This window comes from Notothenia rossii (assembly GCF_949606895.1).
Source record: "Notothenia rossii genome assembly, chromosome: 3".
NCBI lineage: Eukaryota > Metazoa > Chordata > Actinopteri > Perciformes > Nototheniidae > Notothenia > Notothenia rossii.
The window spans coordinates 71448468-71592646 of record NC_136901.1 but is presented as its reverse complement, the minus strand read 5'-3'; the positions used below and the strand labels follow the sequence as shown (position 1 = coordinate 71592646).

The window sequence follows — 144179 nt, the reverse complement described above, 5'->3', positions numbered from 1 at the left end:
CCCAGTGGAGGCCGAGGAAGATGGTGTGGAGGAGGAAATGGTGGAGGAGCAGCAGGGGATGAGCTGGTTGTAGTTATTGAGCTGGAGGGTGGCCATCTTGGCAGCAGCAGCCTGGTTGTTCTCCAGTTGGTTGTTGTTGTAATTTGCCGAGTCGTGGCTACTCTGGGGCAGATAGGCACTCAGACGGGCCGCACTCAGGCAGCTGGACGCCACACTCTCAGCAAACGTGCTTTCTGTGATGGAGAATATCAACAAACAAGTTTCGTGACTGATGTATGATACGATCTAGCCCAATTTAAGCACAGGTCATTTTTTTTCGCTTCATTTTTTTCGGGAGGACTTTTTTATGATGCCTGAGGAAAAGCTTGTTCCTAAGATATAATCTTCATGAGTTTCTGCAGCCTCCTTGATGTTAGTTTTTTGCTCTATGAGCGCTTTTGTTTATATAGGGCATATTAAAGTGCTGCAAATTGTAGTGATTTTACAGATTAATCTGCTGATTGTTTTCTCAATTTATTAATTCTCTATAAAGTATGCCTATAAAATATATGACAAATGAGCAAAATGGAAGCTTACTGTCACACAAGAAAAAAACATGCAGAAAATATTTGCATAAAGATTGACATAGAAATTACAAATTCATTTTTCGTCTCATAGATTAATTGAGTAATCGTTGGGATACAATACAGATTTGTAACAGGACGTTTTAAAAAATGTATTATTAACACATATAATATATTTATAATGTTTAATCTTGTTTTCCACTGAGACTGACAGAAGGCAATGATTAATGCATGAGAAATGCAAGATTAAACACGTCTTTTAGGGAGTAATCCAAGGTAATGCATGTTAATGGCCACCAGTAAAAAGGTATCTAACTCTTGTGTTCATTCCCTTTTCTATCCTAAAAGGGAAATAATATGAATAAATGACTTTGTTTACTGCCTGTGCATGTACATACTTTTGGGTATGTCTGGAGTGCCTACCAACCCACGCAGGTCAGTTTTTTGTGAACGGCCTCAGTCAGAAAACATGGCATTCACCCCACCTCTCAGACTAGCCTTCCCTGGTCTCATGCAGGCTCATTTGAATTTACAACACCCCATCTTAGTATCTACATCAACAGCTGGGTGAATGAGAGTACGCAGGAGTGTTCTTTTTAGACATTTAAGTATGTAAACATGCTCTAGTAGTAACCCAAATATACAAGTATGAACCTGAAAATGAGCAGGTTCCTTAAATATGAGCTCTCTAAACTGCAAATAGTTCATAGCTGAATTTCTCTATACACAGGGGGCTGATATAAAGAAGTTGTCCCCCTTTGACTTATGATACATTCCTCTATTACTATTTCTCGTGATGCTGGAGCAGTTGAGAGCCCTGGCCCCTCCAAAGCTCATCTGCCTCCTTGACCAAACATGGCCATAGCTCTTGTCAGACTGAAGATAAACATACCCAGTGAGTACGAGAGGGAACCACAGGCGAGAGGGTGATGGAAATGAAGGAAGAGAGAGAAAGTGACAATGCGCAGGAAACTGATAGTAAGACAGTAGAGAGCTGAGTGGGAGGTTCAGCGTGGATGAGATTGGTCCACATCCTGTTTATCTCAGAGATATGGTTTTGGTTCTCTTGACAAACATTTGTTGTCTCACAGATAGTGGATAATTGAGCCACTTTACTAGCTACTATATCGACCTTCGCTGCTGCAAAGCTTCTTGGCACAGCTGCTTTCTGAACTCTGGGGAAGCTGCTTAAATTAGCTGTGAATGTGTTGACACTGTATAAGTAAGTTCATGAGGTTTCGTGGTTGTCAAAGCCATGGTCAAAAAATACATCTAGCTTACTCTGACTTACACTTGGCTGCAAAAACTATTTTACAGGAGCGATTTCTGGAGCAGGTAAATAACATAATGAAGTGCTTACCAAGCAGTGTGACCTCCTGGGTGAGGCCATAGATATCTATGATGGCCCAGAGGGGACAGCCGATGCTGAGCCCACAGTGGAAGAGGATGGGCTCTCCATCGTTGATGCAGTAGAAAACTCTCCCGTGGCGATCGGCCCAGAATGACAACACGTTGTCCTTCAGGGCCAGCCTCTCAGGCAGAGCTTTGGCCCAGTATCCGGGCCTAGTCACCAGATCTGGGCAAGCGTACTTGGGGATGTCTGTAGTGACCAATTCACTAGGGTCCAAACTGGTGAAACCAAAGCGTAAAGCCCCACTCCATCCGGTGTGCACGCCACTCAGGCGAAGACGCACCTGAATAAAGAGAATGAATTAAGATTCAACTCTATTTAAATCTTTATCTTTTAAAAGCACAATGATTGGGTTGAAAACAAACCTTCTCATAGAGGTGGACCGGCCTGTGGATGAAAGTGATGCCATTACAGAAGCTGTTCTTTCGTGTGGCGCGGCGAAGCTGCCCATCCAGCCTGATGTTCTTGCCCTTGGCGTGGGGGTGAAAGCGGGGGGACTCCACGCTGATGCTGACCGGAGCAGCGGACGTTCTCCTCTCCACACCTGCCCCATTGTTAGGCAGAGTGTAGTACTGCCTGTTGGCCACCGGGCGGGGTTGCAGAGTCGCATCTGTGGGTAGCAAAATAGTCAGGGGTACAGTGAGAACAGAGAATGATTGCACCTGATCACCCAAGTTAGAGAGCAACGTGATGATGTGAACAGCAGGTCTGCCTTTGTGTGACTCAGACAAGGTCAACACAGGACTGTTAGAGACACCAGCTGTTGGAAAAAGAGGCAAACATATCAGCACACAATAACTCACTTGCAAGTGGTCCATGGCAGTCGGTTTAGAGGGCAGAGGCCAATTATGTAAAGGAGCCCACAGTCTCATACACTTCCTTTCCCACACTGACACTAATAAACCTGCTTTTCTCAACAAGTACATTCAATCGTCTCTTTTAGCATGTAATCCACATTTACAGTATATAAAAAGCTGTCCCAAATCAATCTTCTTACCACATCCGTATGGGAAATTTATATTGCAGAAATGAAACAGGGTAAATATAGACAAGGTCCATGTGCAAATATGACTGGGACATTTGGTTTATGTAAAATCAACATATTTTACAGCTATGTAAATATTAATAGCATCAAAGTAGAGAAAATATAACAAAACATTTCGACAAGAGACTTGATAAGCGTTCCTCTTATTTATGGGCTACATACACCCCTGGCCTACAGCATAAACAAACCCTGAATAGCCCCTTTCATTCCTCTAGTTATCTTCAGAAGTGGAATGATTCACATAGTGCGCAGTCTGTGAAGGAATATCAAAATGAAAGGCTTAATCTTCAATCTCATCTTCACAGGTGTCAGTGTGCTATACTTATGAGACAAATTTGTGATGCTCATTTTCATGAGCATCACAACATAAATTAACATGGATCAGAAATCAAACAAGAAAGCAAGACATTAGTTTAAAAGAGACTGAACGCTGTAGAAGTGTGTTTATGGTATAGACTGGCTGAAATCCAAAATGTGAAGGGAGGCTGCGTTATTATTCGCCTGCAAGGCCACAGAGTGATTACATTTCTGTTTAAAATTCACTGTGATCTGGTGCAAAGGCAATAACTCAGTGAAATGTTCCACAGTACATTTACTAAATTAGACATTATCACTGATTATATTCTAAACTATGAAGCAGCAGGAAGAACATCTGTAACATCTCAAATGATGTGCGGGTGCCCATTCCTTTTTAACTCCGGGGAATTCGGCTTTTGAGGAATTAAAATATACTTTGGATAAAGAGTATGGAGAAAAACATGTTGAGGCTTTATAAGCTCAACTGGCTCGCTAGCGGGGGGAAGCCCTGGGATTCTGCAGTTAAAGGACCTACAGTGAAGGCAGATGCTCGCTTGACATTATTCGATGAAAGGCATCGCCCATCAGGTCATCCACTGACGCCGGAGTCTTTGCCTTTTGTCGTTTATGAACATTATATTCAAGTCACAGGCAATATTTGAAAAGCAGGTTACCTTTTAACACAAATCACTGTTCTAACTTTATTTCCAGACCCCTTCATAAAATGTGATGATTTGTTTGGTATATTCGACATCCCAGATGAGAAAAGTCAAGATCCCTGACTTTGTAATGTTATTAGCACGCAGGCTTTTTATCGTAAATTGAAACAACTCGCAAAACACACTTTATGGTTAAGACATATATATCTTTATAGCATGTTAACTAAAGAAAGTCAGGTTCATACTTTGTGGTTAAGATGAAAACAATTGAGAAAGTGTGGCGTACCTTTGTGGACTTGACAGACGCTTTCAATCATTTCATACAGTCATTGCCATTCATTTTTAGAACAAAGAGCAAGGAAACTCTACATTTTAAATTAAATTAAAGGCAATTAAAAAAAACCTTGAGAAGAAAATGGATGATAAAAACATTGTCTTTGCTGGTTGGTTCAATGTGAATCAAACCTAAAGATACTTTGCAGTGTTTCTCAACCCTAGGAGCACTAAAGGGCATTATTTTATATACGTTTTGTTTGCCCTGTAAAATAATATGTGATGCAATACACAGTCAGCCAATGGGTTCACAGCATAATGGCGGTAAGGCACTAGGAAATTCAGCAATGGGCCATAAAAGACTGGGAAGAAGAAAACAGCTGGCAAGTAAACCCAGATAATTGGCTACCAAATGTGGCTAAGCAAATGTTACATGAGGATAGAAATGAATTTAACACTTTTATTAGGCTTCAATTACGCACCCAAAAGGTTTTCCTGAATAAAACCGATTGTAAATGTTGCTCAAGGTTAAAACTCACTTGATGATACATTTTTGGAAAATCCGTCCCTTTGCTCCATGACTTAAGTGTAATGGTGACATGAGCTGGGGCTGGGTCAATGTCAGCGTACTATAGTTATTCTACTAGAATTCCTCATATTCTTAATATGTGATATACGCATGATGCAGCATCTAATAAAATAAATAAATGCAATCATATGACTGCACAAGACACACACTGCAGGCAAGGTTTTTTTCAAACGTAAAAGGGATTATGCACATTCGTCAGGGTTATGTTCGGCCACAAGATGATCAGGCTCTTTATTCCCTCATATCTCTAGGCTGCATGTGTTCATCAGTCATTCACTGCGAGCAGGGCATGAGCCTCTGTGGATTTGAGGGGCTGTTTTGTCACATTTTGCCTCCAGAAGTTGTGAACATGAATTTCTTGGTGAAAACACCTCAATGGTATCAATTGATACTGTTTCACAGCTGGTCCAATGACTTATTCATCACATGCGCATGAAAAATGACTTTATACTGAGTAAGATAAATCTACTTTCAAACATGTTGTGCACATAATAGTAAACACAGATATTCTTTGAATACAGTGTTAATGTAAAGCACAAAGTGCAAGCAAGGATCCACGCTGCTGCTTCTCTGTGAACAACTGTTCTCAGTCAAAGCCCTACGTCTCTGGTGGCAGTAACCACATCATTCAGCCACAGCGCGCATGGGGGTGTGGGAGTGTGACGGACATTAAATCAAAAATGGAGAACAGATGATCAAATGTGCTGTAGGTATCATGTCAAAGCGATCTACTGAGAGCTAATGATGACAGCTTTTGAAAAAAACTGGGGGAATAATTCATTTGAGATTCTGCTTTATGTAAAACAGCTTTGATACTTAAGATAAGAGCAGAGTTATTACAGATATATTGTGTGCAGAGAATGGTCATTATGTATTGATTGTTCAGATTCTAGTAAGGATTGTAGTGTATTGACGTTATTATTGGATGTGTCCTCGTATTGTTTTGTTTTGTGAATCCTATGTGACTTAGCCACAGTGCTTGGATGTCTCATTGGGATTCATTAGTAGTTTATTTATTCATCTATGAAAGAACGTTGTATGGCAAAAAAAGAAAAAATCCCAACTGAGATTAAAGCCAGATAACAGAAACAAGGGAAAACAATTGGATTGTACACAAATCATGACCACAAGTGCTATTTAATGCACAGGCTGCATGGTTTTCCAAATATTTTTTCTGTAGAAATCAGGGATGGATTTAGATAATTCAAAAATAGTAAATATAAATTCCAAAAGCTACACTAATATGTTTATTGTGATAGGATATTTGCTAGTTTCAAATAACCTTTCTTGAAAATGTGTTGACGATAATCCTACATCACTGCTTATTATTCTCCAAGTGATGATGAGTAAAAAGTGAATTTTGGGAGCGCTTGTTTGTTGTCGCTCCCTGGGAATCACGCTCAGCTCCCCCGTGATGGGAAGCGCGTCTCCACGCAGAGCGAGTACAAGTAGATAAATCAGAACTAACCATGTGTATCTCAACATATCAACATCTAACAAATGAACAGCTTCGTGTAAGTGCATCGCAAGCCTCCTGTATGACACATTAATATGAACAAGTCTCACCTATTAAAGGCTTAGGTGTCGTATTCCCCATTATATCCAGAAATTCCTCGCACTGGCTGACAAGTTAATTCCGATTGCAATACTTCTCTGTCCATCCATGTATCCTCGGTGTGATGAGTATCTGCCTGGAACCAGTTCAATGTGAGTATCAGTGGCTTCAAATCGCACCGTATCTCCGCGCTGAAGCATGGACGCGCTCTTCTTAATGTCAACCCCGAGCCGCAGCGACAGGCGGACACCTCCAACTGGCGCACGGCAGCCCCCTCCTTTCTGTAGTAGGCTCCCCTCTGCACGACTTTAAAGACACAGTGAGCAGAGATCCCCCCTCAAGAGCATCACAGAGCCTCTGAACAATATTTAATTATTCACTTAAAGGCTCTGATGAAGACTAATGACTATACTGTTGTCTATAGGACACACATCCTGCTTGTTGGGGATGCTAATCTCAAGGAAATGTGCTTTGTCAATACATTTACATACAGAAGGGTATGCAGACAGCATAGGGAAAATGTTCATGGCAATACAAAATGATAACACGATCATTGATCATGTGTTTCCAAAATCATTTGCTTTTGAGTATCCTGAAGATGTGAAACTGATAGAGTAAAGAGATTTACGAGATTAAAGGATTCACTCACTGATCCCAGAGACATGAAAACATATGTTTTTAAACTATTAATATGCTGGACACACAGATACGCATACTTTAATAAAAGTCCCAGCATCACATGAGGAAATCCCCCTGATTTCCCACCCTATCCTCTGCCCTCCCACAGCCTTGACTGCTGGGCTTCTCTCAAGCTGTTTCCTGTCTTCTGGACCACGCCACTCTCTAAGGAGCCATGGCCTGCAGGGTTTATAGACTGAGACCATCAGTGAGGGAGTGGAGGGAGGGCCGGGACAGCGTATCTAACCGTGGTGGACAATTAGAGAGGCCGGGGGCGCTACTGCAGCTGTGTGTCAAACATTCCTGCTGGTTGAGGAATTACATTGTGTGAAAATGTAGATATATATAATATTCCTTAATGCCAATATATGCTCAAATCATGACTAATTGGGAAACAGCAGAACCTTCTGCCTTATGTTTGCAGGATGACGATACAGACATCATCCATTTCACATGGAAAGAACAAATGCTTCCCCAGCTGCCAACATGGTCAAATATGATCTAACTCTGTTTGAGGGCAAACAAATCTCGTGAGAGACGGCGTTTGGGTGAAGCCAGGCAGGAACTAAATATAACTCAAAGACAAAAGCATTTGTTTCTACCTCCTCAATGCTGTTTGTTTAAGCAGGATATGGTGGCTCTCTATAAGTGCCTTTGGTGAATAGTGTTTGGGGTGAAGCATAGCAGAAGTGAAATTCCCCTCACGCCCTGGCTGCTGCCTCAGAAAGAAAGATCTGCTCTGGCAAAGGGGGATTAACACAGGAAGTGATATGAGGCTGCAATGGAGTCTGCAATCAAGCTTTCCCTGTAAACACAGCAGAGTGCATTAACAAGTGCTGCTTCTCCTAATGCTCGCTGTACTGCCTGAGTGCAGACTATGGGCTGCTTATGAATGCACAATGATTGCTGGGCTGAATATATTTAAAAGGAAGGGTGCTTTCAGGTTAATTTTTAGCACAATCACGCAAGACATTGCTGATTGTCTGCAGAAATAGCAGAGAGCTCAAGGTATAGGGAGAATCATTATAGATACAATAACAGTTGGTAAATGGACAACAGATAATTTAATGATGACTTCAACACATTTAAAAAAGAACATATTAATTGCTCAATTCCTTTCACAAGCCACCATTAACTAAAACCCTGGTGCACTTCAACCCCTGGTGCAATTTGCTTGATCACTAGTAAACCAGTTATTGTTAAGCATTGAAAAACAAGAGAGAGGCAAGACCAGGACCAGGAGGATTCAAGCAGACCCTAGGTCAGCTTGATTGGAGTGAGAAACGAAACTAACCCAACTGCATAGAAACATCTAAACACAGGGATTTTGGCTGCCTTTACAGGCATTTGTTAAGATAGACAAAGGTTCAGTAAGGATTGAATTATTTAGAAGTTTTATATTGTTTGACATCTGGGCTGAAGAGAACATACGGAATATGCTGAATAAAATACACAACAAATAGTGATCTTCAAGTCAATAGAGACTAACTGCAGGAGAAGGGACCGGCGTTTTCCGCCATGATGCTCGGTTAGCATTTCGTTTGTTGATTTTCATGTTTACTTTGTCCAACACCAAATCTCTCCCCAATAGGAATGACTTCAGGGAGTATGTTTCTGGCCCTGTTCCTTCACACATGCCCTTAAGCAAATACTTGTTTTTTTCTATTTGGTATGCTTTAAATGGTGCACTGTGGCACTGAACCCCATTCAAACCAACAAAAAGCATACATTTCACTCTGATCGGACAAGCCAAACCAAATATGTTTTTAAGTCAACTTTGGACAGAACCAGGCTAACTCTTTCCCCCTGTTTCCATTCATTGTGCTAAGCTATGTGGCTGACAAACCTTTAAAGTTACATTACATGACGTTTGTTTTTGCATTTAGTTGTCCAATGTGTGGCATTTACCAGGATTAATTCTCAGAAATAGAAAATGTTTTTGCATAGGATTTGAAGGCGTATAATCACCAGAAACTGAGAATCTTTATCTTTTAGTTACTGTACACTTCAATACACCCTTGATATAATGTATAGTATAGTCTATAAAGCTAACAAAAACACAACAATCATTGGTTTCAGTTGATTATCCACAAATGTAAAACAAATTCTAAATATTATACTTAATTTCTCCCGATTAATCCAAACATACTGGACCATAAAAGTGTACTTGATATTAAAGGTCCCATGTCATGGCCATTTCTATTGATCATAATTCCATTGTTGAGGTCTACTAGAATAGATTTAAATGGTGCAATTTTCCAAACTCACATTGGTTTCTCATAGAGCATCTCTGTGTATGTGTATTCACTCTCTGTCCTAAACGGATTGTTGGAGCTCCTGCCCCCCCCCATTCCCAGTGTGCTCTGATTGGTCGGGACGTTGCGAGGCTCGCTGATGCGAAGAGCGGACAGGTTTTCGGGTCGGCGATACAGCGAGAACAAGCGAAACTCATCCTGAGCACACACAAACATTCACAAGTAAAAACAATAAGTGTGGCGTTATATTGAGTAAGAAAAAGGTTTATAACGCTGTGAGAATGGGTCTGCGGGGAGCATTTCTCCGCAATCCCAACTCGTCTACTACCAGTGTTCAGGGAGCTCTATGCAAGTCAATGGGGACTCCCTGTTAGTTAACCAAGGGATGTGTGGTGTGTGAGGTGCTCCGCGGATTGGTCCATTTGGGCCAATCTTGTCATTTGTTGTTGATTTGGGTGTTCACACGTCACAGAACCCAGGAAGCAAATGATGGAAAATGAGAAATCTCCAACGAGGCGTTTTGGGGCAGCATAGACAGGTCTTTTCTGTGTTAGAGTTTTACTCGCTACAGGGTGTTCTTTGAGGGTTTGTGGCTTTGGAGACCGTTTACATGCAGAAAAACCTTCATAACACACAAGGGGACGGGTAATAACCGGAAAAGCATGACATGGGTCCTTTAAAGCAAAAAATAGAAGACACACCCAAAAAATACTGCAAAGATAAACTGAACCGTAATTCAATGCATATCATACAGATAAAAGCAGTCAGAATTCCCTCATTACATTGTTGTGCCGACAGTGGAATGCTGAATAAAACAAATGAGTTTAGTTAGCGAGCCTGTGGTCTGCTTCAAACTCAGCCAAAGTCTAAATTACAACCCGGCACCCCCCACAGCCCTGACCCCAGGATGCTGTTAACACAGATATGTCAGACTGATTGCTCCGACAGCATGAAAGGAGCAAAGACGCCTCAGTTGGTGTGAAGATCAACTGAGAAAGAGCCCACACTGCTGGCTCGACCAGCCATGTACAAAAAGAATATTAGGACATCTTCTCACTGCAGCATGAGCCTTACATTCGGGCAAGCGTGTGTATGATGGGTTAGTCTGACAATGACTGACTGTGATGTACACCAGCAAACTAGGCAGAGAACATCCAGTACAACACACTGCAAGAAAGCAAAATCCACTTTTTCATGTATTTTATACATACATCTGTGTAAAGAGATTCGGACAGTTTCAGGAAAAAAGGTTCGCTCTCTTTTTGTCCTGATCCATTTATTTAAAACCTGAAAATTAACGGATCCGATTTTGGCCACTTTGTGATGTCATAATGTTTTTTGGGGTTGTGTAACCATTAGCCAATCACCAACCAAGGTAACCCCCGCACCCCCCCCCCTTATCACCTGAATCTCCTCCTAGAGCACCATTGTGTTCTTTTTAACCAAATATCTCTCAGAGGGGCGTGGGGAGGGGCTCCTTATTTTCATCTAAAGCAGTGGTTGTCAAACTTTTTCTGTCAGGCCCTCCCTTTGGAGAAAAAAAAAAGTCGGGCCCCCCCTCACACAAATAGTCAGGCTCAGTGGCAGCGCCAGAGATTTATTTTGGGGGTGCTGTGGGGTAGCTTGACGTTTCATAGAGGGTGCTCAAACATTTAGGGTTTCCCATTAATGTACCGGTCGCTACAGTGGAATTTTCTACTGGAACACTTCCCACGCAAATACACAGTGTACCCGCGACTGTTACAGTGAAGGCTCGATAATCAGCTCACGGCATATAGGTGTAAGCAGGGGTCAAGTGCTATTTTTATAGGTGGTGTTTGGACCTCACATAGGGGGGTCCGGGGGCAAGCTCCCCCGGGAAGATTTAGAAATATTGAAGTTAAAAGCATCAATCTGGTGCACTTTGAGAGCAAAATGAAGAGATCTATGGACACATCTCTCAACACCCATTTGAAACAGAACTGTAAACAGATTTACTATTTCTTTATGGATATTTTACAAATCACCCTTTTAAACTTTATTCTTTTTTTACTGTCATATAGTATTTCATACCTATTTTTAATTTATTCTCTTATTTTTTTATAACTATAATGATCATATAAACGTGTGCCTCGGAAATAATTGTTTACATTAATGGTGACCAAAACGTTTGAGACCCACTGAGATAACACTCAGAGAGTCCTTTAGCTCACTGAGCCTCTCAGTCTGACAGGACTCTCCTCCACTTTGTTGTTGAAAAAACTCCTTATATCCGTTAGCGTAGCTCGCTAGCACCAGAAGCTAACAACAACGATCTCCGGTACCGGTGCGCTCTCTCTCTCTCTCCCTCTCTCTCTCTCTCTCTCTCTCGCTCGCGCACACACACACACACACACACAAAATGGCTCGTTCCACACACATGCACACACAGAGCCGAGCTTTAATGAAACACAGAGACCCCGACATAATAGCACTGTATCATATTATTTTCGAATCAATCATTTTTCAAAATATGAATATTCTTGTATTTTTTTTTTTTAATAACAATTTTTCCTCCTGGTCTCTCGCGCCCCCCCCTGTCATGCCTCTGCGCCCCCTTTGAGAACCACTGATCTAAAGTAACAGACAGAGAATCAGCACTTTTGAAACAGGGCTGAAACAGAGGGGATTATGGGATGCTACAATGAGTGATCTTTTTGGTATTTCGAGCCAAACACTTCAGAGACATGTTTTGTATATAACTGAGACCTATTATTGATGAAAAAGAGTATAATAGGGGACCATTAAATCGATGCAAAGACGAATGATTTGCTCTCAAATGAACCAAAATGCATACTGTCCCCCTTTGGGTGTATGAAGCGTCTCCAAATGGCTCCTACAGCGAGAAAAGTTATTTCCACAGAAGGAGGGCAGACATGCCTCGTTTGCTCAAGGAAACTTGGCACACAACAGGGTGACTGCTGCCATGCAGAGAGGCGCAGTGACTGGTCCTTGGACAATAAAGTGTTACATTTGCAGTATTTTAATTCTCTTTAAAGATTTACACAGTGTAGAAATCCTAAGCAGATGGCTGTTTGGGAGGGTTTGAGTGCGGTGGTCTTGGTATCAAGGAAGGGCTGCTGTCCAAACCCCAGCCACTGATCTAATGGATGATGTGAGTCATACCCACCTTCAATGTGAACACAACCGTCTCCATCAAACACACGTGGACCAGCACAATGAGCCACATTCATACTACACTGTTTTTTGGGGTCACCTCTTTGTTCCAGCCCTGTTTTCTGCTAGAGTGCGCTCACATCTGTTTTGGATATACGCTTCTGTCTTTGCATTAGGCCGACTCTTAGCAGGCTATCAGAGTCAAGCACCTGCTTTACAAAAACACAGTAAGAATTCAACTATATTACCTGTGCCGTTGTATCAGTAGAAAGTCCCTCAGGGAGATGATGAAACATTGCCTACTGAGATGAAAACGTTAACAGTGCAACATTTGCCTTTAATTGGAGCCATTTTAGGGGGAGTTCTTGCCATGTGGTGCCTCACAGATTGTTCTAATTTCCAACATCCTCAGATCATGAGACTGAATGGTGTGGCAAGCCTGAGCTGACAAAATGCATGCATGCTTGGTTTCACTTCTGCAATTTCAGATTTCACTAAATTAAAAACACCACCATGAAGTGAACCTCTGACAATGGAAAACAAAGCCCAACACATTGACAATCTGTGTACTACTCATGTTCACTTAAACATTTATTTAAGTGTTTACAGTGAAGAGAAAAACAACAATACCAACAACATTACTGATTAGGAAAAGCAAGCAGAAAATTGCCCAGAAGATCATGCAATACTACGCTAATGACAAAGAAATAACCTTGTGATTTTCTAAATAAATAATATCATTTTAAATATAAAACTCAACGTCCCTTTTCTTGCTTTTATTTGATCTTTTAACGGCAAAACTTTTTTTTACCATGGTTAATGGATTTCTTTTAAGTACATCTGAAGTGGAAAATGAATTTAAAAAAGATTTAAAAAATCACAAGTTAGGATCAAAGATGTTAATTATTTATCTGATCATCCTTCAAAGATCAGTTTCCTCAATAAATCTCCAGTTTGACGAGTTATCGCTACTCCTCACTGACACTGATTCACCTCTTCCTGTTGGCAGGCAGGTTTTTATTCATGGAAAATGATAATGGACAGGATTTTGCCTGTGATGTGTGGAATTTCCTGATTCATTTTCCATTTAAGGAGTCTAAATCATGACATTACGTAACATGTCAGCTCCTGACATGAAATGACCCCTGCTACGCTAACACAATGGAAACAGTCAGGGGGCGGCATTGAATTATTATTGTATTATCTGATTGCCTTTTAGCTGTTACTGAGCCTTCTAAGGGATAATAAAATGTCAGTAAATCAATGTTGAACTTTGCTATTAAGAACATCATTTTTGGTTTGCGCTTTTGGAAGATGAAATAGTGGCACGGCTCCACTAAAGTGTTGTTTTAGGCCTCTTTGTCAGTGGGAGAGATGCTAAAAATGGCCTTTGAATGCATTTAACCAGATGCATGGACGGTGCTCTTCCTCCATCTGTTCTATTGTCTCGGTGTTCTCTGGGATGAAGAGCGGATGCACCACCGAAGGAGATGCAGGAAATGCTCTTGGCCCAGAACAACATAGCCAACTTCTTCAGGCCTTTTACACAGTGCCTTCTGAAACAAGCATAAAATGAGGATATTCACTATCCCTAAAATACATAAAAAATGTCTGGTCTTGTAGATAAAGCCACCAATCGTCATAATTGTGATCAAATCATGTGGCACATAATGGATTCCTCACTTCACCACTCAAATGCACAACGTTTCACTATGATATCTTGATTCTACAGTTACTTTATCACTTTATTTTTTATTTTTGTATTATTATTTTTATTTGTATTTTATTTTATCTTCATGTTTTGCCTTGTGTGAATCCTGTTTTTCACTCTGACCCTGTTGCTGCTATAAATGCCTGAATTTCCCCAAGGGGATAAATAAAGTTCCATCTTATCTAATCTTGTTCCTTTTTCTTTCATCTTTGTCAGCAGCGACTAGACAGTAGAATGCTTGATGCAGTGGAAAATTCATGTTCACAGTTGTCAGAGGGTTAAACTCAGCCCTGAGTGGTGTCCAGTCTCCAGCCAAAAGAGGAAGAGAAAGGTCTTACTGGTGTCAATGTCAAGGTCTTTGTCATTTTGAACACAACTTCACACAAACAGCAGCAGCCCTGCTCAGGGCGGCCTGTCAGACACACTCCACATATAGACATTATGGTCGAGCATTAACATTGACCTGGTGAAGCTGTGTATTTTTAAAGACTCTTCAAAAACGGATACAAATAAAAGTGAGTCTTGTAAAGAGGAGAGGTTTACAGTTCTAAATAGAGAGAGGTCTGTGTACATTTGGAATGAGTTAAATGTGAGTGTGTGCATAACTATATAAATGTGTGTTTTTGTGGGATAATATTTTAGAAAGGGATGGATGTTGTTGACCCAAAGAGTTTCAATGCTGCACTGCAGTTGTAAAAAAAAGTCTAGTGCCATATCGACATTAATTCTGTCAGGCGTTCGGGGGGAAAGCAGTGAATTCTTGTGGTATATATTAAACAACAACCTATAGTTAAGAATATCCAAATTAAACCATAATTAGAATTTACGACACGGTTCAAAAGAAAATCGCTTCCCAGGCAATTTACGTCTTGTCAGAATTTGCCTTCAGGGTCCCAAATTCTAACCTCTAAATTGCTTCACTCTCAAATATTTGGAAGAAAGGAATCCAAAATCTCATTAGCAACCCAGGAGTGGTTTTGGGGAACTGCTGAGCCGCCCAGTTTGGCTCTTTTGAGCTCAAACCATTTTAACGTTTTAATCAGTTTCTTTTCATGTGTTGGTGTAATGTTATTTCTCACTGGAGCTAAAGCAGCAGTTTATTAAAGATAATAACACAGAAAATAGTAGAACGTTTTCAGTCCTTACTCAACTGTGGACTGTATTATAGTGTGAGGCTGAAAAGTCCTTTTTAAAAATACCCTCACCACGAGACACACAGAAGCAATTAAGAAGCAGTAAACACTCAACCAGCCTACACAATCATGTTAGTTAAGTATTTCCTCTGTTAAACTCAAATTACATCATTGAAAAACACAAACTAAAACATTTGAACAAGATGCAAAGCCTAATTTGACACTTTTCCAAAAATGAAATATTAACAAATGTAAGTATTTGCTTCATGCTGCTAGAGGTAACCACATGTTTACACACAGCCCTGTGGATGAAGACCTTGACCACAAAGGGGCTCAGTGACTCAATGGAGGCCCTGGGGTTGTGACACAAAATACTTCTGCTATTATTACCCCGTGGAGTCACTCAGTACGCTTATAAAGACATCCAAGCCCACTTTCAACAACAAGCTTAGACAAACTCGAGAGCAAAGATTTCAATGTTTCCATGAAGTGAATGAATAAAGCAGCTGTCATATTAAATACTGACCATTAGCGTGTGCCCATTTTGTCTCACAGTCCCAGAGGAAAGGGTATAGGGATAACAGAGAGCTTCAGGCAGGGGCGGACTGGGAGGAAAAAGTGGCCCAGGGATTAATTGACAGACAGGCCCACTTAATGCGCGACATGTATCGGCCGGCCGGCGACGAAAGTATGTTAACAAAAAATAGTAATCACATTACCTGAACCCTTGAGTTGCCTAGAGCAAAATAGTTATGGCATATATATGTATTCATTTTAATGTTAACAGATCATTGATGCAATAACATTTGGACCCAATTTGCCTGACTTGACGCATAGAATAAAACATGGGCGTAGGATCCATCCTCAATGTGGGTGAGACAATTTGATAGGGGGTGTGGGCAGGTGGTGGACCTCACCTCCTCTAAGGGCGTCCGGGGGCATGCTCCCCCGGGAAGATTTTTTTTAATGTTGAAGTTAAATGCATCAATCTGGTGCACTTTCAGTGCAAAATTAGGGACTAAATCTATGGATACATCTCTCAACACCCATATGAAACAGAACTGTAAACAGATTTACTTTTTCTTCCAACATTTATTTGAACAGCAAGTGGAGGCAAAAGTGACTGCACCCAAAACAATAAACCTGCTAGCTAACTAGCCTAAACTCAGTAACAGAATGTGGGCAACACGTTCTTCTCCACAGCAGAAGAAATTAATTCTTCATTTTTATTTTAAAATTTGTTTTTGGCCCTCCGGCCCACGCACAGCACCAGCCCACCGGGAAAACTCCCGGTATTCCCAATGGCCAGTCCGCCCCTGGCTCCAGGTACTACCTTACATAATAGCATTTCCCTTCAAAACCTCTTTCCAGCTATAGTCTAACACAGGGAGACAGATCTGCGCTGAATGTAGGGGTAACATTCTGCTGCTCTAGGTTTCCTGTTGAATGTTTTTCTAAAAGTTGCCCCTTCTCTGCCCCTCTCTAGAGATTATGAAGCTGTCAAGCAACACATTTCCCATAAAAGGCAGAAAGATTAGACTGGACATGCATTGCTGGTCTTCACATGTCAAAGGTCCTGGAAGTTACGTTGTTTGTCCTCTCAAAACTGAATTTATTGGAGCCTGTGTTCAGAGTTATCTAAATAATGTATCTCCCTTTGGTTGCACCATATGGCTGTTGATGCTTATTATTTCCACGATAACATCTAAGTCTCTGCGCTCCAACCATGGCTGGCCTCCAAAAACAGATCCCCAAATCAAAAACAAATGAACTTATGTGCAAACGAACTAGACTGTAACACAAAGCACGTTTTGTTCTCCACTGGACAGAGAACTGCTATGAAGGACATATAATTGACACTCTGGGGGACCCAAGTTAGAGCCTCTCCCTCCAGAGCTCTGGGTGCATGAGTCACGTCAACTGTCATAAAACATTCAATCCACTAGCAGCTGTATATCAGGTCCGGTATTAACGTGCTGCTCTTCTGGTGTCAAGAACCTTTCAGGGCCTTCAACTATCTTTGCATTGGATTAAACGAAGAAGGACAGCATTCTGATTCTGATTTATGTAGCATGCCAATAGAGTGGTGCAGGAGCGAGTCCTAAAATCCGGATTTTGGAAAATAGCTCAAAATAAGGTCTGTGGTTGACACAAATTTAAGAGACAGATCACGTTTTGTTCTATGACATTAAATACATCAGCAGTGACCCCACTGGTGATTTTTGAAGAGTTTACGTGTCTGAAAATCGATGGTTGTTAACAAGTGGCTGAATAGTACTACAGAAGTTGTGGAGGACGCTGTACGTCATGACGCCGAACACGTAAACACTCCCTCAAGTTTGTTTGCCCCTGTTCTGCTTGAAAGCAAGTACCTGCACTCTTGCACACTGTTAAAACAAACGCTTCAATTTGTACAATTTTGAATTTGTATTTTTGAATATCGATATGAAAGCTTTAGCGCAAGTTCAATAAGGAAGACCTAACAATGAGTCACTTACACCTCACTCTATTGCTCTCTTCCCCCTCATTAAATGCGTGGGCGTCACCGCTCAGCAGCCAATCGCTGCACATGTTAAATTCCTTAAATGCCTGCTCTTCCTCCCTGTCAGTTGTCATTTCAGGTGACCACACGCAACAGCAGCAGGGCTTCGTCCCAGCTCCAGGTATATTCATCAGCTCCGCAGTCTCGCGGATTTAGCTACAGGCGGCGTTCCCCAGTTGGCTGGCGGTTCTAGCCGGCCACCCCGCAAAACCGGACGCGGGAGGAAAGGACAAGGATATCGGGCTTCACGGAAGTTCCTCCGGCTTAATGGAAATGGGCTACTTCACGCAAACAATCGACGCACGCCTTCAGTCTCTCGAGAGGGCATCACTGGCATCAGGGCCACTCAAATGCGGCGCTTCCGGCCTTCACCCATTTCCGGCTTCAACCACAACCCCTCTTGCAGGCAGGCAGGGCTTAAGCTACATCCCATTGAAGTTACTTCTCCTCCCGGCTCAGTAGCCAGTCATAGGCGGCTAGCAGGCTCATTGCACAGCCCAGGCTCTCGCCTCTTTTCCCTGCGCCTCACCTATAAAACAGGCGTCAGGGTAGCGCTGGCGAGAGGCAGTTTGCAACACACTCACGAGATGTTCGTTATGTGCATCGCTGCCTTTAGTTCAGGGTTAAGGTGAGTTCCAGTTAGCGTCGGATGTAACGTGTTACAGCATGGAGTTATGCAGTTCGGGTAACTAGTACCCGTCACAATGCTCAGTAAGTACCGCAGTTTCAAGCTTCAACACAGTCACGGATGCTGCCCCATCCGTTGGGTTTGGGTTTTGTTTTTTTTCAGGGGGAATGAGAAGTTCACGTAAGATGATAGAAGACAGTCTTAATCACCCAATCAAGCATATCAGCATCTATGTCTCACCGTGGCGTAAATAAACTGCTAATTAAGCTAGTCCTATATCACGGGTCGTGCTTCAGTATTTAACTAAACGTACATCATTGTATGCTGCGCATTGCAGCTCAATTATATTGGTTTCATGCTCACATGGCTCATGATAAGCCAGGGTACGATATTCATGCATTATTGTACTCAAGCTAACAGCTGCATTTCACTGTCTACATCTCCCTCTTAGCCCGGACATCGGCTCGTGCCGGCATTCAAGATCTCTCCAGTTTACCTATGGTAAACATGCATATAACTGGTGGTGGTGGTGGTGTCTTAAGAGCAATTCAGGGCTCGTTCGGGATAGGTGCAGCAAACCTGCCGCAATCAAGGTATTTCTTCCTCTTCCCTACAATTACTGGACGGCAGTCCTCCTCTGCCTTCACATCCTACACTCGCCCGGACATCAGCGCCGTGCTGGCCATCCAACGATCTTTCAGACCCTAACTATGGTATTTATGCATATAACTGGTGGTGGTTCATAACACGTTTACACATATACATGTTTCAATATGGTATCGGATTTCAAACTGCATTCCTGTCCTAGTCCGCGGGCCCCGCCCACAGGGAATAATGTCTCGTCTCACGTTGCATCTACATGTCACAGGCTATATTCTCCGGCACGCAGGTATCTAATCCCAGGCCCGTGCTCAAATGTGCTGTGTAAAAATGTATAACCTGCGACGTCAGGTTGTGGACTGTGTCCCCGTAGACTTCGGTCTGTGTTCAAATGTGCTGTGTAAAAATGTATACCCTGCGACGTTAGGTCGTAAGTAGAAGAGGAGAAAAGAAAAGAGAGAGAAGAGAGAAAAAGAGAAAGAAGAAGGGACCATGTGTCCCCGTAGACTTCGTTCTTGTGGACTGCGGGTCCCCGTAGACTTCGGTCTCGTGGACTTTGGGCCACCGTAAACTTCGGTTTCGTGGACTTTGGGCCACCGTAAACTTCGGTTTCTGTCAAAAAACAAGATCCCTGCTTCGGCAGGACGTTCGACCTTCGGGCGGCGTAGTCAAGCCCTGCTAGCCAGGCAGGCGACCCTCAGGTCGTTTTCAGATAAGACCGTCACTGATTTCGGCAGTCAGAGTCTCAGCATGACCCGTAAGCTCCGGCAGTGATTCCGGTCTCCTGTCGCATACATATGTTAATCTATTATTTCCTCCCCAGATCACCACAGTCACCCTAAAAGGTAAGAAACTCAGTTCATCTCAGTATTCTATACTTCACTGGTTTTGGGGATTCATCGGAGCGCTTCTTTCCCTCCTGAATGATTATCCTGCAAACCGGGGCCTAACCGCCAAACACCATTCCATTCTCCCTTTGTATCATCATGGCAATCACTTCATCATACGACGTGTAATGGTAAATATGTATTCCATACATCACGTCTCTCCGGGTTGAACTTACGTCGGCGTGACATTGAAGTCGCTGCTGTACTCGGCTGTAGTTCGTTTATAGCATAACGTTAGCTTTTTGCTTCTGGCGATTACATTTTAAAGGTGGGGTATGTCATTTTGGAGAAACCAGCTCGGCTGAAGTCGAATAGTCCATTTAGCTTAGGAACCTTCCTAACGGAGTGAAATTACCCGGAAGTCCCTCAGTGGCAGCCATGATTAATGGCAACCTATAGAACGGGCCGGCTAAAATGATTGGTCGTGCTTTTTACAGTACCACAGCTTCCACAGATGACACTTTTTTATGTATTTATTGTCAAAGCATTTAATATATTCATTGCTATCGGGATGTTAAGAGCATTCCATGGAATATAACAAAGTGTTTCTGAGATAAATTACATACCCCACCTTTAAGACTCGAAAATTATAAAAGTAGGGTAGACATGTGGAGATTATCCGGCTGACCAAAACGTTTATCCGGCTGAACAAAACGTACATTCCACAGACCTTATTTTTTACAATATTCCAAAATCCTCTGGAGAAATCCCATTGCTTTTTTGTCGAGGGAACCCATGCGAAGCTTACTTCCGGGTCGGCCAACAAAAATACGTCATCCCTGCACCACTCTATTATCATGTCCTTAGACTTGAAGCCACAGTAAGGTTTGATAAGCTGACATAATGTCAATCACATTTCCACTGCTTGCTAGCTTTTGATGCTAAATTGATGAATATCATGCAGGACATAGGACACAGTCCTTCTACCACAGCAAAAGAGCAATTTCAGCCTTTGTTTTTGAACGTTATTTCAAAGTTTACCTGTCAGCATAGTTCTACAGTCATGCCAGCATTGTCTCAAAAGTGCCTGCGTTGTTTCCTTTCCAGCCTTCACATCCTTTGCCGCTGTCCTTTTGCATCTACGCATCTTTCTTCCACAACTATTAAAGAACAAAGGATCAGCATAAAGTTAAAGAGATATACATCATTTCTGTGCTAAGGGTCTTATACGGAGGCAAGCTCCCTGCCTCGCTGCCAACTCGGGTGGGCGTAGGTAATTAGAGAGCAGGTCCTGTTGGTCCCAGGTCTCCAGGGAAACAGCTGCCATCCGCCTGTTCCCATGGAGCTGCTTGAAGCTGATGTGTACCGACTCCTCTGCTCGCTACCACTCTGCTCTGGAGGGATGCTCTTCACTGAGCACATGGAGGCTTCCTTATTCCCTGCTATACCTGCAGGTATCACTTCAAGATAACATTACATTTATATATTCTAATATTTAATATTCCATCCGTCACGTACTTATGTAAATATAATACCTTGTTTATATCTTGTTTTTGTTCATTTTTAAATTCAACATGTATATTTTCTACTCTCTTGTTCATTTCGTCTTTTAATTTGTAGTGTACAGTGCCATCAATTTTTATGCTGCTGCAACACAAACATTTCGCACATTGGGATCAATAAAGTTCTATCTTACCTTATCTAACACATTCTGACAATATGAGAGTGAGATCTGTGCGAGTCAATCACATTTCTTTCTCTCTATCTAAAGCACATGTGTCAAACTCTCTGACCCCAAACATGGATGAACTTGCACCCGAGATGAGATGCCAAGTATCTGGCTTGAACTAGCATCACAGAGCAGCAAACTGAGTTTCAATGGATGTTTCCTTCTGTACTTTTTTTCTTGAGACAACAGGGCATGTTTGTTTTTTTCTTTGAGGGAAATCGTTTTTTTGAACCTGTTGTTGGCCTGTGGAAAAATGTAATCGTAAGAAATGACTGCAGATTGAGCCTAAGAAATGAATGCAACTGATTATTTAATGTTTAATGTTTTTATAGGCAATAATTTAAGCTTTGTTAGTTCCAGGTTTAATATGTGCAATAAGTTCATTTCATCAAATCTCTACTTTACTTCCTGATGTTTTGTATTACTGCCTTTGATTTAAAGATTGATGTACAAATAGAGGAGGTTTTTTAAGAGGATGACGTGACATGGCGATGTTCTTGTTTTTCATTACATTTCCAGACTATGAATAAGAACAATTACAGGAGTACAGAGAGGGCTGATCTTCTTCATGACAGACTTGCCGCCCCACAGCTGCAGCTCCAGCAGGAAGCAGAGACAGATCAGCAGCAGAGGACCAGGCTCCCTCGGTTTTCCTCTGATTCAGATCGGCTTGTTTTGGCTGACCCAGTTCAGTTGGAGTCCAAGTCCAAAATAAACAATATTGTATATATTATGAAAATTAAAGGGACAGAAAAAGAGCGAGTTCATGTTTGTTTTTCTTCTAAAATATGTGCAATCTCCTGATTATTTTAGGGACATGTTTAAGACATTATGATCTGCGTGGAGTGATAATGATCTGTCTGATGTGGTCTCTCCACGGAAAAGTTCAACTACCTTGTTAAAAATTCTTAAAATTAGATCTACTCCATCTTCACCCGCTCTCTAAATGTGCATATATTTTCAGAAGTTGAAATACACAGACACAAGATGACTCCTTTACTAACAAGTCCATTTTCAGTAAATTCACGTACATTTACGCAAACGGCTGTGGCTCAGTGGATACAGTGCTGGACTTGGAATCAGGGGGTAGCAAGTTAGAGTCCCTCTGCAGTCAGCATGTCGTCGTGTCCCTGCAAGACACTTCACCCCAAATTGCTCCTGTGGGGATTGTCCACAGTGCTGAATGTATTTAAGTCGCTTTGGATAAAAGCGTCTAACAAATTACATGTAATGTAATGTAAATGTCATATTCCAAGTAGTTGTGATAAACTTGATGTGAAAGGCCTCTAGTGTCCACATCTTTGAATACACCATAGTTCACGGAGAAGGTCAAACATCTTAGTGAGGTAATAATCACCAAAATACATTTTATACTTTAATTAAATGCCTTTGAAGAGTTGGTTTGCCAGTAAGAGACATCAAATGTAACTGATCATTCCTGGGCTGTCAGAATCTAGCAATGTGTTGGATTGTACACTATTCACTATCTGGAGGCTCAGTCCTTAGACGGACTGCATACCAGACATCAAAGGCAACTGTCATGAACAAGTTTGAGCCAAAGGGAACTTTGTAATTTGATCTCATTGAACACTTTAGATCAGGGGTGGCAAACTCATTTCAGTTAAGGGGCCACATACTGCCCACTTTGATCTAAAGTGGGCCGGACCAGTAACATCATAGCATAATAACCCACAGGCCCTACATAACGACAATATTTCTGTTTAAGTGCAAATAAGTAGCTACAAGTACATTCGGAAAATGTCCACATGTAATGAGACGCAAAACGTTATGAACAAACTGAAATGTACTGTATTAAGACAAACAAGTGCAATTTCAAGTGCTACACACATGTTCTTTACAACAGATCACAGTTTCCACCTGAACTGACTCACCACAAAATGCAAATAAAAACGTGGGAGCTATTAAGTGAGGAGTTTGAGTTACCTCCCTTGCCTTGAAAATATAGAATTTTTATATTGGCAGTGCAGCCACAGTGTCACATCAAATCAAACTATTTTTTGCCTATTGAAGCCGCTGATTGACATTATAATACACAATTTTCAGTGACAGAATAATATAACATTTTCAAATATTTCAGTAGGTTCTTATTTTCACAGAACTGAGGTCACAGAACTGATTAATTTGCTCATGAAACTTGACATCTTTTAGCCCTCACAAGGGCATCAATATCAGGCTTAAAATCCTGACTAGCAGCCAATTTAATTATTTCATTCAGGCACTTGTGTGTGAGTCTTGAGCGCAGCTTTTTTTTAGTAATGTTCATTACAGAGAAAACCTGTTCACAAAGGTAGGTGTTCCCAAACATGCTGAAAACCGTTGCTGCCAGGGCTGTCAATTTGGGGTATCCTGGCAAAAGATACCGATAAAATGTGCCCAAGTCCGACGAGGCAAATTTGTCCTTTGAATCCTGATCACATTGTAAGTCGATTATCTCAAGTTGTATGTCGACGGGCAGATCCGCAGCCTTAACTGCAAATGGCGAGTGAAAAACTGCAAACTCTGTCTCAAGCTCACCAAAGACCTGAAACCGCCGCTCAAACTCCCGCAGCAATTCCGTAATTTTGTCTTTGTACCGTCTCATGTCAGCAGTAACTCCGGTCATATGCACATTTCTTAGATGAGGGAAATGAGCAGGGTCACCACTTGACAGCTGTGTCTCCCACAAAGCCAGCTTCAACTTAAATGCGCGTATGCTGTCATAATATTCTGTGACAACTTTTTCGCGACCTTGCATCGTTATGTTCAGATTATTCAACAGCTCTGAAATATCCACCATAAATGCAAGGTCCTGCAGCCATTCTGTTTTTTTTTTAATTCATGCACTGGCTTACCCTTTTTCTCCATGAACTATCCAATTTCCTTGCGTAGATCAGAAAAACGCTTCAGCACGGCACCTCGGCTCAACCACCTTACTTCAGTGTGATATGGTAGGCTACAGGTGATGTCTTTATCACTGAGGAGGCTGTCGAACTGACGGTGATTCAGCCCTCTGGCTCGGATGAAATTAACCGTTTGAACAACCACTTTCATGACGTGATCCATTTTTAACGACTTGCAACACAATGCCTCCTGGTGCAAAATACAGTGGAATGTCCAAAAACGATATCCTCCATCTGCTGCTTGTACTTTCTCCCTGAATTTCGTTGCAACACCTGCTTTTTTCCCATTCATTGATGGCGTGCAGTCTGTAGCCAGACTGACAGCACGGGTCCAGTCCACTCCAACCCTGTCCAGTGCTTCAACGAGAGCGCTAAAAATGTCATCCGCTTTAGTGGTGTCTGTCATAGGAACCAACTCAAGGAACTCTTCGGTGACCGTCAAAGTCTCATCAACACCACAAATTAATATGGCCAGTTGAGCAACATCTGTAATGTCAGTGCTCTCATCGATTGCAACTGAAAATGCTACGAATGACTTGACTTTTGTTTTTTTCTGGCTATCCAAATCTGCTGAAAGATCGGCAATCCTATCCTTCACTGTATTCCTCGTTAGACTAATGTTGGCAAAAGCTTGTCGCTTCTCAGGGCACACAATTTCTGCAGCCTTCAGCATGCATGTTTTCACAAACTCACCCTCAGAGTATGGCTTTGAGGCTGATGCTATTTCGTTAGCGATGAGATAGCTGGCTTTCACTGCTGCGTCACTTATATCTCGGCTCCGGGTAAAAATGGCCTGTTGTTTCTTTAGACCTGATAGCAGGCCATTTATCTTTTCTTTTCTCCATTGTCCTTGCAAGCAGTCATATTTCTCTCCATGGTGAGTCTCATAATGGCGGTGAATATTATATTCTTTGAGCACAGCAACTTGCTGCGAACACACCAAGCATACAGGTTTTCCATTTACCTCTGTAAAAAAATAGGATGCAGTCCATTTTTCTTGGAAAACTCGGCACTCCGTGTCCACTTTTCTCTTTTTTGACAGAGACATTTGGGGATGAGGGTGTCAGAGGTTATTGACTGCAATCACTACTCTTACTCATCACTTGTTTTACAGTCTGGCTGCGCTCTCACTGGTACCGGTGCGGTAGTACGCCCACTAGTGGAAGGATTCAAAATAGCAGTTTTTTTCCCCTCCTCACAGCCTACTTAGCAAAGTCCTTCAGCTCCGTGGGCCAAGCTGAAATGCTTCCCGGGCCGGATCCGGCCCGCGGGCCGTATGTTTGTCATCCCTGCTTTAGATGATACAATGTACAGTATGCAGCGAACTATGTTGAGACAGGTAAACAAGCCGGGACATGCAACAGGTAGGTATTACCACTGTGAAATCCATCATCAGGGGATGAAATACCAAGCTGCGAGGGCCGTTAACACCCCGTTGCATAACCCTTGTGTTTGATTTAAGAGTGGCGGAAACCTCAGGGTCAATTTCACAGACACTCGCTTCACCTATAGCGCTTTTACACTGCTGAGTGCTTCCGCCCATCTGTGCCCCTTTTCCTGCAGTCCACGTCCCTCCACTTCCACGAGGTCAAGCACCATCCACGCCCTTTGTCTTAACCCTCCTCCCCTTCTCACATGAGCTTTTATTTATCTTCCTCATTATTTTCTTTGCCACTCCTTAAAGCTAATCTTGCCTCTTCCCATTCCCTGGCCCTCTTCCTCTCTCCCTCGCCCCCTTGTCGTGACATTGGCCTGTGACACGTGTGGGAAACTTCTGCGGGGCCCCCGCTTCGGGTAGGACACTGATATACTGAGAGTGCTGGGTGACGGGGCTATTTTGGGAACTTGTAAATATGAGAACTTCCTTCCCTAAAGCGTATCTAATGTCCCAGAGGAGTATTAACAACGAGAAGCAATACAGACGCAAAAATACAGCGCGTCAAGTATCACTACAGCTCTGCTTTGTTTTGGGGTTAAGTTTGAATCATTAAAATCGGTGAACACCACCTTGTTTTTTACGACTAAAATTTCCAGAAACACATTTACAGGTTGAAGAGACAACTTGTTTCTCATTTACAAGCTTCCTTTGCCAACAGTTGTTCTTTTGTCTTGATAATAGCATTTTCAGGTGCTTCCACAAATTAGGCCAAGTTTTAGCAGGAGCATCCTGATCACAGTTCTAGGCATGCATAACACTCTCCCTTACTTGGAAGTAAAGAGATAAGACAGGGAGCAACACAGGGAGGAAACATTATTGAACTGGAACTTCAGGGGAGGAAGCTGAGATTGCGATAAGAGAGATCTGGGTTCGCTGCCAGCCTTTAAGCTGCAAACAGATCAGATTTGATGTGAACAATATGGATTTTCTATCTCTGCATTAAAGGCAATACTGAAAGGTTGGAATTAGGTCAACTAAGCTGAGTCTAATAAAAATAATAATAAGGGCTAAAACCATGTCAGAAAATTAATTGGTGACAGTTTTTGATAGGCAGTTAATCTGTCATTCATCATTCAAGCATTCCAGCTTCTCTGAAATGAGAAGTTAAAAAGAATGGACGTTCGAAGGTGTCAACATCATTATAAAACTGGTATGGTGATCGGAGAGCATGGACCTCAATAGTGCATCACACGCTCCTCGGAGGATCCCATTGCCTGTGTTGGGAAGCCTTTCTTCTGATTTCTGTGTGTTCATGAGCTTGAAGTCCTAATGTGGAAACCCTGAAAAATGAATTATGCTGTAGGTCCACATTATTTAAAAAGGATTTGAGTATTTGCATGACAACGAAGAGCAAAGGAAACATCAGGCAAAACTTGAAAATGTGTCCTAAAAGTTTCCAACTGCAGGCAAGCTTTTTTGTTATTTATTCCATTAAAATGAATCCTTTTTCCAATTACTGACACCAGATGTAGCACAGGTGCCCAATCTCGCATTGTTAACCAAAGTGGAACTTCATTTGTGTATCGGCTGTGTTTCAGGTCAGCCCAAAAATGTAATGAGTTTTTCCTTGGACCATACTACACTCTTCCACCTAGTTTCATGGAAATCAGGACGGTTGTTTTTCTGTAATCCTGCTGACAGACAAACAGCCAAACTTAGCCACACACTTATCCTCCATGTTGAACTGAAATATGATCGAGATCACAATGGATGAATTTGCCCCATATTCAAAAATATCCTCAGCTAAACGACCGCCATGACCTATTCATGAAATTTAAATTTCATGAACATTAATAATGTATGGCAACTGACGCTTAAAGACAGACTCCCCATCAGTAAAGAGAGCGATTACTAGGAGATATTTGTCGTATGAATGTTACTTATTCAATGATGATCTGTTTCATTTTCTTTTGGCTCTTTTTCTATCACACACACACACACACACACACACACACACACACACACACACACACACACACACACACACACACACACACACACACACACACACACACACACACACACACACACACACACACACACACACACACACACACACACACACACAAAAGCAGTCTTGAATAATTAAGTTGGTGCTGAATGTTTAACTGCCTCCCCTTATGCCACCCAAGAGTTCTATCACATGAGAGAAAAATGGCCACGGTCGTACTTGCACTCACAAGAGGCATCTTTACTCTACAGACACACAGAGGTGCAATAAAGATGATTTCCACAGTATGAACCTTGAGATACAGAGAAACTAATCGTAGATGTGATCTGGAAAGAACAGGAAAAAAAAGCGTTCATAAAGATGGATCCTTGTGACAGATAAAGTCTGACCTGAAACTCTATCGTCTGCTTTATGACTACTTCTTTTCTCCACTCTCATCCTCCTTCCAGACACTCACTCTGTCTGATGGTATCAGGTCTTCTGCTCACATGGCTGAAGTGATGAGAGCTCCAAAGTGTACATAAGGCATGAGTACTCTTCAAAGGAAGGCCCTGCTGGAGCTTCAAATATAACAACAGAACTAAGCGGACATTACACAACCACACCTGTTGCTCAAGACACAAGCAACCACTTCCACTGAACCACAGCGTAATCATGTCTTATAACACTGTTGCCTCTCAGACTGGGAGATTGGACAATGGATGTTTAAATACAAACATGTTTAGTGATCTAATACAGTGGAACATAACGCTGAGATGTGTAGCTTAGCTTGGCTACAATAATCCAATGAACTCATCCCTTTACTTGCCAAAGTCAGATCATGAAGTGCTGAGCTCTGTGTTGGCCCTCCCCCCACTTTATGATGTCAAATCAATAGACCGGCGCCACCTAGTGATACAAAAGGGGTATGAACGAAAGGAATGTCTTCCAACATGTCATTTAAAACGTTTAGAGGGGGACAGATTTTACACTAAAGCAATCAAGAATTATTTAAATGATGTTGGACTCATTTGAAGCAGGTGTTTCTGAATTAAGCAATACATCTGATTTCTTATTAGAACCAAAGAGATATTTCCCCTAGAGGCTTTAATGTATCATCAATTTGCTGTTTTGTTTGGAACAAAGTGATAATGTTATCATAAATGGCTTACATTCAAAACATGACATCCTTCATGCAGAAGAATGCCTCTTACTATTTGAAAACTAGAAATCTGTTGTTTTTCTGAACACACCGTGGTACCAATTTTTTGTATTGATTTCTAAATGTTAGGTTGTTTTCTAAATTGTAGGTATAGGTGAAATTCATTGTAGGTCTATTATCTTAACACAGATACATGTAATAGTTTCAATTGGTTTTATTTATTTTTTCAGTTGTTTTTTCTTACTTTTTATCTTCTTTAACTGTGTTTATGTATGCACCATGTACACAAAAAAATGCCATGTATGTGTTAACCTACTTGGCAATATAACCTATTTCTTATTCTGATTATAAGAGAAAAAAAGAATAGCAAAATGTATTTCTGAACATGGACAACAATGTGGTTGAACAGATACATGGAGCAAAAAGGAGGAAGCAGATAGTAAGGGGCCATACAAAGGTTTGAAAACACTGAAATAGTTTGTTTTCTTTCATTCTGGATCACGTTGGTACTTGTCCAGCGGTGACTTCCCTTTCTATTCTCACAATCATTTTTGTCTTTTTTCCCATCACCCAGCAGGGGTCTGGGAAAATCTATGACATCACCAGAGGCCTCTGTAAACCTTTCTCAGCCACACAGGGCTCAGCAAGCAAATGAGTGACAGGCATTTCCTTTCGGCATAAAACAACAAATACAATTGAATTAATTTGAGATGTGGTAAGATAGCCCTGGCACTGGTTTAGGATTCGATATTTGAGCTTAGTTGGTAACGAAAAACTACCCATTAGATATTGAGTCTATGTACCAAACGTATAATAGCTCTATGAACTTATAAGAGCTCTGTAAACATTACATAATACGTTTTCAAGAACAGTTGAAAACCAATTCACTTCATTTTTTTATTTAAATGTCATTATGAAGTTTACTGTTTATCTCTTCTCTTCTCTACTGTCTTTTTACTATCAATTTGTATTTTCCTTTGTCCTCAAATGTGGTAATTGCATTATTTAGTAATACCAGTAGAAGTGGTAGTAGAATCAACAACAGTGGGAAATTAAAACAAATCATTGTCTAGCTTGTACGCGAAGAAGAAGTAATAAAATATACAGCAGCCTGAAAAGGAACATTCAATTATTATTGTTATAATGTTGTTTTTTGTATTTGTATTCCAAACTTTTTCTCTATTAATTAAAAATATGTAATAGCCTTAAGTTAAACATTAGACAATGCATTCACAAAGAAAACAAGAGGTTTACAATAAAGAGTCTGGCTTACCCTCTGTGCTGCCTTTAAGTGTCCTTTCTTCATGGGGGAAAGATAACTCGCTCAAACCAAAGGCAAAGCAGATTTTTGAAGATTGGTTATTCCCCATGCTGTTTTTCATTCAAACCGTTTTGAATTTAAGAGTAAATTAGCCACCTAAAATGACGTTTGCTAAAATAACACGTTTGAAGTGTGGTCTGTTCTAGCAGTGGGTCTCGTGTGAGTCAGGAAACTGCGTTATAATAACAAGACCAAATCCCGCCTGAAATTTGAAGATGTGTAAACAATAAGCACGTGGCTATTGCTATCACTTATTCTGACCAATCAAGTCCAACCTAAAGTGTGTGTGTGTGTGTGTGTGTGTGTGTGTGTGTGTGTGTGTGTGTGTGTGTGTGTGCGTGTGTGTGCGTGTGTGCGTGTGTGTGTGTGTGTGTGTGTGTGTGTGTGTGTGTGTGTGTGTGTGTGTGTGTGTGTGTGTGTGTGTGTGTGTGTGTGTGTGTAACCAGTTAAATATATACATGACAATAAGAGTATAGCCTACTGGTGACTTGTTTCAGGTCACACCGCAGTTTCTAAAAAGGGCAAACTGGGCGTGCATGTTAGCCAAATATTGCTGTCCTCGTGAGGTGAGCGCCCGCTAACCAGGAAGTTTCATCATGTGGTAGGTGCATCTTTCTTTTAGTTGCTCATAGTCCAAATTCACCGTGGTAAAGTTAGTTTTAGGTTGGACATTCGAGGAAATTCACTTCGGTCCACTCAGTTTAATAGACATAGGCCGTAGGCTATATAGAGACGGGCCTTATATGCCCTATCAGAGCCTATATCGATAAGATATCGTTATAGGGGACGGGATGAAGGCCTTCGTAGTTTGGTTAAATTAGAAAGATATTGACGGAATCGATTTTGACGAATAAATAACTCAATGACCGTCCATTCTCTTGTAATTCAAATGATATCTCTAAATTTCTATCCATCGTCAAGTGTCTTTTACCAAACAATGGGCTTTGTTTTGAAATATCGCTACTTCCGGGAGTTCCACCCCTCCCCTCGCTCAAATATATTTAGACCATTTACTCAGAGCAAAGCATTGCAGTCTCTTTTCTGTTCACTGGTTTAAGAAAGAAACAAATAAGACAAAGGTGCACTGGCACTAATTTACATGACGTCACGCAATAATACGCACCTCTTTTCTTGGAGATTCTTATTTTTTACATAATCATTTAATCAACAATAAGCTGTATTGAAAAGTCTCCATATGTTTGCAATAGTCTCCTTGTCATGGGAACCAGTGACTCCGAATAAATCTGTCCTACACTGGACAAGTAGGAAACACCTGTTTTTTGTAATTGTATTTTATTGCATTTTATATTTTATATGAACGCTCTTTCCTTCAGGGCAGGAATTTCACGAGGGCCACGAGGGCCATGGCCTCCCACTTTGGCCTTGTGCCCTTAAAAATGATATCTGCCATAAGGCCACAGTGGCCTTGATGCCCTCTCTGACTACGTTTTGTGGTTTAGCAGTCTGCCTCTTTTCTGACACGGCTTCAACACCAGCATATTTTGAAGGAGGAAAAAAAAATCAGTGGTGCGCTTGATTTGAGCCTGGAATGCACCGCTCGGACGGTCTATGATGACAGTTGACATCAGTCTAGGACCTATCTCCGCCCACCCCCTCACGCGTCCGTAGGACGGTCTAGGTAGGACCTAGCTAGCTGATTCTCCGCTCAAGAAAAGGCTGAGGTGAGGTAAGGTTTTGTGATGATCCTGTTTGCCGTTAAGTTTTTCATTTGTCCAGCTTTAAGTGTAATTTTATGGATAACATTACTATTTCTTGCTCGTATGGTAATGCATAATTATAATATTTTGAAGTGTTTTTGTTACTACTTGGATAAGTTATCAGGGTTCGTACGGGTGCTTGAAATCCTTGAAAATGCTTGAATTTTTACGAGGTGTTTTCATGACTTGAAAAGTGATTGAATTTTGGGAATGGTGCTTGGATTTGAGATAAAGTGCTTGAAATTGTAAATGCTTTACTTTTACAATAAATTGCTATCTGACTGAATAGTTCGCTTTTTAGATTAAAAGAAAATAAAGAAGTCGGAGCGCCCTTAGTTGCTTCGCTTCTACATAAAACAGCTCCGCTCTGGCCTTCCCGCGCTATGCGCGCGACCTGCAAGTGTTTTCTTTGTGTGACCTGGGCATTCTAATGAGAGAATGACAGTATGCCAGGAGGTTGCTGTTTTAACGAGCGTTGGCTATCTGAAAAGAAATACAAGCTGTGGCTAAAACGAGGATCAACCCAACGATTCGCCTTCTGCACAGTTTGCCACAAAGAATTTCAATTATTCGCGATGGGAGAGTCTGCGCTGACGAGCAATATGAAAGGTAAGCCGTAGTAGAGCATTTTGGATTAGGCTAACGTTGCATGTTACGTTTGTTTAAGCTAGTAACGTTAGCGAACTCGATGTGGGATAATTGCTTATGCAGGTGACAATAATAAAAAGGAGCGTACCTATGTCAGTATGTGCGACAGTCGCCATCCTGTGGTTTTCAGAGGATGAAGCACATAAAAGCAATGTATTTCTACTGGTAGTATTTTTCGTGCCTAAACTTGCTCCATCGAAATCAGTCACATTGACCCGAAGACACATTTTGAGTTATACACTGTTGGAAAGAGGATATTCCTAGCTTTCTAACGGAGGAAACATATTTTCGTTTGTATTAATGGTCTGGGGGAAGCTCGCAAGTGTGTGTTTGTGTGTTTGTGTATTTTTGCGTTTGTGTTTATTGTGTTAGTTTCCCGGGGAAAACACTCACGAGAAACACCGGCTGTTGTTATGCCTGCTTTGATGTAAAGTTACTCCGTTCTCCGCTTGTAATTATGCCGTTACAAGCTTCAAAGTTGTATTTATCATCTGAATTTGCCGAAACAAGTTTAATATTCTGAAAGCCAAGACTTTGTTTATTTGAAATCAGATGAAAACAAACTGTAACGGACCCTGCCGTGTTATCTATGATTACTATACGCAAGGGGTCGGCAACCCCTGGCACGCGTGCCAGCATTGGCATAACCAGTGGCACACTCGGAATAAGTGGAATAAGTGTGCAAAAATATTTAAATTAATTTTCGGATCCTGAACGCGAGACCGCCGCCAGAGCTCCTCTCCCCGTAACCTGCAGAAGGAAGCCATGCACGCAACGCAGCCCCGCTCTCTTTAACTCCAGGTGACTTTCTGCCGCTTTCCTCCGTGGTGCAGTGCTGATCGTTTCACCACGGAGGAAAGCACTTCACTAATTGCAGTACCCATAATGAGCTGTACAAATGACGCAGTTTTTGCGTGGCTGTGTATTTAGTTGAAAGCCCAGTGGCGATCTGCTCATCTCTCATCGAAATAATATGCTACAAAGGGGCGGACTGGCCATCTGTGTGTTGAACTTTCCTGTCGGCTCCCAGACCGTAGTCGAGGAGGGCAGAAGCAACAAGCTTCAGGTTCAATAACCCACTTTAGCTTAAATGACTGGAGAGAGGCGAGCTCTTCTTGGGAGGACGTTGCATTTATTTAGCTGTTCTTCTGTTTCACAAAATACATCACAGACCTCTGTTTTTCTGTTTTCCCGTTTCACTTCCAGAAACATATACACGTTCCCTCACTGTCGCTCTACCATTCACAAACACATGCACAAGCCGCACCCCTCTCTCTCTCTCTTAAAGGGACAGCGATCTCATATCACTCTGCATGACCCTAATATCATAACTTGTGTGTTCTGGAGAATCACAGAACGGACGATCGTCCTTATTATTATGCCGTTTAAACCAATTATTTAAATGTGTTTGTTGAATTCGGCATCATGTAAGTTGCGCTGACAGGTCCACACACTGCTTCCCCGCAGCGAGGCTCCTCCGCCCTCCAGCTGATAGTTGACGAGCGTCAAGCTCCTCAACCCCCCTCCCCCCCCGTTGATAATTATCGATCGTTGGCACGCTGATAACATTTTTAAAATGGCACTTCATATCAAAAAGGTTGCCGACCCCTGCTATACGCCATACATTCATAATGTCAGCGGGAGGGAGGGGGGAGCATCGCTACGTAAAAGCATTAGTGCGAGGGAGAGCTGTCATCTTCCCTTTACAAGCTTCAAACATGTATTTATCTGGGGATTTTGGCAATAAAAGTTTCATATTCTGAAAAAGATTCCCTGGAAACCTCCAAAACTCTTACACAGAAAGAGGATCTCTGCACACGCTTTTTTTTATATCAGCTTTGTGTTTCAATGGTTTTGTCCTAACCTTGGAGAGCCGTATGTTTACTGCCACCCTAAAAGGACCTCAAAAATGTTAAAAATGTTAATAAAGAATTTATTGAAAAGTTAGTTGGCTGATTGTTTTATATTGGCTCAGCCAGGTTATATGGGATGCCCAGTCTACTATATATGATATGGGTCACTCATTTTACAATATTAAACTTTGTTTTCTTATCTTTAATTTTTCATCCTTATGTAGAATGCTATTACGAAACACACATTTGGTTGTTTATAGCATAAAGAACATCGGATTTAATGTGAGGTAGGGAACTAATCATTTGAGTATAAGTATGTGCATATAAATATGTAATTTACAACAGCTGTACGCTGCTTGAAAAGCTTGAAAATGCACCTTGAAAATGCTTGAAAAGTGCTTGAATTTGACTTTGGAAAAGGTGTAAGAACCCTGAGTTATGTTGCAGTTGTGTTCTTTTTTTATTATTATCTAGTGCTAGGCAGTTAGCGCTGTGTTGTTAGCTGTCAAAGACCTCTGTGCAGACTTATTTGACCACCGGCGATCGCAGACGGAAGTTCAAAGTTTGCTGCACGTTTATATCGCCCAATTTTCAAAACGCGATCAAAATACCCATTCACATGTCTTGTGGCATGCCTGAACTGTCTACATACGACATTGTGCGTCACCATAGTAGGGAAACTTTCCTCCCATTATGGTCCAGATTCTTGTTGGAGAAGGGAAGAATGTACCCCAATCTGCTGCACCTAATACAAATAGTCCTAGTTTTTCCTGTCTCTACCTCTCAAGTTGAACGGCAGTTCTCAGTAATGAAGAGAATGCAGGGCGATTGGCGTTTAAGCCTGCACACTTCAACAATTGAAGATCTACTCCTCATCAAATCCCAGGGTTGTGCTCCTGCTGAATATCAAAGTGATGAAGCTGTGGCAAGATGGTGGGCAGCTGGCATCAACAAAAGGAGACCCAATATTCATCCCTATGGTCAAAGGAACCCCAAAAGTCCAAATCTCCCTGACTCGTCATCATCTCCATCTTCAAGTGACTCAGAATAAGGACGCACCTTGACGTAGGCCCACTACCACAGTCTCACAGTGAGCCAAACATGTCTGTGCTATAAGAATCCTTTGTAGTTTTAATAAAGAATTTGTTTAATTGCAATTTGGTGTCCATTGAATGCTTAATAAATATATATAAAAGTATTGTAAATGCATATACAATCGTAGTCACTTCATATCGTATGTTAAATCATTTTTTTAATTTATGGCCTTGGTGCCCTGGCTTTTGGCCTTTGTGCCCTTAAAAAATTGACAACTCAAAAGGCCAAGTGGCCTTGCCCCTAAAATGACGAAATTCCAGGCCTGGTCATTACACAGTACAGGTACTATGTAATTAAATGGTTTCTCTGCATTTGACCCATAGTGTTAGGAGCATTGGGCTGCCATTATGAACGGCGCCCGGTATGACAGTTCAGCAGTTTTCCATTAATATCTTTCATAGTACTTTATGATTCCAAATCAATATACAATTGTATTACTAGACTAGAAAAGTAGGACACACCACTTTTTAAAAGCTTGTACTGCTTTTTCTATTTTATATGAATAGTCCTCAGTGAAAATTGTCTATTGTGCATTACACTACAACTTAATCGAGTTGTCAATAAAAACTGAAGTTTTATTGTTATCAGCCTTCAAATGTGTATTTAATGATCTCTTATCATATCAATGTTGCAGTTAGTTGATGATCAGTTAATATAGATTACTTATGTGGTCACACTCACAGAATGGCTCCTAGTGTTACTGATTTAAAATACCGGTCAAAAGTCAAAAGTTTGAATCGGAGTCCCTTGAGCCAGAGGTGGGAAAAGTACTCATCTTGTACTTCAGTACCACGTAGGAATACTCTGTTACAATTTAAATTCCTGCAATTGAAATGTAGAAAAATGTTGGCATCAAAAAACACTTAACAAAAGTAAAAGTACTCATTATGAGGATTGGCCCATTTCAGAATTATATGTTTTGATTATAATTATTGATGCATTAATGTGTTTATCAAAGCAGGTAAAGGTGCAGCTAGTTTTAATAACTCTGTATGCAGCAGGGAAGCTTGTGAATTTTACCCCAATGCTTAACTCATCAATTTCACATCATTAATCAAAATCTGCAAAGTAACTAAACATATGAAATAAATGTAGTAGAGTAAAAGTACAAGATTTACCTCTGAATTGTAGTGGAGCAAAGGTACAAAGTAGCAACACATTGAAATTCTTAACTAAAGTACAAGTAATTGAGTAAATGAGTTACTTTACACCCCTGCCATGAATTAACCAATAGCAGTCCAGCCTGTCTCTCGATTGATCCAGCTCAGCCGTGTGATCTATTGAACCCAGGCTATTTGTTGGACTTTCGTTTGAATTGGAATAGGTCAGGCTAATCTAACATCCTCTCTTGAAAACTCATCGTCTGTGTTTGCCTGTGGGATGTTGATTTTCCTACACGCACACTGATCGTTTCACAACCTCTTTACTGTCAACAGAGACTTTAGATAGCTGGGCCACCTCAGCTCCCCGATCACGTCCATTTATTGAGGTAATATGAAGAATTGGTTGTGTAATCAAACCATCTTGCTTTTGGAATCAGCCTTAATGTCGCTGAATGCTAAAGACAGACATGTTTTTCAGACAGTAAGTCTACTTATTCCCATCAAAGATGTCTTTTTCTTTTTGGTAACACAATTATATTCCATAAGATGGCGCTCACACCCCTGTCTTTCTGTGGATCAATCTAAGTGTGTGTGATGCTCTACTGAAAGAGTGTTCAACTCTGAGACTGTTTTGACAACTGTAATAGACATCACTGCTTAACACAGAACAGAATATAATTACATTTCATAAACCAAGAGATTTTGAAGATCTGTTATCTTTTCTGTATTTTGCTTAACAAGTTCAGCAAAACAAAGGGGACCAAATCAGGTCCATGTATATTTTGACTAATTAAATGGATGAGTCCAAGCTTACATGCTTCTGGAGTGAAAACATTTTTGGATGAGGTATTTCAAAGAAAAAAACGCACACAAATATGTGTTTTAACACAATAACTCGTGTCATATGATTGAAATAAAAATCAGACGTCAAAGCAGAAATCTTAAAATTATGATTTAAAACTTGAAACATATAAAGGTTTATATGTACAGTAAATGTTAAGCTCAACCTGTAGCTTGGTCATCACTAATATAAGAAGAAGATCCCCTTCCTTAGCAAAGATAGAAAAGTTATGAAAGCACCATTTTGAAACCCATATCAGAAATTAAATAAATGTGATGTAGAAAAAGGTTGCCATTTTGTTTACATTGAAGGAGAAGAATGACCTCAGTAATGTTGCATGTACCACCAGTTAGACCGTATGCGTGGTGATCATTTCTCAGTCGTGTGGGATGTCCAATGAAAGCTTTTGCCCAGGGCCCTCAAGTCGCTGAAGCCAGATGTATTCTCTCATTACTGCATTACTTTAGCACTGAATCAGGAGTAAATTACTGATAATGTTCTCTACTTGTTTCCATATTGGGTTTGACCAGAGCCAAGTGGTATTTTGATTTTGGGATAGTTTAATAGTTTATTTAACAGGGCTTGTGCACAACACATCCATTGAGCCAGTTTATATTAACATATGCGGTCCCTGTGTAGGAATGTATTACAACAAACAATACAAATGAAACAAATAAAAGCAGAACATTTGGAAAAAATAGCAAATAGTGAGTCATACATGTAACAGGGAGGCTGTGGCGCAGTGGACTAGTGCGTTGGTGTTCGGATCAGGGGAGCACATTCAAAACCGCACTGCAGCCAGTATGTCGTGGTGAGACACTTCCCCCCAAATTGCTCCTGTGGGGATTGTCCACAGTATTGAGTATGTGAGTCGCTTTGGATAAAAGCGTCTAACAAGTGACATGTAATGTAATAACAAACATAAGTGTCATAGTCTCTGCTGGAAAACAGTTAGTTCCATACAAAGTTTATGTCAGTCATCACATGATATGGTTTGTTTTGAGCCATGTTATTAAGTGTTGTTTAAGAAATACTGAAGCATGAAAGCACGTAATGGTACTTTAAGGTCACATCTCTCTGATAAAAGCCAGTCTTTAAATATGTCATTAGTAACAATCAGACCCTTTTTCTCAAGATTGCCAAAATGCTACAGCAAATTGTTTTTGTTCTAGCTGTCACATCAGTGATTTATGTCTGCTCATGTGTATGTTCTTTGGGTGTGACATCATCCACCCAGAGTGCAGTCAGTGTAGAAGACAGGATGCCAGACATTCCTCGAATACTGCACACAGGATCTCACTGCTGCTTGTGAACACAACCCTGCACCTCCAGTGAGTGGAAAACTACCGGCTCTGTTCAGACACAGCGTGTTGAACTAGGCTCTGGAGGGATTCATACAAGTCTTACTTCTGGCTTTCAATCAAACATATGATTACTTTTTATGATTAGGAGCAACTAAAAGTGACTTTGTGCATTTTTATTTTTACTTGACTGAATATTGTTTTAGAATAAATGTCCTTTTTTTTATTTTATTTTTATTTTTATATTGTCTATATAATTTGTATCTGCATAAGTCCCTTTTGTGAGGGCAAAAAAAAACAATAAAAAGTTGCTCACAAAAAAAAGAATAACATTGTGTCCTTTAATACTGCATTATTATAGGCGTAGGAGAACTGTTTTATCTGGACAGGTGGAACAACCACAAACACAATGGGAGATTAATATCATGCAACTTCAGTAGAGATACCCTAAAAGATAAACCAGTGCACTGCTTAAGAGCTGACATAGTTTCTCTTTCACCGTCGTCTTACATTCCAGATAGGGTTGTTAAAGGAAGGGGAGACCTGCTCGCAAGGTAAATCCACTCCACTGTGGCCATACGTAATATCCTGACTCCTGACATTCCTTAAACTAGACAAGTCTTTGGTTATCGTGCCTCAGATCGGGCCTTATCTGGGCTCCTGTCACGCTAACCAGCGTGTCTGGCTTCCTTTGCAGGGTTTCTGCTAGAGCTTTGATCTGGAATCGCATGAATACAAAATTCTGGTAGAGGCGAGGGCTTCGCAGTCACAGAAAAATAACATAGCAGCTTTCATTCCCTATCATTTGTAAGTTATCTGTATTACCCTTTAAACATCGTACCTGCAACATGGATGGTTATTGTAGTCTTTACACCTTTTTTAAAGCAGGTTGGGGCTTTCTTTTTGGGAAACATCAACGTAGACCTTGTTTACAAAGAAGCCAACAAAAGATTTTTCATCTGGCAAAACAGACTTTATGTGTGTGTTTCTGCACTCTGCATTGATATAAAAGTGTGAACAAGATAGTGCAAATTCTAATGCCACAAAATGTTATAATAGAGGCCCCGCGGTCCCAATCATAATCCTCTTACAGATTTACTGCAGGTAAGTATTCTGCCATGACATCAATGTGTGGACCTAATCTTTTCACTCAGGATATTGTGTGTGTTTGTGAGAATGGATGTGTGAGTGTGTGAGACTTAATCCAGTTTCAAGGTACGATGAAGTGTGAGAGGTGTAATTACCCAGCATCCTAGAGTTCCAGAGCGGCAATCATGTTAACACTTAAGCCCTTCTCACACAGGAAGTCAAGTTATATTTGGTGGGAAAGGTTATGGTCTTTGTTGCTTAGTCTTGTCCGTGTCATGTTCCTAAGTGCGTCTTCGAGTGAGGACAACTAAGTTATTTGATACATTTTTATTGCAAATTGGACACAGAAGTTATCAAGAGTTAGACTCTATAAAAACTCATTGCAATTAGTCTTGATGTACTGTATCGACTTATCAGATTAGCAAACTCTTTACTAATGCTACTTACACATTCAGTCGAGACAAAACAACACAGGCGTCCCAATACATTCCTCCTGCTTGTGATAAGAAAGTGTAATGTACCAATGAATTTGGTATGCTCAAGCTTCTCAGAGGTGTTGTTCTTATTTACTACGTAAGGGTATCCCACGATGGCTGCCAACTCTTTCTCAAAACTGCATATGCATTTCATAGTTCCTTTCTGTCAGGAGAATATGATCTGAGTTATAAAAAATACCAAAACTGAGCTACATTTTAGTGATATAACATGGATCTTATAGAGAGATGTCATATTCTCTTCAAAATATGTCACTGCCATGGTCAGGGCCTTATTTGTTAGTGCTAATGGTTTTATTACATTTTGGGTATTTTTGTTAATGTTTTAAAACAACATGAACAATGGTGACTTGTGTTTCCCATTTCTTTATGTTAGACAATTGCTTTGTGATCAAACGCAGCCATCTGTGGTTCAAACTGTAAATCTACTGGCCACAATTATAACAATTGTTATCATAAAGTGAATTAAACGCAATAACAAACTGAAATGTTGCTGAAAAATACAAAAACCATTACCTCCTTTGCGGAGACCATAATTGTATTGCAAAAAGCAAGGTACAGAATTGCCTAAAAGTGCGCATATGAACACATAATATAGTGTTGAGACACTGGCAAGAGATGTAACATTCTACTACACCCAATACAACTTCCTTTATATCAGTGACAACTATAATGTGAACATGTAAAAGTATCTTTTAAGGTCAAAGAACTTTAGACTGAGGTGTCATATTGTTTTTACAAGACATGTCTTATTGTTTTGTAATGGTTATGATGATGAGCTCATGTTCTCCTTTTTCTTCATTGTGAGCGAGCTCGGAGCAAACTTTCAAATATAATTTGATTCGGTAGCACTTTACAATAAGACTACCCTTATAAAGGGTTTACAAATAGTTTGTAATTCATTTATTAATTAGGTTGTGAACACTTTATAAATCATTAATACGTTTTTATAAGACATGAGATAAACAGGGCAACTGTGACCGGTTGCTTGCCAAATAGTGAGCCCACATTTATCTGTACTGCTAAGCCTTATTATAAATGGTAGTAACTCATTAATAAATGGGAATGTGTTTTACACTTTACAACCAGGCTCCCTTTTGGCAACTATGAATGTTAATAACTCATAAATAAATGGTCATAAAGAGATGCCAAGAAACATCAAGATGGAAGGGGGGATAATCAACTCAGTGAGCAACAGATACCACGAAGTACGCTAGATGGCCAATATAAGGCTTTGTCATCTTGCCAAATAGTGAGCCTGTGTTGAAAACTATGTTAGAACTGGTTTATAAATGGTTCTTAATGATTAATAAAGTGTTTACAACCTAATTATAAACCCTTTATGAATACTTTATAAGGGTAGTCTTATTGTAAAATGGTACCTTTTGATTCCGTTTAGTCAACGTTTCAAATAAACTTTTTCGGTACATGTTACGAAATTCAATGCTAATGTCATTGTTATTTGTTGAAGAAGTAGGTATGTGTCATACATTTGATGTTAAAAAAGTTGTGAAACTTACATCAACTTCCACATATTTGATCCAAACTGAGTAATGCAAAAGGGGAAGGGTGAGATCATGTTTCCTTGTGTCATGGCAGCAGTGTCTGATACATTATATCACCATTGTTTTAATTAAAATGACTTTGCAGTTGAGACAGAGCTCAGTTGCTAAATGGAACAGCCAATTGACAACAAAGTGAAAATGACATTATGGTAAATTCTGTCTGACTGATATCAACTGAAATTGTGAGCTTACACCTTGACATTGTCTCACACCACATCAAGATTATCTCTCACACACACAATGCTTTAATGCCCCTCACCTTTCAACTAACTGAGGGCCTTCTTCCTCCAAAGCTCCCTCATCGCACCATAAAAGATGCGTAACGACTTTCACACTCACACAGACACAAACACACACACTGCTGCCAAACTCCCTGCTGACAACAGGAAGTCTGAAGATACAAAAGGTGGGGGTCTGGTAAGGGGGGCTGTCGCACATATGTCACCAAAACCACAGCTTGTCTGAGGGGGCTGGTGAGGTCATGAATGAGCCTTTCATCACAGAGTCACTGGTGATGTTTCCCTGATCAAAAACAAACATTTACAACAGTGAGATAAGAAGTTAAAAGTTTTAAGAATACATTTTTTCATTTATCAGAACCCATGTATTTCAAGTTAAAGTTATATTAAAGTGTTTGAGAAAAATTCTTCTAAATCTTATATACATTAATTATGTCTGGCAGTGAATGCCTTACGGCAGGGTTGTCCAAACTTTTTTCACCAAGGGCCACATACATAAAAATATACGAAGGGTTGGGCCACTCACTAGAGGTGAGGTATATTGCCTCATAAGTTAAGTTATAAGTCAGCAAAATCAATCAAATGTAGGTAAATTATGCTTGTAACTTGAATATGCTTTATGAAAACAAACAGGCTACATCCCATCTCTTTATAGGGTTTCATTTATTTTGTTAGCAGCTCATTCCTTACAACAGAAGCCTCAGATTGCTTATAATAAGAGGAAATATGAAGGGTAGTATATTTCAAACTTGTTATGTTAATGAGTTATTAGGCTTTTTTCTTATCAACTTAGATTTGTTAGAAATAGTTTTCAACTTGAATTGACTGAATGCATTTGAACCATTTGGCTTATTAACTCATGAATCCTACTGTGTAATATATGTTTACATATATATTTGAGAAGTACAATATAAGACAAGCACAAGTTTCATTTGTGGGCCATATTTCATTATACTTTTAGAATTTTCTGAGGGCCGAATCAAAATGGGCCGCATTTGGCCCCCGGGTCGTAGTTTGGACATCCCTGCCTTACGGGTATCATCATCCTCACTTCTGGAGGACAGTTTTTCAACATTTTCTCACACGCCACCAAGGGTCAAAGCCAATGTTTTGGCTAATTTGCAACCTAAACATATTCCTATCCCTTTCACTGGCGTCTCTGTCTCCACCTCCATTGGTGTGGGAGGCAGGGGACACCAGGCCGGTACTTGAATAATCCCTGAATGCTCTTTAGTTGTCACACTTTTCCCAAACGCCTTGCAGCTGCTCCTATTGTGGCCTTAGAGGGAGGGCTCCTCAGCTCATTCTTTAGGCCTCCTGCTGCTGGCCTGCTCTCAGATGGGTTCATAGAGAGGGAGTGTGGCCCAGACAATGGCCAACACCATGACATCATGCTTCTTATGTGGGCAAAAATAATTATACAAATATACGATTGCATGGAACAAAGCTGGGAAGGATGTGCACACATATATCACATGCCATTAGATCCATCTTTTGCAATGGTGTTCCTCGTGTTGCTCTTTTGAGTGTTTACATTTTAATACATAAATATATAAGTATTTTGGAAATCACAAGTCCATCAACAGAAAATGTTTCTTTTTTTTTTTTATAAATGAAAGGTGTTCTAAAAACACACTTTCAATTACTATGTGAATGTTTCTGGTTGTATTAGTATCACAAATATTATTACAAATTAAAAGTCTTGGTTTTGGACTGAAAAAATAAGCAATATGAAAGTCAAGTTTAGCTTTAGGAAACGTTGATTGTCTTTTATTTTTATAATTTCTGACCTCTTGGTTGTTGAGTAGTTTCCCTGAACTATTCCTCTTATTGGCCTTATAAATGAACACGTATTTTATATTTACGGATAGAGTTTAAAATCAGTGTTGGGAGACAATGATCTTATGGATTTGCTTTTGTATTTTTCACTAAATTACAATAGTGTCTATAACCTGGACATGCCACTATGTTATAGTTATAACATACGTTATATGCACTAGCTGCCTCAATATACCTGGCAACCATTAACCAAAAGTGTTGGTTTATTGAAAGACAATCAGTTGTGAAATCAATCATAAAAAGCTGAGTGTGTGTCCTAGAATGATTTGCAAGTCATTGTAGATTATTTCCTGCTCATGAAAAATTATTTCAAACATAAGATATTAAAGAAGGAGAAAATGTTCCACTTTGTAAAAAAGTAATATGAGATTTATTAAACAGTATAAAAACAACATTTAAACAAACAGATGCAAAAATAGATACGATAAAGAAATATATTACTTTAGTTTAATAAATATGTCAGAATGCAGCCTCTGAGGACTACGTGTCCCCATCGTAGTAGCTTTAGGTTGAGTCCCTCCCAGCGCTGCAGTACACAGTACAGGAACTTGAGGTATTTAATGGTCCATTTCCCCTAATTTGTCAGGGTCGTCAAAGTTTCATGAAGTCTTGAAAGGCAGGTATTTGCATTTGGATTGGCAACCATTCCTCAAACTGAGCATGAAGGTTCATGAGGGGGGGGGGGGCGGGGATACATTCATTGTTCGTCAAATGAAGGAGTAACTTCCATTGCCATGTTGGGCTTTGGGTTCCATTACTTTCTTTAAGCAGTACAGAAAGTCAAATGGACATTTGAGAGATTTCCTGAGACAAATTGTAGCCCTCTCCATTTTGTTTGCTTACATTTTGATTATCAAAAGCAGTTTCCTTCATAAAAAAATAAAATCGATCTTTTGAATAAAGAATATTCAGATACTTCTTACTTCCTCTTCAGGAATAATCTCAAACACATTTTCAGCCATTTCCAAAGTCATCTAGATTAAACTTTGGATGTCTTTCACATTTAGGAGGTACAACATGAATACTGCCTGATGGTAGTTGTATCGTCCTTTGAAATGATGAGGCTATCACAGTCAGATGAACCGACCCCAAATACTATTCTGCCATTCTGTTCAGTGATACCAGTATCACCATAAAATGGTTTAGAATCATGATTGTTTGTGTGTTCCAAGAGTCACTAGCGTGTTGCAGTTCAAAACAAGTCTGTGCTTCCTCAGCAGCTGGGAGAGGTGGTGATGGGACTGTGGAGGAAGGAGAGCTGCCCAGCTGACTTGTGTACAGGGATGGAGACTGGGAAATTGAAGACTGTGCTGCTGTTGCCGATGGCTGGACTTGCCGCCTCTGAGGAGCAGGTGGACGAGGCCAGGACCTGCGACTCAAATTGGAGGAGCTGACCCATGAAGCTGAAGTTTGGAGAGATGATGCTGCGGCGCTGCTTGACAAACTCAAAGGCCTCGTCCAGCTTCACACGGTTGGTCCGCATGAGATATGCAAGGCAAATGGTGGCAGAGCGGGAGATGCCTGCTTGACAGTGCACGAACACACGTCCTCCTTTATTCCTTACCGAGTCTGAAGGGGAGAGAGAGATAAGAGAAAGCAACATTAGTTCACTGTAAACATCACTCAGGTGAGGAAATTCATTTGCAAAGAATGGAGGTAAAACTCTGGCTGTCACAGGAAGGCAAAAACACAAAGGTCTTTGCAACACTTCCAGTTGCCTTTTAAATTCAACAGTGCTCATTAAGACACAGGAACACAGCTAATAGGGGTGCAGAGTGTGAGCCTGCGGGGGTTATTCCCCAAGGAGGCAGTCTGAATGGACAAAAGAGGGGAACAGACCCCTGCTGGGGGTATTGATCTGGGAGGAAGGCCGACAGTGAGTGAGGGGAACATGCCTTTTGTTTAGCCGGAACAAAGAGCGGCGTGGAGGGAGCCATTCAAGCCCAGCCAGCATACCCACTACAAAACTAGTTTGAGGCCGCTGCCTTGCGATTGAATAAAAGGGGGCATCCCTTTATCTACGCCTGGGAGGTTGTGATGATGTAACCACCATTGTGGAGGAGCAAACAGCCTGTGCCGAGCCAGCTGGTCGGTTTTGGAGGGAACTTTTTAAAATGCAAATCCAGGAGTGTTGTGAAGGGAGAGGGGGGTTGGGTGTGTGTGTTTCCTGCCATCAACGGGCTCAGGATAGGCCCTCACATTTGGCAGGGGGTGTGAAGGGGGTACTAAAAAAATGAGGGGGTACAAAAAAAATGGTGGATGTACTCACCAATAAACTCGATAGCCTCGTTGAACCATGAGCTGATATCTGCTTTGTGGTTGTCCTCAACTGGGATGCTCTTGTAGACGAAGGAGTCCACAAAGTGGTTGGGGCAGTTAGCGGAGACATTGATCAGAGCGGTGATCCCCAGTACGTCCAGCATGTCTTTTCTTGAAGCATGGTAAGCACTGCCAAGGTACAGGAAAGGCAAGATCTCCACAGGACCACCCTAAACAAAAACAAATAAACAAAAACATTGAGTCAACTTCAAAACAGTACAACAGGAAAGGAAAACAAACATAATTCAGTGTGAACTAAATCTGATTGTATAAGAAAGATACTAACCTGGTCATATAGAGGAGTATTGCATGGACTACAGCTCGGGTCTGCACTCCCAGGATGACTGGAGCTCAGGGGCAAACAGAGCCCTTGTGGGGGGGAGGGTTTGTTGCAAGCCTCTGGATACTCTGTAGAAAATTTCTCAAAACCGCCTGGAAAACAGAGAAAAACAAATCTATGTTAGATGACAGACGGCACACAAACAAATTCAGGTTTAAATATGGGTCTCCAAAAAGGTGACAACTGCTCAGGGGGCTATTTTTGAACGCTGTTTACTCCAACACCAGCTGGTATGGTGACAGCTGTAATCCGCATGTGTTGCCCCGTTGTTAGGATACAGTGAAATGATTGTGATTTTATTTTTATTTAACCGGATACAAAAGCATTGAGATAAAATCTCATTTACAATGCTGACATGGCCAAGAAGGCAGCAACGTTACACATAACACATAACACAAACATGTAAAATACAGAAAACACAACTAAGATAACAAAAACGAAAAAGCTGTCACTACATTGTGCACATTTAGGACAGTATTGTGCACTACTTATTAATGCAAGAGCAGCTGGTGGTAAGGACCTCAGACAACTTCAATTTAAAAGAAGCTATTATAAACAGTTATACACTCTTCTTACCTTTGAGAATTAAAACCCTGGCTCCACAGGGGTCGCGGCGTAGGGCCGTGACAGCCAGCATCAACGTGCCGTCTTTCTTCGCCTGGCTTAAGTCCAAACTGCGGTCGTCCAGAAGAACAACACACTGGTACTCCCCGGACAGGAGCCGGTTCCTGGCGTCCCCATTGGGGACAATGTGCTCAAGTCCCAGACCCCCCCTGGCTCTCCTGCGCACTATGGTGCTGAAGCGCACGTTGGTGGAGCCCGATATGTGGGACGAGTTGAAGGACAGGAAGGATCGGCAGTCCAGCACCAGGCAGCCCGGGCAGGCGCCCTCCAACAAACCACGCAGGGACGCACAGTCGATGGTGGGGACCTCCATAATGACCATAGTAGGGCGGCGGGATAGAAACGTTAAATCCAAATACATAAAGCTCGCTACGCAGGAAGTGTAGGTTGTTGTGAAAAACGCGTTTCTCCTCAAAGCAGTATTTGAATCGGCGAGTCCTTTGTTCCGGTTTGCTTGTTTAGAGAAAAGAAAAGAAAAGTTTTAGGACTACCAAAGCTTGTCCTTTCCTCTTCTTAAGTGTTTCCAGTAGTTGTGTTTCTTCTTTAAAAGTTTAATTTATTCAACTTTATCAGTCAGTTGCTTCTGTCTATGGGCGCTTCAAAGAGAGTTTATATACCGCTCGTGCTTGTGAATGAGAGGCACTAACGTCAGGACCCCGCCCACTTTGGCTTCCTGCCAGCCTCGCAGACGTCATCACCCCCCCCCCCCCCTCCCTTCTGAGTGCAGCAGGGCACATGCGGGACATTTCTGTACATGCGCACACCACGTTGGCCTACCTGGGCACGCGCGGTGTCAGGAAAGTTTTCACGAGTAGACTGAGGTCTAACTCTTGTGTTTATTGTGTCTTTTATAATACTTATATAATTCATCTCATGTTTCCAAATTACAACTGTTTGCATAATATGTCAGCAAATAAGGAATTTGCCAAATTTTCCATGATGTGAGTGTTTAATTAGATTTCTATTTTGCCTTGACTGAGAGTTGACAAATAACAAGATAATAAGTAAATATCTGCGATGGGGGCCATAAAAGTTTATTCTTTGTTTTTATTAGTCAGAGGTACATAGTGTGCAATGCCCCGAGAGCAAAGGCCAACCATAAAAGCTAATCACTGTATAGAAATCTGAAGTCCAGTAAATTTCCACATGCTGAGAAACAAAACACTGGTCTACCAGGAAGAAAACAGCAGATGGAGATCTCTTGGCTTCTCAGATTTTGTTTCATTTGTGATCTTATTGAAGCAGATGAATGACACATTTTGTTTCCCCCAAGAACTTCTGAGAATATGTTAAAAAGCAAACATGGTTACAGTCACTCTGGGATCTACTTTTCATTTGTCAGTGTGGTTTGCTGACTCACAGTGTGACACTGCTGTAAGGAGCAGGCTGATCATTATTGACAGACAACAGGCGCCACTGACAAGAGGGTGTGTTGAAACTGCACGGCAGGAACACGCCGAGGTTGTTTTGTTGTGTAAGAAATGTATACAAAGCGGACTTAGAAACAGGTAGTAGGCTACTCAAAGCACCATCTAAAATGACAGTGAATTTCTACTCAAGTGTGTCTCAGATTATGTTATTGTCTTAAACATCGGATTAATTGTAATTAAGTCTTTAGATCTGAGCATATCATGCTGTTTGTGGCAAAATATGCTTTAGGTTGTATTCCTCCAAAAGCTCAGGCTGACACTCACTACTGTATGTAGGTCATGCCATCATTCATACTTTACTGTAATCTGAACAATTGAGGACTTTCAGCTCAGTGAATCCACATCCATGCTGTTGTGACTCTCAGGCATAGGGAAATAGATGTGTTATGTGATAAAGGAAGAGGGGGAAGGGTGGGGAAGTTCTAAGGGCAGAAACTTAACCAATCACAACAAAGTGTAAAAACTCTCTAGCCGGTTTAACTTCACACTCCTGTGAGATGAGTCAACTCTGAGGCACATGCCACAAAGCAAGAATGTTACACACTTTAAGGGGAAGGAGGGTCGAATAAGGCTCTGAAAACAGTCTGTTCCTAAACACTTTGTCCTCAAATGCATCTTCACTCCTGTCATGAAGTGATGGAATTACTCACTGAAGTTTAGAAAAGAAATCAGACACTTGATGAAGGGAGGAGCAGCCTGGCAAAGCAATTGTACATTTCCATGAAGTAGAAAATGTTCGCTTCATTATACACAGCATTTTCTACTGTGATATGGAGGCTTTCCAAAATGTTATACAAACAGCATACCTATTTATTCATATATAATAGTATATTGGACTATATATACACATGTATTTAAAATAAAGATACATTTTATATTATTGTTATGTTTTTATTTTCTGTATTTAGATATTTCTTATTCTGCCTGTTTATTATTCTATTTAGGTATCACTTTTGTCCCTACTACTTTATTTGATACCCTTATATTATATATATATATATATATATATATATAATGACTCGGTATGCACATGAAAAGTAAAGTTAAGCTTGAATGCACAAGTCAAACAGTATAATATAAGTATAAGGGCTCATCAAAGAAACACAGAGATATTTTCGCTGTTTGGTCTTAATAATCAGCAAAAATATCAAGAATGAAACCAAAACTTGCCTTTCTAAAAACTCCTGTTCTCTGTATGACAACATTCATCTGTGCAAATCTGTCTCTTTGAGTGAGAATCAAAACCCGGTTTGGCTGTACTGTACGGGACAGAATATTGGAACACAGGTCTGAAAATAGAGCCTGAGTTGTTGCTCTGTTTTGAATTCCCATAATTATAGCCTGTAACCAACTGTAGTTCTCATCCAGAAAGGGAAGTGAAAGAGAGGACGGCAGAGAGGCATTTCCTGTGGTCCATTTTGCTGTCACTTGCTGTCATCCCTGCCTGCTTACTGTCATTGTCACTAGGGGCAACAGCTGAGACATCACTGGGAAAACACAGGGCCTATCCTGTCGTATGTCTCAACAACAGACACGCTATGTGAGCCAAAAAAACTTTTGTTTCGTTAATACAAGAGTGTGGGGAGACCAATAAAAAAAGACATGGGAAAAACATAACTAACGGAGTATAATTTGTGTTTCACCACAACTGAACATGACGTATAGCTCCAAGCTTCTGGGTTGTGATGGTACACACAGTCCAATATCTGATAAAGTTCCAAATGGAAACCAATAATGTGAACCTTTTAATATTGCTGCAATTATACTATGCAGAAAATGAATTTGCCTGTCAATCAACCATTCTGATCTTATCCAATTTGACAAGCACTACAATATCTTGACTGGTCCAAGTTGACCCTGTTGATGATCTATTAGCAGGCTTTTTTTAAACATTCTTAGACTTGTTGTATGTCTGCCAAACAGTGTAGTGGATGTGTTTGGGGCCAACATGGGCATTAGATCAACCAAGTAATTTAAACAAAGATGTTCTCAAAAAGGATATGGTTTATGGCTTGCTGTTCAAGGCCACATAAACATTGACTCACTGAGCAAAGGTTGAAATGTTAGCTGACATCATGTGTATGTTCTATATAATTTCTCTTTTACATTGTTCTTGTAATGTTATTTCATCTGTTCCCTGAATCCTACACAAATCTAATTTTCAACGACAATTTAGTTGGCAACTCTTTACTTCAAACTAAGTGAAAAATATATATGTAATTCAACTATAGAATATATTATATTATTTGCGTAATTTAATGATTATAATGTATGTCCGTGAATTATCTGTTACTATGCTTAAACTGTGTATGTGTATTTATTTAGGTACACATGTACAGTAAATAAATACTGTTGAACCAAATGTTTCACTGGAAGAGTAACAGTAACAAATACATTAATACACACTTATATATGACCCAATATGTACCCTAGTATGATTAAACTGTTAACAGGCACGAGATAGAAATAAACTAGATGATTAAAAATCACTCATTCTCAGTGTAACATTGTTATGTTTTGCACACATTCCATGAAAAAAAAAAATGCATTCATACTGTTGAGGAAAACACTATTGCTCAGAAACTCACAGAATATTAATGACCTATTTCTTATTAGAAAAACAATTTATTTTATGCAATTCAAGTAATTTAGTAGGTCAAATATTATGTGAAATATATTTTTTAAATAAATAAAGCGAAGTAAAATTATTGAATTTCAATATCATTTGTTACTTCCATGATTATTTATAAAAGCAAACTTTGTTCAACGACCGTAAAGCCATAAAAACGATACAGTGCTCTCACAGGAAAGAGAATCATTGCAAACAGGAAGTAGCTCGCAGCCAATCAGATTTTGCAAAGCGTTCTAAGCTGACGTCAGCCCGGTACCGATAAACCACCGGTAGAAGAGCCTGTTGTTTGTAGCTTTGTCTGCTAATCCCCCTGTCAAACGTGCAAGCATCATGCCTTTCGATGTTAGGAGGTGAGTACGGAGCTTCCGGTTGTTTTGTGAGAGGTGTGGAGAGACGTTGGCGGGTTTTTTTACAGTCTGTGTGTGTGCTCTGGATGAATTAATGGTTGGCATAGCATCGCATACTAATGAGCGAAGTCTTAACAGTGTTGATTCACATTTTGGCATGAATGGGCTACATTGTCGCGGGGGTTATAGTTTGTGGACTCATGCTCAGATTTAGTTCAGTTTTTGTGTAGGTTTATGTCTGCGCATGTGCAGATTTCCTCATCCATCCTAACTATTGCAAGTCTTGAAACTGATAACGGTAGTGCATTAAGGAACAGTCCACTACAGTTTTGCCATAGCTGCAAAAGCAAAAAGTGATGGTCTGGTTTAGTCTTATTCACAAATCAAACCTAGACAATTATCCCAGTACACAAAACAAAGCATTAAGGTCCATTGGCCACCAATACACATTAAAACAGACAATGAACAGTCAGAAATACACCTGACTGACAGGACCATTAAACCTATAGATACTTGGGCAGAAGGCACAGAGCTAATACTCTCACCTATGCTGTTGAAACTGTCAATAGAGCGCACCCTAATTAAAATGAAGAACAGGATGTTTGCACTCAGTGGTCACTTCATAATCAGGGCTGTTCCAGATACTGACTGCTCTCCTGTCAAACTCACAGTGTTGCAATCATATACAGTACACAATCCTTACATCAGAGTGCAACTTAAAGTTTTAGTGCTGCAATCAATGATTATTTTCATGATCAATAAATAAAATCAGATTTTTTTACATCAAATGTCAAAAAGTAGTAAAAACACTGCCCTTCACAACTTTTGCAAGTGGGTTTTCTCAAATGTCTTGTTTTTTGTGACCCAAAGATATTCAATTCACAATGATAAGATAAAGAAAAGCAGCAAAGCTTCATATTTGATTAACAAGAGACTGCGTAGGGTTTGTTTAGAATTGTTGCTTGAAAAACGAGTATAGCAATTAATCCTTAATCAATACTTTTTTATCTTTGAATCGATAAATTGACTGAGTTTTACCACTAAATTAAAAACAAGAAATGGCACAGGATTGTCATTAGTGATAGTTGATTTAGACCATAACAAGGACAATATAGTGAATTCCCAGGGTGAGATACTAATGCTGAACTTCTGTTAATTAATTTATAATTTTGGTAATTTATAAAGCAACAGATTCCATACATTACATTACATTACATTGCATTTAGCTGACGCTTTTATCCAAAGCGACTTACAATAAGTGCATTCGACCAGGAAGATACAACCTTGAAGAAAACTCATATAAGTACATCAGGTTTCATAGAGCCAAACATTTCAAGTGCTACTCAACTGGCTTTAGATACATACAGTCCCTTATAGCTTCTCCAGTGTGAGGATTTTTCTGTTTTATATAACTACATGTTATAATGTCAAACGAGCTGAACACGTCACCTTGGTAACTGCTGTTGAAAAGGATGATCATTTGCATAACACAGATGAGCTGCCTGTCAAAATAATCGCACCTTTCACACTGACCACAGCTGTGTTGTAATAATGAAATGGTGTGTGTGTGTGTGTGTGTGTGTGTGTGTGTGTATGTGTGTGTGTGTGTGTGTGTGTGTGTGTGTGTGTGTGTGTGTGTGTGTGTGTGTGTGTGTGTGTGTGTGTGTGTGTGTGTGTGTGTGTGTGTGTGTGTGTGTGTGTGTGTGTGTGTGTGTGTGTGTGTGTGTGTGTGTGTGTGTGTGTGTGTGTGTGTGTGTGTGTGTGTGTGTGTGTGTGTGTGTGTGTGTGTGTGTGTGTGTGTGTGTGTGTGTGTGTGTGTGTGTGTGTGTGTGTGTGTGTGTGTGTGTGTGTGTGTGTGTGTGTGTGTGTGTGTGTGTGTGAGATATGAACAGGTCATGTCCCGTTCACATGCTTATGACTGGATGCCCTGAACATGCTCAACCTGCACTGCAACAATGGAAATGGTTTGATTGACCAAAAAAAAGTTGTTTCGCCCACTCAGAAATAGGGTTAGTCATCAGTGTAGCAACATACATTACCGTAGATCTTGTCATTACTATATATGTATTTGGAATGTATTTTTCCTTGAAACATTACCTAAAATGGCAATTACAGTGATTACTTACTTAAAAGTAGTATCATCAATAGATCAGCTTCTAATATGGGAAACGTCATTCAGAAAGACTGAACAGCCGCTTTGCTGAACCAATAAGTGAATAATTAAAGGGTTTGTATCAGATTATCTCATTTATTGACACACACACACAGGTATGTGTTTTCGGCTAACCTGATCATTTAGTGTGTTTTTGTTTTGGGGATAATCAGATCATGGAAACTTTAGAGCTTCAGTGAGGATGCTCACTGTCAATAGATGTCAAATCATTTCATCTTGGGTGACTGTTTGCTGTTTGATACATGACGTACACTTTGGTCAGATGAATGAATAGAACCTACGTAAATAAAGTCAGAGGTACATGTGTTGTTTATAGCTTGTGATGTGAGGTGAGCATATGTGAGAAAGAGAACGTTATTCATAAACATCCGCTATGTGGGTTTACTCAGCGAAACATAAAAAAGGCTGAACCACTGACTCGCTATGACTCATTCGTGAGATATGGTTTATTTAGCAAGGGCCCTTCATTGAAATGCGGCCGTGTGGTGTCAACAGAAAGATGCTGGTACAACATGTCTTTACTAAAAACAAAACATCTGAGCCCTTCTTACAGAAGACTGAGCAGTGGGAAGTGACGGAGGGACGTGTGTTGACTGTAATTCAGAAAATTACAAACATCGAAGAGGGGTCGAGAGGTGAACTCTCTCCAGTCACAATTAGTATTCATGAAAACAACGTGTTCTTGGCAGAGGAAGTGAAACCGAGTTCTCATTCACCCTGAATATGCCCATTTAAATGATGCATAAAAAAAAATACACCTTACTGGATTCTTTATTTTGTGTTCATCTTACCTTTTTTCTATATTTCAAGTCGTTCAGTTTCAGTGATATTTAATTATATACTTTAAATTCTATATGTTTAGGTAAGCTAAAGTATATCGATGTCATAAATGAAGATATATTTTCTTCTGCAATAATATAAATTATGATTCACTCTACTTTTAAAATAATTGTATTACATTTAATGTGACTGAAGTGCACAGTGTTAAATCTAGATATAAGTCCTATAATTCAAATATTTAAAGTATTCCATATATTGTAAAGTTGATATGTTACTTACTTACTCTAATATCAATACAAACTAAAGATAGTTTGATTATGCCATTTTGTTATTTTTGTCCTTATTTCCAGCCCTTAATTTAAAGTGTAATTCAGACCTTGTGTCTAGATATATCCAGACTGTTGGTGGACAGATGTACAGTAAGGTGCATTTGAGACTATTTAGAGTTCCCATGTAGCATCAGTTTCTGTCTCGCGTCTCGAGTGACCAGACGAGCTAGATTTTGTTTCCTTGCTCACATTCACCATTAGCGGAGGGAAACTTTGTCGCCTAAAAATAAGGGTTTGTGATCCTACAGCAAGATCTGAGGGTCTCTCTAACTATTAATAATCTCGTCTCGGAGATAGACTGCCAAAAACATGTCTCAAAGGTATATCAGCTGTTTGTGCTGTGTGCAAAACATTATATGATTTTAAACGTACAATTAAATATATCTTTATGGCTGATTGATACTTCCAAGATGTATTAATTTGAAAGCAATACACGTCAAATCCATTTAAATTTACAATCTCTAACGCCGCTCTACGTGGCGTGTCTAAGGTGATAAGCCGTAGTTGCAAGTGTGTTTTGGAATCTTAATTCAAAGCGTACGTGCTTTTACGGATATGTCTCAACAGACACGTCATTTGTAATACTGCAAACAAAGGGCTTTCATCAGTGGGCTTTAGGAGTGACCACTGATATTTTTAACCTTTTTAGGCAATCAATAGTGATTTAACAGATAATTATTTAGATTTCAATCTTCAACATCATTCCTCAAGTCACTTTTAATTTGAGAAAAACTCAATAAGAGATTATAAACATAAGAGAGGACATCTATGTAATTTGATTTCAATTAATGAAAATGTCTGAATAACTTGATACTAATTGATATAAAAATTGGTAATCATTTGAATTTTTCATTTAATCGTTTATTTGACCCGGGACAATGCACATTAATGAACATTTTAAACAAAATAATGCTTTCAAATGTAAATGAGCCGGATTTGAGCTTTGAGCTCATTTCCATCCGTAGTCCCGTCACATACAACATTCAAAGTATACTTGCTTGATATATCAATTATCTCAACATATTGTGTATAAAGCCGTATATTCGTAAACAGGCTCTAGGTTCTGTCTAACGTATGTAGTGAATAGTCCTTGAACTGAAGAGAGAAAGATGAAAATCAACAAGACTTTCAGGTTTTTCACACGACAGGGGTCTGTATCGCGATGCTCCACCTGTCTGGTTCTTCCGGAGCTCAGTCCTGAGGCTGGGTGGAGGGGACGTGAAGAGGAAAGAGACCCTCCCTCTAAGCCTGACATTCAGGAAGTATGTCACTCTAGAAGTGTTTCTGATCCTCTAACAGAGCGACCCCTCCCTGAGTCCCATCTCTGAAGCTCTCTCTGCATCCTGCCAGCTATTAGCACACAGTGACCTCACACCAGTGGGACAGGGACTCAGAAAGTCATCGATGGATGTGGATCAGAGAGAGAGGAAGAGTCAGAGGTGTTTAGGATTGTTTAGCGAGGTGTTTGTTTAGCTGTAGATGAAAAAAAAGGAGTGAAAGCTGAGACAAAACACGAGAAGCAGCGGGGTCAGGGCTGGACAGGAAGCCCCCCCCCCCCCCCCCCCCCCCCCCCCGCCCTGGACCACATCAGCTGTGGTTATTTCACCACTCTGTGGAAGAAATGTGAGCAGATGTGAGTTCTGGATGGACATGGGTGGGTGGGTGGGGTTTGTGAGCGAAGGAGTTTGGGGTTTAAAATGTTTCACTGCCCCAAAAAGGACATGTGCAGGATCTCATGAGCTGAAATAGTTTTGGTGTTGAGTCGCAGCTTTTTTCCCACCTTCTCAGCTCCCCCAAATAGGCAACAAGAATATTTCATAAGAGAGTCGATTGGCGCAGGTTGCTATGATCCTCCTCCGCTTCTGATTCACTGATCTACGCACAGTCTCAAATTTAGTCACAAAAATGTCAAGTTAAAGCTTTAGATGATTTAAATAAAAACAGCAGTCTTACATAGGGCTGCTCAATTAATCGCAATTACGATTATGGCTTGCAACGATTACGAAAACAACGTAATCGAAATAAAACGATTCTTTTTTATTATTATTATGATTTTTTTTTTGTATTTTTTTTCCAATAATTTTTTTTTTGTATTTTTTTTTCAGTTGAATTATAATTAAAGTTCAGGGTAATCAACTGTTAAAAACATACTGTTCACATTTTTTTTCTCCAATAAATTGATGTTTTCAAAGTAAATGGATAATCGTTTTTAATAATCGTGATATCAATTATTGACCCAAATAATGATTATGATTTTTGCCATAATTCGAGCAGCCCTAGTCTTACACGTTCATCCTCCACCTTCACTGCTGGTGTTACTGTTCATTTTTGTATGGTAACAATAAGATCCAACCCTCTATATTTGAAGCTGTGTTTATGATGTGTGTGTGTGTGTCTTTTTAGTGTTGTGTGTTAATGTTGGCGTTGTGTTATCGTTTGTATTTGTTGAGTGTCAGAGACTTTTGTTAGGGTCAGGTCAGGATTACACATTCAAAGGAAGAGGTGTAACCCTGTTGTGTGTGTGTGTGTGTGTGTGTGTGTGTGTGTGTGTGTGTGTGTGTGTGTGTGTGTGTGTGTGTGTGTGTGTGTGTGTGTGTGTGTGTGTGTGTGTGTGTGTGTGTGTGTGTGTGTGTGTGTGTGTGTGTGTGTGTGTGTGTGTGTGTGTGTGTGTGTGTGTGTGTGTGTGTGTGTGTGTGTGTGTGTGTGTGTGTGTGTGTGTGTGTGTGTGTGTGTGTGTGTGTGTGTGTGTGTGTGTGTGTGTGTGTGTGTGTGTGTGTGTGTGTGTGTGTGTGTGTGTGTGTGTGTGTGTGTGTGTGTGTTGCGGCTGGCTGTCTGGACCTGTGTGTGATGGCGCGGGTCCAGAGCTAACATTCTTCCACTCTTCCATAATATCTTACTGCCTTATGGGTACAGCATGTGCCTTTTTCTCAGCACGTAGTGTTTACATTCTCTCTTCTTTTTTCTCACTCCCCCCCTCCCTTTTCTTTCTTCCTTTCTCTTCTCAGATTCGATATCTACAGGAAAGTGCCAAAAGATCTCACCCAGCCCACTTACACAGGAGCTTTCAGTGAGTAGTCCTTCACCACAACATGATGAGCTTCTATGTTATCAAGATAAAGATGTCCACATCTATATGTTTAGATTTGGTGCTATAAGGATCTTTTTGTTGATTCAATCACAAACTTAAAATCCCCTCATTGAAGATATTGATACCACACATCATGTTTCAGCAGCTTATAACATATTAACACCACACCCAATAACAAGTTGGGGTTTTATTGAGGTTCTTACACTTTGGTTTATGTGCATATTAAACTAACTCAATGTGATGTGTTAATTTGTAAGAATGAATGTGCTTTTTGCTAAGTGGCTATTGGCTCTTGCCTCATAAAAACATGTTTTTTGTCCATGTCGTGTCTACACTTTTTAAATTCTGTAAACTCCTGTTTATTATTGGGCTTAAGAGGTGTTAATAAGATGATTTTGTTACATTTATACGGAGCTTGGCTAGCTGTCTCTTTATGCTAAGCTGGCTATAGCTTTGCATTGAGCTTTTAGACATGACAGTGATATACATTTTCTTACCTAGAAAATGAAAGTGTGTACCCAAAAGGTTTTCTTATTTCCTAATGATTCATTATAAAAACATTTAGCAGTCTAACTAGCCTTGAGTGGTAGGAAGCGTTTTGCTGTGATGTCACAATACTGTAAAGGATTTTTTGGGGGGAAAAGAACAGTGAAAAAAACAGGCTTTCATCCATATAATGATATTGATTCAAATGATAGGCGTGTGTTCTATCAAATATTATCCTGTCTATACTGCCTATTCCTAAATGGCAATCACTAATAACCATTGCTGGACTGAAGACACACTATTTACTTACCTGTGATATATTATATGCACACTTATCAATGAAAGGTAAATGGAAAGAGGAACCATTCACTGCTTTGAGAGGTGGATGTATTGAGGAATAGTTCAGGCCAGGGCGGAGCTGTAGTTGAAGCGCCTGCCTATCCCAGCGCGGAGGCACGTCCTGACGGAGTCCTTCAGCACAGGGACCAACCTGTTCCAGCACAAACTAGTATGGCAAGAATGTTAAAGATCGTGCTCAGCCATCACCTCGGGCCCGAGAAGTTATCAGTGGAAATCTAAATGCTTTTCCTGTCAAATCATGTGTTGTGTTTACTCGTCATCCATAAGTCATTGTGTAATCAGTGAGTGGTATTGATTATTCACTGCTTGAGGCAAGACAGAACTCCTGATGACACATTTTTGGCTCCAATCTGTCATTTACTAGGATTACTTATTTATAAGCCAATGACAAGGTAGTGTTAACATCAATTTAAACTGATGTCATGATGAATCAGCCGCAAGATGTCAATCTTTTGGTTTCGTTTGATTTCATAAACCGTTTTTGTCCACTCCTTGTCCTGTATCAAGGAGTGATCATTTTGGGTTCCAATCCAGTCCACTGTGTGTTGAAAACGAAAGCCCAAAAAGTTTGGCATTAAAAAAAAAAATCTTGTACACAAAAAACAGTATCTAAGATTATAGAGTTTTTGGGCAAAAAATGATATATTATTAGAAAAAGTTAGCTGATTGCAATATTGTAAATTCATAATCTTAAAAGATAAAAATCTTAATATATAATAATCAGTGCTTAGTGAGCATTTTTCTACACATTATAAACACTTTCCTGGATGACATGGAAGAGAATGGATTTGCCATCCACATCCGCAGAGTTTTGAACAATGAGGAAGTGGATGGAAGTACTTCCTGTGCACAATTGACACCCTTCCTGTCTCCATCCTCTGTCTACAAGTGAGGGCACAGGGTTGATTAGGATTTTAGACGACTGTTCTTACATAACCCACCGCAGGTCGGATAACCCACGGCACTCACATTTTCGGCTCCCCCTCTTCACAAAAGGCCAAATATTTGACCCTGTCTGCTTTTTTTATTTTCTCTTAGGGCCACATTCCTTTGAGTTCAATTATTACGGTATTTACTGTGAACAATAACTCTGTTTTGGCCACAGTGGTTTCCGAACCTGTTGTAACTTTGAACATAATGTATCAGTCTGTTGTGTGATGGATTTTCTGTCATCATTGGTTTGTTCTGCCTGTGTTGATAAAACATTCGCAGCTCTGTGTGTGGTGTGGTGGGAAATAAGCCTTGGGGAGTTATATGGCACATCTGATTACAGATATGCACATGTTGTATATGCCAGACCGATTTGTGGTGTAAGCAAAGGTGGGAAAAGTACTCAGATCTTGTACTTAAGTAAAAGTAGAAGTACCAGAGTGTTACAAGTAGAAGACCTGCATTCAGAATGTTAATCAAGATAAAGTATTAGCATCAACATTTACTAGTACCAAAAGTACTAATTTTACAGATTGGCCCGTTTCATAATAAAATATGATATGTTTTGATTATAATTATTGATCCTTAAAGTGTTATCAAAGCTGGTAAAGATCCAGCTAGCTTTAATGACTTTGTATACTGCAGGGTAGCTTGTTAATTTACTCCAGTTGGAACTATACTCTGATTTAAGTGTGATGATGATTATATATTGATTATATTTCACATCAATAATCAAAATCTGTAAAGTAACTAAAGGTATCAAATAAATATAGTGGAGTAAGAGTACACTGTTTACCTCTGAATTGTAGTGGAGTATACAAAGTAGCAAAACATATTCCAGTAAAGTATACAAGCACCTCAAAATTGTACTTAAGTACAGTACTTGAGTAAATCTACTTAGTTACTTTACACCACTAGGTGTTGGTGTATTTGATTGTTTCTGTCACAGGTCTGAGAAATACAAATAAGCTACTTTATAATCTTCTTTCATCGCATGCGTGAGCAATCGGAAGGATGAGCTCAAGTTTAAATTAACAACTCAATAGTCTTTGTCAGTATTTCCATTACAGAGCTTTTGAAGTCCAAACCATTATTACACTGATCTTTAGTAATCCCGTGCCAGTGTTTCGCCCTTTGAAGCCTGGGAATAATTACTGTACAAGTCTTTTCATCAGCCTGAATTGGTGACCTATGTGTCATAGCGACACTCCCTATTGTTTGTTGGTTAAACGTTACCTTATGTAAAGCCTTCAGAGGCCGCAGGTTTGGCCTGCCAGCCACAAGGTCATGTGACTGTGAGGTCCTAGGAGACAGTTGCCACATAAACACGCTACACCTGCTGAGTGAGAGATTTCTGACAGGCTCTCACCACACCGGATAGGCCAATGTTGCGCAGCACAGATCAGTTCCCTCCATATTTATCTTACTAAACACATGACGACGTTTTGCATGACCCTCTGGCCTCTCTTTTTTAAGCTCAGGCTTTATTTAGGCTCAGACTGAACTAAAATACATATACGTAAAGGTCTATATTCCTAATTTGGTTTCTGTCTAGCTTCAAGTTAAATCCTTAAAACTTCTTTATCAGAGTTGTTCGGTATGAGTGACTAACGGTGTGTGAGTTCGTCTAAGGAAACCTAAAAGGAGCTGTTTGTAGGACTAGCATTAGCTCACCCCTTTAAAGCAGATATGCTGTAATGTCCGCTTGTTTAGCTTATATTTAATGTGTAATGACTCGAGTACTATTTCAAAACCTGCGTAATGGCAGGCTTTACACCGTCAGTGTAACGGCTATTTAGGGTATTTTATGGCCGCTGTGATTTCATTAATATCAATAACTTAAGTCAACCATCCCTAAAGGCGGGAACAGCCCGGCTCATTTGGTCTGCATCATCCTTTGAAGCGCTAGTGTGATTTTGGGATGAATGGGAAATAAATGCCGTCAGAGGATCAGCAGGGACTTAAGTTTAATATTCATTCTAACTTTCTTCCTCTCTGCCCATAGTTTCCATCCTCTGCTGTTTCTTCATTCTCTTCCTGTTCCTGTCTGAGCTGACGGGATTCATAGCCACAGAAATGTAGGTATCGATCATCACATCTCAGAATAAGGGCTGTATCTTGTAATATCCTGTGGCTGACACACACTGATTGAGAGGACAGTTCCTTTGTTGCCACACGGGCACAGAACGTGCTATCTGAAACTTACAAGACGGGGATTTAATCATGAATGTCAATGCTCTCATTATGATGATACGCATGTGTTGTAACCAATGAACAGAGGCAGTTTTCTTCTCTCAGGAAATTGGCTTTGTGTGTGCGTCAGCCTCTTAGAAATGTGTAATAAGGGTTGACTCCGGTAGGTGGGGTGTAAGCAGGGAGGAAATGACACTAATTTGGCAGAAGATGTATCCTCCAATGTTAAAGCAGTGTGTATTGTAGGAGGAAAAACCAGTTTATTTTTACTCAAATTATTGTTCTTTCTCATTAAATGTTCAGTTTGAGCTCATCTAACCATTTGTTTTCCTTCTCTGTGCCTTACAGTGTAAATGAACTGTATGTGGATGATCCTGATAAAGAGAGTGGTGGGAAGATAGAAGTGAGTTTAAACGTCAGTTTGCCAAACTTACACTGTGATTGTGAGTATTTACGTAATATATACATATACACTACTTTACACACCTCTTCTCTGCATCACACTTTCTGTTTGTGTGTTTTTCTTTTCACATTGTTTATGCGCTCTCTTTATAGTTCTGTTTTTCCCTTTTATCAGACCTTATCATACTCACCATGCCCTATCCCTTTACATGGTATATTGGCAAAAGATAAGTGATGCCCTAGCCTAGACAAAGAAGTAGACTCATAATAGTTTGTTTTTATGTGTGTGTTAGATAACAGCAGATTTCTGGCCTGTTTGATCTGGTTCTGCCACAGTGGCGCAATCTGAGTGGCCTCCATTGGCTTCTCTGCTGCATCGGATGTCAGAGAAGTGGGCAGGATGGAGAGCAGTCACTGGTTATTTTTTACCCATGACTCCTGTCAGAAACTATGCCCAATGACACACTTTACAGAGGCTCAGGCAGCACAGAAAAAAACCCACATTTGTTCGATTCAAGCGATATCCAAAAATGGCAACGCTAATAAATGCTTGTGTGATATCCGCGATGGAGGTTTTGGCATGCTGACACACAGCTGTTGGCCCTGTGTTTAGACAGTGTCACTCATGGCATGCCTAAACAAAGGCCTTCTCATGCCGTGTCCAATTAAAGCTCCCTGTGATTGTATGTATGGCGGTTTTGTTTATTTGCACAATTTAAACTTATGGTTGCAGAAATGTGGGGCCCTCTTAAATCACAGCTTAAACATGTTGCTCTAACCACACTGCAGCTGCATGTAATGAGTAGAAATGTTACTCAGCCTGTGAGTTAATATTGTACATCAGGTTGTCATCAATTACAAATCTCCCTGACACGAGAAATCTTTTCATCATGGAAAAGCTGGCATTTCCATCCCTTTTTTACTATTTATCAACTCTGCTGTGCTGTTCCGGATCTAGACATTTAAACTTCCCCCTCCACTGACCTTTACGGGTTGCCAGGTCTCGATTTGTGACCTCATGGAAAAGCAGAACCACGTGTAATAACCTTATAATAATTCCCCCGCCACCCCCGATCCGCTTTACATGAACACACTTCCAGTTCTAAATGTCTTAAAAAGGAGAAATAACCAGCTCACAGGGGAAGACTTATCTCATGTCCGCGCGCTGTATTTTGAGACCTTGACAGACGGAGTGGGGGGGTCGAACATGTCTTGAATGTCAAAGGTCAGACGGGCGGCATGTGGAGCTTTTAGTACAGGTCCTGCACACATCGTCCCCCCCCCCTGCACTGATGGCCAACTCACAGCACAGGCCGGATCTGAAAATAGGCCACTGCCAGGGTGCGAACACACGCCTGCCTGCATGAGGGGGGGGGGGGGGGGCTGGATGGAAAAACACAGACAGGCAGGATAGGTGGTCTGTTTGGACTCTGTGTGTTTACTTTGTGGGTCACCCTCTGCAGACTTTCTCTTATTATTCCTCCGGCAAATAAAAACTGTGTTTGTTTGGTTGTGATGCTGTAAAAGAAAAGCTACTGATAATTCTCATTGTGTATCATTTATTTGATAACCTATTCATCATTTAGTTCATAAAGAGTCATAAAAATATCTGTGAAGTTATGTATTTAATTAAGTTAATTTCTAGAAAAGCAACATTTAAAAAAAAAAAGTGATTTTTTTTTTTGTGTGTGAGATCTCGTGTAAGCTCATCATTTAAGTGTATATAATTATTTTTATTTTATGTTTCAATTTACATTTTTATATAAAGATCAGGATTCAAATACAAAACAGCTGCGGATGTTTGGTATAGAAGTTAAATGTTGTCTAATCAGAGTGAAAATAATGTATTTGTAATGAACTATTTTTTACCTGGATTTGGATTTCTGCCTAATATTATATTTATATTTTATATCTATTAGTTTATTCCACTCATGGAAATTATAAAACAAAACATGTACACTTTCTTAAATCAATCTTAAATTAATAAGTTGGTTAAGTAATTTTTGTAATTGATTAATTTTAGACTCATTTTCTTATCAGTGAAAACAGTCAAAGTTTGAACTAGCAGAGGAAACTATTATATTATTTAAATGTTCTTTTGAGTTTATTATTTATTTTTTAATGATCTCCCATGTGTCTTCAGTGGTGGGTTTGGACATCCAGGATGAGATGGGCCGCCACGAGGTCGGTCACATAGACAACTCCATGAAGATTCCTCTCAACCGGGGGGACGGTTGTCGCTTTGAAGGAGAGTTCACCATCAACAAAGTAAGACCTCCTCATCACACAGTGGAGAGGAAGAAAAACACACTCAGACTTAAGAGAAAATCAAGTCAGCTTTTTTTCTGTGCCCATTTATTACATGTTGATGGATTGGATAAGAGCCCCAGTAAGTTGGTGGCTCTTGAAGTATCTGGTTATTTATTTGTCTTGCACATGAGTTAAACATAGTCTTCCTCCTCTAGTCTAAAATGGAGTTATGCTAAATGGAAGAGCCCTAGGATCAGCTTGAGTTACTTCTGCAGTCTGGGCCCTGTGAAGCCCCGTTTGCCTCCACCGCCATCTTTGTGCGTTAGTCTTTCGTGACTATTTAAGATGATTAACCCTGCTGTTGTACATTGATCACTCCTGCTCGCTGAATATATTCGGAAATACTTTTTCCTTCCGGAGGTAAAGGCCATTTAGTTTCCAAACAACTGTGTGTGTTCAGACTTGGTCATTAGTTAACCAAATGTGTTGCAGGTGCTCTCATTAAGCTACACCAAGCTGCCTGTGTGTGTACGTGTGTGTGTCTGCAGGTGCCAGGAAACTTCCATGTGTCGACACACAGCGCCACAGCCCAGCCCCAGAGCCCAGACATGACCCACAACATCCACAAGCTGGTGTTTGGAGAAAAGCTCCAGGTCAGGACACGCACCACAGGAAACAGATACCATCTACTGTACCAAGGCTAAACACAGATTCCTTTTGTCACACAGGTCAAAAAAGTCCAAGGAGCCTTTAATGCATTGGGGGGGGCTAATCGGCTGTCATCCAATCGTACGTATCTGCATAGCCATCTAATCCAATGTGTGACTTTTATGCAAGGGTGATGCAATGAAATGAGACACCGTATCAAATCCTAAGTGGAACCACAGCTGACGCTCCATCTCAAATAAAAAAAGCTCCCAGCTAGTTGCGTCATGATCAACAATACATCAATTTTTGGAAACGTTTTACTGAAATGACTCTGCTTCTCTCCTGCAGCTCTGGCATCACACGACTACATACTGAAGATCGTTCCAACGGTGTATGAAGACCTGACAGGCAAACATAGGTTCTCCTACCAGTACACAGTAGCCAACAAGGTGCCGTCTCTCTCCTATTCTCCATCTTTCCCTTTCCCTCCGTGTCATGCATTGTTTTTGCAAGTGTAAAGGCAGCAGCTTGACCATCCCAGCATATGGCCGGAGCATATATCTCTGTGTTAACTTGTGCACAGAAGTGAAAGCGTGCCCCTAGTGACTGGAAACGCTCCCCAGATGTCAACAAACCATAAACACACTTCCTAGAACTGACTGACAGCTGGGTTTGGAGTAATCACAGTGCAGATCAGCTGTGAAACGAGGCAGTGAGCAGAATATTCCTGAATCTCATCGTCAACTTGTCAATACAGGTCCAGCTGAGGGACATTTCAATGCTGTAAATGTTCCTTTGGGTGAACTTGGTTGTGTTTTTGCTGTGATTTTTACAACATCAATTGACTGTAGCCTCCTCTTGCTGACTTCATTACTTTGATTCATCCAAGATTCATTTACAAGGAAGCATTTATGACTTTATCTGAAACCAATTCTGTAACGACTCATAAACCCGCCACCACTGGAGATAAGGATGAAATAAAAGATTGCGCTTAATGGATTTCTAAACATAATGGGATTTACCCGTCTGTGTTAAATGAATGTGTTTCTCTCCCCAGGCGCAGCTCCAACACTCATTAAATGTTTTGTAACATTTTCCTTTTTGTCATCCCGTCCAGGAATACGTTGCGTACAGCCACACGGGCAGGATCATCCCAGCCATCTGGTTCCGATACGACCTCAGTCCGATCACAGTGAAGTACACGGAGAGGAGACAGCCCTTCTACCGCTTCGTCACAACAGTGAGTGAAGTCTTCTCAGAGCCTTGACAGAATATAAAGATCTTTTGCCTCTAAGTCCTAAATTAAACTCAGTTTAATTCAAGGTCTTTGAAAGCTCTTAAATAGAGTGAAACTGTGATTTGAGGCTTTAAACATATTGCTATTACAAAGTTTGGGAATTGGGACATCCTCAAACAACTATGTTTAACCCTCCTATTGTCTTCGTTTTCCCCCCCTTACTTTGGTGTTCGCGGTCAAATTTAACCGGTCCTGTTTTAACACAAAAAACATTAATCATTACCAAATTTCATTTAACGCCCTTTCAAACTGTACATATTGTATCAGACTACTGGTATACATGAAAAACTGCAGTACATATACAAAGAATAGACACTGAACATGTATTGCGTGCGCCAGGTGTGATCCATGTGGGGGGATTGGGCACATAAGGGGACGACGACACTGTGTGTGTGTGTGTGTGTGTGTGTGTGTGTGTGTGTGTGTGTGTGTGTGTGTGTGTGTGTGTGTGTGTGTGTGTGTGTGTGTGTGTGTGTGTGTGTGTGTGTGTGTGTGTGTGTGTGTGTGTGTGTGTGTGTGTGTGTGTGTGTGTGTGTGTGTGTGTGTGTGTGTGTGTGTGTGTGTGTGACTGAGTTCTGATGGTTACTAAGTCCTTTTCTTTATGGCGGTCATTTTTGACGAAGAACACCATGGGTTGACTAAATCATCCAAAATGTAATGAAAGTGGTAGTCAGCTATTTGATATGTTCAAATGTCTACTGTGAAGGATATCGAATCGAATGTAAAACAAAAAAAATATGATTGATGAAAGTAGTAAATCAAGCGACCTTGGGTATCATGAAAGGCGCTATAGAAATCCAAGTTATTATTATTATTGACTCGGTCAGATTTGACCCGAAGACAACAGGAGGGTTAAATCAAATCAAAATATTTTATAGCCCCAAATCACAAAAAGGGCTGTGCAAACAAAAGAAAAGACAAAAACAAAATACAAACGTCATAGCATAACAATTATAAACACATTATACTTCGTATACGTACTATCGTATTCGTATAATGTACATTATACTTATTTAGACTTTTACTGTAGTTTCTCACATGAATGATTTCTATAGCTACATATATAGCTAGCTACAGCTATCCCATCTTAGCTTAGCTCAGACACTGGAAACAGGGACAACTCCAACCCTGGCTTCTTTCAACAGCTTTACAAAAGATAAAAACTGTAAAACTATTTCTATTACATCCTAAATTCCTTTCTCTGAACCCCCTCCATACCTGACTTCGTCATTTGAGGAATTTTGGCTGAGCCTGTAACCACCTCACCAGGATGTTTCCTGCTGACTGATACTGCGTCAGGATTAAATTGGCTGCCTGGCTGATGAGCTAAACCGTTATTTGTCTTTTCAGTTGTTTAGCTTTATCATGACTTCAGGCATGAGTTAGGACCTGACGCTGCTCATAGTGGGATCATGAGTCATGGTTAAAGACTGTGAGTCAAGCTGCAGCAGGACTCTTTGCTGGATTCCAGCACATTCCAGTGTCAGTGTATTGTTATAATTACAATGAAATGAGAAGCAGCTGACATTGTAAAAACAGAAGAAAACCTCAAAGATTTGAAACAGCGAGACTGACAGACTTGTTTTCTGTAGATCTGTGCCATCGTGGGCGGGACGTTCACAGTGGCAGGAATCATCGACTCCTGTATATTCACCGCCTCAGAGGCCTGGAAGAAGATCCAGATTGGCAAAATGTCCTGAGGACCGCTCCCCACTCCTCCCTTCAACTTAAATAAAGTGCAAAATAAGCCTGTTAGCTAAATCAAAGCCCACTTCCTTTTGAAGAGTGTATCATCGTAACCAACGGCGTGGCTCCGGGCGGTCGATCTAACTACCAGGCTTCAAGACTGCGTCTCCGTTACTGAAGATCCTCTCAGGCTGCATCTGGTGACGCATGGATGCTGACTATCACATGACTGCTTCTACATCTTTGGTGTAAAGGGAAGAGACGAGGGAAGCTCGTTTGTTACTGGTAATATGAAGTGCTGTGTGTCAAAGTTCAACCGATCTGGGTATTTGAAGGCTACACTTAAAATGAAGTCAAACAAAACAAAAAGGCTGATATTACATTTTCTTTTTTTTTATGTGTGTATGACACAAATCTTTAAATGTATTCAATTGTAGGGAAGTGTTCAGGTTATGTCTGTAAAATGTACAAACAAGACACACTTAAATGTGTTTTTAAAGGATCAGTTCAACCAGTGTATCAGTCTTTTTACCCATTCACTCTTCAGGAGAACAATCATTTTATGGAAGTGTTTGGGTACATTAAGCTGGTATGTGAATAGGCTGAACTTTAAAGTGCTTCCATAGTTCACACTTTCCATAACAACATTGTGCAACATCTGATGTCACTTTGTTCCATCCAACACACTTTTTTATGGCCAGTTTCTAACCATGTGCCTTTAGGTCACCTCTTCCATGCTTATCATCAGCTCTCATGTGTTATTCTGTCTGTTTGCAGTGGCTGCCACTAAAACCAGTGTCTTGCATGTTACAACTTTCTGTGTAGATTCACTTTCTAGAGTTTATTTTCAAACCAGTGATCATTGTTTACCTTTCAGTCAATTTAAACCAAATATATCATCAATGCTGTTAACCGTCCTTGCTTTTACTTTTTTCATTCCTTCTCAATTATCTCAGAAAATCTAGAGAATGTCTGTTTTTTTTTACGATGGATTTATTGGACTTTTGACCCGGTACAGGAATTTGTTTACTCATTGATAAAGTTGTAAAGAAGAAGTGGTTTTGTAAGGAGAACATGTGTAGACCATGATGTTTGGTTGTAAAAAGATCAACGATGGTGATAATCAAACTGCTCTTTCTACTGTTGAGGTCATCCACTTCCTGTTCCCTCTCAAAGTGTTCCTCGAGTAAAGGTACCATAGAAACCACTGGTGTCATTATTTGTTCATGTTTCTATAAGCTTGTCACATTCATTCTCTTTTCCTAATTTAGCTTTTCAGTTTAACAATACGATTTCCAAATCATATTTAATGGTTTACAAAGAAAAAGACAAAAAGGGAAATAAATGGATAAATAATTGGTTTAAAATCAGATAAAAACAGAAACTCAACAGCATTCAAGCTGCTTTAGGGTTTCATATCCAAAGCTTCTTTGAGGTGGTGTGTCCAAAAACAATCTTGGTCTGCAAATTGAATGAGTTGATTTTAAACTTCCCAAGAAGGGAAGGCACATTTATCAAGAACTTGTTCCTTGTTTTGGATACATTGTGCGAGCTTGTTGTAGGTTTTAGATTGTCCAACTCAAAAGGAAGTGTTCATCTTCTAGATTGTTGTCAACAAGGAATACTTTTTTATTTCTTTCCTGAAAAAGTACACGATTTCCTAATAAAACTAAAGTAGTCAAGTCATGGAGTCAAACCCTGCAGGTTTGCAGACATGTTTCACCTCAAAGGTGTCTGCTGGAACCATTTACACATGTCACAGTTAAACTGAATCTATCCAGTTACCCTTAACAACAATATTATTTATAGAAACTAAAAATGGAGCCTTTGCACCGATTGATTTCTAACTTGAAGCTCTATTGGCTGTACTTGTGTCTGAAGTGGACTTTGCACCCAATTGCTGCAGCTCATTTCCCTCCAGTGTCAACACGCTGCAGGTTGTCATGTGTTGTGGGCCTGTGAGGCTGTCACAGCTGTCATCATGCTTACGTCTAGCTCTGATAGTAGGTGCTTAGTCTGACTCACCCCATTTTACTTGCCCCACATCCCTCTGTTTACCTCCGTCACTTATCCCTTGTTCACCATGTCGCGTATCCACGTGTCTCCACCTCCAGAGAATGACACAGATCCTTAAATATCTTGCTATTTTCCTTGATTGGTCCACCATGTGGATCATCATTTGTTGACTTGTTTGTTTGTTTATTTGGTGACGATTGCAAATTAGCCCTTAAAACATGTATTTGACTGGAGTAATGACAACCTACTAATCAGAGAGAAGAGAGTGAGAAGACAATCATTTTCTTTATTGCCTCCTATATGAGTCATAGTTTGTACAAAATTAAGGAAGAAAACTCTGTATATAAAAGATAGAAATGTGTAAATAGAAAAATACTTAGGGTTTGTTTTTGTCATAATGCTGCCACCCAGTGGCTGGTTAGAGGAACTTCAGGCACATAGAGCTCAGTCTGTGGAGGCAGCAGCCCGAGAGGAAGCGATGATCAGAGGTCTAGTCACACAGATCTACCATTTAATAAATGACTTATTACATGTCACAACTGGAACTTTACTAAAGCCTCCCTTACCCTGAGCTTTCCTACTTTTTTTAAACTCTCCATTCTCTCGGGCTGCCTCTCTGGTAAGGTTACACGTTGGAGGAGGCCAGGCAGTGGGCGTCCGGTGTGGAGAAGAAGTCGCAGAAGCCCTCCTCAGACAGGTGTCCGTACTCGTTGTTGTAGAAGGTCTGTCCTGAGAGCTGGCTGAAGAAGGTGGGCCGGAGACTGGAGCTGCCGGGGTCACTGCTGCGCCCCAAGGAACCATGGGATGCCGTGAGGGGCTCTGTGCTGCTGCTGCTGCCCATACGGCTGGGGAGAGAACAACATACATCATCTACTGTGGGAGGGTTTAGGAAATCACATGCACAAATAATCACTAATCTTAATGTGCTACTACAGAAAACCAACATTTAGTTTTAATAACTCACATGCTCGCATATGTTTGAAAGGGGTCGACTTTAAACGATGCAATTAATATATAAAGTAAAAACCCTTAAAAAATAAACCACAGTGCCCGGCTGATACAAGAAGGTATTTAACCTTCTTTTTTTTTTTACAACTATTTATTCTTGACTGATGTCTTCAGTTGGAACTAATTGGGCTGAGATCCACAGACAGGGTGGGACAGTTAAATAGTATCAGTATATTATTAATAATAAACATGATAGGACTCAGGATAGGATTGATTTTTCTTTCTGGTAGGGAAGTATTTTTGTTACAATGCGAACCCAGTTTTTTTCTATTCTTGATTTCCCTTGTAGTGACTTGAACGATTGGGAAGGCTTTGTGAAATCATTAACATGTGATAAATCACTAGAAATGCTCTTAAAGGTTCCTTCTTCATATTGTTGTAAGTCTTATTCCTTACTTTTAGCAAAACACTTTTTAGTGCTCTTTAAAGAATTGTTGAGCCAAGATCTCAAAACTCTGACAAGCGTCCTGGGTTCAAATGACTCAGACTGCTGCTCACTCCTACTTACCCATCCACCCTGCCTCCATCCTTTGCAGATCTCATCACTTATAAAGCGATGACTATTTTCTCCTTATGTGTCTGCACTGTCTCTAAATCATTTGCTGTGTCTCTCTAGTGCGTCACTGTCAGTTTCAGACAAAAATATGGATAAAAGCTTTTGTTTGATTAACCTTTTAGAGACGGCGCCTCGGTGCTTGTTTTCAATTCTCTCAAATTCTTCCGAGGCCAGAACCATCCCGCTGTCTGTCTGGTTATCCTGGGAAGAGACACAGTTTGACATCATGTGAATTAAATGACTTGCGTTGACCCGGCTGGTATCTCTGCAACTCTGTTTGGTAATTACCCAAGGAGACAATTCCCGAATGCCATTGACCAAATGTCACATTCCTCTAAGCGCTGATAAAAGATCAAGAGCTTACTTGAGGAGCTTTCTGTCGATGCATCTCCAGGGGAAACTCTTCAAATGTCCTGACTCTGGGCTGGCATGCTTTGGAGGGTCCCACAAACACACAGCCGGTAAAGGGCACGCAGTTATAATACCTGCTGAAAAAAGGAGAGGATTATCAGATCAATACATGATGGATAGAGGGATAAGGAAAGGTAAAAGAGAGCAATAGGTTATTTGGTTAGGAATGGGTTGTCAGCTCTTTGCTTTTCTCAGTCAGAGGTCTGATTTGATTTCATATCAATGAGTGTCTATACATGATGACACAATTCAATATGCTAAATAAAGTAAATACCAACTGATAAACGCAATACGACTATACGACTGGTTAATCAAAAAAAAAAGTCTCGTCCCATTAAATAAACGTAAGTTACCTTGTCTGTTTGTGACAGCTAGTTTAATAGGAACAGTCGCTTGGTTTACATTTCAAGTCCTGTCTTATTTCTGTAGGTTGCTGTCAGGGTATTAACACAATGTGGAAAAAAGCTTTAAACATTATCTCAAAGGCATTTCAATGATGGGTTGGAAGCTCACATGTTTACTTTTCAAATTGTAATTTGCTGCTCATTCTAAGGTGGATAATTCATTTTGAAACTAATTGGAGAGTTCAGGTTGCCATTAAAGATTCAGTTTTTGTGCACGTTTCAAGCTCCTGTGCATTTGATCAGATTTGATTGACAGTAGCCTTGGCAACAGTAGCAAACCACCACACAGCTCTCAACTCATTTACATTCATTCAATGTTGCTAAACCCTGATTAAACTCTATTCTTGTTTTACTGCCATATAGTAGATTTCATAACAGTTTTTCCTTTATTCTCTTATTTTTTTTATAATATATATGATCATATGAAGGTGTGCCGCGGAAATAATCTTTTGAATAATTTGTGACCAAACCGTTTGAGACCCACTGAGATCATCGTCATCGTCATCATCATCATCATCATCATCATCATCATCATCATCATCATCACCACCCAACCAGATGAGCTCAGACAAAACCCAACATCTCTTACATGAATTTGTTTGATTATGCAGAAGCACACTCAAGCGCGCATGGAAGAATCTTTACTTATACCTAAATATATTTTCAGGGAATACAGGATGTAGATATACCTGGTGGGCAGAGTGTTGCAGGGCATCCTCAGTTCCTCCTCAGATGGAGGGCAAGACGAGGCCTGCGAGAAACCGTCATCCTCTGAGCTCTGTGAGTGGTTCAGAGGAATGTAGTCCTTCCCATCCTGAAGGGTAGGCAGAGAAAATGTTTTCTAAAAGCTATTCACAAGAACTCACCAACACTTAAAGGTCCCCTATTATACTGTTTTTCATCAATATATTATAGGTCTCAGATATATACAAAACATGTCTCTGAAGAGTTTGGCTCGACATACCAAACAGATCATTGTAGCATCCCATAAACCCCTCTGTTTCAGCCCTGTTTCCAAAGTGCTGATTCTCTGTCTGTTACTTTAGATACTTTAGATAAAATAAGGAGCCCCTCCCCACGCCCCTCTGAGAGATATTTGGTTAAAAGAACACAATGGTGCTCTAGGAGGAGATTCAGGTGATGGGGGGGGGGGGGGGGGTTACCTTGGTTGGTGATTGGCTAATGGTTACACAAGCCACATAAATGGTTATGACATCATAAAGTGGCCAAAATCTGATCAGCTCATTTTCAGACAGGTTTTTATATAAATGGATCAAACTTTCAGAATCTCTTTACACAGAGGGGACACATTTCGATGTAGAAAAGACATGAACAAGTGGTTTTGCATAATATGTGACCTTTATAACAAGCTATAATGAAGGATTCTCCAGCAGGTAACTTACAGGTAGGCTGTTGTCCTGCAGCAGGTCTCCCAGGATCTGAACCAGGGCGGGGAAGGTGGGTCTTTCTTTGAGTTCCCCCTGCCAGCAGGCCAGCATGATGCCATATCTACCAGCAGAGAGCAGCACGGTCATAACAACACAACACTGGGGTCTCCAGCTCCCCCTCACTCAATTACACCACTGCACATTTCATCTTGTATCCTCCTCTAAATGAGCAAGTCCTGGTTTGCCGTAAGGATTGGCTCGAGTTTGCCAATTAATATAATTTCACAGCAAAAGAGGAGAGAAAAAGAATAAATCAAAGCCCACGCTTACATTTCGGGGGAGGCAGTCTCAGGTGACCTCATCCTCACGCCGTCTTTCAATCGTCGGCAAAAGTCTTCATCAATCTGTACTCCCGGGTAGGGAGACGCACCTGAAGGCAGACAATAGGAGGATAAGACATTAGTAAAACAAGTTATTTGAGATTGGATTACAGTGATAACAATTTACTTTTCCATCTAAAAGTTAACAAACAATAATTTCATCATTAGTTTTGTCAGGATCTGAGATTGATAGGCACTTTTAGAAAGTACAACACTTCTGGAGGAGATTTCATTGCATCCCATTGATTTTTACACAGATAATGAAACGTGTTTCTTTACCCAGAGAGAAGATTTCCCAGAGGAGAACTCCAAAAGACCACACGTCACTCTGGCTGGTGTACAATTTGTCAAAGATGCTCTCTGGAGCCATCCACTTTAACGGCAGACGAGCCTGGGGGGACATTAAAACACCGGAGCAATACTATGAGACAGACACATTAACACATTGGAGAATCACCTTTGATTGTAACCCCTGTACGAGTGGTTAAAAAACAAACAGAAAGAAAGTGTTGAATGTTTCCCCCCAGTAAATGGAGATGGTTAATTAGCGGAGGGAGAGGGAGGATGCCTTACATTGCCTTTCCTGACGTAGTCGGGGTCTTTGTATATGTCTCTGGCCAGGCCGAAGTCACAGATCTTCACAATGTTGTTTTCTGACAGGAGAATGTTCCGGGCTGCCAGGTCTCTGTGGATACACTGTGGATACACGCATGCATCAAAACCCTGCCAGCAGGTGTGTGTGTGTGTGTGTGTGTGTGTGTGTGTGTGTGTGTGTGTGTGTGTGTGTGTGTGTGTGTGTGTGTGTGTGTGTGTGTGTGTGTGTGTGTGTGTGTGTGTGTGTGTGTGTGTGTGTGTGTGTGTGTGTGTGTGTGTGTGTGTGTGTGTGTGTGTGTGTGTGTGTGTGTGTGTGTGTGTGTGTGTGTGTGTGTGTGTGTGTGTGTGTGTGTGTGTGTGTGCGTGCGTGCGTGCGTATGTGTTTGTTTGTGTGTGTGTAACTGGGACTGGACTATGTCTGGAGCTCTGTGTCCTGGCTCTCCATTGTGAGTCATTGGAACACAGACAGTCTGCTTAGAGTCCGCTCAGATTGTTGATATTTATTACAAACTAAAGCCGCTTTGGTAGACACCATTTTATTCCCGTTATTCACTCGATTACCAGTGGATTCACATGTGAGGTTGGGGCTGTTCACAAGAATCAGACGAGTGTACCCACAATCCAACGGAAACAACAGATTGGATTAATTAAGTCTCAGCTTTCTGAGACAGAAATCTAACCGAGAAACGCTCATGAGATCCATTTGTTTTACAGTTCATTAAGTGGAAACGATAATCACCTAATTAAATAAAATTTGGTGATGAATAATAACACAGATTGCATTGCTACAGATTACTCAAAGAGTATGTGCTAATGAGTTCAACGTAATCAAATTCAAAAGATAATGTTTATTTTTTAAGATGATATTGTTTATCCTATTTTAAATTGGATTCTCATGTTAATTGTCATTTAAATGTTGTATTGTTAAATATTTAAGTTTTTATTAAATAGATGTGCAATTTGATATTTTTTCTATTTTTTTATTAATTCTTAATTTATCCGATTTGTATATATTTTGATTTATCATTTAATTAAATGCCACTATCAAGTATTCAACAAGGAAGCAACTTGATTTGATGAAAAAGCATAAATATGTGTTTTTGTTTCCCCAAAAACTGCCACATTTATTGTAATGCTTTGCAGCTGTGAGTAGCTTCTAAATCACCTTGGTGCACTGTGGGACAAAACCAACAACTGATCCAAAACACGTCCCTTGGATTTAGTATGGAATATATTTCATTATATTGGTATTATTTAATTGTGGAACAGTTGTAGTTTATGGTGACTTGATAAACGGACAAGCACAAAGGACTGAAAATCTGAATGATCCAGGCAACAACGTACTGCCTCTGTGGCAACCCTCTGGTGACATTTCACCACAGCTTTTTCACTAAATGTCTCTGTAATGCTGACAATTAACCTTTCTGGAGGCCAGGAACTCCATCCCACGAGCCACCTGGAAACTGTAGCAAATGAGATCTTCTATCGTCAGAGGGGTTTTCCACAAGTCCTCCACTGGAGAGCAAAGACGAGGGAAAGGTTAAAGATGGAGAAACAAGGTACAATTAAACTACAATTGTGACAAGACAATGAGTTAATGTCACCTATTATGCAAAATCTACTTTTTCATGTCTTTTATACATAAATGTGTGTCCCCTCTGTATAAAGAGATTCTGAACGTTTCAGGAAAAAACACCCCATCTATTTTTGTCCTGAACCATTTATAAAACCTGTCTGAATCAGATTTTGGCCACTTTATGATGTCAAAACGATGTTTTGGCTTGTGTAACCATTAGCCAATAACCAACCAAGGTAACACCTGTCCACCTTATCACCTGAATCTCCTCCTAGAGCACCATTGTGTTCTTTTTAACCAAATATCTCGTAGAGGGGCGTGGGGAGTGGCCCCTTATTTTCATCTAAAGTAAAAGATCAGCACTTTTGAAACAGGGCTGAAACAGGGGGGATTATGGGATGCTAAAATTAATGATCTGTTTGGTATTTCGAGCCAAACACTTCAGAGACATGTTTTGTATATAACTGAGATCTATAATATATTGATGGAAAAGTGTATAATAGGGGACCTTTAAATAGTTCAATCTTGTGAATTTCAGCAGACTTACTTTTCTCCACAGTAGGACTGTCATTGGGCAGAATGGTTAATGGACCCTGAGGACTGTTGAGCGGTGAGGAGCGTGGAGAAGGCGGATTGCGAGCTCTCGGGTCTATTTGACCCGCCTCAATCATCCGTCTCACCTGACTCTGAGTTTTAGGAGAGCGGTCCTGAGTGCGGAAACAATTCAATGTGTTTAATATTTTAAAATAGACTTAGAACATGTTGTTCAATAAAGGAAACACAAACTTAAGCTCTCTTCCATTAAAGAGGATTCTCCCTGCAGTCAGATTATTGCAGCAGAATAAACAAACATAAAAAGTGCATCAGTGTGGTGTTTTATACCCGGTACGGGAGGAAGAACTCTCTCTTGGCTCGTAGGAAGTTGGACAGATTTCCGTACTTGCAATATTCCACTATCACCATCAGAGGACCTGGGGATACAGACACTTTTATTGTAGGCTATTGTTCCACTAATATTTCAACACACATTGTTTTCCTGTTTGCAAAATAGTATTTGTTTCTTGTTATGAAGCTATTTTTTTCACACCATATTTAAAATAGTGACAGTTGGCATTCTGTAAGCAGGTCCTGCCGGGGATTAGCTGCGAGGCTAACTTTTGTTTTATGTTTTAGGGTAAACAGGGATAAACATTACCAGATGTGAACCCTCAAAAATGTGCTCTAAAGATGTATGGACAGAAAATTAGGGTGTCAAAGAAAAGAGAGGCAGCTGTTTGACTTTCTCACTTTGTTTTTCCCACATGAAAATGTTGGGTGGAAGCTGCAGGGTGGACAAAATAATAGAGATGGGATTTCAACAAAGCTGAAAACAGAACTATATTTAAGCCCGACCTATCATGAATTTTTGGGGCAGATAACGATTACTACACTAGGGAGTAAAATCCTTTTTATATTGGCTTATATTTCTATATATTTTCCTTTTTCATATTTATTATTATTATAATTATTAGTATTATTGTTGTTGTGTATCCAAACTGCAGGTGTATGGGAAAAAACAGCAATATTCTACTATCTACTTCTACTCTCTAAAAGGAAATTGTCTCAAGAATCATGTAAACATATCTTCTAAAACAGAAAAAGTGCCATAAAAGGAAAATGATCACGTCTACACATTGCTTTTGAAGGAAATCCTGCTCATTGTGCATTCAACCTCTACCAACACTCATCATTATATGGCCATATGACATATTTAAGCATACAAAGTGAAGTGTAATACATGTACAATTCACCATTTGGTTTGGTGCAGGCTCCCAACAGGTTCACCACATTCAGATGGTTCCCAATGTGAATCAGTATCTTTAACTCTGACATCAAGGCCTTGTCCTCGCTGGCTGTGGCTCCATCTGAAACACACACGCACAATTCGAAACATTGGGTATGAAATCAATCTCATTGTTTATATCTTTATTGTTTATCTACCAGGCTGTAATGTTTGTGCATCAGAGACTTCCCAGAAAACCTCCTGTCCCAAACACAAAAACAAATCTCACCCTTCAGCATCTTGACAGCCACCGTGTCCAAAGTGTTGCTCTTGCTGACGCCGATTGATGCCTCAATTACTTTTCCAAAGGCACCGTGGCCTAAAACTTTGCCTGTGTCAGGAGAAAGGAGCAAACAAGCACAGAATATTCATGATTCATTGATCAATGCAGGTTTTTAGTCTCATAGGAATGAGTAAACAGTCTAGGGGTCGGGAGGGGTTGCATGATGTCAATGCATCTGGCTTCCTTATAGACAAGGGGGAAGGAATTAAAATCTCGATTGCAGCATTTTGGAAACAACATGTTCCCATGAGAAGGACACTGTCGTGGAACAGATGCTTTTCCTCAGAGCGTTTTTAAAAAGCTCTGCACGGAATGAGCACATATTTAACATTAGCACTTCACTTGGCAGCTCATTGCCCTGCTGGCTGCAATCCAAACTCATGCCATTAAGGGTTCTGCAAATGGAAAACTAATTCAGTTTCATCCATCTATTCGCTCTCATCTTGGCCTGCGTATTCCCCCACAAACCCCCCCGCTCCTATTTTTGCTTATGAATCCGAGCATCCATTGGTCCTTTTCTCCCAGCCGTCCCGCCTGCTCACCCAGTCGCAGTCTGTCTCTGGAGATCTCCCACTGAGAGGAGTCATAGGGCAGGTATTCACACTGCTCATCCAGAGGCACCTCCCCCGGGTCCATAATGATTGACAGGTAGCCCGTCTTTATGTCTGCCGGATTAACCTGAAATTCAGAGAGAAAGAGACAGCTAATGTCAACCACGATATATATTTTTCAACATGTATTGACTATCTGCCAGCTGGGATGTTATCTCCCCAGTCAAAGAGATTCCGAGATCTAAGGTCATATTTATGAGGATAAACAGTTTAAAACACATAACGATACAATATTACAAATGTGCTTTTTATAGCTCCTGAGAAGTAGACTTCCAGTGACAAATGAAAGCATATTGCAGCCACATAACCTATTATGGTATGGAAGGCTTTCAGAGCCAGCTGCTGACTGATCACAGTGTGCTTGAACACCTGTGGCCGAGCATTACATCTGCAGTCCACAGCTCTCCATGTTCAATTCACGAGAGGTGGGAAGTAACTAAGTATATTTACTCAAGTACTATACTTAGGTACAATTTGTAGGTACTTGTACTTTACTTGAGTACTTCCATGATATGCTACTTTGTTCTTTTACTCCACTACATTTATCTAGTCACTTTAGTTACTTTACAGATACAGTATATATTAATTATAAACAATATGACCCTTAAATAAGACTTTAGTTCCACCTGTGATTAACACTTGAATGCATCAATATTATAATTAAAACATCTAATATATATTATTCTGAAATGGAACAATCTGCATATTAAGTACTTTTACTTTTGGTGCCTTAAGTATATTTTGATGCTAACACTTTTGAGCTTTTACTTGAGTTACATTTGACTTGTAACAGAGTATTCCTACACTCTGGTACTTCTCCCACCTCTGAATTTCACACAAAGATTTCACAACTGGATCTCATGGTAACTGACTCTGTGTGCCTCGTCTCTAGTGACTACATCTTTGTATAAGTCTTAATTATACTAAATCAAGATCTTTTTTTTTTGCCTCTGTCTTTTAAAGAAATATAATAATTATAATTGTTGTTCACTGCACTGTAAGTTTTATTCCTGTTCTTTATATCTGCCTTATCCTAATTTAGCGTGTTGTTTTCTATTCTCTTTAATGACTGTTGTATTTGAGAGTCTTTCTTAAGTGTGTTTCCTTTGCACTTTGTCTCAATGCTTTTCATGTTTTCTGTAAAGCAATTTCAATTTGCATCAATGGTGAAGATAGCCATATTAATAAATATGCCTTAACCTGTTTTAATAATCAAAAATCTGTCATCTCAACATTTATGTTTTTATGTTTTTATATATGCTTTTATCATAACATAAGCATCTCTGTTGAATGTTGTTTTACTGATTGTATTTACCTGTTATTTGAAGTGAATTTTTGTTTTTAGGATGACTTTCAACATCTGTCCAGGAACTACAGACGAAAAATAGCCTGTTGGCTAACTCTGTCGCATTTACAAATTTGTCAAATAAAAAAAAAAAGTTTTCCCAGAGGTTTAATATTTTAATGGTGGTTTGCTTTTCTTATATTATTTACAGCAGCAACATATTGCCTCATATGACTCATTCAATCTTTTAAATTCAGTTTCAGTCTCTCCGACAATGTGAATTCAACACCATGTGCTTTTAATAGCATACTCGGGAAGCTGTGACATACTGCTAATATTCATTGGGCAATTAAACTGTCTGCTGATGACAGGAGCTGCTGTGATGGCCAGTAGGCCTATATTGAAAGTCTCCTCACGTCTCAATAATGCTTATTTTAAAAAAATAATGATGTGTTTTTACATTTTATTATTTACATTTCAAGGCATCCTTAAGGCTCAAGGGGTCAAGAGACTAACAGATAGAGTTAATTTGAGAGAGAGGAGATAAAAAAGAGCCATCTGTGCATAACAATCCATGTCTTGATTAATTTGACAACGAAAGCACCGCACTGTGAATCTGCTGCAGAGCAACAGTGCGAGACGGTTTAATAAGTGACCAAGAAATTAAAATAAAAAGCAATTTGGCTTCATTATAGACGACGAGGATAAAGGATTTATTTGACAATTTCCTGGCAGCTATCAGCAACTCTCCCGAATGAATACCGTCTCAAAGATCAAACAGATTGTGCTCTAACGCCAACGGACATGCTTTGAGTCAGAGGTTAAAGAGTCTTCGTCACAGCCTGTCACTTTCTCTCACAAACCCACGGACACACACACAGACATGCGGGGGAAATTGGCACCCTCTCTGACCCGCTTGACATTGCAGAAGATAAGGATGAGCAGAGTCCAGAAGAAGATGGCGATGACTCCGGTCCCGATGAGGATTACAATCTCCACATTGGCCTTGTCGTTTGAACCTTGATAGAAAGAAAGAAAGAAAGTCACTTTTGTATGCAACTGTTGTATCTGAAACAACTTTATAGGGCTTTTCCCTCTCCCAGCTGTAGGGGGTGCTACAGTATATCCCAAACAATTGATCCTCATTGAAACCTGCATTGAACTCATCAGGTGGTGCTAAACAGTCTTTTAATCAATTCAGCCATTCATCATGAGTCCACTTCGAGCAAACACATTCAATTATGAATTCCAAGCACGAAATGTCCCAGCAGTCAATGACTTTGATTTTCACTGCGGAGAGCTCAACAAAAAGCACAAAAAATACAGCTGCAGTGAAAAGTGTGAGAGGTGAAAGACTAAAAATCCTGTCGTGTACATTTTGTGTGTGAAGAGGTGAGCTCGAGGCCATCGGTGTTTTCAGGCCTGAGTGCACTTAAACAAGCATGTCAGTGGCGAGCGACTGTGAGTGGATTCAGGTGTGTTGTGCGACAGTGTGTGTGAGTGTGTGTCTCACCGATGACCTGGACGGCAGCTGAGGAGTGGACGCAGCCCCGCTGGTTGCAGGCGGTGCAGGTGTAGAGCCCGGCGTCCTCCTCGGTAACCCGCTGGATACTCAGCGTGCGGTTTGAGTCCTGCAGCTGGATCCCTGAAGAGAGACACACATAGCACCGCAACTCAACACTCCACATCAGAAATTCAGCAACTTTTTTCAACAACATTCCCCGAATACTTACCTCTGGAGCTCGATCTGTAGAGTTCATTTATAATTCTCGCCCCTGTCAGGCGAGACACATTTGCCCCAGCAGCCTCTCTGAGAGAACCCAGAGCCTCGGCTGTCACTCACACCCATGTTGACCCTCCACACCACCTCCTATTCTCCTTCAGATGTACGGAGGAGATGCATGCTGGGAAAGCTAATGAGCCATGAGCCATCTGCCTGCAGGGTTTTATGCGTGGGTGTACATATGTGCAGCAAACACATCTGCACACAACTTTTTGTCGCTGGTTCTCTTCGATACATTTAGTCACAGTATGAGTGTGTGGGTGGGCTGGTGGATGGTTGTGCATCTGTGTGTTGACTTTTAATCAGGATCAGGACAGAAAGTGTAACAACAACAAAAAGAACACCTGGCAAAGTCTGTCAGTTTTTGAATAAATATTAACAAAGCACATTATTTTTGATCTTTTATCTAATGTCAGAAAAGCAGATAGGATCTCTTGAGCTACGAGTCCTAAATCAAGATCCAAGTTGCTGTGTTAGACTGTACAGTACGTGTGGGTTGGAGGGTGGGCGGCAGCACTGTTGTGTAAACGTGTGCATCACCTGTGTGGGTGTATTCACACACCTGACATTTGGTTGAGAGGCTGGTTGTCTTTAAACCAGGAGAGCAGGGGCAGAGGTCGGCCCTCCACGTCGCACTCCATCCGCAGAGACTCCGTCACGTTCACCGTCTGGTTGGTGAGGCTGTGCTTGTATCGAGGCGCCTCCGGAGCTACAGGGACAAAAAGGGGCCAAAAGGCGGAGAAATAGCAGGAGCAGAGAGAGAAGGGAAATCAGCACTTGTGACTTGTCTGAAATGAACATGTTTCATGGTTTTGAACAAAGGTCAAAAGTCAACAAATCCCATTAAAATGTACATCTACCCTCCCGGGTATGATGCAAGGTTGCAGCACACAAAATGGGTGAATCAGGCATTTGTTTGTGCATTACAGCCCCTCAGCTCTTTTCTTTGCTGCTATGTTTTAACTGTGCAAACACCAGGTACTCTTTCCATTACGTGTGGATGAGGGTATTGGGCTGCGTGGGCTTAGAGAGAGTGTGTGTATTTTTAAGCCTCCAGCATCTCAGCACAGGCTCCACTGCGACCTGTGTGTGTTTCGCCTGCCAAGGGCTGAAAGGTTCTCTGCAATCAGCTGTAGTTGAGAGTCACTACTCTGTGCACCGGGCACGTGTGTGTATCTGTGTCTGGAGCTTTCTTCTCATTCATGTCTCACCTTTTACAGAAATGTATCTGAACAGGCACTGTTTCTCCCCGCTGCGCCTGCTCTGAGCCTCACACACATAATGACCCTCATCCTGCATCTGTATGGAGGGGATGGTGAAGTTCAGGACCCAGCTGTTAGAGGGCTCCTGGAAGGAGAGCTGGCCTTCGAGGGTGTGGGCGTAGAGGTGCACGCTCCTGCAGTCAAGCTCCCGAGCCTTGCCCTGCTCGTCCTGCAGGGCCTGGGGGTCCAGGCGGTACCACTGCAGCTGCTCGTAGGTGTAGTTGTCAGCGCTGCAGCACAGGGACACTCTCTCCTGCTCCAGAAGATCCTCCGAGGGGTGGACGTCCACACTGAACCCCTCAGGGATGGCTGTGAAGAAACAGGGAGGGCAGGTGGGGCTGTTAACTTCCCTAACCACACAAAGCTCTTGTGTGGACATGAACATTGAGTCCTTGAATAAAATGTATTTTTGGCATGGTTCATTGGTGAAAGAAGAATAGAAAAACTGAGAAAATCCTGAATGATTTGAAGTAAGTTGTGGCCAAGTTAAACAACAGGAATAAAAAAAAAAAGGCGGTGTAATTCCTCATTTATATTTTGTATGCTTTCTACTTCCCAAATATGCATAGTCGTAAAAAAATGTAGCAATTTAACACACCTCCAGAAAAATTGTCTCAAGCTTGAGCGGGCGAGCTGCTCATCTATGTTAGACCAACGTTTTTTTATTTAAATAAAAATAAGGTTTCAGGCAAAATGCATGTGTTTGGGAAGTAGTGAGCAAACAAATGGATACATAGAACTTGCATTATACTTCACAAGGGTTTGAAAACCACTTTTCTTCAATAATTCACTAGTGAGTAATATACCAATGTGTATGTGCTCTTTTTTTTGGTCAAAAGCAGGGTAAAATCTAACCCGACATACTTACTGGTCACATAGAAGTAAATCAGCCGCTCGTCTTTGCCAACTTTGTTTTCTGCAGAGCACTTGTACATGACGGAAACACTGGCGTTGCCAATCTGGAGCCTGCTGACTGTCTGTGAGGTGAGAAAAGGTGATGAGCCTTGAATTTATCAGAAGGAAACACACATGTTCTAAAAGGAAATCCAGTCTGCCATCAATGTGTGGATGTGGATTCAATGTGAGCTGACATAGATCTGATTTTGAGGTTGAAAGGCCAGCATGAAGCCTGCTTAATTAGGTGTGGCTGAAAGACATCAAAATTCTGCAATGGCTGCGCGTGTTCATAAAATAAGATTCCCTCTTATTATTGTGGATGTGCACATGAGGCCCCTGCAAGCAGTCCTTACAGGAAGTCGGCAGAGGAAGACTGTTCTAAATATTTTGTATGTGGAAATGGTCCATGATTGAGAAATGTTGTTTAGGAGACTTAAATAAAAGCCTCACAGTTCACAGATAAAGCCACTCTATATCAATGTGGTGTTTACTCAGCAACGACCAGACGATAATGTCATTCTTTTACGGAGAATTCTTAAAAAGGTTGGCTTTTGCATAAAACGGCAAGAACAATCAAACAGCTATGATGCACCTTTTGTCGGCCATCCACCACCTCAACCGCCGTTTCAACCGCCTCGATTTCATTCATGCCGTTTTCCCAGTTAATGTCCTGCCAGTTCTGACAGTCTGCGATCCTGTCACTCCGGCCTTTCCTGTCTCGCCGGACCCTGGAGAGAAACACACACACACACATTCATGACACCTCGCTTCATTAAGATTCACATCACAGAGCTGGCAGTGGGGAAGAATTCAGAAGCAAATCAAACCAGACATCCTATGGTTTTATAAAGAAAAACAATGTGTATGTACTGGGTTGCATTCCAGATCAGAACATGAGCTCAATCCCAAAGCAAAAAAGGCAATTATAAGTGTCCTGGCAACTAATGTTAAAAGTATGGTATCAATTTCCATTATGATGAACCATGGTGTGACTGTGAACATCTTAGCAGAACTAATGAAACGTGAAATGAAAAAAGACACCGGCCAACTATTAACCAAAGGCAATAAAGATTAGTTTCTTTTTACAATCTTCATATCGAAATTAACTGTATACAAATTTCATAAATAAAACATAACTTATTTTAAATGATCACAAACCAATTATTTCTGAAATAAACTGGATGATACAATCAGTATAAGATGCTATTGCCACTATTAGAATATGGAAAAACATACACCATGTTTGTTTTTGTCACTAGGTAGAAATTACATCGACTTACATTCATTTCCTGAGACTTTTCCTAACCTTAAGTATGATTGGTGAATTCTGGTGGTTGTAATTACCCAAATCTTCCACTAAACACATATTACACATGTTGGGTTGTTAAATTCCGATACTGATATTGTTATGGCCATGATTGCGGCGTGGCTAAAGGAATGGCAATGATGGTCAGAAGTTACAGACTCCCCGGTAAAGAAATAGTCCGGCACAGAACAGTGTGTTAATCATACTTTGATTTTAGATGGATTAAACTATCAAGGTATGATGTGCTCATTATTGAGCTTCAGAGGTGCTGAAAGGCCAGGCTACAGGTTTCCTCTAGTTACAGCCTTTATGCTCATCTTAGTTAACCTTGCTCGGCAGTAGCCTTATATCAATTGTACAGACATAAAAGTGATAAAGATCTACCCACAAGGGACTGAGAAATGTAAAATATCAGGGGGGAAATCACCTAAAATATGTCCACGAATAACACATTTTATTTTATGTCATTTTGAAAAGACTCTCAGACTTTGCAGGGAATGGTGCTCGCAACAACTAATGTGAATTCAGTGTCTCGCTCGAAATGTTTTACGTTAAAAAATAAATAAATAAAGGAAATTCAATTCCTACAGCACACGCCAGAAAGGGTTGGCGCCCATGAAATGTCACATGAAGTGTACAGGAGACACAACATAAACTGGTCTTTTGGAGTTTACGTTAAACCTAATCTTCCACTGTGGTGTATTTCTGAATGTAGTATCTGAGCTCCTCATTTCCACACTAATGTTAAATGCCAAAAGAGAAAGGTCAAGAGAACAGTAATAACTTGAAAGGTTAAGGCTTGGAGGAAGATGGAGGCAGGGGAATAGTTGAGGGATATTCAGCAGAAGCGGTCGCATTACCGGGGTGGAAATTACTGAAATCTAATATATGGCTGTGCAAAGAATCCATTACATCGCGTTGGGGGACTGAGCATGTGTGTGTGTGTGTGTGTGTGTGTGTGTGTGTGTGTGTGTGTGTGTGTGTGTGTGTGTGTGTGTGTGTGTGTGTGTGTGTGTGTGTGTGTGTGTGTGTGTGTGTGTGTGTGTATATGTGTGTGTGTGTGTGTGTGTGTGTGTGTGTGTGTGTGCGTGTGTATGTGTGTGTGTGTGTGTGTGTGTGTGTGTGTGTGTGTGTGTGTGTGTGTGTGTGTGTGTGTGTGTGTGTGTGTGTGTGTGTGTGTGTGTGTGTGTGTGTGTGTGTGTGTGTGTGTGTGTGTGTAACTGCTGTGTGAGAGCTGGAGCATGGAGGATGATCCGCAGAGTAACATGATGACAGCGCGGAGGAGGAAGCATGTTGGACATTGAACAGACACACTTGCCTTTCTTCCTCTCTTTTGCCTTTTCACTTTTCCTCTGCCTTTCTATTCATCTCTGCTCTTTTCATCCACCTCCACAACTTTTTATTCACAACCTTTTCCTTTATCATCTCCTCCCTCTCTTCTTCACTCAGAGCCAGTGGACAATTTCAAACTGACCTCTTCCTCTTATTTGGTCTTCACATAACGCTTCATGCACTGCATTCCACTTCTTTCCTGTCCTGTTCGATTGAACCTTATCTGCTCCCACACTGGTTACATATGTTGCAAAATGTCAGTCCTGTGTGTGAGTGTGTGTTGCTTGACTTACACTCTGCTCCGGTTGCTGTTGAGGACACATGGGCCCCAGGCTCTCCACTGCCAGCTGAAGGTGGGAGCAGGGAGACCGTAGGCAGTGCATGTTAGAGTCTGGCTGCTGCCACTGGGGTAAGGACTGGAGGGATCTGCCACTTCCTTCTCATGGATTTGTGGGGGAACTGGGGAAGAGGAGAGCAAATCAAACCATCCATCCAGTGACATAGTATAATATTTAGGGTGACAGACCTGGGTGAGAGACAGCAGTGCTCCATTCATGTAAGACTGGACTGTTGAACCCATGTCCTGAACATGTCCTGAAGTAACCAGCTAAAAGTGTTTTAAAATTGAATGAAGTTAGAACCCAATATTTACTTTTGTTTTTAAATAAACTACACATTTATTTTTAGAATCTGAAAGTTCACTTTTCCTCTTCTATGATCAATTGTATTAGCAACATTATGCAAATACAGTTACAAAATAGAAATCCACCTTTCCTTTCTTTTCAAGTCTTACATAAAATTCTACCTCGATACACTAATATAACGCACAAACACTAAAAGTGTGGAAACTAGGCTTATATATATATCTATATATATATATATATATATATATATATATATATATATCATATGATCAAGTGTTTGTTTGCATTTTCATGCCTGACAGCTGTGCAATTTTTATATTTCTACGTGTATCTTTTGTTCATCAATGCTACATCTTTATGCTGCCTATATTATGAACATTCTTATCCTTTTTCCCCAAAAAACCAAACCACACATTGGACTTCATGAAGGGAGCAATATACTAACAGATTTCTCTTAACAGAAAATACAAAATAATTTAAAATTCAAATGTCATGCTTTTCCGGTTATTACCCTTCCCCTTGTGTGTTATGAAGGTTTTTATGCATGTAAATGGTCTGCAGAGTCAAAACCCTCAAAGTACACCCTGTAGCGAGTAAAACTCTAACACAGAAAATACCTCCCCAAAACGCCTCGTTGGAGATACGTCACTGTCCATTGATTCTTCCGGGTACCGCATGATGTCATGCGTTACCCGGAACCAAATGGATCAATCCGTGGAGCCGTTACGTTACGTCCACGGAGCCGTTACGTTAAGCCCCGGCTGATTGGTCCAAATTGACCAATTTACCTCACACACCTCAGACAAACACTCAGTGCAGGCAGCTCTGCTGATCTCTCCTCCCTGGCTGCAGGCTGATAACAGACAGTTGGGATCGCGGCGAAATTCTCTCTGCAGAACCATTCTCACAGCGTTTATCAACCTTTTTCTTACTCAATATCAAGCCACACTTATTGACTTTGTGTGTGTCTCAGGGTGAGTTTGGCTGTGTTTCACTGTCGCTAAACAAGGAAACCACACCTCCACGGAGCTCAGCGCGATTCACAACGTCCCGACCAATGAGAGCACACTGTGCTCACAGGGAGGGTGGGGGCTGGAGCTATTGGAGCTACAACGAGCCCTTAAAGGCAGAGAGTGAATTTCAGTGAATACAAGTAGTTTACAGAGATGCTGTATGAGAAACACAAGTGACTTTGGAAAAAAGCTAAATATAAATCTATTCTAGTAGACCTCAACAATGGAATTATGATCAGTGGAAATGGCCATGAAATGGGACCTTTAAGAGAAAAATAATGTTTCTGCATGAGGCCTTGATTCCTATTACAAATGTTTATATAAAATACCATGATCCATGCTTGGTAAACTTGTACATCTCTTGAGTTTTGTAGCATGAACTGTTTTGTACACATAGCATCTGGCGTGATCTCCAACAGAATAGTTACCGTTGACGACAAGCGTGATGTTGAGCCTACTCTCCAGCGCAGCGGCTCTGTTTCTCAGCACCACAGTGTAGAGCCCAGAATCCTCCTGACAAACATCCTTAATCTCCAGACCGTGGTTAAGGTGTATCCTCATCCTTTTCATCTTGAACTCTGGGCGTTGGTTTATCGGCTTTCCATCTTTATACCTGGACACAAGGCACAGCTGCTACACTGCAGAATACAACCCAGCTGAGGTGCTCTGCCTTTAGATACATATGTAAATCTAAGCAGCATGAAGCCTGATTATGCTATTGGAAAAAGCCCATTACATTCAATGAATACACCAGAGTGTTGTCTTACCATTGCGTTTCGGGTGGTGGGAAGGCAGACACATTTACTTGTAGTTTAAATAACTTCTGGCCAGCTGTAACCTCCACCACTGCTCCATTTCTGTAATTGAGGCTGATGAATGGCTTTTCTGAAAGAAGAGACATTCACTCATATACAATCTGTGTCTAAAGCACAAAGAATTCTCCACTAATAATCTTTCTCAAGCTTTAGTTTAGAAAAGTCCACAAAAAAAATCTCAAATCTATCCTCTGCTATTCAAACATTCAGAATCTTCACTTTATTGCTTTACCTATGAACTGTTAAAAACATAAGGAGAGGTTTGAGAATTTTCTAGGAATATATTTTCACACACCTTGCTGTGCAACCCAGTCTCACGGCATTTTGTGTTATAGTCACGACATTTAATCTATTGATTCCTGTTCACCAACACGATTTTCCCCTTTTTTTCATGTCACACAGAACGATTTTAAAAGCAATGTATTTCTATTGGTAGTGTGTTTCGTGCCTGCAACACGTCTTTTTGTCCGGTCGGGTCTTGGAAGACCGGAAGCTGTGTGGTTCATAAAAACATTTTCTTACTCAATATCAAGCCACGATTATTGTTTTTATTTTAAATCGTATAATGTCAAACTTTTTTTGCCGTCCGTGAGGAAAAGAAATGGGGTTCAGAGCCTCAGAATAATGAAATCTGTATTTCTTTTAAATCTTTTTTTCCTTCTAATTTGTTATTCTTTTCTAAATAACACACTGTTATTTACTCAACAATAACACACAATTATCCTTGTTTTTATTTATCTATAATCTCAGGCTTTTTTGGCGTCTGTCAGGAACTGAATTTCAAAATAAAATAACCGGAAACAGATGTAGGCCTATGGGAAATGTTGAGCATCATTGCGATACACACCCTCTGAACTGATTACCCAAGATCCTCAGCTATGGTTTAAGCTTGGTGATTGGATGTTTTAGCCGCAATGCACATTGGGATATGGTGTTAATGCGATATGAAATCCGAAAAACATTTCGGAGTTTAGGATGGCCGAAGACACTACACTACCCATAATCCTCAGCTATCGTTTGGGACTACAGTCTCTTTGCTTGAAAAACAACTGATTAATCTTCAAGCTCTGGGTGTAGGAGCCAAAACGTTGATTTATTATTTTGATTATTTAATCAGTTTATGTATGTAATTGAATGGATATTGGAGTGGCAGTGCGCCGCTCATTGTTACTTTGTAATTCTACTCCACTACAATTCAGAGGTTAACCTGGTATTTTTACTCCACTACATTTATTTTAGTTACTTTGCAGATTCTGATTAATTATGTGAAATATAAACAACCCTTAAATCAGACTTTAGTTACACCTGAGTAAAATTCAGGGAAGGTGATTGTCAAGTGCCAACAATAAGGAGAGATATTAGTTGGTGCTTGAGAAGACTAAATATTTATCTGTAGATCCTTATAAAGTATATTCATTACTCGTTATTCTCTACTAATAGTTAGACTGTATATAATGGCTATTTTGCACATCCCTTTCAAGATTTCAAGATTTTCAAAGGTTTATTGACATATCATATACAAAACTACGGTGAAGTTATGCAATGAATGAAAAACTTGGGCACAGGTTCCTCAACAAGACATCTATCAATGTGTGTGTACCTCCACCGTTAAACTGTCATATTCTGCACATTTATTATAATATCTACATACATCTTATAAGAGTATAATTCATATGTATAATATCAGTTAAAATAAGTAGAATAATAAGCAATATATTAGACGTTAAGTACTTTGTCAGGCTAAATATGTATCTGTAGATATACCCCCAAAGCTTTTTTCTTATTTAAAAGAAGACCTTAACCTAAAGTATTCTTTAATGTTTAAATAAAGGTTAATTCGTTTTTCTGTTTTGCACATCCTCCTATTAATATCTTTGTACATCCGGCACTAAACTGTTTTATTGTAGAGATCACTTACAGTATCTTCTTGATATTTTATATTCTACATTTCTATCATTGACCTTCTACTTTCCCCCTATTTTGTATGTACTCTTAATATCTTTTTCATCAAATATAATATATAAAAAATAAATAAATAACGTGCTTTAACCACTACTGTAGGTGCACACAAGGTACACACAGCATACAATACCATAATAACTTTGTATTATTAGTGTAGGACACTTATGTAGAACATCTGAAGATGTGTAGTTTTATTCATGTTTTCACATAATTTTACAGGATATTGCTATATTATTTCACATGTTTTACTTCTACACATTAATATCTGATTTGTAAAACATCACATACAGAAAGGTATATCCGTCATTTAATGGTAAGCTATTGAAATTCTGAATCCATAGATGTGTCTCAACTCAGTATTTACATTCTTATATTCAAAGAAAATCAGTAATATCTTTTAAAACTACAAGTCCTTTTCTATCAGCTGTGCACCGTTATGGTGTAAATACAACCTATTTACCAATTGGATCAAATATAAAAGTCAGCCGAATTAATGTTGATACTGCAAGGAAATTGAAGATGTTGTTTAATTGCTGATATATTTATGATCTACGTCACGTATTCAGTTTCGGTGGCAGTTCTTCCAGTTTGTCTAGAATTCTTCTAATCAGGGCTCAATAAATAAATAACGGCAGATATGTAATATTTAATGCAGCCGAGCCGTGTATTACAATCCCGTTATGTGATGACTTCCAAAGAGAAAAGTGGGCACACTCGGAATAAAGTACATACTGTATATTTTTTTAATGTTTTTCGGATTTCATATCGCATTAACACCATATCCCAACATGCATTGCGGCTAAACAATCCAATCACCGAGCTTAAACCATAGCTGAGGATCTTGGGTAATCAGTTCTGTGGGTGTTTATCTGTTTCCGGTGATTTTATTTTGAAATTCAGTTCCTGACGGAAGCCAAAAAAAGCCAGAGATTATAGAAATAAACAAATAAATAAAAAAAAGGATAATTGTTTGTTATTGTTGGGTAAATAACAGTGTGTTATTTAGAAAAGAATAACAAATTAGTTGTGTCTCGTCAAATGTGTTATCACATATCACACATGTCTGTCATTTCATGTTTTTTCAAATCTGGTCATGTCTGTTTATATTAGGTCATTTCATCTCTAGTCAGTCTCTGTGTTTATTGTCATGTCTCGTTTTCCATTTCCTGTTTTATTTTGTGCTTACCTCTTGCATTTTATTTCAGGCCCTGTCTCTCCCCCGTCTGCCCCGCCCCTGATTGTTTCCACCTGTTCCCACTCACCTCATGTTTAAATAGTCCTGTCTTCTCCTGTCCTGTGTCAGTTTGTCTTGTTTGTTTCCCCGAATGGTCGTGCCAAGCCTCAGCTCAGAAAAGGATTTATTTTCACTCATGTCAGGTTTTGTTATTTTGTTATTTTGTTTATTTTGTTTATTTTGTTTATTTTGTTGGCTTAAGTTTTTATTAAGTCCTCCTTTTGTTATGCTAGTTTTTTCCTCCTTGTGAGCGCTTTTTGTTATCTGTTAAGAGGGATTACCTTAACTGTGAAATAAATATACTTTTATTTATATTCAAGACTTTGTCTCTGAGTCGTGCATTTGGGTTCACCCGTTTGTGTCGAGGTCCTGACAAAATTATAAGGAAGAAAATATTTTAAAAATACAGATTTCAGTATTCTGAGGCTCTGAGCCCCATTTCTTTTCCTCGCGGACGGCAAAAAAAGTCCGACATTATACAGTTTGAAAATAAAAACAATAATCGTGGCTTGATATTGAGTAAGAACATGTTTTTATGAACCCCACAGCTTCTGGTCTTCCAAGACCGGACCGGACAAAAAAACGTGGTGCAGGCACGAAACACACTACCAATAGAAAAACATTGCTTTTAAAATAGTTCTGTGTGACATTAAAAAAAGGGGAAAATGTTGTTGGTGAACAGGAATCAATAGATTAAATGTCGTGACTATAACACAAAATGCCGTGAGACTAGGTTGTGCTTTGACCTCACCCTTCATGTCTACATTACAACATATTTGTATTTGATGCAGGATTCCTGAAAGCAAGACTATATCATTTTTCAGGAAATAAATGATTTGTTCTTCTGAAATTAGATTTATAAGCAATAAAACACCCCTGCTCTGTTTCACACCCTCAGGGATTTTTTTTTTATTAGAGCCTTTTTTAAAATGATATGACCAGTAGCTTATGATAATGTAAGCTAGCAAAGTGATTTTTTTTTAATATTGCTCTGTAGTGGACATTGCTGAGTGTCCTGCTTACTGTGCAGCAGGAAGGGCCCTCAGATTTTGAGATACCCCTACCCGAGGTAGAACAAATGATAACAATGATTTGTCTTATCTTTAGGGTCTCCCATTAATGAAATTGATTGTTGTCAAATTTTATTTGGGGGGAAAAAATGTTTTTTGGGTTGTTATTTAGAACTACCCCAATCCCTGAAAAAGAGCCAAATTAGACCAGGCCGAATATGGGAAAGGTGACAAGAAAGCCCATAACTTGAGAATGATAACTCTTTTCCTCTTCAGATTTGCTGAGGTACGCACGAGGTGGCTGTCCTACATCACCAAATAGTCAGACAATTATTTAACTAAAAAAATACTGAATTATATTCCTGTAAACTTAGCTTTAGTTTAGATGGAAATTGTGCTTTTTGTTGATAGGAACATAGGGCTCAATCACTTTTCTCTCATTTATCAGAAAAACAGAAATCCCTAAAAAATATACCATTACTGAATTGTCTAGGGTGCTATTGAACACTAACCAGTAGTTGTATGGAAATATCTGGTACAGTTCTATTGCAAATGAGATTTCTTTAAACATAGGCCTACCTCTTCTCTGAGACAGTCAAATTCCGAATGGGGGATAAGTGGCATAATAACCTATAAGTTAAGAATGCTCACTCTGATGGTCATTATATTTGGAGAGGGAAATAGCAGGTGGCTGAACTACATCACAAAATAGTCAGAATAAGAGTAACCCAATACAATAAAGTGTATTAGTTCTAAATTGCAAGCCTCTAAAACATAGGTGTAAATAGTACAGGTTTTATTGAAACTGGAACCTTAATTCAAAGTACAGTATACAATTCATCAAATAATTCAGTGAGAGGTCAAGTATATACAGTTGCAAGAAAAAGTATGTGAACCCTTTGGAACTACCTGGATTTCTGCATAAATTGGTTATAAAATGTGTTCTGATCTTCATCTAAGTCACAACAATAGACAAACACAGTTTGCTTAATATAAGCTAAAACCACACAAACAATTATATGTTTTTATGTTTTTATTGAACACACCATGTAAACATTCACAGTGCAGGGTGGAAAAAGTATGTGAACCCTTGGATTTAATAACTGGTTGACCCTCCTTTGGCAGCAATAACCTCAACCAAACGTTTCCTATAGTTGCATATCAGACCTGCACAGCGGTCAGGAGGAATTTTGGACCATTCCTCTTTACAAAAGTGTTTCAGTTCAGCAATATTCTTGGGATGTCTGGTGTGAATCGCTCTCTTGAGGTCATGCCACAGCATCTCAATTGGATGGAGGTCAGGACTCTGACTGGGCCACTCCAGAAGGCGTATTTTCTTCTGTTGAAGCCTTTCTGTTGTTGATTTACTTCTGTGCTTTGGGTCGTTGTCCTGTTGCATCACCCATCTTCTGTTGAGCTTCAATTGGTGGACAGATGGCCTTAAGTTCTCCAGCAAAATGTCTTGATAAACTTGAGAATTCATTTTTCCGTCGATGATGGCAATCTGTCCAGGCCCTGAGGCAGCAAAGCAGCCCCAAACCATGATGCTCCCTCCACCATACTTCACAGTTGGGATGAGGTTTTGACGTTGGTGTGCTGTGCCTTTTTTTCTCCACACATAGCGTTGTGTGTTCCTTCCAAACAACTCAACTTTGGTTTCATCTGTCCACAGAATATTTTGCCAGTAGTGCTGTGGAACATCCAGGTGCTCTTTTGCAAACTTCAAACGTGCAGCAATGTTTTTTCTGGACAGCAGTGGCTTCCTCCATTTTATGACCAACTTATGCAGAAATCCAGGTAATTCCAAAGGGTTCACATTTTTCTTGCAACTGTAGATACTAGAACATCATGTTAAATGTCAGGTTCCTCAGAAACGTTAGGGGAAACATTTTGACATTCTGTCAATGTGTCCCCTGGTTGAATGGCCCCATCTCCGACAATCCACCCCTTGCCAATAGGACTCCATAACAAGGGTTTGGGTTCGGGCTGTGACACCATCGCTGTCTGAAACATTGCTCTTTGTACATGTTGTTGAAATGCATCCTCTGTTGGCGTCAGATTTTCTGAGGCTGCATCTGTTGTTGATGAAATTATGAACCTCAGTTCATCCAAGTTTGTGCACATCAGTCCAATTTCCTTTTTTCCATATAGCAGAAGCCACATGCATCCTCACCGTCACCGTCACCATCATCACCATCGTTCCCATCAACATCCTTTAACACCTGCCTTGAGGAGATAAAGGCTTGGATGCAGCAAAACTTCCTGCAGCTAAATAGCTCCAAAACAGAAGCTATTTTAGTTGGCACACCAAACCAGGTCCAGCCATCCCCCATGACCCACATCACCTTTTCTGGCCAAAACATACCCCTCTCCACAGCAGTTACCAACCTGGGTGTAAGATTTGACCGACATCTAACCTTTGACACCCACATCAAACACCTGTGCAAAACCTCCTACTACCACCTCAGGAACATTGCAGAACTCCTGTCAGATGCCGAACAACTGTTCCATGCCTTCATTTCCTCAAGGCTTGACTATTGTAACGCTCTCCTCATCGGGACTCCTAGCGGGAGCCTTCAGAAGCTCCAATACGTACAGAACAGTGCCGCTAGGATCCTGATGAGGGTGAGAAAGTACAACCACATCACACCCGTCCTTCATTCCCTCCACTGGCTTCCTGTCTCATTCAGGATTGAATACAAGATCTCACTGCTCACCCATCAGTGCATCCACAGGAACGGGAGGAGGTGAAGAGCATCTGCACAGCAGGAGTCAGCAGTTTGACATCACTGTACAGTGATCAGGAGGAGGCAGACACAAGGATGGTGCTCCATGCCATACATCTTGCAGAGTCATATTCCCGCATCATTGTGAGGTCTGATGACACAGGTGTGGAAGTACTGCTCATATATTATGCAAGCAAATACATGTTTGGTTCATCTCTAGTGTACATGCATGGAGGCCATGGAATGAGAGAGAGATATGTCCCCATCAACACCATATGTGAGAACATTGGAAAAGACATGTCTAACTGTCTACTAGCATGTCGTGCACTCACTGGCTGTGGCACAACAAGTAGTTTGTAAAGAATAGGGAAGACAATCAGCATCAGCAGGTCGTTTGTGACCCTGACCAGAGCTGTTTCAGTGCTGTGGGGCGGAACGGAAACCGGACTGGAATTTCTCAAAGAGGCCGTTTAGGTGGAGATGATTCTGAAGCTGGGTGGCAACTACATGTCTAACTGTCTACCAGCATGTCATGCACTCACTGGCTGTGGCACAACAAGTAGTTTGTACAGAATAGGAAAGACAACAGCATTCACCAAACTCAAGACCCATCTCAGCGAGCTCAAAGATCTGGCCCATTTTGGACTCTCTGCCAGCTTGGAAGAGTCTTTGCCAGTCGCAAGAGAATTGGCGCTTCTGCTATATGGACAAAAGGAAATTGGACTGATGTGCACAAACTTGGATGAACTGAGGTTCATAATTGCATCAACAACAGATACAGCCTCGGAAAATCTGCCACCAACAGAGGATGCATTTCAACAAAGAGCAATGTTTCAGACAGCGATGGTGTCACAGCCCGAACCCAAACCCTTGTTATGGAGTCCTATTGGCAAGGGGTGGATTGTCAGAGATGGGGCCATTCAACCAGTGCTATTTACAAAACCCCCCAGCACCTACAGAAGTGAGAGACATTACTCACTTGTATTGCAAAGATGCAAAGTGTGGAGAGAGTGGAAAGTGCCAGTGCCTCTCTGTTGGCCTTCCCTGTACGGGGTTCTGCACCTGCTGTGCAGAATGTCAACATGTGTCCACTAACGTTTCTGAGGAACCTGACATTTAACATTATATTCTAGTATCTATATACTTGACCTCTCACTGAATTATTTGATGAATTGTATACTGTACTTTGAATTAAGGTTCCAGTTTCAATAAAACCTGTACTATTTACACCTATGTTTTAGAGGCTTGCAATTTAGAACTAATACACTTCATTGTATTGGGTTACTCTTATTCTGACTATTTGGTGATGTAGTTCAGCCACCTGCTATTTCCCTCTCCAAATATAATGACCATCAGAGTGAGCATTCTTAACTTATAGGTTATTATGCCACTTATCCCCCATTCGGAATTTGACTGTCTCAGAGAAGAGGTAGGCCTATGTTTAAAGAAATCTCATTTGCAATAGAACTGTACCAGATATTTCCATACAACTACTGGTTAGTGTTCAATAGCACCCTAGACAATTCAGTAATGGTATATTTTTTAGGGATTTCTGTTTTTCTGATAAATGAGAGAAAAGTGATTGAGCCCTATGTTCCTATCACCAAAAAGCACAATTTCCATCTAAACTAAAGCTAAGTTTAATGGGATATAATTCAGTATTTTTTTAGTTAAATAATTGTCTGACGATTTAGTAATGTAGGACAACCACCTGGTTCATACCTCAGCAAATCTGAAGAGGAAAACAGTTCTCATTCTCAAGTTATGGGCTTTCTTGTCACCTTTCCCATATTCGGCCTGGTCTAATTTGGCTCTTTTTCAGGGATTGGGGTAGTTATGAAGAACAACCCAAAAAACATTTTTTCCCCCAAAATAACATTTGACAAGAATCAATTTCATTAATGGGAGACCCTAAAGATAAGAAAAATCATTGTTGTCATTTGTTCTACCTCGGGTAGGGGTATCTCGAAAACTAAAGCCTTTTTTGAGGACTTGCTGCTGGACTATCTAGTATTGTTACACTGCAAATGTATCATTTACCAGCATCACAATCATTTCAAGTTTCATAGACATGCTATGTATTTATCCATGCTAGCAGCAGGATTCTCTCTGCCCGGTCCGTGGGTCGGCCCATCACTTTGGTCCAGACTTAAATATCTCACTAACTATTGGATAGATTGCCAAGGATTTATGACGGAAATGTACGGTCCTTGGAGAATAAATGTTCCCCCGGACACGAAATGCATCATTATTTGCTAACTAGCTAATGTTAGCATACACGCTACACTCAGATGTAGTTGTTAACATTGAGTCAGCTTAAAAGTCCAGTGTTTAAGATATATACTCATAACTTTGTTTGCAATAATTGTATATAATTGCCTAAAACCAAATTTATTTGGGCTGTCACTATCTTAAAATAATGTCTTTATTTCTACAAAGAGGCCGACATGTTTCTACACTATTGAAAACTGTGACTCTAGCGAGGGCTTTTCCTGCTTTGACCTTACCATAAGGCCACCAGAGCTTCTCCAAGAAATTTGGAAAGGGAGGGCTAAGCTAAATGGTATTCACTTGGTTGCAATCTGCAAACTCACCACTAGGTACTACTTCATCCTACCTAAACACTGGTCCTAATGTCATTTAGTTAGCATGTTGAAGTTAGCATCCAGCCTCACATAGCTGCTAACACAGGTCTTTTTGTAATGTACATATACTCATCACAAGTGTTATATGTAGGGTAGAAAACAACTGATCTTACAAACAAGAAAAAGGCAAAGTAGTGAACTGCACCATTCTGAGCTACTGCTTACCATAAACTATGACCTGAGTTTGCCTGGTTATGGTTGTTCCCACGCTGGTGACGTTGCAGATGTACGGGCCAGTGTCTCTGACGTTGACGCTGTCGATGGTGAGGAAGCTAACAGCCTCTGTGGCGTGAGACAGAGCTTCACGAGAAGGCTTAGTGTCTTCCCTACTGTTCGGCTGGTGAGAGGAAATTACATTTAAGTTTTTATTTACTGGTGCCATTCATCATGACCAACTCTCGCTGCCTCATACCTGTTTGCGGGGGTAAGACCACTTTATGTCCACTCCAGTGTCGAACTCCACCGACGCTGTGCAGTTGAGGGCCAGGGCCTCCCCCACTATTAGCTCCACTGGATCCTCAGGAAACAGCTTGACATCGTAAACCTGACTTCCTGTCCGGGAAAGAGAAAAAAGGGGGGAGGTAGAAACAGAGGGACAGAGGGAGGGGAGACAGTGATAGAGGTCAAGGTGACATCGTCAGCAGTTTTTCCTTCGTCGCAGGACCAGAGGAAATGACTTTCCTCTGGACCAGCGAGGCCATCACACTACAAAGAATTAAGTCTCACAAGTTCACGTTATTTTCATTCCTCCTACAAGCTATATATCGGTGAAGAAAATTAATACATAGAAACTTTAATTCAAGATAAGACGGAAAAAAGCAAGAAAGCTCTGGACACCGGCCAGTGTCTCTGATATTCAAGCCACCTCTCTCTGCAGTCTCTGGAAATAACATGGGGTGTAAAAAAACAAGTATGCTGGCGATGTCTCTGCAGCAGACTGTGATTGCCTGATAGTTTAAACGCTCCATTAGCGTTCGAAGCGAAGACTCGCTCTCAGTTTCTCCTCTGACTGATGCTGATGTTACTTTTGGCCCAGCAGCGGTGGGTATGAGTTTCCTTTCACCCTCTGCAGTGAGAGGTGAATGATCTCACATAACATAAAAAAGAGCCTCTGGGTCCCTCAGAGTTCATTCGCAATGAGAGTGATCCTCGTCATGAAATCTCTTCATCTTAGTTCCCTACAATTTAATTAAGCCTCCCATTCTTTTCCTCTTCATCTCTTTTAATTCTGCTGACATAATGGCACACGACCTTGCATTAAAAAGGGATTTGTATTTTTTTTGGAGGAAACAATATTATGAAATTAAATCCATCAAATTGTCAGCATTAAGGCTTAATTGGCTGCCATGTAAAAAAAATGTTGACAGTGCAGTCAGCCTGGCACCACCTTTGATTTCCTTTCTAATTTCTGTTTCAACAAAAGTACAGCTTCAAATCTCATTAAAATATTTATACTGGGTCACGTTTGCTTTTGTAGCTGCCTAAGCTAAGGTGCGTGTGCTGGTCGTTAATGTTTTTGCTGAAACACAAGAGGAGATGATCAATTTGAACCTTTGGAGACATTATGTTTTTTGTACCTGTTGTGTGGAAAATGTAGCTAGGAGATTGATAGTCTTTGCCTCCTAATGTTGCCCCACACAAAACTCCGATGAGCATTGGCACACTGGCCATGACGTTTCTGGGAATGGTCCAACCTCGCTTGTTGTCCCATGTCATCTTGTCGGTTTCTAGAGGCGTGGGATACTGAGATGACACACAATAAAGTAAATAATGAAATATTTGACAGCTTCAATTAGAGGAACACAGTGTGAGAAATCTGTGGTGAGTATACAAACCGCATTGAGAGTGACGTTCAGATCGGGCACCGTGACCAGGCATGGTACTATGACGTGGGTGGAGAAGTGGTTGATGAAAATGATCTCCATGTCGCTGCTGCTCTGGAGGAAGGGCTGCTCGGGGTCTGGGTGCAGATAGAAACAGGGAGGGAGCTGTTTAAGGGTAACCCTGATGCCAGCCGGGATAATGGCAGCGATTACTGAGATAACTTCATGAGCAGACAGCAATATATCTCACAGCGACATAATGAACCCCATATAAAAGACACGCCATATGTGAGAGAAAGGTGAGAGGTGTTTCCTCCCCTAAACAGTGTTTGTATATCCCTTAAGCTGTGTGTTAGTGGACAAATCTCTTGGTTTTCTTCCTTAACACCTCGATGTCTCTATTTGTCTGTAAATCAAAGCTGATGTTGCAAGAGGGCTCTGAGAGACATCACAGCCAGTGTGATACCAATTTTCATTATGATTATTATCACTACAACACCTTCTAGTCGCTAAGCAGGAGTGCAAAATCTCTTAGACTTTCCTGTCAATACTTTTTTACCGGAGACAGTGATGTTGTGGGACTACCTGCTCGGCTATTTTTCTTATTTCTCGTCTTCTCACGATAAGCCCTCTTATTATATAAATTTTTTTCTTCAGCAGTCAAAGCTATAACATCAATCATCTGCAAGGCCAAACAATGGGTCCGATCGAGAGGCTTATATTTGCCCTGCAGCGTCCTGAATAAACACAGGTAACAGAAACAATACACAATTCCTCTCAGTTTAAGTTCCTCACAATAAATCACTGCAGGTATTAGAGTGCAATCGGTTTTGTAAGAGGAGATGTCGCACCTGGGGCAAGAAGAGGGATATGAGCCTGGGTATGAGTGTGAAAAAGTGTGTGTCAGATGAAGTGTTTGTTGGTTTTAAATGAGCCTGTGTGAAGCAGATACAGTGCATTCATGCATGCGGGTCATACTGTACGCCCATGTGTTTTTATATGATAGTGTGCAGCAGAGACCAGGTGAAGGGGCGACGTCTGCCTGTCTAACTCAATACACATGCGTCTCTTCTCCTCCCGCCACACGCTGGGTCTAATTTATGGCTGTGATTTCATCTGCTTCTGATCAGCCCCCTGGTTAGATCTGTGGAAACTGTTTTGGCACCTTGTCACTGGAGATAAACAGGCGTTTCACTTGAGTGGACTGGTCAGCAGGATTCCCTTACATGACAATCATCTGTCTCTCTGCAAATCTCCCTATCCCTTCCTCTATCTGCATTTCTCCCACAGCACACGGAGCGAGGCTAGGAAAAGGGAAGAGGCCTGAAATTTGTCTAAAAGAATGAAGGTAGGAATGATGCTTGGAATAATAATAACATATGAGACACATTGAAACCAGGAGAGAAAACATAAGTAGCCAATCTTATTGTGCCGGTCCTATCAGATTTGACACATGAAAAGTCTCTCGCAAAGATAAATCCACAGAAAGCTGCTGCTATATTTCAATATTAATAAATTGAAAGCGTATCGTTTCTCTAATTAGAAAAGGAAATGAGCTGCTAATTTCTACCACTATCAAACACTTTGCATCTCTAATTTCCGATAGACTAATCCTGCCCGCTTCCAGGTTGCTGCTGAGGCAAAGTCAACCATTTCCAGCTCTTATAACTTCAGTAATAAAGTTAAAAGAGATCTGTTTCAGTATGACACCTATTGATCTTTTAGGGTTGAAACTGAAGGGTACACACAGACAAGCCAAAGAGCTGCCAAGGCAAGAGATCAAAAAGTATCTCTTAAACCACAGAAAAAGTTCAGGCAGCAAAATCTCCACACAAACTGCAGACTCACTACTATATAAAATGGATTTCAAAAAAGGAGAGATAACTCATGATCAGTTCATGGTCTAAGTTGACTTACAAGGATTTTCCATTTTATTTTTCTTGCGTCAGCATACAGTATGTGTGGATTGTTGGTGTGTGACTCACCCCTGACGAACACATAAACGCTGACGGCAGTGGTGCCGACGATGATGGCCTTGACATCCTTGTAGTAGCAGCGGTAGTAGCCCGTGTCTTTGGCCTGCGCCCCGTTCAGGATCAGCCTCTTGCAGTACGGCCTCCCGGGCTGCCCCGGACACTCGCTGACCAGGACCACCCTCGGCCCGGGGGTCCTGGGGGTCGGGAGCTGCGCCTGGCGGTCTGTTAGCTCCTGGCCCACCAGAGTCTGATCAGGCCAGGCCCAGGCCAGAGTGTGCTGCCCCCTGACAGCACATGGGACATTTTGATTTAGAATCAGGTTCAGAGTGATAAATCATCAGCTTCTGGTCCAATTTCAAATAAAAGGATAGGTTAAAAACACACTTCAATATAATTATGGGTACCGGACATCTGTTTGGCCTACTTGTTCTCCCGTGTTTTTTCAGAACACATATGAGACGTATCAGTCTATGTTTTTGAAATTGGGGTTCTATATTTTGTTGTGTTTTTAAAAAAAATGACATTGTGTATGAGACTCTTTCAGTCTGTGGCTATAAGATAGATAGATAGATAGATAGATGAAAAAAAAGAAAAGAAAATGCAAGAAATACAAATTTCCAGTAACAAGTATAATGCAGTTTATTATTGTGCAAGAATGGATTATTCAATATTAAATAGAATATGAATGTAAAATGTCCAGTGGGATTTTAAGTAAGGTTTTATTGTCTCGTGCTCTTACATTTTTTTCGGTTTTGTCTAAATGTATTTATGCTGCTTTTTCTCATTTATTGATCAACTCGTTGTTTTCAAATGTGCAATATAAATAAAATTGGATTGGATTGGATTTTAAGCCGATTTGAAAAGTTATGAACATATTGAAAGTATATTGTTATCTGTATTAATCACATTCTAACCCATAAGGCGTCGGAATAATTTGAATCAGAATATTTCCTTAATCCAGAGGAAACTTGGGTTGTGTAACAGTTCCTCAATTTTAGAAAGAAACAAATAAAAAGGTAATTTAAAAACATTGAATAAAATATGTATATAAACATAGGAAGTTAAAGTAACTTTTCGCACACTGTAGAAGTGTTTGTGTGACCGGAAACCAGTGTGTGAATGTTCATTTGTGTGGGTGTGAATTCCCTGTTTGCTCTATGCTTTGTCAAATAAATTCAGTTATAGTTGGACGTGGTAACCCGGAGGCTTTATGAGTGAGATTGAGTGGAATCATAATGGCTGTCTGAGAACTGATAGCTATGCTCTCAGCACCTGCAATCTCCTCCCTAACATGTATCTATAGTTCTCTAGAAACATTTGACATTGCAGATTACTAGAGTCGCTGGCCATGTGAGGTTTATATGCAAACAACTATTCAAGACATTCCAAAGGCATCATCAGCTTTCCAAAGACATCATGCACCACGGAGGAGGAAACGCTTAACGGAGTGACAGCTTGGCAGCAGGCAGCACAGCAGAGATCTCATAAGGATAAAGGACGCTTATTAAGGGGCTTTCATAACTCACTTAGACTCAGATTTAAATCAGTGTTGGCTGGGTTTTAGAACAAAAACGTTGCTGTTTCCAAAAGGACTCATCCATTTAATATATGAACTTGTGATGCACATTTATCAGCGTTGGAGGAACTGTTTAGTGTAAAATAGCAACATTACCTATCATACTATATTTGAATAATATAGTGTAGGACCATACCTATATAAGGCATATTTATACTTTTTATTTTTCAAAATACCAAACAGATCATGCATTTTAGCCATTCCTAATTTCGCTCAATTTAACACTGTCTTTGCATGGGCTGATTCTGTGAGAACAGCACCATCTACAGGCCTGGCATATGTACTACAGCGTCTCCAGCGCTTTCGAACGGCAATGTCCGTGGCTGTCTCCTCCTGATTGGTGGAGTTGGCCCAATTGCCGTAGCGCCACTTCTGTGACTTCATAGAAGTGTTCAAATCTGGATCAGTCTGTATCAGATCCGTTGCAGCCCCTTTTTAAGAGATTTGGGTATGCAGGAAAATAGAGAGGGTTGTGTTTTCTGACACTTGGTGAGTTCCCTGGAACACCGGGGACACATATTCATGTATAAAAGACGTACAAAAGTGCATTTTGCATGATAGGTCACCTGAATAATCAAGTAAAAGCCCTGCACTGAAAGCGTTATTAAAGTAAAAGTGCCAAGGGGTTTATAGCTAAATTAACTTGAGGTATCAAACTTTGTTCTGAGTTTTGCTCTTTTATATTCAAAAATGTATCAGCCAATTGATCTCTCTCATACAAACCACAATTGAGAGCAGCACGGACACACACCTGCATGTAATGGTGAGTGTTTGGTGGACAGGAATCACTAGGTCGTCTTTGGAGCTGTCAAGGATGGGTGGAGTCATAGAAAAGCCAATCACCAGACCTGAGGGAGCAAACAAGGCATTAGATTCATGTTACACAGATTATAGCCAGGACCTACATGTCAGAGCTGCCGGTATGCTGTCAAATCTCCCAAACACATCTGTAGCCTGAAATATGACACGACAGCAGCTCAGACGGCACGTTGTTTATTACATTTACAAGCTGTAAGGCAAAGCACTAGGTTCCTGATACTGTGAAACACACAGAACAGAGAAATGATGGCCATAATGCTGTTCGGAGCCTGTTTCCACCTCTGGAAAAGCCCATTTGCCCCTTGATTCATTGCCTTTCACCTCACCTACTCAAGCTGGGTTAATATGGCCGGCTCAGAATATCATTACTGTCCCAGATTTTCCTCAGGGTGCAATAAGCGTCAGACTCCAAACCTACAGTTTATCATATAGAAAGTGTCATCATCACTTATGTCCCACCTGGATCTCATTAGAGCTGAAAAAGCACACAGTGCAATACCTGAGAGGGTGAAGGAGAGGCTTTATGGGCGTTTTCTATAGCATAGGAAACAAAGGAAGGAAAACAACCTCTAAATGCAATGTAATGTCTTTTTTTAACATTGTAATCTTTATTCTCTTTTTCACATTACTTTGTTAAATTATTGACACACAAATGTAGAGCATGTGTAATTCAGACAACAGGCTAAACGACAGACAGATCAAACGGAGGAGCAGCGAGAATGATTTCACAACAGTCAGTCGTGACCTGCTGCCAATCAAAACCCGGAGCGCCGGACAGCTGCGATTCTTGTAAACAAGCCTCATTCCTCCAACACATCCTGCTGCCCTGGGAGCACAATAGAGCAAGGTTTTTCTCATGTAAATATTTTGTTAATCCTGTTTACAGTAAAAGGCTGATCCCAATGGAAGGAGACTCATCAGCCTCGGCTACCTCCAATATTGAAGGAGCTCCCAGATAGCACTAACTGTGAGACTGTCTTGAGTTCAGTAAAGTATTGACATAAGAAACTTTAACACAATGGAAAAAGTTTTTTCCACCTTTTCTTGACCCGTTTTGTGTATTTCTTCTTCCTTGAGACTTTCCAAATGACTTGAACACAATGCTTTTATTGAAAATTATTTGCATGACAATAACCAAGGCCAGGTTTTTGCTGCACTGCTGAAATAGTTTTCTTCTCTGAGCCAATTAAATGAAGAAACTGTATTCAAATATATAGAAAATGCAATATAATGAGACAAACTTTTTGACAAGAAACTTGATAAGTTTCCTTTTTACATCAATATTTTATAAATGTATTTTTTAGAATAGTTATAGTTTTCCTGTTGATATGCGAAGATGATAAGATCAAACACTCTTATGAATGTCTGTACTCCCATTTGATGTAGATGTATTGATAATATGTACAGTATAAATGTAAATGTTTAATCAGTTTAATGCAGACTAATGTACATGTCTTGTGCTGTCGGAGTGACTCTGCCGGTTGCCTGGCAACCTCACCGTATCGACAACACTAGGGATTACGTTTTTTTTGTTGGGATTAGACAAACGAGATAAACAACGTGTTAATTAGAGAGCTTTAGGGGTGCTGTTAGTTCAATCCACAGATTTGACACATCAAAGTCTGTTTATAGGTGTTAGGGAGAACTACTTCAGATGTGAAGAAAGTTTTATAAGTCCTTTTGTGTCTCAAGTGGAGGCTGCGCAGAGTCTGATAAAAAATAAAACACTCTCATGCTCAAGGGGTGATGTTCCCATCGTTAGCAGAAATGTTTGGAGAGATTTGGATAATTTAACAGATTTGGTTTGCCAATTAAGTTAAAGAAATGCGTATGACAATTTTACACAGACACTATCCGTTCAATGAATTAGTTCCCAATTTGAGTAACCCTTTATGTTCCTTGTGCATTAATGAGGTTCATTACATGTCAGCCAACATTGCCAGATGATCTCAGGATTTTAAGTGGTTTATATCTTTGTTGTGAGTATCTTTGAAAGGTAAGAACAATGTGTGTAATAAAGAATTCTATGCTGCATCAACCTTTGTCATTTCTTCTTATTATTGGCTTTTTTCATCTCATCTGTGTCTATCATATATTGAACTATAGTGCTTTATTGTCACAGGTGTTGAACGTCTTTCTTACAATATATTGATCACATTGCAAATATATGTTTGGATCTCCGCTGGGGATTACAACTTTGTCAACAAAACCAGATAGCATTATGTGTTTCTGTCTTTGCTCGGATAGTAAAAGTGATCATAATGCAAATATAGAACCATGAATGTGAACCAGGACAGCTGATATCGTCATTCTGACAGAAAACAAACACACAACACTAAAGTGGGAAGTTTTGGTCAGTCCATGAATCATTCCTAGCTTGACTCCCAGCAGGGTATTCCTTCCTTACCCTCACATAGATCTTTAACTCCAGAGGAGAAGCAATGTTTTCCCAACATATTGTCTCAGCTCAGATGTGAAACCGCGACCAGCTTCAAGCCCAACGCCACAACACAGCTTCTTCCTCACACCTGAAATACAGTGAAGCTACACTAGGCTGTGTAACATAAACACACACAGAGGTCGACACAGAGTCCTCCAAGAGCTACGGACAAGGGGAAAGTGTGAAAGCAAATTCCTCTCAGAATAGCTTACATCTTCACTATTATTGGAACAGCACATTTCCTTCACACGCTCAAGGAGGAGAACGAGAGCGATCATACAGATAAGCGCTGGAACACAACTTCTATAAAGTTCTCTTCCTGTATAGACTGAAGACCCAACTTGGGAGGTTTTTAATTTCTGCATAGCATTACAATTCCAGCTATAGCGACGCCTTGAACTACAGCGTACACTACACTTGTCCGTACCATTTACTAAGTGCTGCGTACAGTATGCCGCGCAGTTCTTTTTGCGTGCTGCCATTTTTTTTTTGTCTTGAACACTATTATATGACAGATGTGTTCTTATAATCAGTTTATTATCCGCTCAGTTAAATGGAACCTTGATTGAGTTTGTACAAAACAACATGCCGTATCATGCAGTGGAAATGCTTTTGAAAGATAAAATGGTTATTTTGTATAATCTAAGGACTCATCTCCCAGACAAGGCACTATTAAGATAAAGTCTGTTCAACAGTTAATACATATTATTATGGGAACATATAAAAGAAAACAGTGTTGTGACAGGGTTTTCCTCCCGAGAGACGTGCAGAGTGATGAATTCTGCGCTAAATCGCTTCAGTCTCCATGATGGATGCTTCCCTCACAATCAGTGCAGAGATCTCACTCTGACAGACAGGATGCAAATTGTAAATGTTTTTAAAATGCCATGATTGACTGGCATGCCCTGAGAGACAACACATCAAGATTCTGGAGGTGTATGGTGGGAGGGAAGCTGAAAAAAGATGTAGTTGCTATTAAGGGAAGATTTCAGCTCCTGTTATTTGAAATGCTTAAGTATAACAAGATGGATCTATCACAGCACGCCAAGAGTGTCTCACAACGGAGGGCAGAAGAAAGACATTACACACACACAGAGAGTCCAGCTAAAAGCTCTTTGTAGCCACAGATCATTCAAACTAATGCAATGCATGACAAATGTCCTCTGGGTTTGAGGCTAATGTGCGCCACATTACTTATCAGGACTTTAGATCTCCTATATATCGCTTGTCATTCTAAGTGACTCTCTCATAATTGCCGAAGGAGGTGCTGGAAAGTCAGAAGTTAATATGTGCTGGGTTGCATATGGCTGCTGGCCAAAAGCTCGCTGCTGTTTGGAAACTTCAGATTGATGAGAGGTTTGGGGCGTGGGCCTTTCTAAACCCTAATGTAGATGACTCTCACCCATGATGCTCCAGGAGCTCCTTCCCTCCCATATTACACAATAATGAAAAGCTGTTGTGCCAAATGTCAGAGTCTTCCATATGGATGCTCTGTATAATGTTTACACCACGTTTTCAAACTGTGAGACACCAGATATGAAGGCATGTCGCCCTGTCAGCAGAATTTAGGGTTTGTGAAAATATATAATCCCATTAGCAATCGTTTGCACTTGTCAAATATAATTAAAAGCACACGTTGCACCGATGTACAGCTATGTAAGGGAATGCCAAGGAAAACCAAACAAATCAATTCTTGCAAGTTCATGGCCGATAGCATATCTAAACACATTTTCCTGCTCTGACCTTTCATGCTGCGTTTCTTGACAGATTGTTATGACTGTTATCACTCAGTTCGCTCATTTATCTTAGTATGCGTTCAACAGCTCTCCACGAATGGTGCAAGCCTTTTTAGCTGCAGGACTGTCAGCACAAACCAAATGTGGAGGTGGAGAGTGAGTAAGAGCTGCGGCTGTTACACTTCTGTACTCAGACCTGCAGCATTAAAATCAAAGTGAGTACACGGTAAGTGTAGTTACCTCAGATAAAATGTTACAGTTCATTGTCGTGATGAAACTAAACAGACTTTAATTCTTTCACTTACGAGTTATGTTTTCGGCTCATTTCATGATCAGGTTTGTCCGTCAGCAGAATAACGGAAACCTCCTGAATCTTGGATCCTGCTTGAGTTGTGTAATAGATCACAGTGAACATATTGCCTGCATTATCTTTGTCAGTGTTTTGTTTTCCTTGCAAAATGAAGATTGATTTGAAAAGCGTGTTTATCTTGGACAAAAATAAATGTAGAGTCAATGTTTAAAATAGCACAACATAGGCTGGTATAAAAAGTCTGATAATAGTTTTTTTAATAACAGACGGCAATGGATAAAGGGTCAGAAAACCAATTGAATGTTATGCCAATTGGTTTGCAGTAATGTGATGTGTATTTGTTGAAAATGACTGTTATTCTGAGGCTAACAACATCTGACGGATCAACATGTATCCATTTGAAATTATTGCTGGCTTGAAATACTGGACAATTGGCTTGTTGGCAACACCCGTACTAATGTGAACATGGGGCAGAGAGCCAAAAGAATATTTGAGCTTGGTTCCCCACTTTTTCCCATGCATTCCAGCTGGTGGTGCAGAGATAAGCGGCAGCTTTGGGTGATTAAGTCCATCCAACAAAAAGCAACATCACATTTGAACCTACAAAGATAATACTCAATATTTACAAAGTTATCTCTCTTGCTCTGTCATACTATGATTACACAGGGCATAAACACACACTTTAAGATGTTTAAAATCCTTCACACAGATACACTGTGCATTAATGGCTCTCTTGTAGCCATTGTGTTTAAAGATCTTGAAATTACAATTATGCAATCCCTATAAACCTTGAGATTTAGCTCATTGTGAACGCAATGGCTGACACTTTCACCGATTGTAAAAGATAATTCAGTAATTATCAAGATATTTATTTTTGAAATGAACTTTTCATTGGCATTCGTTTGACAAAGTTATTTCTCAGAAAACACTCATTCTGTCCTTGTAAAAACTTGACATTGCTAACAGCAACTTCTCTGTTAATGTGAGAGGTAGTAATGTGTGTACCCTGCACTGGCTCCAGCTCGATCTGCCAGGCAAATATGAAGTTTGAGTGGTCTAAAAAAACATTTCACACTGATCTTTCTTCATTATAGCATTACAATAATTACATGGAGTGGTTGTGTGCTTTGGTAGGTAAAATGTAGTTCATATAAGGATGAGGGGGTAAAGAGGGTTTAGCCATGCAAACCATGTGACAGCGATGATAAAGAGATGGCTACATTGGACACATGGGTTCACACAGATGTCTTTAAGACTTGTTCGCTGTTGTATGCCTCTATCATGATAGACGTGCCAGATGTATATGTGACATAAGTGCCAGAAGTTCTGTTCCCTGTGTCTGACCACTCTGCATGTGCATCACGCTGCACTTTGATGTGTCGGCTCCACATGCCTAGTTGACAGGCAGAAAGGAGGTGTGACTCGCTACTTGTCAATTGAAGTGTTCAAACAGAATGCCAGAGGAACATCAGAAGTACCTCTTTATATATACTTTGGTCTGAATGTCCAGAATACAGAGAAGTGCAGACTGCTGCAACAATTCAGTGCTGTAAAACATGGCAAAGATTTAAGAGAAAGGCCAAAAAGACAAAAGGTTAACCCAAATTGTTTTCGGATTATTGTAACCTCCTGCAAAATAAGTGCAGATGCAACCCAAATCTGACATTTCCATGCTTACATTTGGCATTTAAACTGCAAAATGAGTCAATATAGCCCCAGAATTAAAGGTCTAAAATGACATCTTGTGATTTAAATTGTTTTATTTTGTCACTAGAAGTTATGCAATATATGAAGATGTGTACCACTGTATGAACAGTATGGCTGCAATTAATGATTATGTTAGTTAACGATTCATTTTGTTCACGATTAATCATACATCAAAATAGATTGTCATTATTTTTCAGTTGATATACCAATGTCTGCAGCTCTTCAACATATTTGCAGCCAGAGCCAGCAGGCAGATGTTCAAGGTTCAAGGTTCTTTATTTAGCCATACGAACATAGCTACAGTGTAGTTATGCCGATGACAATCTTGTGTCACAGGCTTCTCCAACAGTGCAACACAAAACACATGTTACAATCGGACTGAAGCCGGCTAGCCATTTCTCTTTGTTTCCTGTCTTTATGCTAAGCTAAGCTAATGTGCTACTGGCTTTAGGTCCATATCTACTCCACAGATATGAGATTGGTCTTTGTCTTATCCAACCCCCGGAAAGAACATGATTGCATTTTTTTTTTTTTTAAACAAAAAACAATGAACTACTGCAGCCTATTCTTTCTAAAATGCAGTAGAATCACAAAAATCAAACGAGTTTTCGATCAACATCGTCCCTTGCTTGGTGATGTCTAGACAAGTGTCTGGTTGAACAGAGAGTGTATGAAATGTTTCAAACAACAACACACCAGCGATCGATTCTCAAGCAAGAAACAGCGATTTTCAAGTAAACGTATCTCTGCATTTACAGAGGCAATCATATTTTTTTTTCATGAATGTAATACATGGTTGTTTTGACAGATGTTGGGGTTGGTGTAAAATGAAAGGTCTAATTGCTCAAGTAGAGGGAAGTACATTTGTATCTGTGTATGTACACTCATCTTATCCTTTGCTGACCTCTGTTCATGGCTCATACTGTCGGGAAGTAGTGAAGCTGAACTTACCAGCCTATGGAGGCCACCTGCTGACTAAAGATAAATCATATAAATCATACACACACACACACACACACACACACACACACACACACACACACACACACACACACACACACACACACACACACACACACACACACACACACACACACACACACACACACACACACACACACACACACACACACACACCAATGAAGATACCAAGCTGTCACCAGGCACTTTAAGCCATTAAAACATGTACAGAACCTCTGAAAGCAGACAGATAGGAGGCAGTCAGGAGTTGAGAGCATGAAAGGCATGAACACGAAGGCTCCTCTCTCCACGCGTACGGCACACAGGACACATTAAAGCTTTGTGTGAAAAGGCAGCGCAATGTTTTTCATTTGGAGCAAATTTCCTGTTTTCTTTATCATGTTCACGCTGCTCCCACTTCCTTTTTTCATTGACGGTGAAGGAGATGTTGCCGTTAGTTTTTCCTCGCTCCACTGTAGTTTTGTCTCTGATCAGTCATGTGACAGGAACAGGAAGGAGGAACCTTGCGCAAACAAATAACATTTCTCTCAGTCTCATTTTGGCAGAAAGGATGCGACCTAGAAGGCTATAAAAAACAGATGTAGGTTTTCACAGAAGTAGAAATTGTAAGGTGCTTTTGCTATTGGTTTATAAATGACTGAAAGAGCTGTTGAAATGTTTCCATGGACACAGCTTTGACTTCCCTTCCCTCAGGGATAAACACACTTAAACTAAACGAGAAATGAATTGTACTTTTATTTGAAGAGAAACATGTAGGTGACAGTAAGCTCCAGTCATTTCAGTGACACAGTATCTGGCAAGCGGCCAAGGCTGGGGAACTCTGAAATAGCCCTGAATGTCCGGTGACGGACGAGAGGCCATACAGGCCATGGAGCAGACCTGCACTCTGGATGTGGAGTCAGCCGGCCTCAGGCTATAACACACTCCCTCTTTCTCTCTCCCTGAATGAAATAAAGTCCACTTCCTCTGTCATCTGGACACAAGGCCAGGCCATAGGCAGGCGACAGACTGACTGGCAGCACAGCTTTGATTTCATTGTTACTACGGAGGACGGTGACATCCACTGCGTCCCTGTCCTCTCCACTATAGTGGGAGTTAGGCCTTTCCAACATCCTGCCAGAGGAGGGTTGCAAAATTAAGGATGCAACGACAAGCCATCTGGTCCAGCTTCCTATGTGTTAAACCTCTGTCCCAGACCAAATCTTCCTGTACCTGCCTCACAGGCACACCGGACAACTAAAACTCTTCCTCTGTGGCAACCCAATCTTTCGCATGTCATCATTTTTATCTTTGAGAAATTGTTTCCCCTGCTGAGCAGTGTGGTAAATGGTTTGCCCTGGCTTTTAACAATGACGATGTTGTTGTGACACACCAATTACGTATGGCACTACTTCTATTCTTTGATTGTATTTACTTTTACTATTTTATCTGTTTTATTGTGTTGCATTGTTGGAAGACCTAAGATTTTCATCTACATAATTGCACTGTAGCCATGTACGAATGACAGCAAAAGCCTTGAATCTTGAATTACGTCTCTTTTATTACAAGCAAATGCCAAAGGTTAGCACAGTCCACGCCTGCTGTGATGGTTTTTAAGCTCCTGAGATTCATGCTGCGACTGTTCAGAGGTCAAGCTTTGAGGAGCCCCATTACTGTGCTTGTTACCTAATTCCTGGAGATTCAGGCCATAAACAAGTCTGTGCTGCCGCGTCAGATGTCCCTGTGAGCTAAATCACGGTGGCCTCTTAAGTTGCAGAAAACAAGGTCAAAGTAAGGAGTGCCGGGTCAACACTTATGGTGCTGAAGGCCTAAAGGGAGGGAAGCTGGCAATTTCCTCAGGCTTTGCCAAAGGACTCTTTCCCATGAACATCAAGCAACCTTCAATAACAAGCCAAAAGGCATAAGTGACCACCGAAATGCTACAGAGACTTCTATGTCACAACCCTATAGACACACATCTGCCTGGGGCCGAGTGGCAATTTGAACGTAATTGTTGTGGCTCTCGTTAAACTGATAAGTGCTATAAATGATGCTTGTTTCTAAGCAACGCAAGCACTTTGGAGTGTTGTAATATCAGTGCAACAAGATCAAGTTTCTACCTTCGTAGTGTGGAGTGATCACCCAACAAAGGCAAGAGATGCCACAACACACAGTCCCTCTAGAGTTACTTTCAATAAATATATTTTCACCACAGGTTCTGAATTCAACATAACTGGCCTTTCAATAGCATGTCAAGAGAACTTTTTAAGTCAACACCAAGGAAATAATTTGAAGCTGTGAATACATAACTCCTAGTAATTTTGGACAGCCTCATTTGTAGATTAACCCACCTCCCTGTCTAATGAAATCCGACTAGTACTTTCTTGTCAAGATTTAAAAGGAATAGGAACATGTGCAGCAGTCCTTGTGATCATTTTGTGTAACAACTAACAGCGGCACTGACATATAAATGATTAAATCTTTGTGCAAACTCTCACCAAATCATGGATGTGCTCATTCAGTCATTGAGGTATGGCTGAGTTACTCATTACATTCATTTCGGAATGCCTTTGTGCTCTACAAGCTGCAGTATGAAACTCAGGCCAGTGTGAAAATGATAGAACTGACAGAGACAGACAATCAATAGGTTAAACCTCATCGGCATGGTAATTATTCCAAGTGTGGGAGAGTGTTCTAAGAATGCTAATAAACTTGTACTTTGTTGGAGGAGAGCGGCAGCTGCTGTCTGAAAAAGTGAGCCTTTATCTCATATTTAAATTGTATCATGTCCCCCCCCCTGTCAATGATGGCCAACTTTCCAGCCCGCCTTTGAGTGTGGCCAACGACGCCAAACAAATCATTTTCTTTCTAGCATAACTCAGCCTTAAGTTTGGCATGATGTACTTTGGCATATCAGCAGTTTAAGATACATTAGCATGCTAAGATGCTCACAATGACAATGCTAACATGCAAGTGTTTTGCAGGGATGATGTTAACAATTATTTACTTACATGTTGTGTGTAAGCATGGTTTGATTTGCTTTCTGTCAGTAAACATAACATCCAGCTGCGGCTGTTGGGAATGTCATGTATTCATTCACAAACAAAGTAGAGGACACATTTTGACCTGATAGATTAAAAGTTAGTGAATCGAGTTTTCATAATGCATCCCAAGAGAAACAGGAATGTCTGTGCCAATTCCATAGCATGCATCCAATAATTGGCAAGTAATTTAACCCTCCTGTTATCCTTGGGGTCAATTTGACTCTATTCAATGTTTAACGTATCTAAAAAAAATGGTTCACATTATATTTTTTGTTTAGTATTTCATGACTTTTCCTAATTTAGTGAGGACTAATTGGTAAATGTCCTGTACACACTTTGTACGCATCAATTTGACCCCAGGCTGTTTTATTAATATAAAACATATAAACATTTCAATATTTTACACATATTTGTGTTGATTGTGTAGGACGATATTGAGGTGACTATTACATGCAAATGTATCATTGTAAAACAAAACTACCCTCTGCTTTAGTTATTGGTCCTTTAACAACATCAAAAAGATCTTAATTTAACATTTTATTTCAATCAGTGAGATTTTATGGTGATTTATATATTGTTTGACACTCACATATTAATTCTGGATGTATAAAGGTCTCTGTGGGGAGGAAGGTTGGGGTAATGTTTTATTTAAATCGTTATTTATGTGGTCAACTAAGATACCACATTTCATATTGTTATTCAACCAAAAGCCAACAATCTAAACCTTATGGTGGCACAAGAGAAAAGGATAAACAAAAGTAGTGGACTCAACCCCTGTGAGAACATGAAGGTAGGTACAACATTTCACGACAATCCACGCAGTAATAGACCAAAGTGAAGCGACTAACAGACACACTTTTCCACTCATAGTGCCATGCAGCTAGCAGGCAGCTACTGTAGCATGGCTAATATCTGGGCACAGAAAACTTGCAGGGGTCAAAAATATGAAAACAAAAATACCACAGATGGTTTGAATCAACCATATAACACCAACTGACACATATTTGGCTTTTGCTGCAGATTCCTGGTGTTGAAAGAGCTTATCTCTCAGCTCTAGTCAAGTTTATGGTTGTGTTTTTTTGCATGATGAGAAAGTGAGTGACCAGGCATCCAAATAAATGCCCAAGGGGGGCCCCGCTACTTCATGGCAGTGATAAGTGAGGCACCGGACTCCTTATTTATTTGGATTTTACTGCTTCCCACACGGGTCAGCAGCAGCATTCCTCTCATCCGAGCTGATATCCAGCTGATAGAACCGGGACAGGAACCGAGGTTCCGCTCTTCGGAGTCCTGAGGTTGAATCCTGAGATCAGCGCTGAGGATAGGGGGATATTGTTGGCTATAATAACTCAACCTCTATAAGTGGACGACTAGAATAATACCCAGAATTGAGACTCAGATTTCGGGGATGATCTGATCAAGCGGAGGTATGCGTACAGAAAACACTGTGCTAAAAGCAATATCAACACATAATGCACCCAAGACACAGAGAAAGCCAAAGATCATCCAGCTCTAGAGCTCAGCTTTAGAAGAAGGGAAAATGGTTCACTGCATTCATGTGTGACTGGGAAGATTTTCAATAGCCAATTATACTGCAACAAAAACAAGGAAATTAAAGAGGAGATGAATCAATCAGTGATTAACAATTCATTTCAAAAGTATCTTGTGCCAGCTGAGCTGCACCAAGATGTCTTTCTTATTATGAGACAGAATTTCTGTGGCTGTTTAATAAATGTTTTGGAATCACCGTAATTCAAACCAGAGGCAGCGTGACAGGAAGATGGTAGCAAATTGCTCCGGGTGAAATCTTCAAGCTTCATAAATGCAGCTGCTGTGTAAATGATACCCCCCAACCCCACACACACACTCTCTTTCCACCGACAATGAAAATGAATTCTGGGTTCAGGTTTGCAATCCACTCTCCCTCAATCTCCCCCTCTGATCATAATGATGCTTGCACGAAATTCTGACTCAGTAGTTTCATTTTAATGTCACACATTAGTTTTTCGTTTGGGGGTTAAAAGGGTTAGGAAAATCCTTCAGAGTAAAGACGTGAGATGTGATTTGAATTCCACGGGAGATCATTTTTTATGACGATAATTAATCCTTTTGAAACAAGATTTTAAAAGAGGGCCTTGTATATTTAATAAACCATTCTAAAAAGCAGAAGAGACACTAGTTCAATTGTTGCATTCAAGGTCCATCTTCTGAATCTTGGAGTGTGTTCATGCTCTGCAAATTAAACTGACTGAAAAGAAACATTTTTTATTAAAATTGAAATAGCCATTGTTTCAGCACTACATTCAACCCTCAAATAAGGCTGTGTGGTGCTGGGCAAAATTCATCAGGACATGGCCTCTTTCTGTCACACCTCTGTCTTAATGGGGAATGCAACCTCACAGGTACATACTGTGAGATCTTAATTAATGAATCTGTTATGAAGCTGGACGTTGTTTCTGTCTCCAGGATACTTCTGGGATATTGTGCTTCTCCTTAGTGTGTTCAACATTGACTGAGAAAGATTGGGGCCCTTCATGGTTGAGCTACCCGGGCTGCCAATAAGTCTCTCTACAGATAACAATCGCTAATAGGCACATCAGCTCTGTGTGACAACAGACATTTCAAACAGAGCTTTACTAAGGTACACATTGTGGATGAATTAGAAACCATTATGTGAATGTTTAATGAGTTTTGACTTGGTGTTGAATACTTCAAAAGTTACAGCCATAAAAGGTCATAAGGTGATAAATGATGAGAAATTCAGAATATATTTGGTGCTCATTAATAAATAAAATATTACTTTTCCTGAGGGCAGCAATTATTCCTCATTCACAGAGTTTATCTGTTCCTTCAAATGTACGTGATCCACCCAAGGAAGCTTGAGGAGATAGAGAACATCCCTCCACCCTGGAGTCAAAATGTACCATATGGCGCCTCTCACAAAATATTCCCTGTTCTTTATGAACAGCTGTTCCCCAGCTATCAGTGATGAACAACTCAAACATACACATTCAGTCACTGGGAAAAACAGTGTCAGCCATACTCCCAGATAACAACATTTATCAGAGGGCCCTGTATCTGCTATGAAATATTACAATAAAAACAATGTGCGTTAGTCTCAGCTGTGAATGTTCTAGCAACACAAGTGACTACAAAGCACATTTGGAGGCAGATCACGCTGACAATAACCCCAAATGTCTCCAAACGAGTTGGTTTGTACTGGATACAAGTGACTTTCTCTCAGATAATACTGTTTTAACCATTTTAGATTACATCAAGACACCACTCTGGGAGATTTTAAGGGACCTTCACATGTCAGTCCAGCCAGCTCTCCTCCCACTCTGCCTCTTACCTACTACTGTACAAAAAAAGCCCTTACTCATAAGTTAAGTCATTCAAAGTCATCATAACAGATATGATCTATTATTTGTTTCTCATTGTGAGTTTAGTATCAACAATTAACAGCTGCATCTGTATCCAACACAACAACAGCATGCCTCCCTCTAGTGCCTATCTGGATGTAGACTTGGAGACTCCCACTGGGCTCCTTATTAATTCAGTCCCATATGGAGAGGCAAACTTTCAATCATGTAGGAGTGATAAATGATAATGCAATGTGTGTGCACTAGGACTGAGGGGATTGAAAGCAGGCAAACGCGAATGCATTCCCTGTTTCTGATTGAATATAATTCATGAGTTATAACATGTTGAAATGTCCCACTGCGTTTTAAATGTATAAAAGAGGAGGAAATCAGAAAAGTTCAGGATCTACATGCTTCAGATTGACACCGCAGTTTAACGTGGATAAAACGCTTAGGCTAGAAATAAAACTTAATTAAGCTCAGAAAGAACATGTATCGAAAGTCAGTGTCAACAGTCAGCTCATAAAAGTTAAGCGCTCAAAACTTTTAAGGTAAAAGTTTCCTCACCTGAGGCATATGCTATTCCAATCAAAGTCCGACAGAAAAGCGTAACATCTGTCTTCATCTCCAGATCTCCGGTCCAGGAGCGCAGAAGCTTGCGCGGTGTTTCTTAAAAAGTCGTTAGTTTGCCTGCTGGTGGACACAGTGGAGATGGGGTGTGAATGAATGTCCATGGATGGAGGGAAAACTCAGGTGAACCTCGGCCAACCGATGCCTGTCTGTAGGCTACTGTGCACACAGAGCTCAGCCCAAATGCTGAGGAAAAAGAAAGAACTATTCTAACCCCGTTTTGTCCAAAGGATGCACAAGGCACTGAATGGGATTTACAACGATTTCCCTTCCCTTGCTCGTCACTGGAGCGCATGCACACCCACCCATCCATTTCATAAAACAAGGGGAATAGGAGGTGTGTGTGTGTATGGGGGGGGGGGGGGGGGGTGGGTGGGTCCCGAACATCCATGACACATTTCGCTCCCTGCTGGATCCCATTCATTTCATCCACTGTGTTAAAGACCTTTAGGCAGTGGTGGAATGTAGAACTTCCATTGTATGCAACGTTATACTTTTACTAAACTACACCAACGATAGACATATATACTCCAATTCATTACATGTATCTGACCTCTTAAAATAGCTTTTAGATTACATTTTTTTCATCCCCTCCCCGTCCAGTTACAACCATGGATCAACACATTTTCTGAGCTTTCCTGACAGGAAGGATGAAGTGTTCCTTTTAGAAATAAATCTCCTTCTTAGGTAAAAAAAAATACATTTTGAAGCCCCCTTGGATTAGCTTGAAAACGCATCGTCAGAAAGCTGTAAACAGGGCTGTTTTTTTCTCTGAGTTTAGGAAAAGTTAACTTTTTTAGAGATACTTGGTTTTAACAGGACGGTGGCACTGCAACATAATGTTAATCTCACAGAATATGATCCTACCCATTACCCAACAATATATAAAGAGTTAGCACAACCTTAAACAACTACAGTGTAAAACATAGAAATCAAGGCAGCAGTAATCCTAATTCAAAGACATCATAAGTAAATATCTGATAGGGAATTTTTTCTGCATATTATGTTTGATTACTTAGGATATTTGCTGATCAAACATTACCTAGATAAGGTTTAAAATGCGGGGCTTTTACTTGTAGTGTCTCGTATTCCTACTAGTATTTACTCAAGTAAAGTATCTGAATACTAACAGTGAATAGATAATTACAGGACGCATTATACACTAACTTCCAAGTTAACAGAATGCATGACTCTGTACGGGAGCTGTAATGTGTTGCTTATGTGCAGACTGTGTGCAATACATTCATTTTCATTTCATGGACCTTTCAAACCACTTAAATACCTCCTGACAGCCATTCAAAAGCTCAGCAGATAATCCTAATGCCATCAGAAATTCCCATAAAGCCACCACAGGAGTACAGCAGTGTCATCGAGGAAGTTAACAAAACATCAGCCTCTGCAGGAATATTAAAGACTCTGTCAGGGTTCTTTCTCCTCTGGTCGCCGGTCTTTAATCCACACGATAATACTTCTCTTAAAGCTTCTGACCCCATAATGTCAATACAATATTATCTGTTGGGGTCAAATGTCTGCCGTTAATTTGATGTAGCAAAAGTTATCTTTTCTTTCTTTCAGAGCTTAGTGAACCACAGCTGAGCAGAGGTGCCTTTGGAGCAGCTCATTATAAGAGTATGTAATTATTATTTAATGATGACTCCAATGAGTTCTTCAGGTCTTGTCCAAGTCCTGTTAACCCACACATTCATCCATCCTCCCCAGCAGTCCTTGGAGCATAAATGAAGATCATGTAGAGCAAAGCAAAAGTGAGCTGCTTTCAGCACTGTTTTATTTTACAAAGAGGGTTTTTGAAAATTGGAAATCTATGTACCAAGTACACTTAAGATGGAAATAAAAAGTCAATGTGACACAATAGGAGTGAACTTGACTGATCTAGCCCTCACACACAGTTAGAATTTTGGATGCAGCTGTGTGATTAATTCATAACTTTTCGGATGCAGCAACAGCTTCAAGGTCCAATCGAACCTCTTGTGGAGCCACAGAGGAACCAGCATGCACATTCAAGCCAATATAATCAGTCAGCTCTGCTTTCAAACACCATGTGCTGTAAAATCAATAGTCTGCTGTTATCTCCTCTTGGAAATCCATTACAACGATAATAACGCTAGCTGACTCGAGACTCATTCCTAACTGTGTCTTAAGAACTGTTGAATACCAGTCCATCAATCAAACAGCAGCTGTCAATAAGTAAAAACATTTCTTTCCCAATATGATTATGTTGTTATTCTTAATGATTTCCAAGCCGCGGAGACCCGGAGATCAGGCTTTTGTGGAATAACAGGGAGTCGAGGGATCGTTGGGTGTTATTGTGGGCATCAGTTTCCTCCCGGATCCCTTACGGCCATCCACCTCTCTGACCTTAAAACACAATGTTGTGATTGAATGGTTGTAATTAAAATGTTCTCCTGGTTTCAGCCCCGCAGCGCCCTCAGTTTCAGAGGAACATAAACACGCTAAATCGTGTTGATAGCCTAACAAAGCTATGTCCAGGGAGTTACCAAATCTCACCATGGATGTAGAACGGATAATGTCAGTAACCAATGAAAACACTTGAGTGTAACAATACACTGCACACATAAGCATCCAGGCAAACCATTCAGACTAACAAAAGGCCTTGTGTAGTTTTGTATGATTGCCCCTGCTGTGTCCAAAAAACGTTTTAATATATAATACTGCTGGCTCCTGAGAGACAACTGTGGACCCAAAGACCCGTCCTTGAAGTGCCAGCACTCCATCCGGCCCATCCTGAGGTCAGGAAACACATTACAGATCCACACGTTACTATCATAGGAAGGAAGTGGAGCGCGCATTCAACAGCTTGCTCTCTCACTGAAGTCCATGCCCATGGGCCTGTGCATGGCTTTGCACTCTGCCAAGCTGTTGTGAGTTGGCTGATAGAGAGGGTTTTTGTTTTGTTTTCGTTACGAGTAAGACAGCGGAACAGCGGCTATGCAAAGTTGTTCGACTAAAAGAAGGAGCAGTAAATAATTGATCAACTTATTATTTATTAAAGGTCCCCTATTATACTGTTTTTCATCAATATATTATAGGTCTCAGATATATACAAAACATGTCTCTGAAGTGTTTGGCTTGAAATACCAAACAGATCATGCATTGCAGCATCCCATAATCCCCTCTGTTTCAGCCCTGTTTCAAAAGTGCTGATTCTCTGTCTGTTACTTTAAGGCCCTGACACACCAAACTGACACCAAAGAACACGTCCTGACGGACCCGATTGTTGTGTCGCCTCACGTCTCCTGCGTCTTGGCCAAAAAGTCGCACTGGAAGACATGCCGCAAAGTCTTCAGCCGACGGCCAAGTAGCATGTACGCACTGCGCATGCGTGAGTGGCAATAGCTCTCCTTACCAGCAAGCGGCGGTAGGGTGTATTCTTAATTCAAAGGGGACACATGTTTATGTATAAAAGACATTAAAAAGTGTATTTTACCTTACCTTTAAGCCAAAGCAAAGAGTGAGAAGCAGGATGTCCACATAAATCCTTCTATGCTGAACTCCTGGAGGTCAAAGCAAATGGTACCGGAAGTTTGCCTCGTCACCAGCCATGACTAGGACACTGGTTTTGTTTTCATCTGGTTTGTTTTTGTGTCCTCATGGCCCAATGTGGCCAAGGGTACATCTATTTTAGCAGGAACTACCACAGAAGCAGTTTTGAGTATTTTGCCATGTATTAATATGTCTTGGGACAGATTTTGTCACAACTATGCAAAGTGAAATCACAATTTTGGTAAACTTCAGATCAAAATGAAGGCCAAGTCCGAAGATGGATGTGATCTGAGCAAGGGTGCAAGATTTGGGGGGCTAGGAAATGAGGAATAGGCCATTTGTTGGTCTGGTTTGATGTCGCAACTAGTGTTCTGTGATCCCATAGCAAGATGGTTGCTTGTTTCATTCAACTGGAAATTGTCACAACCCTACATTTATTTTTGAACAGCTCTGGTAGTTTTTTTGCCACTTGAGAGCAGCATAACAAGCCAACATTATCTGGCCGTTTGGTTGCTAAATGCTACACGATGTTCAACAGCTAGTATGTTGTTTTGGGCTGGACAAATAAGGTGGACAGTGGGTCTAATACATTTTGTTGGGCTAGAGACAACTGCTTGCTGTTTGAAAATGTAAGAAACAATGCATTAAAAACAGAAAAGCAACCACAATGAGCTAAAGAGTTAAGAGGAACTAACGAGTTGGGCAATGATAATCTTTACATGACCACTTCCACATTAAACGTTGCCATTTTCCCACTGTTTATAGGAACATAATGGAAAGTACAACTTTACATTTGTATGCCTCTAATGAAGCTACATACCACAATTTAAAACAACACAAATACTATGATACATTTTATGCAGTCACTTTTGTAATCCAAGAGGCACCATGAGAGGACATGTGGTCCAAAAAGAGCCACAGAACCACTCATACTCACCTCAGATTTAATAAAACGTAACTGCTCTCTTCAGATTAGGAAACGAGTTAACTCTCTGCAGTTACAAGTCAGAGTGGCTGACCAGTGCATTGTAAGTGTGTTGTATACGCACCCACACGCCGCTGTGCAGGAAGAGCGTGGTCCCCCTCAGGTGCAGTTCATTGTGCCTCTTTTCCAATTTGCAGAGGAGGCAGCAGCATCCTGCTTCAGCAGCCCCCCGAGGCCCTGAGGCATCCCCACTGTCACTCTGTTTTTGTGACCTTTCACCTGGCAGGAGGAAACAGGACATCAGTGCTTTTGTGTGTTTGTGAAGATAACCGAGAGCCTGCCTCTTCTTTCTCCAAAAGTGTCAGGGATGACTTGTGTATTCATAGTCAAGCTTTCTGCTTTGATGATGCTTAATAACATCCTCGATTATTTCAAGTGAGGTCATGTAAGAGTGTAGGTTCACAGCTTCAGAAGAGAATCAAAGACAACGTTTTGTGAAAAGAGTGATTTGGTTTATTGTTTGAATCGGCAGTTTTACAGTGATCATTTGGGTTCATATGCAACTGACATGCAATGGCAACAATGTAAATATACTGCATACACTGAATCCTGTAAAGAACTATATCTCCGTGCTCTATAAAAAAACAAGAGTGCATTATATCAGACTTACATTTAAGCACGTATAATGTATATTTTTATAGATAATGACAAATCAACAGCTGCTAGAAGTCATATACAGAACTCGTAAAGGTGCTATGAAGTTACATTTGAATGTTAAACTTCATCAGAAAGAACATCTGTTTCTCATTTCAGACCGAAGTCCAAACATGAACCATTTAATCAGTAAAATCTCAAACTAAAGTGCACACATCTTTTATGCTGATAAAACTCAATGGTGATTAAAACAATAACCTTTTACAAGCGACTGAGGACAGTCTGACTTAATGAAAAATAAATAAAAGGAGTATCATTGAAAGGTCAACTGTCTTCATCTTCTTTAAGAGATTTGGATGAGCAGTGAAGAACCGCATGCATCCAGCTTCACTATTCAAAATTGTTGAATAAAGTGTTAGTTTAATGTTTCTGTTGATGGCTACAGCACATAGAATTAGCCTCTTCAGAACTATTTTAATTATAATGAAGGAATATAGCATTGTTCTTAACATATCAAGGCTTTAAAGGCTTATTGCGGGTAGAAAGTAGATATACTGTATCTGATCAATAGAGCAATCTGAAATGGCTGATAGAGACCCATAATGCTAAAAAGGCACTGCTGTCTTTTAAGAGCCTAGTGCTAACAGTTATTGGTCAATAAGTGAATAGAAGGCTTTGCATACTGAAAAGCTTTGTATCGATTGCCCCCATGCTAGCCAGACAGAGCGACAGGAGGGTAGTGGAGGAGTTTGATAGGCGGAGGTTTCTGTCGGCCGTCACTGATGCACGGACTAAAGAAGGGGAACGCCTTGCCCCTCGGCCCGTTGGTGAACGAGTACAGCAGGCTCATATCATCGGCGTTGTAGAAGGAGACCCTCCTCTCCTCGCAGTCTAAGTAGACCCCGAGCCTCTGAGGGGCGGAGACGAGCTGCAGCCTGGTCCAGGGCTGCGTGCCGGCCGAGTATTCGCCGGCATTACGCAGCCGCAGCGTCCAGTAGCCGCTCTCGGGGCTCAGCTTGATACGAGTGTGCCTGTCGACGGCCTCCGAGGCCACGCCCAGGTCCCACTTGGGCTTGGAGCCCACTTCTACCTCCCAGTAGTGTCGGCCTGACTGGAAACCCTGTGCAGCCAGGATGTTGACGCACTGCAGGAAGCGCTTGTTGTGGTCGTTGTGCGGGATCATGATGTCACATTCAACAACCGCCGTTTTGTCCCTGGAGACCTGAATGCTCGGGTGCGCTGTGTCGACATCAAACGTTAATGGGGAAGGACCTGTGGGGTGAAAGAATTAATGACGTTTAGGTTTAACAGTGCGTTAGTCACATTTTTCAATAAATGAAATATCATTAGTGGAACAATGGTGTTGTTACTGCGTGTCTTCAGCATCTTTTCATCATTTCAGTAATCATTCAGTAATTACTCCCATTGCTGAGGCAAGTCTTTTAGTATCTAATGAAGCACATCGGAGAGGAGATTACCTGGCTTCAGAGACTTGAACATCCTTCTCCATGTGATGTACTGTAATGGGGCCAGGTATTTGTTGCTGAAAGCGTTTATTTCAAACTCCAGGGCGTTCTTCACCTGCACACATGGCCTGTAGGAAAAAAGCAAATGATGGTCATATATTTAGAGCACAAATAAAAACATATGAAAGGTGCAAACACGACAACAAAAAATCTATTATTCATCAAACTGAAATATTTCACTTACTTTATCTGTGGGAGCTAGAGCAAAAAGGAAAAATCACATGACACTATTATTAAAAGTGCAGATGTGATAGACACATTCACAGTTGAATGACTATTTTAAGGCTTGAAACTCTACTTCAAACCTGGATTCTCTTTTAGACTTTGAGTCCTAGCCAAAGCTTACCTGAGTCAGGACGATGTTCTCAGTGTCAGCACTCGCCAGATGCAGCACTCTCATATTCTCCTCCAGCTGTCTTACTGCCAGCTCCATGGCCTCCATGTGGTGCTGCACTCTCTCCACCTCCTCCCCCTGCTCCCTCCTGAGCTGCTCCAGCATGCAGAACTCCTCATCCTGCAGGATCTGATGGAGAGCTGCAAACTCCCCTTTGACCCGAGCCTGCAGATCTGCTCCCACTCTCTACAACAGGGACAAATGAGCGATGTTATAGATGGAGAACATCATGTTGCATCTCTCGTTGTTCTACCACAGCTATGTTGGCTTGTCCCATTAAAGCTCTTAATTGCTTCCCCAAAAGTACACATCTCTTGAGAGAGACAAACAAGTGGTAATCAAGCAACACTTTGCATCAAAGGTCTACGAGTCAAACAAATGAAGACTGGGGGGGAAGGATTTCCTGTTCCTCATCTCAGCACAGCATGCCGTCTAAATGCAAGCTCTTATCTTCCATCTGTCTCATACGCATTAGATGCGTTTAAGTTTCTGTCGCCTGTGAACAGTTTGTCACATGGTGTAATGAAGTTTTGTCTAGGCCTTAAAGAAACATGGAAACAAAGCGCAGTTGGACAGGTTCTTCTGTTACGGCTCATTTCAGACCATACAGTATGTGTGGTTTACATAACAAGATGATAACTAAGAGGTATCGATAACACCTCTATTGAGTCTCCCCTTCTGGTGCAGACGTGAGGAGGTTCTGCTGGAGTTGCAGCTTCCATCCAGCATTTGATAAATCACAATAAAAAAAGGATTATCAGGGACAGAAAGGGAAGAGGTTGATCCAGAAATTAGCAGCAAAATTGTCTGTAAATGTACAGCGCAGACAGAGTCTCTGCTGCAGCTACATTCAATTATTGTCTGAAACCATGAGTTTTTATTCATAATAAATAATTTTTTATATATAAATATCTGTATATATATCCTGAAACCCAGCCTATTGACCAATGCCCTCTGTAGTGGATATTTTATTAACATGCATCTCCTTTTACTCTTTTTAGCTACTCTATCAGTCCCTGCTGCACTGTACAGAGGACATCCTGGGCTTTCCAGTGATATGTCATTGGCATGCTGCTAAAATTGCATGCTGGGAAGTTCTCATTCATAACACTCCGTTCGATGTCTCACTATGGGATGCGGCTCATCGCGGAGAAAACAGAAGCATCAATCTCATTACGCCAATCCTGATTGGCTGGTGGTCTTGACGTCGGCGTCAGGGAATCCACTCACCCTATAAGTAGCTTGTGCCACTTCGCAGCGTCATTCAAACACCTCTTCTCGCTTCAGAGCACATCTCGACATATTAGTAGCCGGGCTAGCTTAAAGTCCTTATCTTACATTAAAAACTTTTTTTGGCAGTTGATTTCTGGGGGGTGTATGCAACAGATATTCAATGTATGTTTCTTTATTTCATACTGAATAATATGTAAAAAAAGGAAAAATATTAGGTCCAATAAAAAAACTTTGCTTCTGGAAGCAGGCCATTTCGTGACGTCACGTGTGGTTCCCGGCTGCCGCTGTCTGGCTCCCTGCTGCCGTCCGGATCGACAGCCAATGCGCGCAGCCAGCGAGAGTTCACAACGAAAACAACTTAGATTAGGATATATAAATGATAAACAAATTTCAAATTGATGGTTCACTCACCCTGGACAGTGTTAGTTTTTTCACAGCTTTATCGGACCTGTGTTTCTTTTGTAGGGGTTCCGCCAAGGAGTCTGACATCACTTGTGTTTCACCCTGTTTACTATCGGACAGCGTTGTCTCCCGTTGGCCGCGAAATATCGACGATGCCTGGGGCTCAGCCTCGGAACGCGAGGAAGTCATTGGGGTTGAATCACCTGTCCTAATTGATGGAATTGCACCCTTTCTTATGTCCAACTGTTTTTTGAAACCCATCTTCCATTGTTGGTAGCCTTCAAAATCATCAGGGACAACAAAATGTGCCCCACAAATAACGCTGGTTTCACTGGCGCACTGCCAATTTTTTCTTGTGTTCCGCACAAATCGCTCCCATTTCTCCCGTAAAACCTTCTCTTTCGGGAACAAATGAACGGTAAAACCATCCCGATTGGTGTTGCTACACCCGCCAACGACACACCTCTTCACCATGATCCGGAAAAAACAAGACAAACTCGGAGATAAACACTGATACACAAAGTTGACATGCGGCTATACCAGCAATGCTACACTGTGTGATGCTGGGACGGGCTGAACTCACCAGGATTCGCGGAACCACACGTGACGTCACGACACAGCACCAAGCAGCGGCAAGTTTGAATCCAGACTTTTCTGGATACCTCTGAATTTGACCCATTTTCCCGATATTAACAAGTGATTTACAGCAAATAGGAAACGATATTCGATCTATATCACGTGTTACTGGAATAAGACCCAACAAGTTAATGCATTTTGAAACAGTTCTATGATCTTTCAGCTACAGTAAATTACGCAAGATAAGGACTTTAACAGTCTACAGACTGAACCCAAAGCTAACTTTCGGTCGACGGGCGCTCGCCGGCTACTTTTCTGCTTTGCAAGAAGACTGTTAATACTAACACACAAGTTAGTATTGCAATCTACCTCGCCGTTTCTTTCTTCGGAGATAAAAGGTAAGGTTTTGATTTTTCAAGCTAGTAACACACCTGTTGCTAGCTTGCCTTCCCTCACTACCGACACCACGGTAGCGAGGACGTTTTTCTTTTTTTCTCTCACACCAGAGGAGGGGAAGATAAAAAGGGCGCATGTTAATATTCTTTGAGAATAAAATTCTACACCGTCGCTTTTTCTCCGGATTAACGAAAGATGGGGGGAAAAAAAAATTAAAAATTCTCAGCAACGTACCTGTTACGAGCGGGTCCTCTCCACGCAGTCACCACGGCGAACAAGATGGACGCTTCTCTCCCTCACACCAGAGGAGTCAGGGACTCTGAGGCTCGGCCCTGCGGCTGCGGGTTGAAGATATCAGGTACAGACTAACACCAGGTCTGCTCGTCCTGCCTCGGGCTGGAACACGCCCAGGAGGCTATCAACAACCCCGGTTCGTGCGGGCATTTTGCCCGCTTCACCATCAAGAGCCTCCGCCGACAGCTAGCACGCCAAGCTAGCTTGTCGGGACAGGACCCCCTCATGTCCGCTGATTCGCCGGCTGGCAATCAAGACACGGGGGCGCCCGCCGCAGAGATTGAGCCCCGTACTGTGTCGTCTGGGGCTCAACAACAGCGGCAGCTGCAGAACCAGAGTCCCACGCCGTGTCAGGCTGGGACCCGGTGGCGGCAAGAGATGCGAGAGCGGAGCCCCGCGCTATACCAAGCTGGGGCTCCCGGCTGGACCTCACCATGGTCTCGCCCGCGGAGGATGTCCTGGAGTTGGAATATATGGATGGACGAAGAGGATGCCTCTGAGTTCCTCCTGTCCGACTCGGATGAGCAAGAACATGATATCTTCGTGTGATCAGCTCAGGCTGCAAAGCCGGGAGCGATGGTTGCTCTCCCGGGCAATAGCGCACCAGCTTCGCCCTGTCTGAGCATGGACCTGCAGGCCGTGTGTCAACGCGCCGCATCCAGGCTGGACATCCCATGGCCTGAAATGGCCAAGGAGACCTCCAGGTCTCGCTACGAGGGGAAGACTTTGCCCCAAGCAGCGAGGACAAAGAGGCAGCTCCTTCCAGTCTTCCCGGAGAGTAATCCCCTTCAGTAATAAGGCCCCAATCCAGCCTCCTCCCTGGACTGTGACGGTATGGAGAGGCTTGGCCTGCTCCGCATACCGCCCATGGAACCGCTGGTGGCAGCCCACCTCCAACCGAGGCTGGCTCCGACACCAAGCAGGAACCCCTTGCTACCGGTGAAAGCAGACCGATTCCAGTCAGCGATGACGGAACGGGCCTATAAAGCCGCAGCGTTGTCCGCCAGAGCACTCAACATATCCTCACTGCTGACCGCCTACCAGGCGGAGCTCTGCGAGGACCTGTCGAGCAAGCCTGAGCCGGCCGTGTGGGACGAGATCGCAGCGATCACGGACATTTGCCTCAGTGTGTAGCGCTGTGCAGTCCAGGCCAAGGGCAAAGTCATGGGTATAATGGTGGTACAGGACAGAGCCAGGTGGCTCAACCTGACCAACCTCCCAGACCGGGAAAAGGAGGATGTTCTCGACATGCCTATCGTTCCCGAGGGTATTTTCGGCTCCGCTTTAGTCTCGATGCAGCGGAGGTGTGAGTCGAAAAAGAAGGAAGACGAGGCCCTCCACCTCTGTCTCCCCCGAAGGGTCCAGCCGCTACCTGCAACGGTCTCGCGGCAGTCCTTCGCCCAAGTTGCCTCACGTCCTGCCCGGTCCAAGATACCGAGGCAGCAGAGGCCACAGCCCACCCCGAGTCCCCAGCCCAGGCAGGAGACGAGGACGAGCTGGCCGAGAAAATCTCCGGTTCCGGCAGCAGCCGTTCAGGCACAGCTGACTCAGATTTTCAGTCACCAGTCGAGGAAGAAGAAGCGGGCGGCCTGACAGCCTCCTCTCCTCTGTGACAGAGCTGGAAGATCCTTGTTCCCCAGCTCCAGATGTGTTTTTGGGGTGCCACCATGCCCCCATCTTCCCGCCACCTCGAGTGATGCCGCAACGCCATCCTCAAGTTCGCGCTAGAAGGGAAACGGACTTAGTACCAGAGACAGCGAGTTCTGCTATCTGCCTAAGTCACAAAAACACATGTCACAAATACCATTGTTTTCAAATAAACCATTTTTCACTGTCGCATCCAGTCTTCAAGCCGAGGGCGCAGTCCAAAAAAATGAAAAGAAAAACAATAAACAGTCTGTCACCTGTCCCTCTTTTGAGCTACGGCCTCTCTCAAAAGGCGGATAATAGACGGGTCTGTGAAGGCACCACCGCCACGCGCATGGGCAGTGCCGGCTGGAGCTGTGAAGACACCACCGCCACGCGCATGCGCAGTGCCGGCTGGGGCTGTGAAGACACCACCGCCACGCGCATGCGCAGTGCCGGCTGGAGCTGTGAAGACACCACCGCCACACGCATGCGCAGTGCCGGCTGGGGCTGTGAAGACACCACCGCCACGCGCATGCGCAGTGTCGGCTGGGGTTATAAACCTTGGGTTGATAACACAACAAATAGAGACTCAGAGGGAAAGAGACGTGACATCTCCGCTCGCTTTAAGGATCGAAAGGTGGAAGATGCTCACAGCTTCTGCCTGGGTTTTCAAGACAGTAACACGGGGCTACAGGCTCCAATTCGCTGTCACCCCCCCTCGCTTCTCGGGCATTCTGTATTCACAAGCCCGGGGAGAGTCAGCCCATATTCTGGAGCAAGAGATTCTCTCGCTACTAGAAAAGAAGGCTATATCTATAATACCCGCCGAACAGAGTCAGAGCGGCTTTTATTCCAAGTATTTCCTCGATCCCAAACGGGGAGGGAACGGAATTCGGCCAATACTAGATTTAAGAGCTCTGAACAAATATCTCAAAAGATACAAATTCAGAATGCTCACTCACACATCTCTGTTACGTCTCGTGCGACAAAACGACTGGTTTACATCAGTCGATCTGAAAGATGCGTATTTCCACATCCCAGTATATTACCCACACAGGAAATATCTGAGGTTCGCATTTCAGGGTGTCTGTTACGAGTACAGAGTACTTCCCTTCGGTCTGTCTCTCAGTCCAAGAGTGTTTGTACGATGTACGGAAGCCGCGATAGCCCCGTTAAGACAACAGGGTATTCGCCTGGCAACCTACCTGGACGACTGGCTGCTTCTCGCACAGTCGGAACACGAGGCTATTACGCAGATAAATATCCTCGTAAAACACCTGCTCAACCTGGGTTTCATAATAAACACAGAAAAGAGCATGTTGTCCCCAGCCCAGACTGTACTCTTCCTGGGTCTACACCTGAACTCGGTGCCCTTTACAGCCCGCCTGTCAGCAGAAAGAGTGAAAGCTTTCAGAGCTTGTCTCGCTCATTTCCGGCTGCGCAAATATGTTCTCTTCAGATCATGTCTGCGGTTACTGGGGCTCATGGCGTCAGCCATCCTGGTGGTACGACTGGGGAGCTTACACAGGGAGGGAGTTTCAGCGCTGGGTAGCCGCCCTCAGACTAAACCCTGTGCGTCATGGCGCGCAGAGAGTGATGGTCACTGTGAAATGCGTAATGGCACTGTGCCACTGGCTGCACCCGACTTTTCTAGTACGGGGCGTGCCTATGGGTGCTGTCCTATCACGGAAGGTGGTCACCACCGACGCATGTCTGACGGGCTGGGGAGGTATTTACGCAGGTCGACCTGTGAGGGGACTCTGGAGCAGAGACCTCCAACGGTCGCACATAAATTACCTGGAGCTTTTAGCGGTGTTCCTCACCCTAAAACACTTTCTGCCTTTTCTCAGAGGACATCATGTCCTCGTGAGGACAGACAATACGACCACAATATCGTATATAAACCGTCAAGGGGGTTTGCGTTCTCTCCAGTTACACATGCTGGCACGCAAACTGATCTTGTGGAGCTGCGGTCGTCTCCTCTCTCTGAGAGCGACGCACGTACCAGGAGTGATGAACCTCGGGGCAGACCTGCTGTCCAGAGGTGTACCACTGTATGCAGACTGGACTCTACATCCAATGGTTGTGAGTCAGCTGTGGGTGCGTTACGGCCGAGCCGCGATAGATCTGTTCGCATCAAAAGAAGATGCTCATTGTCAGCTGTTCTTTTCAATGCGCGATCTAAACGCACCGTTAGGCGTGGACGCGCTCGCGCACGTTTGGCCTCCAGTCCTCCTGTACACGTTCCCACCCCTGGCTCTGATACGCCCAACTCTGGCCAGAGTGAGAGAACAGCGCCACACACTGATCCTGATAGCTCCGCAATGGCCTGCAATGTACTGGCTGGCGGAGATATATCAGCTGCTGTGCGGGCAGCCTTGGCAGCTCCCACAACGCAGGGACATACTGTCATGGAGATACTGGCGGGGGACGACGATCTTTTACCCACACCCGGAGCGCCTGGCCCTATGGGCCTGGCCCGTGAGTGGTACAATCTGAATACAGTGGGTCTCCCGCAGTAGGTGATAAACACTATTCAGAGTGCAAGAGCTTCCTCCACCAGGTCCCTCTATGACTGTAAGTTGAGGGTGTTTGAGGAATGGTGCCTTCAAAAAGGGCACACCTCTTTTCAATGTCCTGTTGGGATGATTTTATCCTTTCTACAGGACCTAATTGATAAACACAGAGCTTTTTCTACGATCAAAGCATACCTGGCTGCTATTGCTGCAGGCCATGTGGGCTTTGAGGGTAAGATGGCTAGCAAACATCCTTTGGTCTGCCGTTTTATGAAGGGAGCTCGCAGGCTCCTCCCTGTTTCTAGGTCACTGGTGCCCTTATGGGACTTGACAGTGGTTTTAGATGGGCTCACTCGAACCCCATTTGAACCCCTGGAAGGAGCTGACATGAAGCACCTGTCACTGAAGACAGTGCTGTTACTGGCCCTGGCATCCGCCAAGTGAGTCAGTGATATTCATGCGCTCTCTGTACATCCTTCGTGCACTCAGTTTGCCCCGGGGCAAACGAGAGTGTTGCTGAAGCCCAACCCTGCCTTTATACCTAAGGTGGTTGGTTCATGTACCCCAATTGACATTGAGGCATTTCCTCCGCCGCTGTGTCCCTCCGGGGAACAGCGGCCGAATTTGCTGTGTCCAGTTCGTCCTTTACGCACTTATATGGACAGGTCAAAAGAGTTTCGTTGTAGTGACCAACTCTTCATATCCTGGGCTAACCCTCAGAAGGGCAAGCCCGTTACCAAGCAACGGCTCTCCCAATGGATTGTGGAAGCGATTGCTTTGGCCTATACGAGTCAGGGTTTGCAGGCACCTACGGGTCTGCCTGCTCATTCGACTCGTGGTCTGGCTACATCCTGGGCTTTGTTAAAGGGTGTTTCCATCCAGGACATTTGTGCAGCGGCCAGCTGGTCCTTGCCGCTCACTTTTGTCCGCTTTTACACGCTAGCAGCTCTGCTCCTAGTGTGGCCCAGCAGTGCTGGGCCCCGTGTTGAGTCAGAGCTCTACCTGTTAAGTTCTGGTTGGTTTGGTGATTTTCGAGATAAGCTTGTCTGGCAATACGGGAGCTTCAATATCCCATAGTGAGACATCGAACGGAGTGTTATGAATGAGAACTATAGGTTACTTACGTAACCCCAGTTCTCAGAGTAACATGTAGTGAGATGTCTCACCAGACGGCCCTCCTTGCTAAGGTGAAGCGAGAAGAGGTGCTTATTTTGAATGACGCTGCGACGTGGCGCAAGCTACTTATAGGGTGGGTGGATTCCCTGACGCTGACGTCAAGATCACCAGCCAATCAGGATTGGCCTAATGAGATTGATGCTTCTGTTTGCTCCGCGATGAGGCGCATCCCATAGTGAGAAATCTCACTACATGTTACTCTGAGAACTGGGGTTACGTAAGAAACCTATAGTTACTCATTATTTTCAGCCAAAATGGCCGGCATACCAACAACAAAATGTATAGAGGGGTATGTATTTTTACTATGAAAATCATATGTTCTTGTTTATTAACATGTTAGGAACTATATCATTAGTTCGGAAAGCAAAAATAATATAATAAATCATTTGCATTTGGAAATAACAGCTCTTTTCTAAATGTAAATTATAGTGGACATCAGGACCATCTTCGTGGACTTAATGACTCAACATTGTTGCAGGAGACAGAACTGAAGCAGAGAGTTAAGGGAGATTCAGATGTGGCGCTCTCAGATGATGAGAAAGAGGAGGATTTCACACCTGGGATAGAAGAAGGTGAAGAAGAAGGAGGGAAAATATGCAGGAGGCTCAGATGAGCACACAGATACAGACACATAAGTAAAGTGTATATGTATGTATGACATGTATGTATATATATATATATATATATATATATATACACACTAGGGCTGCTCAATTAAATCGTATTTTAATTGCAATAACGATTTTGGCTTGCAACGATTACGAAAACAACGTAATCGAAATAAAACTATTATTTTTTTTATTTTTTTTTTATTATTGTTTTTTCAGTTGAATTACACTTAAAGTTCAGGGTAAACATACTGTTCTCTTTTTTTCAATAAATGTATGTTTTCAAAGTAAATGGATAATCGTTTTTAATAATCGTGATATCAATTATTGATATTATTATTTTTTGCCATCATCGAGCAGCCCTAATATATAAATTAAAGATAAAGAAGAAACTATTGAAATATGTGCAGCACAGTGACACACTATTTGAATATTAATTGACCTTTTCCCCCGAGCGATCACACCATTTTAAAGAGCATTCATTTATGTATACAATTTGTAACAATTTACAATATGGATTAAGATGTTGTTGCACAGTCATTCGCAATAGCAACAGAAAAAGACAATTAAATAGTAAATCTGATTAATTTGTATGACATTAATTGTCAACTTAAAGTCATTTACTGTGGCATCCCCAGTCTTGTCGGATGTTTAATCATCTTAAAGCTAAATAACAAGGTCTTGTTTTGATGCACTGGGTCTCTCTGCTGAAGCAAATAATTACCATGTGAGAAAAAGACTGCACAGCAAATATTTCTTTAACAAAGTCGACACACAACAAAGTCAGAGGTTAGAGAGGCATTTATGCACCGAGGAGCAAGCCCCATTATGTTTTCACAAATCAAAGCAGAAGTTGTCACTTACCACCATCTGCAAACAGCACTAAATATGCACAGCGGCATATTGCAAACAGCCATTAGGGAGTTTCATGTACATTCTTATCTGCTAAGTGCTGCCACCACTCGAGGTGAGCAGAGGAGTGTACCTTTATGGTGTCCATTTTGTCTTTGTCTCTGCGAATACTGTTGATGAAGTCCTCCTTCCTCAGGCGCTGGCTCTCCAACATCTCTTTCACTTGTTTCTGTACAACAACATGTCAATTAAGTCAGAAACAAAAGAAAGGGACTGATCAGAGCATTATGGAACCCATATTCAACAGAGAGTGTACTTTGTGTTGTTGTTGCACTTAACCGTCACTTTTTTAAAGATGTAGAACTAGTATTTTTCTCACGTAGTTTACATATATGGATGAGCAAAAATACATTTCAATTGAATGCAGTCTACTAGAACGACAGCCCACACTAAGGCCTAGATGAGAGAAAATTTCGACAGACATGCAGCAGACTGTATCAAGCCAAGAAATAGTCTGACAAAAAGGGCTTTTAAATATGCCATGTGTTGATTTTGTATGGATTAAACAAACAAGATATAAAGTGTTACTGAGTGAGCTTTATTGAACTGTTTGTAGGTCTTTTTTATTACCGTAATACAGAGCCAGGCTAGCTGTTTGACAATGTTTTCAACCTTAATACTAAGTTAGGCTAACCAGCTGCTGGCTCTCTATAAACTGAAGTGATATTGGTCTTCTTATCTTTCAAAATCTTAAAGTATTTATTTTTGAAAGAACCATAAAGTTGAATAAACACAATATGATCAATAATTACAAATAAAAAAGGAGTCACAAAGGTATGATTTATTAGAGCAATTTTTTACGAGTATTTTTTATTATTCTGGCAGAGTATATGGTTTCCCCTGCTGTGGTTAAGTCATATATCCTGTCATACATAACCTAATATAAAAGGGAGTGGAGTGAAGTTTGCCCTGAGCTACTCAAGTGAGATGTGTTCAGGGTGGAACTACAGTGAAATAAACACGGATGTAGACTGAAGAGAAAACATTTGTATTCAAAGGTTAGAGAGAACTCCTTTTTAATCAACTGGTTTACTTTGGAGCATAAGGTTATTTGTATAAGATTGCCAAATACTTAATAACAAAGACGACTAGGAGCAAAAGGCATGGAAGGCAGCCAGCAGAAGGTCTGAACTCACCTCAAGGTTTTTGATGTAAGTGTCCGAGGTGGTGACCCGGACCTTCTCCACCATGGCCGCCACCAGGTAGTTAGTTTGAAACTGCTTGGAGCTGAACTCCTTGCGGCACTGTGGGCAGGTCACAGGCCCCTGAGCCCCCCTCCAGTACCTGGAGATGCAGGGTTTGCAGAAGTGGTGCATACACGCCAACATGACGGGCTCCCGGAACAGGTCGCAGCAGATGGCGCATGTCAGGTCCTCTCTCAGGCTGCCTTTAGAGGACGGAGCCGCAGCAGCCATGACCAACGGTGCTCTGCTTTTTGTGTCAGTCCACACGGAGAAAGTGAAAGCAAAAATCTAGAGGAAGAGAGAGACACAACAAGAGAAAAACTGTAGATTTTCAAGGCCAGATTGCAGGGTGACACATTTGTTTATTTCCCTAAAAATAAAATAAAAAGTCCATATTCAGCATGATTTCCAAGAGTTAAGAAAAGAGAAGAGGCATAAGTGTACAAAGATAACATGAGACCAGTGGTGGAAAAAGTACTTAGATAATTTACTTCAGTAATTAAAAGTACTAATACCACAGTCTAAAGTCCTGAGTTGATAATGTTACTTTAGTTACTTTTAAGTACGGAAGTATTATCAGCTGAATGTACTCAAGTATCAAAAGTACTTATTGTGCAGAATGCCGCTAATAAATGTGTTGTATTATTAGAGAATATTATACTATTCTGAATAATAATTAGAAAATGTATATACATTTATATTGTAATTCCCAAATATGAAGCACATTTTGGAAAGTACTGAGTAAATAAGTAGTACATTTATAACATATAATAAACACAATGGTATGTTAAAAGTAACTAGTGTCTAATGAATACATGAAATGTAGTGAAGTAAGTACAAAGTATCGGAAAATGGAAATACTCAAGTAAGGTAAAGGTATCCCAAAAGTATACTTGAGGAAATGTACTCATTCCACAACTGCATGAGACAAATAACGTGAAATAATGTTAATGTTAGGAAATACAATACAAAACATAAAATAAAGATGAACAAGGACTATTGTGTGGATGGAACGCAGCATGTTGTTTGTTTGGCTCAGTCTCAACTTTGATCCAACTGAGTTGGGTGTGCTCCTTCCCTGTGAAGTCCGTCACTGATAACACATCGATGCAAATAAGGCTGCACTTTTTACTGAGGTTATGCTATGCACCTGCTTCAATAAAAAGGACAGGCAGTTCAATTTAGGAGTGGAAATGGTCTGATATAGAGTCGCTAGCTGGTGATTTGTTCTGTTTCGTTTTACAGTACACGGTTTGAAGCCTGCTAGTGTTTAGCTACGTATAGCAGCCAGCAAAAGTACTTTTCAAGCAACACAAAGGAATGCAAAAGTAATGCTTTGGCATGGTGACTTTAATACACTTTAGTTAAACCTCTCATGAACTTACGTGGTCTGTTGTTTGGAGATTTGTGTAGCCAGGTATACTTCAAAGTTCCTCGTCTGTTCTCAGATCACACGGCTTGGCTGCTGTTTGGGAACAAGACGTACAAGCCAACTGCGCATGTGCGAGATACACGCCCACCTTTGATTGGTCCTCTGGTTTCACAGCAAACAGCAGGTCGTGAATACTGAAATGAAGGCAGTCAGTTATTAATTTTACCTCTTCGACTCCTCACGTTTCTGTGGCACTTATCAAAACTAAACACATGCCTTCTCTCGAAAATAATCAAAGCTGGAAGGAGTACTCAGATTTTTTACTGGTGAAAAGTTGGAGAAGAAGCTCAAGGGCACATCGGCAGGACGTGAACTGGCACCTCTCCAGCTACCAGTCCAGTGTAAAAATACTTAGCTTCAAGTAAAAGTCCTGCATACAAAATCTCACTTGAGTAGGAGTACAAAAGTATTGGCATCAAATTATATTTAACGTACCCAGGACTGGCCCTGACCAATTTGCTGCCCTAGGCAAGATCTTAACTGGCGACCCCCACTCCCAAAATGCAGACACTCACTATGACGGTTGCGGCATGACCACCAAAACAGAAAGATATGGACACAAGATGTGTGCAACTGTATTTGGTATCCTATCCATTTGAACATGGTTTAAAGGTGACCTATCATGCAAAATGCACTTTTGTATGTCTTTTATACATGAATATGCGTCCCCTGTGTTCCAGGGAACTCACCAAGTGTCAGAAAACACAACCCTCTCTATTTTCCTTCATACCCAAATCTCTTAAAAAGTGGCTGCAACGGATCTGATACAGACTGATCCAGATTTGAACACTTCTATGACGTCACAGAAGTGGCGATACGGCTATTGGGCCAACTCCACCAATCAGCCTTTACCTCACTGAGGTTATCAGAGCAGGAGAGAGCTCTCTAAAGCTCTCCCCCTGCGGCCGCTCACACAGTAAATTCCAATGTTAATAAAAGCACACAGAAGCTGTATACGTTTTTTGGGAGTTTGATTTATTTTAAATTAACACAAATACAAAATGAAAACCTATAATTGCACACTAAAACCATTATTTCAAAAAAAGAACTATTTCACATAAACCTCTTGATTTTATTGGGGCTGGGGCGGTTCAACTTGATTTTTAACTTGAGTTTGGGCACTGTACGTAATATAGGCGTAGTTATGTTAGTATAAGATAATAAGATGTACTTTGTTGATCCAAAATCGGGAAATTGTGTTGTTTCTCTCCAATTTTCGACGCCCCCGATGGGTTGATGTGCCCTTAGCATTCGCCTATACTGCCTATGCCAAGGGCCGGCCCTGAACGTACCAAATGTAAAAGTACACTTTGTGGGTATCCCATTTCAGGGAGTGGAGTAGAAGTATAAAGTAGCATACAATGAAAATACTTAGGCTAAAAGTCCCCCAAAATTAAACTTAAGTACAGTACTGGAGTAAATGTATACTTCATTACATTACACCACTGGAAATAATGGAACTTTATTGCACTCAGCTTGTGGTGCCTGTAGGGCTAAACAAAGAGCTTTAGTATTGCACTTCCATAAAGTTGGCGCAGTACCAGGAGACTGTTTTTTAAAAGAGTGGACAGTATCCGAGCAGGAGACACCGAGATATCTTGACTTTTTGGTTTGAAGAACTGGATCATCTGACATGAACAGGGTACGTTTTTTAGACTTTAGAAAGGTCTCCTCAGGGCAGAGGTATTTTCAAACTGTTTTATTTCATAGTCTAAGATTCGAGATTCAAAGTCTTTAATGTCATGCACAGTAGCTACAGTGTAGAAATGGCATTGAAACTCTTAAGTTCCAGGCTCCTCCAACATTGCAAAATAGCTATATAGCACATGAAACAATACAAAGAAATAAAGAAATTCAAATGGAAAAAAAATTAAAGTTCAAGGAGAAACAGGATAGAATAGATTAGAATAATATTGTGCTGATTATATTGCAGACCAATGTGCAAGTAATGCAGATTAAGTAAACTATATTTCAGGAAAATAAATAAATACAATAAGCTAAATAATGCAGAGAATGTTGTAAGTGGCTATGTAAATGCAGGAGTCTTCGTACATGTAAATAGAATAAGATGTATACAAGGACAGTCCACCATCTATAATTAATGTGAAAAGTAGATGTGAAATGCAGAAGTCCCTCTCACATGGTTAAAGCCTCATATTGCCGGAAACATTACGACATAGCCTAATGGTTTGATTAGACTCCTAATTTAATTGTCACTAGTCATGTTTTAGACAATATGGGCATGGAGATAGATGTCCATGTTGCTTTGAAACATTGGCCATGACTTAGAATAACATAACACCATAAGGTATGACTAGAGCACCCTACATGTTGACCCAAGAAATCCAATTTGACTGACACCGAAAGTCCACCCTTTCAAATCAATATTTTGGATCACTGAAAACTAAAGGCTGTTGTCCGCATTATGGCTACATTGTCCACCTGTCAAGTTGAACCTATATTGGAGACAAAAAAAACAAAAAAGCAAGAGGCTCAAATGGGATTTCTCTTTGTCTGTCATCCTCTACTCAATTTATAATTCACAAAGCCCACACAAAGAGAAGCAGACAGACAGGGAGTGACAGTAAGAACATCCCTAACAGTGTGGGTGCTGTGATTGTTGTTGCTTTGCGACGTGAGGACGACACAGTCTCTGATCATGTCACCAGATCAGTGGCACCAGTGTTCTCAGAGGAGCTGAACAGACACGGCGATCAGATGGAGAGCAGTGGAACATAAATACAGAATCCTGGCCATATGGAGGGAGGTCCTACACACTAATTAGGTACATGTAGATTTATATGAGCACACGAAGAAAGCTGTAAAGACTTACAGTATGGGCAGGGCCGCCTTAATGCACGGGCTGACCTGGGCTGAAGCCCAGGGGCCTACGGAGATCGGGGGCCTATCATGTGCCAATTAAAAAAAAAAAAAAAAAAATCAATTTTTTTATTTTTTTATTTCGGGTGTTTTTAAAAGAAATATTAAGTAAACAAAGTCTTGGCTTTCAGAATATGAAACTTTCATTTCCAAAATCACACGATAAATACATTTTTGAAGCTTGTAAAGGGAAGACAACAGCTCTCCCTCGCCACTCTGCTGTTCCACAGCGCCGCCCCCCCTCCCTCCACTGAAATTATTAATGTAAGACGTATAGTAATCATAGATAACACGGCAAGGTCCGTTACAGTTTGTCTTCATCTGATTTAAAAAAAACAAAGTCTTGGCTTTCAGAATATTAAACTTGTTTCGGTAAATTCAGATGATAAATACAACTTTGAAGCTTGTAACGGCATAATTACAAGCGGAGAACGGAGTAACTTGACGTCACAGCAGGCATAACAACAGCCGGTGTTTCTCGTGAGTGTTTTCCCCGGGAAACAAACACAATACACACAAACGCAAATATACACAAACACCCACACGTCAGAATGAGAATATGTTTCACATGTGACTTATTCAAATTGCGAGTGATTGAGTGAAGAAAAAGTTTGAGAGTGGCACTCGGAAAAGGAAATTGTTGAGGGAAAAGGAGTTTCGAGACAAGCAGCTGTTACAAAAAATGCGAAGCTTACAGGTTATTTTAAACCTGTAGGCCAGGATGAGGAGGAAGGACAGATGAGTTCTGTACCGAGCGGTAGCGGTGCCGGCCTCGGAGACAAGTAGGCCGTCTGGTTCTGATAGCGATGGAGTAGCGGGAGAGGAAAAACAGACAGGAGGGACATTATCTGTTGGAGGAGATGGAGAGGACGACGAGGACTTGCTACGTGGAGGGGAGCCAACGGCAACCGGACAAATACATGAGGGAGGCCCGATACGTCACTCATATGGAGGAGAGGACCAGGCGCGTGTAGAGCAGAGTGGAGAAGTGCTATCACAGAGCCTGCCCAGGCTATAAATGACTTTGATTTGTTGTTTAAATAGGGGGCCTACAAAAACTATCAGCCCCAGGGCCTGATGGCAGGTTAAGGCGGGCTTGAGTATGGGTTGACTTAAATTAACACTAAAATGTGTTTTTTTACCAGCATAAAACCTCACCACTTTTCAGAAGCCCTTAGAGATAAGTAAGTTTTAAGCAAGGACAGGAATCCTTTATCCGTAACGAATACAAGTCAGGCTGAAGGAACTGTCAAGCTTCACTGCGAGTGACCCAGTGCACATGGGACGACTCTTATTGTTGAAAGAATAAATTGAGGTGGAGGGGCAGCCTGCCACAATCAATAAGGAAAATCTCTGTTACTGAGTCAATCAGTGAGGCAATTATTGCACCATTAAATATAATCCCACCACAAGAATCCAAGGATCCCATGTCATGTTTCTCCATTCACTATAGTTCTCAGCTGTGATGGTGAAAGACGACTCTAAAGCTCCAGGGTATTGCACAGACAAGGGTGGAGGGAGACACTGTTATTGAAATCACTAAACGTTTTTTAAGTGCGCGACAATGGGTTTTCCACGTGGCTAAAGCTCCTATGTTAATGTCTAATTTAAAGTGACAGCGTGTTACATGTCCTTAATTATCTGGTGATGTTCCTGTTACATCTGTGCGAGGCGAGCAGTCTACAGGTCTGATGAGGTGAAGACATTTCAAACAGATTCAATGAAGATGGAATCACATGCAAATGTTTTTATTTAAGATATTTTTTCAAGAATCTGAAAGTTGTTTCAAGGTAACTGCTTGGTACATAATTGTATTACCTCGAAAATGCTCTGTGAACAATATCCCAGTCAGCCTTGAGACATCTCCTGACAATCTTTTCACAATCCTCTTCAATATTTGCTACATTATATGAGGGGAAAAGGCTCTAGACACACAATGTAACCTGATCCCTTCAAACCCCAGTGGAAATGAGATAATTCAGGTGAATGACACCCAGAATACTAAATATTGATTGAAATTCCCAACCGAACCCTATTCAAATGTACCACAATTGAATAATCTCAGAGGACATAAAGGAAGCACACAGAAATTAG

The 144179-nt window shown here is 41.1% G+C and overlaps 5 protein-coding genes across 6 annotated transcripts in view; 1 reads left to right on the top strand and 4 right to left on the bottom strand.

Annotated features, from left to right (window-relative positions):
• neurl1b (neuralized E3 ubiquitin protein ligase 1B) overlaps positions 1-6674 on the bottom strand; it is a 9715-nt gene extending 3041 nt beyond the window's left edge. Inside the window, exons 1-4 of the mRNA XM_079669103.1 lie at positions 6404-6674; positions 2340-2584; positions 1924-2257; positions 1-233 (exon numbers count right to left, since the gene is read on the bottom strand). The exon at positions 1-233 is cut by the window's left edge and continues 508 nt beyond it. Coding sequence (XP_079525229.1) covers positions 1-233; positions 1924-2257; positions 2340-2584; positions 6404-6434 — 843 coding nt within the window. The 5' untranslated portion in view covers positions 6435-6674. The remainder of the gene's footprint in view (positions 234-1923; positions 2258-2339; positions 2585-6403) is intronic.
• A 37833-nt stretch (positions 6675-44507) lies between these two features.
• Positions 44508-49696, bottom strand: dusp1 (dual specificity phosphatase 1). Its single transcript, XM_079669111.1, has 4 exons — positions 47402-49696; positions 46772-46917; positions 46436-46655; positions 44508-45735 (listed from the first exon to the last, which is right to left on the bottom strand). Exons 1-4 carry the CDS (start codon positions 47808-47810, stop codon positions 45380-45382), a joined length of 1131 nt encoding a protein of 376 aa, XP_079525237.1. The 5' UTR covers positions 47811-49696; the 3' UTR covers positions 44508-45379.
• A 1999-nt stretch (positions 49697-51695) lies between these two features.
• Positions 51696-69687, top strand: ergic1 (endoplasmic reticulum-golgi intermediate compartment 1). The gene is made up of 10 exons (XM_079669117.1): positions 51696-51861; positions 58146-58207; positions 62010-62082; positions 62546-62640; positions 64743-64867; positions 65398-65502; positions 65578-65638; positions 65846-65946; positions 66615-66737; positions 68387-69687. Exons 1-10 carry the CDS (start codon positions 51842-51844, stop codon positions 68492-68494), a joined length of 873 nt encoding a protein of 290 aa, XP_079525243.1. The 5' UTR covers positions 51696-51841; the 3' UTR covers positions 68495-69687.
• Positions 69688-70762: 1075 nt separating this feature from the next.
• Positions 70763-120126, bottom strand: flt4 (fms related receptor tyrosine kinase 4). Of its 2 annotated transcripts, none has more exons than XM_079669089.1 (30): positions 119764-120126; positions 105570-105666; positions 103252-103526; positions 101279-101403; positions 101021-101186; positions 99856-99995; positions 99609-99780; positions 89819-89936; positions 89480-89664; positions 87688-87853; positions 85349-85484; positions 84728-84836; positions 83809-84168; positions 83160-83306; positions 82328-82459; positions 81727-81833; positions 79461-79596; positions 78865-78966; positions 78604-78717; positions 77696-77784; positions 77361-77520; positions 76658-76752; positions 75217-75339; positions 74923-75034; positions 74594-74693; positions 74279-74384; positions 73565-73689; positions 72425-72548; positions 72176-72261; positions 70763-71341 (listed from the first exon to the last, which is right to left on the bottom strand). In XM_079669089.1, the coding sequence occupies exons 1-30, from the start codon at positions 119819-119821 to the stop codon at positions 71122-71124; spliced, it is 4185 nt and encodes a 1394-aa protein (XP_079525215.1). In that variant the 5' UTR covers positions 119822-120126; the 3' UTR covers positions 70763-71121. The 2 variants fall into 2 exon arrangements, with proteins under 2 accessions (XP_079525215.1, XP_079525216.1); XM_079669090.1 differs by having other exon boundaries at positions 72425-72545.
• A 4637-nt stretch (positions 120127-124763) lies between these two features.
• On the bottom strand, positions 124764-139299 carry trim105 (tripartite motif containing 105). Its single transcript, XM_079669108.1, has 7 exons — positions 139159-139299; positions 137726-138061; positions 136663-136758; positions 126800-127033; positions 126638-126651; positions 126406-126521; positions 124764-126199 (listed from the first exon to the last, which is right to left on the bottom strand). The coding sequence occupies exons 2-7, from the start codon at positions 138002-138004 to the stop codon at positions 125640-125642; spliced, it is 1299 nt and encodes a 432-aa protein (XP_079525234.1). The 5' UTR covers positions 138005-138061; positions 139159-139299; the 3' UTR covers positions 124764-125639.
• Between the last annotated feature and the right edge of the window lie 4880 nt (positions 139300-144179).

Coding starts and splice junctions, on each gene's coding strand:
- dusp1 (XM_079669111.1), bottom strand. CDS start 47,810: ATGTATTTGGATTTAACGTTTCTATCCCGCCGCCCTACTATGGTCATT. Junction 46,918..47,401: donor CAGGGTTTTAATTCTCAAAG/GTAAGAAGAGTG, acceptor TCTGTTTTCCAG/GCGGTTTTGAGAAATTTTCT. Junction 46,656..46,771: donor ATACTCCTCTATATGACCAG/GTTAGTATCTTT, acceptor GTTTTTGTTTAG/GGTGGTCCTGTGGAGATCTT.
- ergic1 (XM_079669117.1), top strand. CDS start 51,842: ATGCCTTTCGATGTTAGGAG. Junction 62,083..62,545: donor GGATTCATAGCCACAGAAAT/GTAGGTATCGAT, acceptor TGTGCCTTACAG/TGTAAATGAACTGTATGTGG. Junction 65,947..66,614: donor AGTACACAGTAGCCAACAAG/GTGCCGTCTCTC, acceptor CATCCCGTCCAG/GAATACGTTGCGTACAGCCA.
- flt4 (XM_079669089.1), bottom strand. CDS start 119,821: ATGAAGACAGATGTTACGCTTTTCTGTCGGACTTTGATTGGAATAGCA. Junction 87,854..89,479: donor CATCACGCTTGTCGTCAACG/GTAACTATTCTG, acceptor CCTCTTCCCCAG/TTCCCCCACAAATCCATGAG. Junction 74,385..74,593: donor GAGACTGCCTCCCCCGAAAT/GTAAGCGTGGGC, acceptor CTCTGCTGGTAG/ATATGGCATCATGCTGGCCT.
- trim105 (XM_079669108.1), bottom strand. CDS start 138,004: ATGGCTGCTGCGGCTCCGTCCTCTAAAGGCAGCCTGAGAGAGGACCTG. Junction 127,034..136,662: donor ACAAAATGGACACCATAAAG/GTACACTCCTCT, acceptor TCCCTGTTGTAG/AGAGTGGGAGCAGATCTGCA. Junction 126,200..126,405: donor GTTCAAGTCTCTGAAGCCAG/GTAATCTCCTCT, acceptor TTCACCCCACAG/GTCCTTCCCCATTAACGTTT.